The following is a 144,179-nucleotide window of genomic DNA, read 5'->3' as shown; positions in this document are numbered from 1 at the left end:
CTGTCCAATGTCTGTGTTCTTTTGCCCATATGAATCTTTTCCTTTTATTATCCAGTCTGCGATAAAGCTTTTTCCTTTGCCACGCTGCCCTGAAAGCCAGCATCCCGGAGTCGTCTCTTCACTGTCGACATCGACACTGGCGTTTTACGGGTACTATTTAATGAAGCTGCTAGATAAGGACCTGCGAGGCATCTACAGTGCCTTGCAAAAGTATTCGGCCCCCTTTAATCTTGCAACCTTTCGCCACATTTCAGGCTTCAAACATAATTTTTTTGTCAAGAATCAACAAGTGGGACAATCGTGAAGTGGAACAACATTTATTGGATAATTTAAACTTTTTTAACAAATAAAAAACTGAAAAGTGGGGCGTGCAATATTATTCGGCCCCTTTACTTTCAGTGCAGCAAACTCACTCCAGAAGTAAAGTGAGGATCTCTGAATGATCCAATGTTGTCCTAAATGACCGATGATGATAAATAGAATCCACCTGTGTGCAATCAAGTCTCCGTATAAATGCACCTGCTCTGTGATAGTCTCAGGGTTCTGTTTAAAGTGCAAAGCATTATGAAAACCAAGGAACACACCAGGCAGGTCCGAGATACTGTTGTGGAGAAGTTTAAAGCCGGATTTGGATACAAAAAGATTACCCAAGCTTTCAACATGTCAAGGAGCACTGTGCAAGCCATCATATTGAAATGGAAGGAGCATCAGACCACTGCAAATCTACCAAGACCCGGCCGTCCTTCCAAACTTTCTTCTCAAACAAGGAGGAAACTGATCAGAGATGCAGCCAAGAGGCCCATGATCACTCTGGATGAACTGCAGAGATCTACAGCTGAGGTGGGAGAGTCTGTCCATAGGACAACAATCAGTCGTACACTGCACAAATCTGGCCTTTATGGAAGAGTGGCAAGAAGAAAGCCATTTCTCAAAGATATCCATAAAAAGTCTCGTTTAAAGTTTGCCACAAGCCACTTGGGAGACACACCAAACATGTGGAAGAAGGTGCTCTGGTCAGATGAAACCAAAATGGAACTTTTTGGCCACAATGCAAAACGATATGTTTGGCGTAAAAGCAACACAGCTCATCACCCTGAACATACCATCCCCACTGTCAAACATGGTGGTGGCAGCATCATGGTTTGGGCCTGCTTTTCTTCAGCAGGGACAGGGAAGATGAATGCAGCCAAATACAGGAACATTCTGGAAGAAAACCTGTTGGTATCTGCACAAGACCTGAGACTGGGACGGAGATTTATCTTCCAACAGGACAATGATCCAAAACATAAAGCCAAATCTACAATGGAATGGTTAAAAAATAAACGTATCCAGGTGTTAGAATGGCCAAGTCAAAGTCCAGACCTGAATCCAATCGAGAATCTGTGGAAAGAGCTATAGACTGCTGTTCACAAACACTCTCCATCCAACCTCACTGAGCTCGAGCTGTTTTGCAAGGAAGAATGGGCAAGAATGTCAGTCTCTCGATGTGCAAAACTGATAGAAACATACCCCAAGCGACTTGCAGCTGTAATTGGAGCAAAAGGTGGCGCTACAAAGTATTAACGCAAGGGGGCCGAATAATATTGCACGCCCCACTTTTCAGTTTTTTATGTGTTAAAAAAGTTTAAATTATCCAATAAATTTTGTTTTGTTGTTCACTTGTTGTTGATTCTTAACAAAAAATTAAAATTTTATATCTTTATGTTTGAAGCCTGAAATGTGGCGAAAGGTTGCAAGGTTCAAGGGGGCCGAATACTTTTGCAAGGCACTGTATTTCTCAAACTAGAGACTCTTATGTACTTGTCTTCTTGCTCGGTTGTGCAGCGGGGCCTCCTGCTTCTCTTTCTACTCTGGTTAGATCTTGTTTGTGCTGCTCTCTGAAGGGAGTGGTACACAGCGTTATAGGAAATCTTCCGTTTCTTGGTAATTTTTCTTATGGAAAAGCCTTCATGTCTAAGAACAGGTTGTCAAGTTTCACGTGAAAGTTGTCTTTTTCTGGCAATTTTAAGAGTTTAATCACACCCACAAAGGTGATGCTCCAGATACCCAACTAGCTCAAAGGAAGATTAGTTTTATAACTTCTCTAACCACCTAAACTGATATGAGCTATGCCAACATAATTGCACAAGGTTTTCTAATCATCTATTATCCTTCTAAGGCAACTAGCAAGCACAATGTACCATTAAAAAACTGGAGTGATGTTTTGCTGAAAATGGGCATCTTTGCAAAACGACGTAGATATTGCATTAAAACCGGACGTTTCCAGCTAGAAGTCATTTATCACATTAATAATGTATAGAGTGTTTTTCCGATTAGTTTAATGTTATTTCCATTGAAAAAACTGCTTTTCTTTCAGAAGGAGGAAATTTCTAAGTGACCCCAAACTTTTGAACGGTAGTGTTCATATTTTTCATATTTTAATTTTGACTTTAATATTTTTTTAGAGAAATGTGTGGGAGTGAATAAAAATTGAAAAGTTGAAAGGATACAAAATATAATCAAGACCGAAATATAAAAATCTATGCATACTGTGAGGAGCAGGGGTATTTGCACCCCTTGTGATTTTGCAAGTTCACCCAGTTAGAAAATAGGTAGAGGTCTGAAACTTCAATTATAGATGCATTTCTGCTTAAAGATATAATCTTATGAAAAAGAAATCCGGAACTCACATTGTATGATTTTTCAATAGTTTATTTGTAAAATATACTGGGGTTCACAATGGAAACAGGGATTTTGGTCCATTCCTCCTCACAAATCTCTAGATCTGTCAGGTTTTGGGGTTGTCATTGAGAAACATGAAGTTTCATCTCCATCCAAAGATTTTCTAGACCTAATCTAAAAAAAAATAATCCAGAACTCACATTGTATGATTTTTAAAAATAATTTATTTGTAATTTACTGGCGTTCATAAGTATTTGTACCCCTGAGAATCAGAAATAATGACTCAGAGTTGTCAGTCTACCTTGAAAAAAGGTCTTGCCTTTACCCTACGAATAACCACTCATCCACCGCTCCTTTGAGTTCATTACTGCCACCTGTGCACCCCACAGTCAGTCATTATCCAATTGCTACAATGGGCAAGACCAGAGAGCTTTCAAAAGACACCAGAGAAAAAATTTGGTTGAGCTCCACAAAGATGGAAAAGGCTATGGGACAATTGGAAAGCAGCTTGGTGAGAATAAATCAACAATTGCAGCAATTGTTAGAAAATGAAAAAGGATAAACATGACTCATAATCTACCTCAGACTGGGGCTCCATGTAAAAAATGTCTTCGTGGGGCATCACTCATGATGAGAAAAGTTAGGGCTTAGCCTAGAACTACAGTGGGGCAAATAAGTATTTAGTCAACCACTAATTGTGCAAGTTCTCCCACTGGAAAATATTGGAGAGGCCTGCAATTGTCAACATGGGTAAACCTCGACCATGAGAAACAGAATGTGGAAAAAAAACAACCTGAAAATCACATTGTTTGATTTTTGTTTGATTTTTAAAGAATTTATTTGCAAATCATGGTCGAAAATAAGTATTTGGTCAATACCAAAAGTTCATCTTTATACTTTGTTATGTACCCCTTGTTGGCAATAACGGAGGCCAAACGTTTTCTGTAACTCTTCACAAGCTTTTCACACATTGTTGCTGGTATTTTGGCCCATTCCTCCATGCAGATCTCCTCTAGAGCAGTGATGTTTTGGGGCTGTCGTTGGGCAACACGGACTTTCAACTCCGTCCACAGATTTTCTATGGGGTTGAGATCTGGAGACTGGCTAGGCCACTCCAGGACCTTGAAATGCTTCTTACGAAGCCACTCCTTTGTTGCCCTGGCTGTGTGTTTGGGATCATTGTCATGCTCAAAGACCCAGCCACGTCTCATTTTCAATGCCCTTGCTGATGGAAGGAGATTTTCACTCAAAATCTCTCGATACGTGGCCCCATTCATTTTCCTTTACACAGATCAGTTGTCCTGGTCCCTTTGCAGAAAAACAGCCCCAAAGCATGATGTCTCCACCCCCATGCTTCACAGTGGGTATGGTGTTCTTCGGATGCAATTCAGTATTCTTTTTCCTCCAAACACGAGAACCTGTGTTTCTACCAAAAAGTTCTATTTTGGTTTCATCTGACCATAACACATTCTCCAATTCCTCTTCTGGATCATCCAAATGCTCTCGAGCGAACCGCAGACGGGCCTGGACGTGTACTTTCTTCAGCAGGGGGACATGTCTGGCAGTGCAGGATTGGAGTCGCTGGCTGCGCATTGTGTTACTGATAGTAGGCTTTGTTACTGTGGTCCCAGCTCTCTGTAGGTCATTCACTAGGTCCCCCCGTGTGGTTCTGGGATTTTTGCTCACCGTTCTTGTGATCATTTTGACGCCACGGAGTGAGATCTTGCATGGAGCCCCAGATCGAGGGAGATTATCCGTGGTCTTGTATGTCTTCCATTTTCTAACAATTGCTCCCACAGTTGATTTCTTTACACCAAGCGTTTTACCTAGTGCAGATTCAGTCTTCCCAGCCTGGTGCAGGTCTACAATTTTGTCTGTGGTGTCCTTCGACAGCTCTTTGGTCTTGGCCATAGTGGAGTTTGGAGTGTGACTGACTGAGTTGTGGACAGGTGTCTTTTATACCGATAATGAGTTAAAACAGGTGCCATCAATACAGGTAACGAGTGGAGCCTCATTAGACCTCGTTAGAAGATGTTAGACCTCTTTGACAGCCAGAAATCTTGCTTGTTTGTAGGTGACCAAATACTTATTTTCCACTCTAATTTGGAAATAAATTATTTTATAAAATCAGAGAATGTGATTTTCAGTTTTTTTTTTCACATTCTGTCTCTCATGGTTGAGGTTTACCCATGTTGACAATTACAGGCCTCTCTAATATTTTCTAGTGGGAGAACTTGCACAATTGGTGGTTGACTAAATACTTTTTTGCCCCACTGTACACAGTAGGAGCTGGTCAATGACCCGAAGAGAGCTGGATGCACAGTTTCAGAGGCTACTATCAGAGGAACACTACAGTGCAATGGTTTAAAATCATGCATTGCCCAGAAGGTTCCCATGTTAAAGCCAGTACATGTGAAAGCCCGCCTGAAGTTTGCCAGGGACCATCTGAATGATGCAGAGGGGTCATGGAAAAAAACCATGTGGTCAGATGAGACCGAAGTGGAACTTTTTGGTGCAAACATTACTCGTTGTGTGTTGAGGAAAAAGAAGGATGAGTACAATCCCAAAAACACCATCCCCACTGTGAAGTATGGGGATGGAAACCTCATGCTTTGGGGCTGCTTTTCGGCAAAGGGGACAGGACGACTCTACTGTATAAAGCAGAGGATGAACGGTGAAATGTATCGTCAGACTTGAAGATCAGTCGTGGCTGGATCTTCTAACATGACAATGATCCGAAGAGCATAGCCAAGTTGACCAAGGAATGGCTGTGTAAAAAGCATATCAAGGTTCTGTAGTGGCCTAGCCAGTCTCCAGACCTCAATCCAATAGAAAATCTTTGGATGGAGATGAAACTTCATGTTTCTCAATGACAGCCCCAAAACCTGACAGATCTAGAGATTTGTGAGGCGGAATGGGCCAAAATCCCTGTTTCCATTATGAACCCCATTAAATTTTACAAATAAACTATTGAAAAATCATTCATTGTGAGTGCCGGATTTTCCCCCCCCATTCTTTTTTGATGTATTTTTTTTTAGATTATATCTCTATAAGTGGAAATGCATCTATGATTGAAATTTCAGACCTCTACCTATTTTCTTAGTGTGTGAACTTGCAAAATCACAAGGGGTGCAAATATCTCTGCTCCTCACTTTAAATATTGAAATAGTTTCAAATGAAAATTTAAACAAATATTTAAGTCACTAAAATGAATACTGAAATACCATTTCATGAAAAAAAACATGTATTTAGAATGTTGGCACTCCTGGCGCAACAAAACCTTCAGGCGATAAAGCAGCAAATAGACACTGTGTTCTAACATTTGCTGCCAAGCCTATCAGTTCAAATGAATTGGTCATCTATCACTGTCAATGGCAACCAATTAACAATTTGAATGTCTTTTTTTCCCTTTATAATCACAAAAACTTCACAAGACAAGCCAGTTTCCAACATGTTTTAAATATCTATTGTGACACAAAAACAGTTACATTGAAAACGTCTCCTTGAACATATTTGGACCAAACAACGTATAAGTAATAAGAAAAAAATACTGTTTATATTGAAATAGTCAGAACAAGCATACTTGGGAATGCAACAAGGAAGATGTCACGATACTATGTGGTTTGACGTTATATGGTGATGGCAAACACGCTGACCACGCAGTCCATGGTGTGGTTGTACTATCGGACTGTGCAGCTTCCTGAAAGACATGTTTTAGAAAAGTTGAAAATCTTCAAACATTGTTTTTAGACACTACGAAAATTAAAATGGAAATATAAAAGATATTTACAGAAACTATATATATTTACAGTGTATCACAAAAGTGAGTACAACCCTCGCATTTCTGCAAATATTTGAGTGTATCTTTTCATGGGATAACAATGACAAAATTATATAATAGACTTAATTTATTTTCGCCTCAAAATAACTCAACTCAAAATATAGCCATTAATATCTAAATCCCTGGCAACAAAAGTGAGTACACCCCTTAGAAAAAACGTACATCCCTAAATGTCCAAATTGAGTACTGCTTGTCATTTTCCCTCCAAAGGTCATGTGACTCGTTACAGGCGTGCTGTCAGCATTGCTGCAGAGATTGAAGAGGTGTTGGGACAGACTGCTAGTGCTCAGACCGTACGCCGCACTCTACATCAAATTGGTGTGCATGGCTGTAACCCCAGGAGGAAGCTTCTTCTGAAGACGGTACACAAGAAAGCCCACAAACAGTTTGCTGAAGACACGTCAACAAAGCACATGGATTACTGGAACCATGTCCTATGGTCTGATGAGACAGCAGGCATTTTTGAAATTTTTAAAAAGGCCTCTCCAACTAGGTTTTTTCAATGTAGAGTGATGAAATTCGGGCAGTCGATACGTTGTGCAACTCTGCTCCAAAAAGTCTCTTGCACGCATGTTCCAAACCCAACACGAAATCGGATAGTTTGGATCGCAAGTGAAATTATTATCGATTTACAGGGTGCATATTTGAGACCTTGTCGCTGAGGGAGTTAGTTGGATCATCTTCAAAATTGTTGAGACTGTTCAGCAGGCATTTGAGATCTTAAGTTATCAAAATGGTGTGTTTTCACTTACCAGCCTGACTTGGGCGGGGTGCCAAAGTCGGACATTTTTTGGAGAAAACACCAAAGTCAGAAAATGACTAATAAATCCCTGACACAAAGTTTAATCTTTTTCATATCTGGCATGAATATGAGGTATCCCAGCCTGAACAAGACTGCATTGAAATATTACGCTATCGTCCTGGCGCCCCCTAGTGGGAACAGAAAATGCCCTTTTTTACGAGACAGGCTCTTCTTCCAAGGGAAAAAAAATCCATTGACCTCAAACCTGCATCAGGGGAGCCTAAAGGCATGTGTTCAGGTGCCTGATGAAAAATATTGAGGCCTTTTTGAAGCACAAGGGTCCAACAGGAAAGTGAAAATGACCTTCACCATTTTGTGTCTCCACACATTTTTAACCGTCATAACTTGGCAGATATATAAGATATCTGCGCCAAACTTCCCATACTGGCATCATTTCGATACGTAGGTGGCTTGCATTTTGTGGCTGATATGCGCCTTGTCGACTCGGCCGACAACACCGACGGCTTGTCACACATCCCCCCTGCCGGGAGAGCACTATACTCGGCTTGTTGCCCTCTTCATGTGTCCAGCGTTCAGTCAAATTTTCCACCTGATCAGAAATTGCAACTTTGTGTTTAAAAATAGCTGCGAATACAACGATTACAAAGTAAACACTACAAACTTTCTTTAAATAAAGGACTACTTATGTTTGATAATGGATGGGCATGTAAAAAGCTCTCCTCATACACATTGTCATGTTAGCGGCACAACAACTGCAGCCGCTCTCGTATGACTCTCGCTGTTTACGTCTTCGCTGTGTAGTAAAAGCATTATTTTGCCATATTCGTATTGACCATTTGGCAGCTACACGCTCCTCCGACGTCGGCCAGTTTGTTCGGCGGTCATTGTCCAGCTGCTTCCCCGGCGAGCTCTCCTGTCCGTAGTATCAGGGGAACGAGCTGTAGCTTGCTCTCCGCCGGGCGGGTTACCGATCGGTGAAGACATTCGACAACCCTGTGATATGATCTGGGCTAGTTTTGTGTGATTTTTCGCTTCGAAAAGCGAAAATAAGACTTTGAGACGTCACTCGATTCGGGTTAGCATTTCGACTAGCTGTCGCACCTCTTGGTTTGTTTACATTCTTGAAGCCGAGGGGCAGGGAAATGTCAAAAGCCTGACTAACTACGGCGGCATAATATAGCGTTCGGGAGGTACGATGGTAAGGGTGAAGTCGACAGTCTTGACCATTATGGAGTAATTTTGCCATGTCGTACTGAATGAATGCATTTTTATTATTTCATATTCCACTTAGCACAAGATTGTTATTTGTCGTGACCACACCATTTATTTAGCAATTGGGAAAAATACTTCGATAAAAGAATATCCTTTAAAAATATTCGAGTAGAGAGACTGAAACAATGACATTTTGCGGCTCTCTTCGTCGCATTTTTCACGTTCTGAATAATTCCTCCTCAATGGGCTGCATACTCAATCAGATGAAACCATTCTCCCGCCAACGTCATCCACCTGTTGGGGACGCTAGAGCCCCATAATGGTAGGCGCGGCTGGACGGCGGATGAAAACACTAATTTCTCGTCATCTGCCCATGCCAAATTGTTGTATGTGGTCGAATCGTCTCAAAATATGATTCTAATTCACATAATAATGCTATTTAAGACTTTTTTTTATCGTACGCACTTTAAGTTTTCAATTTCATTTATAGGTCATTTTTTGGCAAAACACCAAATTCAGAAAATTACTAATAACTTCTTCATACAACTTTCAATCTATTTCATATTTGGCATGTACGTGAGGTATCGCACCTGAACACGACTGCATTGAAATGCATTAACTCTGTAGCGTCACTAGTGGCAGCAGAATTTGAGGCATTTACATGCTTGAAAACTCACCAAAATTTACATATACATGTGGCTTTAAGTAAATTTCGATAATCTTGCGACGTTATGAAAAATGTAACAAAATGGCTCAGTGGCGCCCCCTTGAATTTTTTAAAAAGGCCTTTCTTATTAGTTTTTTTTAAACGTAGAGCGATGAAATTTGGGGAGTCAATACCTTGTGCAAAACTGCTCCACAAAGTTTCTTGCACCCGTTTTCCAAATCCAACAGAAAATCGAGTATTTTGGATCGAATGTGAAATTTTTTTCTTGATTTACAGGGTGCACCTTGTCGCTGAGGGAGTTAGTTGGATCGTTTTCAAAATTGGTGAGACTGTTCTGGAGACATAGGAAATCTACACACAGCCTGTTTGGTTGAAGCAGAAGGGTCCAACAGGAAAGTGAAAATGACCGTCAACATTTTGTCTTCCCAAAAACATTGGTCATAACTCGGCAGTTGTGCAACATATCTGTGACAAACTTCCCGTGCTTGTTGATAGTCATACCCTGAAGGGTCCTGTAGGGGTCATTTCCATCAACCCTACAGCGCCAACTAGTGGTGACAGAAAGCTTTTTTTAAAAAGGCCGAACCTATTAGGTTTTTTTTCAACGTGGAGCAATGAAATGTGGGGAATCGATACCTTATGCAAAACTGCTCCAAAAAGTCTCTTGCACCCATTTTCTAAATCCAACAGGAAATCGAGTATTTTGGATCAAATGTGAAATTTTTATCGATTTATAGTTCAGTTTACATTTGGAGTGTCAAGAACGGCAAGCCGTTGATGTGAATCCCAAAAACAGACCAGGAGATCAGGTAAAGCTAATGTTTGTGTTTAATAAGTACAACAAAGGGAGCACGCCAAAAATGCGGGTTTAACAAACTGAGAGAGCACGCCAATAAACGCGAGTGTAATAATAAATTACAACAAAGGGAGCACGCGAAAAATGCGGATATAACAAACAGAGAGCACGCAAATAAACGCGAGTATAATAATAAAGTACAACAAAGGGAGCATGCGAAATATGCATGAATATAACAGAGTACAAGAATCAAACTACAAAGCCCAAAAGAGCACTAAAGTAAAGATGACCAAACCAAAATACGACCGTAGAACGTCGGGAAACTCGAAGGCTGACGATGAACACACAGGCGGTAAGCAAGGCAAGTAGCAAGCAATAGTCCGACACTTGCAGATGGTGACAGGTTTCCTTAAATACTGAGCTTTCCTAATCAAGCACAGGTGTGTCGCATTACCCCGCCAATCTGGCTCGATCAGGTGCTGCATAAAGAAAAAAGAGCTGAGAACACACACAAATATGACAGAACCCCCCCCTCAACGGACGCCCCCTGGCGGACCACCTGGTTTCGAGGGATGAAGGGAGTGGAAATCCCGCAGCAGCGACGGATCGAGGATCCAGGAGCGGGGGACCCATTGGCGTTCCTCTGGGCCATAACCTTCCCAGTCGACCAGGTACTGCACCCCTCTACCCCGCCTCCTAGAATCAAGAATGGTACGCACCGTATACACCGGCCCACCGTCGACCACGCGAGGAGCAGGAGGAGGCACTGGCGGAGGGTTCAAGGGGCAGGTGGAGACCGGTTTGAGCAGGGACACATGGAAAACTGGGTGGACCCTCATGGAGCTAGGAAGCTTCAGCCTGACAGAGACCGGATTGACCACAGCATCCACAGCAAACGGACCAACGTATCTAGGGCTCAGCTTCCTAGAAGTCCCAGCAAGGTGCAAATCCCTCGACGACAGCCAGACCATCTCGCCTGGACGATAGACCGGAGCAGGCCTTCTGTGGCGGTCAGCTATCTGGCGGTTGCGTGCTGCCGTGCGGACCAGTGCAGCCCTTGTGTTCCTCCAGACTTTATGGGCCCTCCTCAGGTGGACCTGGACAGACGGCACAACTACTTCTGCTTCCTGCGACGGGAACAATGGAGGTTGGAATCCGTATGCGGTCATGAATGGTGACCTCCCGGTGGCTGAGCAAACGAGGGTGTTGTGGGCATACTCCACCCACGGGAGGTGTGCTGACCAGGAGGCTGGATGCAGTTGACAAACACAGCGGAGGGCGGCCTCTAGCTCCTGATTGACCCGTTCTGTCTGTCCATTCGATTGCGGGTGGTAACCAGAAGACCGGCTTGACGTGGCCCCCAATGCCTTGCAGAACGCCCCCCAAACTTTTGAGACAAATTGTGGCCCCCTATCAGAGACCAGGTCAGTAGGAATGCCGTGAGCCCGGAATATGTGCGTCACCAACAAATCAGCAGTCTCCAGAGCTGAGGGTAACTTGGGGAGTGCGACAAAGTGTGCCATCTTTGAGAAACGGTCCACCACAGTCAAGATGACAGAAAGACCTTTGGAGCGCGGGAGTCCAGTGATGAAGTCCAGTGCCACATGGGACCAAGGGCGAGATGGAACAGGAAGTGGATGCAGCAATCCAGCTGGGGGACGATGAACCGCCTTGCCTCGAGCGCAGATGGTACAAGCAGCGGCGTAGTCCATGACGTCCCTGCGCATACCCGGCCACCAAAACCTCTGGAAAATGAGGAAGAACGTGCGAGACACACCTGGGTGGCAGGCGAACTTGGAAGTGTGACCCCATTTCAGCACTCCTGCACGTTGAGCATCCGGAACGAATAACTTGTCAGCGGGGCAGCCTCCAGGCACAGTTACACCCCGCAAGGCCTCCTCCACCAGACGCTCGACCTCCCACCGTAGCGCCCCAACAATCAGGCGGTCAGGTACAACCGGCTCCTCTGAAGGACCCTCCTCCACCGGTTCATGGATCCTTGATAGCGCGTCAGCCTTTCCATTCCTTGACCCTGGACGGTAAGTAATTGCAAAGTTAAAGCGGGTCAGGAACAACGACCAACGGGCCTGGCGAGAGTTGAGGCGTCTGGCAGCCCGAAGGTACTCCAAGTTTTTGTGGTCTGTGAGTATCTGGAACGGCTCTTCAGTCCCCTCCAACCAGTGCCTCCATTCCTGCAAAGCCTGCACAATGGCGAGTAGCTCCCGGTTGCCGACATCATAGTTTGCTTCCGCTGGGGTGAGGCGGCGGGAGTAGAATGCGCATGGGTGCAGTCTCTGGTCGACGGTAGACCTCTGGGACAGGACGGCCCCCACTCCGGAACTCGATGCGTCAACCTCGACCACAAACGGAAGATCAGAATCAGCATGGACCAGGACAGGTGAACTCGTAAATGCCCGTTTAAGGCCAACAAATGCGGCCTCTGCCACCGAAGACCACGTAAACGGCCTTTTGTTGGAGGTTAGTCTAGTAAGGGGCTCGGCCCTCATACTATAGTTACGAATGAAACGTCTGTAAAAGTTGGCGAACCCGAGAAACTTTTGTAGTTGCTTACGCGATGTTGGAGTCGGCCACTCGGCTACTGCCTGAATTTTAGCGGGATCAGGCCGGAGCTGTCCCTTTTCCACAATAAACCCCAGAAACTGTATTGAATCCTGGTGAAACTCGCACTTCTCTGCTTTGACAAATAGTTTGTTTTCCAGAAGTCTTTGCAGAACCAGGCGGACATGTTGCTGATGTTCCTGCAGGCTTCTTGAGAAGATTAAAATATCGTCCAGATATACAAAACAGAATACATTCAACATGTCGCGTAACACATCGTTTATGAGACTCTGGAATACCGCAGGCGCGTTAGTCAGACCGAAAGGCATGACCAGGTATTCAAAATGCCCGAGCGGTGTTTTGAAAGCGGTTTTCCACTCATCCCCTTCACGAATCCTGACCAGGTGGTAAGCACTGCGCAAATCTAATTTCGTGAAAATGGTGGCTGATTTTAATGGGGCGAAAGCCGAATCCAACAATGGTAAGGGGTATTTGTTCTTTATAGTAATCTCATTGAGACCCCGGTAGTCAACGCACGGCCTAAGACCCCCATCTTTTTTGCCGACAAAGAAAAACCCTGCCCCCAAAGGAGAAGACGAAGGGCGAATAAGGCCAGCAGCTAAGGAAGAGGAGATGTATTCCCTCATTGCCTCCTGCTCCGGTTTAGAGACCTGATATAACCTTGAATTGGGCAGTGGGGCATTGGGCAGCAAGTTAATGGCACAATCGTAGGGACGGTGCGGCGGTAGGGTCATAGCATGCTCTTTACTAAAAACGTATTTGAGATCGTGATAATCAGTAGGAACATTGACCAAATTAACTGGCTCGGTCGTCACGTGTGCTTGAGCGGGAAGTAGACACGCCGACCGTAAACAGTGTGCATAACAGAAAGTACTCCAAGTTACTATTTGCGTTTTAGCCCAGTCAATATTGGGGTTATGTACTTTCAACCAGGGGAGCCCCAGTACTACTGGAGCAGATTTACACGGCATAACCAAAAAGCTTCGGACCTCAAAATGATTGCCCGACAGTTTTGTTTTGAGTGGAGGCGTAATAAACTTAATATCCGCCAGGGGTCGCCCATCGAGATCTAAAACCCGTTTTGGCCTAGCAAGTCTTATTAACGTACAGCCAAGAGCGTCCACAACACTCTGGTCTACAAAACAATCATCTGCCCCCGAATCGATCAGAGCAGTAAACTTAAAATTAACCCCACCATGTGACAATTCACACGGCAGTTGCAGTCTCATAACGCCTTGGGGGTGTCTGGGTTCCTTTATGTCGTCGCGGGGCAACTCACTTGACGGATTGCTGTCATGTACGAACCTCGGCCCCCCTCGGGCGAGGGGAACCCCAGGAACCGAAGATCCAGGTCGACGCGAAGGAACAGCGTCACAGGCGGCGATAGGGTGTCCCAGCGAGCCACAATAGAGACACAAGCCTGCCTCCAACCGCCTCCGTCGCTCCGCAGCAGAAAGGCGGCCGCCACCGAGTTGTGTAGGCTCCCCTCCCGTCGGGACTGGACTCTGCGTCGGCGTAGAGACGGACGGCGGCTCGACGAAGCCGTCTTTATGGACCGCAGTCGGGCTGCTCCGTGACGACGACCAACGACGTCCCCGAGGCTCCATGGCACGTTCCCTTTCCCGTTCCTTCAGACGATTGTCCAAAAGCACGGACAAGGAAATCAGGTCCTCCAGATTCGACGAATCGTCCCGGGCCGCTAACTCGTCCTTCACTGCAGAAGACAGCCCACGCCGAAAAATCCCACACAGCGCCGCTTCTCCAAAACCGCACTCCGCGGCCAAAATGCGAAACTGAATAGAGTAGTCTGCTACCGTCAGATCGCCCTGAAAAAAATCCAACAGGCGGCTGGCTGCCTCCTTGCCCCTAACCGGATGATCAAAAACTCTCACGAACTCAGTCTCGAAAGTTTCAAAACAATTACGGACCACGGGCCTTGTGTTGCTTACCGCCATGGCCCATGTAGCCGCTTTACCGGTGAGGAGACTCATTACATAAGCTACACGGGATCTATCACTAGCAAACGTAAAAGGCTGCTGGTCAAAAATAAGGGAGCACTGATGCAAAAACTGTCGGCAAGCACCTGGCTCTCCCTCATAACGATGAGGGTGTGGCAACATAGGCTCCCGAAAAGACGCCGGCGGGCTCATCGGAGGAGGGGCGGGCAGGTCGGGCGCCGCGGTAGCGTCAATTATACCTCCGGGTTTTACAGGCGGAGCCATATTCGCAACTCTTGTGGTGAGCGAGCTGATCACATCCACTAATTTGCATATCGATTGCTCGTGTTGACTGATCATTTGGTCGTGACCAGCGAGAGCACGGAAAAGATCCTCCGAGTCCGTGGGATCCATGTGGTCGGACTATTCTGTCAAGAACGGCAAGCCGTTGATGTGAATCCCAAAAACAGACCAGGAGATCAGGTAAAGCTAATGTTTGTGTTTAATAAGTACAACAAAGGGAGCACGCCAAAAATGCGGGTTTAACAAACTGAGAGAGCACGCCAATAAACGCGAGTGTAATAATAAATTACAACAAAGGGAGCACGCGAAAAATGCGGATATAACAAACAGAGAGCACGCAAATAAACGCGAGTATAATAATAAAGTACAACAAAGGGAGCATGCGAAATATGCATGAATATAACAGAGTACAAGAATCAAACTACAAAGCCCAAAAGAGCACTAAAGTAAAGATGACCAAACCAAAATACGACCGTAGAACGTCGGGAAACTCGAAGGCTGACGATGAACACACAGGCGGTAAGCAAGGCAAGTAGCAAGCAATAGTCCGACACTTGCAGATGGTGACAGGTTTCCTTAAATACTGAGCTTTCCTAATCAAGCACAGGTGTGTCGCATTACCCCGCCAATCTGGCTCGATCAGGTGCTGCATAAAGAAAAAAGAGCTGAGAACACACACAAATATGACATGGAGGACTAAACATGCATGAAAACTCACCAAATTTTGCACATACATGCGGCTTTGGATAAATTTCGAAGATCTTGTGACTTTACGAAAAAAATTTGACAAAATGGCTTAGTGGCGCCCCCTTGAATTTTTAAAATAGGCCTCTCCATTTAGGTTTTTTCAACGTCGAGCAATGAAATGTGGGGAGTCGATACCATATGCAAAAGTGCTCCAAAATGTCTCTTGTACCCATATGCCAAACCCAATAGGAAATCGGATATTTTGGATCGAGTGCGAAATTTTTATCGATTAAATGGGTGCACATTTGAGACCTTTTCGCTAAGGGAGTTTGTTGGATCGTCTTCAAAATTGGCAAGTCTGTTCATGAGGCATACGAAATCTTATTATATTACTTATACTAGTTCAAGATGGTGTGTTTTCATTGATAGGTCTGACCTGGGCGTGGTGCCAAAGTCGGCCATTTTTTTTGGCAAAACGACAAATTCAGTAGATAACGACTAATTCAAAATATTACCCGTTAGGCCTGGCGCCCCCTAGTGGAAACATGAAATGCCATTTTTCACGAGACAGGCTCCTCCTCCAAAGGAAAAAAATCAATTGAACTCCAACCTGCATCAGGGGAGCCTTAAGACATGTGTTCAGTTGCTTGAAGAAAAATATTGAGGTTTCGATGACGCGGAAGGGTCCAAACAGCAAAGTAAAAACACTGTTGCCATTTTTTCTCGCCACAAATTTTGAACAGTCATAACTTGGCAGATATACAACATATCTGGTTCAAACATCCCGTGCTTGTTGAGAATCCTACCCTGAAGGGTCCTGTACGGCCTTTTTGCATTAACGCTACAGCCAACTATTGGCAACAGAAAGTCACTCATTTTACTTCCACATGTCCACTTCTTTTCAGGTTGGTCATTGTAGTTTCAAGACCTTTTGTAGTACTACATTTTAAGGCCCATGTCCACATGTCTCTGTCTGTTGCCAGGACGACCCTTTGTTCGCCATTAACTCATTTGCTCCCCAAAACGTATAAATACGTTCTATTTTTAATTGTTTCAGTGTCCCAAAAACGTATTTATACGTCTTTTATGTTTTTTTTTCGCATGAGATATCTCTAGGTTCTGATGCAACTTTGCTCCACAGCACAAAGCTGAAAATCAATTTTAAAGCAATAAAACTGGCCACTGGAGGGCAGTAGCGCATTTGGTAAGACCCGCAACCTGATTCAACGGAACGAACGGCCGGGCCGCACGGCCGGGGCGCCGGCGGAAGACGACCGAATGGACGACCAGGACGCTAGGCGCGGGAAGTCCGAGCAGGAAGATGGGAGGACGTCTGGGACGCCAGGCGACGAACGACCAAGTGCGACAACCAGGAGGAGGTCCAGGATGCCAGGCGGCAGACGACCGAGCAGAACAACCGGGAGGACGCACGGGATGTCAGGTGCTGGACCACCGGGACCACGCCACCGCGCCGCCGTGCTCGGCCGCTCGCGTTCCCCGCACCCTCCAATGTCCCCAGCCAGAAACGCACATGGCCAAACCAGTTCCCCTCCAGGAACACAACATGCTCCACACAAGTTCCCCAAGCGGACTGCGCCACGAGGCAGTGGTCACGACAAAAGAAAGACTAAGAAAAAATCCATCTTGATGAGAAACTACATGCGGTGACGGCGACCACAACAGCGCCATCTACCAGTCACAGTCCAGCCATGTGCAGATAAATTGTCTTGTTGTTTATATTATTTTGTAAAAGGAAAACATTATTCAGATGTTTGGGATGTCACATATGCAAAAAAATAGCTGTGTTAAAGTCAAAGTTTTGTTTGAAATGTATGCTTTTACAAAAAGCTCAATTTCTCTGTATTGTCATCAGAAATTGGAAAATTGCTTAAACTAAACTATTTTCTAATGCTGATTTCTAAAGAATGGAAAAAGATATGAACTAACTTTTTTCTCCTGCTGAAAGAAGAGAGTCTAATCTTTCTTTTGGTGGATTCCATGTTTATATAGCAATAGAACAGAATTTTCTGTGGGCCTTGCAAAATCAGTAATCCAGTAAAACGGTCAAGAGCGAAGGGGGTTGCACCGGTGAAAATGGCAGGGAGTGAATTAGTTAAAAGGATTTTTTTTTCAGGGACTTAGGCAGCTTATAGAGCCACGGACTGTTGCACACTTGGTCGAATTGATCCAATTTGAAGATTCATTTTGGTTTTGAGTAAGGGCGTGGCCGCACAGCTGAGTAGCGCTTCCTTTTTTGTAGGACCCTCTTCTCCAGAGATTTTATCTCCTACGTGTGTATTTGTTATCCCAAAAAAGAGGCAAGTTTAGTGCATGTTAGGTTTTAATGAGATGATAAAAGGGGGACGATCTGCCACCACCCCGACCTGCGTGCAGTCCAAACTGCGAGGGCCCGTTCAGTCCTGCTTGCAGGCCTAGTGTCGTTTTTGATCCTTCTGAAATGGCACAATTTAGCGTAATAAAAGTTGCCCACTCAGAATTCACTGTAACATGGTCATCCTGAAAAAAAAAAGGGTTGCTTTTCATCGTTTTTAATTTTCCCCTAGTTTTTCCTTGCCCTTTTTGGGGTTTATATCATGAAAAGTTGATTTTAGTCAACTCTGGGCATACAAAGTTATTACAATGTTGTTGAGATTAAGGGCTAAAAATATAAAAGTGAGTGATGTGTGTCTTGACATCATTGAAAGAATGCAGAGATTAAAAAAGCGATTGCAAACATAACATTGTTTGCATAGCAAAGGCACAGTACTGAACACATAGAGAGGACCGGGTCAACCAGATGCATTCCTGCAATTGTCCTGGCCACTTTTCATCATTCACAATCTAACAGATTTATCCAGAAACTTTTACATCAGTTACATAAAGAAATTAATTTAATCATACAAATGTGTACTGTACTGAGAGGACTTTAGAATCATGGTGTCAGTGGTGCAATTTATGGTGCCCATGATGGGAGTATGACAAATAATTTGTGCGTGAGATCAATTTTGTCACCTTTTAGATATGCTGTTTTGTCATTCAAACGTCAAGAATGTATTAGTAGCAAAATTGTCCAAAACATCAACATTGGTTTGTATTTTATTTGTATTGCTTGGTTAAATGTCACAAATTTTTAATAATTATTATCATTTCTAACACTAGCAGTTACAGCATACATATTTAAATGTCAATATAGTAACAGTAACCAAATTATTTACATTGACAATTGGTCAATTTCTGTAGGCACAATAATATTTAATGCATCTGGACTAAATGATGATGTGGGGCTAAAATGTTCTCAATTGGAATGCAGGAATGACATTCAGGAACTGGAGCTGCACACAATTTCTTTAAAATGGTCGCATGACTTGTTGAACAGGTTCAGGAGGAACAGATGCCATTTTACCAGTCCGCCTACTTCAGAAATGGCGTGAGGACATTGTTAGTGTTTATATAAATGATCTGCGAAAAAGATAACTGCCTTGACTTCTTCAATCTTTGATTATAGTTGCAAAGACTGTTTTTGCCACCTGCATTCTACTTTTTTTCTCTCGTATCTTTAGGGTGACTTCTTACCTGACAGAACATTTGTCTTAAAAAAAAAAAAAAACTCCTGCACTATTATCATAATCTGGCCATGTTTCCAAGAAAAAAATCAAATGAAAGGTCGTGTTTGGCTATAAAATCATTGATTTAAATTGATTAAATAAGATTATGTTTTACTCTGCCCAAAACGCTAAGCATTGGCTTACATTCACCTATTCACTCACCAACAGTACTGCTGCCTGTCTACTGATAAAATTATGAAAAGAAAATGACAACAAAAGAATAATCCTACAATGAGCATATTATGGAGGCCAAATCCTGCCACTAAAAGAAAAAAAAAGTATGCAAAATATTTGCTTTCAACAAGGTCAGAAGCCCACTTCCACCAGTTTTTTTAGATTTACAGTGTATCACAAAAGTGAGTACACCTCTTGCATTTCTGCAGATATTTAAGTATATCTTTTCATGGGACAACACTGACAAAATGACACTTTGACACAATGAAAAGTTGTCTGTGTGCAGCTCATATAATAGAGTTAATTTATTTTCCCCTCAAAATAACTCAAAATATAGCCATTAATATCTAAACCCCTGGCATCAAGAGTGAGTACACCCCTTAGTGAAAATTGTCAATATTAACATCCAACATGTCAACTGTCAATATTTTGTGTGGCCACCACTATTATCCTGCCTTTACTCTCCAGGGCATGGAGTTGACCAGAGCTTCACAGGTTGACACTGGAATGCTCTTCCACTCATTGTCATGGTGGAACACTTCCCTGCGACCCAGTTTCTGGAGGGAGGGGATCATGCTCTGCTGCAGTATTTCATAGTACATATTGGACTTCATGTTTCCCTCAATGGAATGTAAGTCTCCACCACCTGCAGCACACATGCAGCCCCAGATGATGACATTCCCACCACCATGCTTGACTGTAGGCACACCTGGTCGCTGTCACATATGCTTGAGACCATCGGAACCAAACAAATTAATCTTCGTCTCATCAGACCATAGGACATGGTTCCAGTAATCCACGTGCTTTCTTGACATGTGTTCAGCAAACTGTTTCATGTGTACCGTCTTCAGAAGAGGCTTCCTCCTGGGGTGAACGCCATGCACACCAATTTGATGTAGAGTGCGGCGTATGGTCTGAGCACTAACAGGCTGACCCCCCACCTCTTCAATCTCTGCAGCAAAGCTGACAGCACTCCTGCGACTTCCGCTTTAGAGGCCGGAATCAAAAGTATGCATCTTCGCCTTACGCTATCACCGTCACCATGTAAAGGCGAGGCCATTCCGCAACACAATGGTTGTGTCTTGGTGTCACGCAGTCACGCACAGCGTCACCATGTAAACGACTCATTAAAAATACGTGGCGTTTACTCCCTTAATATAGCGATTGCCAAGTAACGGTAAGGAGCATTGATCTCTCAGCAATATCTCCGCTAGTATTATAGTACAGTTTTTTCAGTTGGAATTTGATGATTTTTGTATATTTGTTTGGCCTAATATGTGATAGGTTATAGTGTAAAAATAACAGTTCATATTGATGACGAGTGAGACAGGCTGACAGGGACTGACTAGGAATGCACAATGAGCTAGGGTTCAACAATTATGATATCTGAATAAGTGCCTAGCAACATTAGTGCAGCTTTCAAACATACAGTGTATCACAAAAGTGAGTACACCCCTCGCATTTCTGCAGATATTTAAGTATATGTGTTCATGGGACAACACTGACAAAATGACACTTTGACACAATGAAAAGTAGTCTGTGTGCAGCTTTTATAATACAGTTAATTTTCCCCTCAAAATATAGCCATTAATATCTAAACTCCTGGCAACAAAAGTGAGCACACGCCTTAGAAACTACATCCCTAAATGTCCAAATAGAGTACTGCTTGTCATTTTCCCTCCAAAATGTCATGTGACTCGTTAGTATTACTAGGTCCAGGTGTGCATAGGGAGCAGGTGTGTTCAAATTTGTAGTGCAAGCTCTCACACTCTCTCACACTGGTAACTGAAAGTTCCAACATGGCACCACATGGCAAATAACTCCCTGAGGATCTTAAAAGATTGTTGCGCTACATGAAGATGGCCAAGGCTACAAGAAGATTGCCAACAGCCTGAAACTGCGCTGCAGCACAGTGGCTAAGATCATCTAGCGTTTTAAAATAGCAGGGTCCACTCAGAACAGGCCTCGGGTTGGTCGTCCAAGTTGAGCGCACGTGCTGAGTGTCACATCCAAAAGCTTTCTTTGAAAGATCATCGCAGGAGTGCTGTCAGCATTGCTGCAGAGATTGAAGAGGTGGGGGGTCAGCCTGTCAGTGCTCAGACCATACGGCACGCTCTACATCAAATTGGTGTGCATGGCTGTCACCCCAGGAGGAAGCCTCTTCTAAAGACGGTACACAAGAGAGCCCACAAACAGTTTGCTGAAGACATGTCAACAAAGCACATAGATTACTGGAACCATGTCCTACGGTCTGATGAGACCAGATTAATTTGTTTGGTTCTGATTGTCTCAAGCATATGTGGCGGCGACCAGGTGAGGAGTAAACAGATACATAAGTATGTCATGCCTACAGTCAAGCATGGTGGTGGGAATGTCATGGTCTGGGGCTGTATGAGTGCTGCAGGTATTGGAGAGGTACATTCCATTGAGGGAAACATGAACTCCAACATGTACTGTGAAATACTGCAGCAGGGCATGATCCCCTTCCTCCAGAAACTGGGTTGCAGGGCAGTGTTCCAGCATGACAATGACCCCAAACACACCTCCAAGATGACCACTGCTTTACTGAAGAGGCTGAGGGTAAAGGTGATGGACTGGCCAAGCATGTCTCCAGCCTTGAACCCAATAGAACATCTTTGGGGGATCCTCAAGCAGAAGGTGGAGGTGTGCAAAGTCTCAAATATCCGGCAGCTCCGGAACGTCGTCGTGGAGGAGTGGAAGAGCATTCCAGTGGCGACCTGTAAAGCTCTGGTCAACTCCATGCCCAGGAGAGTAAGGCAGTTCTGAATAATAGTGGTGGCCGCACAAAATATTGGCAGTTGATATGTTGTATGTTAATATTGACAACTTTCACTAAGGGGGTGTACTCACTTTTGTTGCCAGGGGTTTAGATATTTATGGCTATATTTTGAGTTATTTTGAGGGGAAAATAAATTAACTCTATTATATAAGCTGCACAAAGACTACTTTTCATTGTGTCAAAGTGTCATTTTGTCAGTGTTGTCCCATGAAAAGATATCCTTAAATATCTGGAGAAATGCGAGGAGCGTACTCACTTTTGTGATACACTGTATATTCACCTTCGCACTTGATCGCTTGTTTGTTATACTCCTGCTTTTTCGGGGAGGTCTTTTGTGTTTTCCCATTATTGGATCGTTTTTGTTCAGCGCTGTACATAAAAGCACCGAAGCAGTAGGGGTAAACTGCCATTTACGTTCAACCCGCTTTCTCTTGTTTTGTTCATTGTAGGCTAAAGCTAGGGTAGTGGCTATAATTTTGTTATTTATTTTTGTCTGATCAGGGTTTAGTTTGCGGGTGGGGTTTAAGAGTAGATTCATTTTGTTTGTTGTTTTGGCCTGGCCTTACCCTGAACCCAAGCTTCTTCTGCATTCTGTATTCCTTGTTCATTGTGATTTTGACGATTGTAAATAAATTGTGCCACTTGTGAACTCGCGGCTCGTTTTCTGTCGCGTCCTTAACGAACCTTCGATTTGGGACGTAACAGCCTATCTTGAATACACATTAGTACAAATACACTGTGAGATAGAATTCCTTTAAGCACTGAAGTAAATACTCTATATTGTCAGGCTTTGTTTGTGATCATAATGTTAGTGCGTAGCTTCTGTAAATATCAGTCATGTAAAAAAATTAGGGCTGTCAAAATTATCACGTTAACGGGCGGTAATTATTTTTTAAAATTAATCCCGTTAAAATATTTGACTCAATTAACGCACATGCCCCGCTCAAACACATTAAAATGACAGGACAGTGTCATGTCCACTTGTTACTTGTGTTTTTGTCTCCCTCTGCTGGTGCTTTGGTGCGACTGATTTTATAGTTTTAAGCACCATGAGCATTGTGTAATTATTGACATCAACAATGGCGAGCTACTAGTTTATTTTTTGATTGAAAATTTTACAAATTTTATTAAACGAAAACATTAAGAGGGGTTTTAATATAAAATTTATATAACTTGTACTAACATTTATCTTTTAAGAACTACAAGTCTTTCTATCCATGGATCGCCTTAACAGAATGTTAATGTCAATGCCATCTTGTTGATTTATTGTTATGATAAACAAATACAGTACTTATGTACAGTATGTTGAATGTATATATCAGTCTTGTGTCTTATCTTTCCATTCCAACAATAATTTACAGAAAAATATGGCATATTTTATAGATGGTTTGAATTGCGATTAATTATGATTTATTAATTTTTAAGCTGTGATTAACTCGATTAAAAATTTTAGTCGTTTGACAGCCCTACAAAAAATATATGATTTACTGTATATGAATAATAATTTAATAATAAAATAAATGATAAAGAGTTAATTCAATATAGTTTCCGTGTCCTCCACTGAAAAATCCTCCTCTTCTCAATTTGATTTAGTTTTTGCTTATGCTTCCAGTCACATCAGAGGTTGGCAAAGATGTGAGGAAAACAACCTGTTTCAAAGTCATAAGATAATACACTCTCTATTGGTCTTATCCTTAATGGTGCAGACCGATTTCATAATAGCAATGTGCGTGTCAACTGCTCATTTCCCCTCCCATCTCATTTGGAGAAAAGCAGCAACAGTAAAGAAGGCTTTCTCTTTGCCGGTGTTAAAAGCCACAGGTAGGCAAATCCTATCTTATCACATTCAGAGATATTAGAGCCCTTGTTGATACGCTAAACTTGTAGTAATTATCTGAAATTGGAATACTCATTTTACCAACGTAGTTTTTTTTTTTTGTCTCACACCTAATTAGAGCTGACAACAAGTTAGATTTTATTATATTTTCTGCTCAATTTGATTGTCTAATATTTAAGGTCAACTGAAATGATTGAAATCCTCTCAATGCTGTTGTACAAAACAGTGCCTTGTTTAATATTTAAGGTCAACTGAAATGATTGAAATCCTCTCAATGCTGTTGTACAAAACAGGGTGAGGCACTCATGCAGGACTGCCGTAAACAGGCGTGCTTGAGTGAGTGGCCAATGCTTCTCTTCATGTTTCTGTATGGTGAGACAGGCTGACAGGGACTGACTGGTAATGCACAATGAGCTAGGGTTCAACAATTATGGTATCTGGATAAGTGCCTGGCAACATGAGTGCAGCTTTCAAACATACAGTGTATCACAAAAGTGAGTACAACCTTCGCATTTCTGCAGATATTTAAGTATATCTTTTCATGGGGCAACACTGACAAAATGACACTTTGACACAATGAAAAGTAGTCTGTGTGCAGCTTGTATAATACAGTTAATTTATTTTCCCCTCAAAATAACTCAAAATGTAGCCATTAATATCTAAACCCCTGGCAACAAAAGTGAGCACACCCCTTAGAAACTACATCCCTAAATGTCCAAATTGAGTACTGCTTGTCATTTCCCCTCCAAAATGTCATGTGACTCGTTAGTGTTACTAGGTCCAGGTGTGCATAAGGAGCAGGTGTGTTCAAATTTGTAGTGCAGCTCTCACACTCTGGTCACTGAAAGTTCCAACATGGCACCATATGGCAAAGAACTCACTGAGGATCTTAAAAGATGTATTGTTGCGCAACATGGAGATGGCCAAGGCTAGAAGATTACCAAGATGCTGAAACTAAGCTGCAGCACAGTTGCTAAGATCATCCAGCGTTTTAAAAGAGCAGGATTTACTCATAACAGGCCTCGGGTTGGTCGTCCAAAGAAGCTGAGCACACGTGCTGAGCGTCACATCCAAATGCTTTCTTTGAAAGATTGTCGCAGGAGTGCTGTCAGCATTGCTGCAGAGATTGAAGTGGTGGGGGGTCAGCCTGTTAGTGCTCAGACCATACGTCCCACTCTACATCAAATTGGCGTGCATGGCTGTCACCCCAGGAGCAAGCCTCTTCTGAAGACGGTATGTATCATGGATTAAGATTCCCTATTTTTAGCCGGTACTTGTTTTTCCCCACACTCCTTGAATGCACCACGTCAAACGATAAGTCACATTTTAACCAATTCTCCAATCACCAGTCACCTAGGCACTATATAAGCTTCCTTGATTCCTCTCCCCTTCAGTTGTGTGGGAGAGAAGCCAAGCAGCAACAGCTGCAGGTCAGTCTCAAAAGCTTTTTGATGTATCCAACCGATTGTATTCTTTTCAAACTCGTTAAAGGCTGTTTTATAACTTATAGAACCAGACCTTTTTATTTGTGTTGGGGACCTGTTAGTTAGTATCTGTGCTCAACTACATCCAAGTGAACTGGTGAGTCTGAATTTTTCCATCTGTTGTTAGCGGATTAGCCAACATGCTAACTTACACTACCTTAGGTGTTCATGTGATTTTTAAGTCTGTTGGTACTTTATTATTGTATCTCGTTATGTTAGCATGCTAATGCTAACACGTGAATACTATTGCATTTTGGTGTCTGTTGGTGCTTTATTATTGTATTTTGTTATGTTAGCATGATAATGCTAATGCTAACATGTGACTAGTATTGCATTTTTGTAACTGGGTTGGTTGGTTCATGCAGGCCAGGTGGTCCTGCCCTGCCTTGGGACCACTCCAACAAAAGGATGGCGAGCTAGAACTTGAGCCAGGTGCCTGATGGTCCTTTACCTTGTCTTCAACACAATTGTCAAGTCAGGGTCTGGTAGGAGGCTCTGCAGCCTGTTTTTCTCTCTCCACTACTCTGGTCAAGCACTTCAAATACCCATTCAACTTGTGACTATTCAAGCAGCGCTAATGGACACTCACTTTGTACCTCCATAAAACTGAAGGCATTCATTCGTAAGCTTGACTGTTTGTTACCTACGAACGTGGGGGTGGGGAAAGTGAACTGTTTCCCCCCCCCTCTGTTGATCAACTGTAACTTGTGTACACACTGATTTTGTAAATATTTGTTGTTTCTCTATCACATTTCTTAAATACAATTTTCATTCAAACAAATTTGTCATTATTCGTTGCCGCTACCCTCCAGTAGCTGAACCAGAGCTTCCTAATATGCCCACTATTTTGTCACCTCAGTGGTGCTCTTAACAACACTGCTCATACTTGTTACAGGTACACAAGAAAGCCCGCAAACAGTTTGCTGAAGACATGTCAACAAAGCACATGGATTACTGGAACCATGTCCTATGGTCTGATGAGATGAAAATTAAATTGTTTGGTTCCGATGGTCTCAAGCATGTGTGGCGTCGACCCGGTGAGGAGTACAAAGATAAGTGTGTCATGCCTACAGTCAAGCATGGTGGTGGGAATGTCATGGTCTGGGGCTGCATGAGTGCTGCAGGTGTTGGAGAGTTACATTCCATTGAGGGAAACATGAACTCCAACATGTACTGTGAAATACTGCAGCAGAGCATGATCCCCTCCCTCCAGAAACTGGGTCACAGGGCAGTGTTCCGGCATGACAATAACTCCAAACACACCTCCAAGATGACCACTGCTTTACTGAAGAGGCTGAGGGTAAAGGTGATGGACTGGCCAAGCATGTCTCCAGACTTGAACCCAATAGAACATCTTTGGGGGATCCTCAAGCGGAAGGTGGAGGTATGCAAAGTCTCAAATATCCAGCAGCTCCGCAACGTCGTCATGGAGGAGTGGAAGAGCATTCCAGTGGCAACCTGTGAAGCTCTGGTCAACTCCATGCCCAGGAGAGTAAAGGCAGTTCTGGATAATAGTGGTGGCCACACAACATATTGACAGACATGTTGTATGTTAATATTGACAACTTTCACTAAGGGGTGTACTCACTTTTGTTGCCAGGGGTTTAGATATCAATGGCTATATTTTGAGGGGAAAATAAATTAACTATTATATAAGCTGCACACTGACAACTTTTCATTGTGTCATTTTGTCAGTGTTGTCCCTTGAAAAGATATAAATATCTGCAGAAATGCGAAGGGCGTACTCGCTTTTGTGATACACTGTAAGCCATGCCTCTTCATCTAAACAAATTATTGATAAACTGAAGTGCTGTGGCTCCAGGATTCCTGGACCATGGACTTAGATCACTGCATTAGGTCACCATAAGTCCGAATGAATCTTGCGTGCAACCCTTTATAACTTTCAAATAGTTCACCCAAAATATCAAGTGGTCACATATTACTGTATTAAGAGGTTTTACCACACTGTAAGACTATGAAATCCTTTGAATTGTCAAACTGCTTCCTCTCTAGATAATGTATAGGCCTATTCACTGATTTCTCAGTTCCTAATTTGATGCAATAGCTCCACACAATTGAAAAGTTATCAATTTACATTTGTGAATGTTTTAACAATTGACCTAATGATCATTTGGAGAACTCTTACTAAGGGTCAGAGTGTAATTTTACAAGAAGGGTTGGCTATGTTTGGAAGAACTTCAGTTGTGAAATATACCTTGAGTCATATCCTGGAAAAATGATCAGGTTGGACATACTGTACTGTACACGTTCCTTGGACTAACAATATCAACAAAAGAAAAAAGGCCAATGGATAGATACAAATCCAATATCTCTTTTCTTTCATGCTTGTCCTGCTCATCCCATCTTGCCCTACTTGGGGCCAAAGAGAGATTGTCAAACCGGGATAAGCAGCACAACACTGGGCTATGTGAACCTTCATGCAAACAATAAACCAGGGGTTGGTAGTAACGCGTTACATATACTCAGTTACATTTACTTGAGTAACTTTTTGAGAAAAATGTACTTCCAAGAGTAGTTTTACTAAGCTATACTTTTTACTATTACATAAGTAGATTTGTACCCCCCCCCCAAAAAAAAAACTACTCCGCTCCTTTGGGCTACACAAGAATTTTTACATTTTCTCCTCTTTATTCTACGTATTTTTTTCTTTTTTTTTTTTCTTTTTTTTGCTCACGATACCAAGAGTAGAGACGTGCCTGCTTTATTACCGGAGTAGTTCCACTGATTTCACCAATTAGACGTCATGACTTCATTATACCAATCAGACGCAAGCTTGCCGTTCTAGCTTCAAGCGAGCCTGTTTAATCATGTGGTGTCTTTAAAACACCGTAAAAAATGAAGTATTTGATATAGAGCGCTCCCCCAAACATTTCTCGAAAGCGTGGCTTTTAACATCTTCCAGATTTTAGTTGGCTCTGATTGACCACGGAAATCCGGAGATATAATCCTTTTGATCTCAAAGTAGTCATCATGAAGGAACTCTTTACTCTTCAAACTATAAACTATTTTCCTGCATTTTTTTTTCTCTTGTCGGAATTCAATTTTTTATTTTTTATTTTTTTGCTTAATGTGGTTGTGTAATCGTTATTGTACAGTATCATTATAATAACAGTCCAAATAGATAACCTTGTGCTCAGAGAAAAATACCATTGTATGCAGTTACTCACATTGTTACTCATCACTTGAATACAGTGGTACCTCGACATACGATCGCTTCGACACACGATCTTTTCGACATCCAACGTAAAATTTGACCCGCCATTTGTTTTTCTACATCCCACGACATGCTCGAAATACAACGATTTATGACAGCACTGCCTTTACTTTGTCTTCCCGCAAGACTGATGCAGCGGATTGAAGGAAATAGGTACCGTTCTCGCATACATCATATAATTGTTTGCATTTGTCTAACACATTCATCTAACTATAGTTTATGCAGACTTCACTGCATGCCCTTGGAGACAGTAAAGTGAATCACCTTATCAGGGCTCATGAGGGGAAAATGGAAAAATGGTACCGTTTCTCGTAGGCACCGTCTAACTGTTTGCATTACTCTAACACATGTAATATAATTAATCAGGGAATAGTATCATTTCTCATATTTACTGTAGGACTGTACTATTTTACACACCTAATATAAAAGAAATAGTACACCAGTTTAATGAAAAGAAGCAGAATAGATACACAACGCCATCTTATCTCAGAAGCCCAACGTGTGCGTCACGAGCAAGATTGACACACCAACTCTTGCAATCAATTCTCCCGACCTCCAACAAGGACAAAGAGCAGCAAGCTTTGTCCTAATACAAGTAGCGCCAGCCCGGATAACAAAGTTGATAGCGGGTGCTTGGGACGTCAAGACCCGCGTCGGTCGCTGTGGCAACCACGTCCCATCCACGCATGAACCTAACCGCCCAAAACCGGCCACAGAAGGATGATCCCGAAATAACATCCTTTGGCCGGCCCACTCCACCGCAGCCTTAAAAAACACTGGACACTGAGATAACACAGATTGCTCGGAAACATTTTCTATGTAGCCTTGTTTTGGATCCAGAATTGTTCCTCCATCGTCTGTTTTTGCCTTGTTTTTGACCATTGTCGACGAATAAATTGTCAACCTGTTTTCGGTGAGCCTTCTTCAAACTTTTGTAACATGGAGTCAGTACAAAGAGTTAACACAAGAGGAGAACGCGCGGAATTTCCGCCTTCCCGGTTGGCGCACGAAGGCGGTAAGCAGCGGAGCACCATTTCCGTTCGGCTGTCGCCGTTGCCTTGCGGCTTGGCCGGGGGGGGCGAATTCCAACAGGATTTTCTTGGGAGAGAAATCAACATGGGTTCCAAGAATGTTAGTGCAGGTGGCAAAAAAGGAAAAAGGTGAGACATACCATGGAAATGATACAAAAATATGAGCATGGTGGGCGCCATCTCCATGGATCCCACCATCTCTGAGAGCTGATATATTGCATTGTCTGCATGAAGGCCATCAAGGGATTTCCAAATGTAGGGCCAAGGCCAAGGAATCAGTCTGGTGGCCTGGCATCTCTACACGGACAGGCAAAATGGTGAGTGAATGCGAAATACAGTGGGGCAAATAAGTATTTAGTCAACCACTAATTGTGCAAGTTCTCCCACTTGAAAATATTACAGAGGCCTGTAATTGTCAACATGGCTAAACCTCAACCATGAGAGACAGAATGTGGGGAAAAAAATCACATTGTTTGATTTTTAAAGAATTTATTTGCAAATCATGGTGGAAAATAAGTATTTGGTCAATACCAAAAGTTCATCTCAATACTGTGTTATGTACCCTTTGTTTGCAATAACTGAGGCCAAACATTTTCTGTAACGCTTCACAACCTTTTAACACACTGTTGCTGGTATTTTGGCCCATTCCTCCATGCAGATGTCCTCTAGAGCAGTGATGTTTTGGGGCTGCCGTTGTGCAACACGGACTTTCAACTCCCTCCACAGATTTTCTACGGGGTTGAGATCAGGAGACTGGCTAGGCTACTCCAGGATCTTGAAATACTTCTTACGAAGCCAGTCCTTTGTTGCCCTGGCTGTGTGTTAGGGATCACTGTCTTGCTGAAAGACCCAGCCACGTCTCATCTTCAATGCCCTTGCTGATGGAAGGAGATTTTCACTCAAAATCTCTCGATACATGGCCCGATTCATTCTTTCCTATACACAGATCAGTTGTCCGGGTCCCTTTGCAGAAAAACAGCCCCAAAGCATGGTGTTTCCATCCCCATGCTTCACAGTGAGTATGGTGTTCTTCGGATGCAATTCAGTATTTTTTTCTCCTCCAAACACGAGAACCTGTGTTTCTACCAAAAAGTTCTATTTTGGTTTCATCTGACCATAACACATTCTCCCAGTCCTCTTCTGGATCATCCAAATGCTCTCTAGCGAACTGCAGACGGGCCTGGACGTGTACTGGCTTCAGCAGGGGGATACGTCTGGCAGTGCAGGATTTGAGTCCCTGGCGGTGCATTGTGTTACTGATAGTAGCCTATGTTACTGTTGTCCCAACTCCCTGTAGGTCATTCACTTGGTCCCCCCGCGTGGTTCTGAGATTTTTGCTCACCGTTCTTGTTATCATTTTGACGCCACGGGGTGAGATCTTGCATGGAGCCCCAGATCGAGGGAGATCATCAGGGGTATTGTATGGCTTCCATTTTCTAATAATTGCTCCCACAGTTGATTTCTTTACACCAAGCGTTTTACCTATTGCAGATTCAGTCTTCCCAGCCTGGTGCAGGTCTACAATTTTGTCTCTGGTGTCCTTCGACAGCTCTTTGGTCTTGGCCGTAGTGGAGTTTGGAGTGTGACTGACCGGGATTGTGGACAGGTGTCTTTTATACCGATAATGAGTTCAAACACGTGCCATTGATACAGGTAAAGAGTGGAGTCTCATTAGACCTCGATAGAAGAAGTTAGACCTCTTTGACAGCCAGAAATCTTGCTTGTTTGTAGGTGACCAAATACTTTTTTTCCACACTAATTTGGAAATATTTTTTTTTAAAAACTCAAACAATGTGATTTTCTGTTTTTTTCCCCCCACATTCTGTCTCTCATGGTTGAGGTTTACCCATGTTGACAATTACAGGCCTCTCTAATATTTTCAAGTCGGAGAACTTGCACAATTGGTGGTTGACTAAATACTTATTTGCCCAACTGTATGTAAAAAATATAGACTTCAGAACTGTGAGCCACTGCTATCCATCCCACTTCCGGATTGCCAATGACAGAAGGTGGGAATGAATTTGTTCGAATGGGCAAAGAAACAGTACATTTTGATTGTAGACTTTTTCTCAAAGTACATAGAAGTGGCACAACTTAAACACTGGACTATGGAGGTCACAATCAACTTTTGCTAAGCATGGGACTCCTGAGACTGTTGTATCAGATAATGGACCACAGTTTTCGTCACAACAGTTCAAAGAGTTTGTAAAGGAATACCACTTCTCACATGTCACCAGCAGCCCAAAGAACCCCTAGGCCAACGGTGAAGCAGAACGTGCTGTGCGTACCATCAAGGACCTCTGGAAAAAGGACAATGATCACAGAGCACTGCTGGCTTACGGTTCATGCCGCTTGAACATGGACTCTCGCCACCTCATCTCTTCATGGGGAGACACCTGCGCACGTCCCGAGCTTAATTTTTGTCTACGTTGGTTCCAAAGTGGCCGGACTTGTCTGCCTTTCGAAAGAAGGAAGAGGATGAAAGGAGTCAGCAGGCGAACCATTACAATCGGAGAAATCGAACAACACCACTTTCACAATTAAGACCTGGACAGAAAGTTTGGGTTACAACAGAAGGTACTGCAGGAGAAGTCATCAGACTTGCTAATACTCTGATCCTATATAGTGGAGACTGACAGAGGGATTCTAAGGAGGAACAGGAGCCATCTTAGACCCATAGGGACTGTTGCAAGGTCGGGTCAAGTTGTGAGACCACCAGACAGATTGGATTTGTAATTGATGTTATGTTCATTTGAATGAAAGTTGAGAAAAGAAAATGTTATGTTCATTTAAATGAAAGTTAAGAAATGTTTAAGAAAGTAATAACACTGGTTTGAAGGAAAGAAAATAATTGTGTTAACATGTTTGATGAAAGAAAATATCTATTTACAATATTAGTGTTCATTGGATATTAAGGTGCACAAGTCAGTTAAAGTATTTAGGTTCACGTGATGAAGCATGCGTTCAACTAAAAGGAGGAGCTGTAGCAGTAGTGATATTGGACTACATGTCCCATAATGCTCCGCGGGATAAATAAATGCTGTTAAGAAGTCCGTCTCTTGTGCTGAGTGTTCAATATACACCAGCTTCATCAGGTTTTTAATCATTTATTTCAGAATGCAACAAAACATGCCTATTGTCCGCCCCAGCTGAACAAAGTGAAAGTAAGAGTCCTCCCTCCTTCTGTCAAGTCAGCCAAGCGGTGCTTTCAGGTACACCACGCAAAACACATCCGCCACATTAGAACCTCATTCGTAACATTATTACAGGAATTATTATTATTATTTCAGATTTTTATTTATAATTTATTTGTTTTGCTCTGTATTATTGCTATTTGCTGTAGTACCAGCAGCATTTGTTAAGGATTTAGTGTAGGTTTTCAGGCTGTGGAATGAATTACGTAATGAGATTATAATGTATTTATTTTGGGAAAATCCTGCCCGACATACGACCATTTCGATTTACAAACAAGGTCCTTGAACAAATTAACTTTGTATGTAGAGGTACCACTGTATTCTTTTCACTGGATGCTTTTTTACTTGTACTTGAGTACATTTTTTGAACGACTACTTTTACTTGAGTGATATTATTTTGAAACAATGCTACTCTTACCTGAGTAAAACTTTTGGCTACTCTACCCACCTCTGCAGTAAACCCATAATTGCTTCGTATGGCTACAATATGCAAAATACTGCCAGCCTATGATTTCATGGTAAACATGCCCTATTTAGATTCTTTGAGCATTTATCAATTAAACAGAAAAGAACTCCATATATTGACTAAACCACTCCCACTGAGACAAACAATCATTCAAGCCTTCTTTGAATAAACTGTATGCTTTTGTTCCTTGTGAGATGGTCACTCAGAGTCAGAACATTCAGTCAGAATACAGCCACATCATTTGTACTCAGAAGGTGACAATCTGCCATTTATTTTTTATTCATTCTCCAAATCACTCAGAATATTTGTTTCTGTATATCCCTTCTATTTAAGGCTTGTCAAGATGGAAATGGGATACCAAGAAACACCTCCACCATACCCTGGCACAGCCATGAACTATGGGCCTCCATCATACCCTGTCACAGCCATTAACTATGGGGTTGCAGTGCAACAACCTATGGTGTACCCGCCACCTAGTGCAGGACCACAACCTGTTGTAATACATGAAGGTCTGAATGCCTTTCATCTAAAATGACTGTTTATTATTAGCTGTCGGAGAGGATTTATATCGAAAGTTACGTAGGTAACTACGGTTCTATGAATCCCGAATGACCGCCAGAGGCGGTGGTGTAAGCACTGAATGGTCCCTTCGCGCATGAGCAGTGCGAGTAATAATACCAATGAAGTCACCTGTGACATAGTGTTGTATCGGTCGCGAACGATTCGTTTTTTTTGAACGAATTGTTTGGGTGAACGAGACCGAACTAATCGCCATCTGCACCGATTCGTTCTATGAAGTTGGGGCTTGTTCGCTGCGTGGGAGGGCGTTGAGCAAGCGGCAGCGTCTTCTGACATCACACACGACCAATCAGACGCCAGCCTCATCGCGGCCAGGGGAGGGAGCGGAAACAGAATCAGGGCGTCTGTCACTCACTTCCACGTGAAGCCAATAAGCAGCCCGCGTGCAGGCAGGGGGCAAGACTGAGTTATGTCACTTCCCGTTCAGTGACTCGGTCCTCCGGTTCCTGACCTAGCTTGCTGCTAACTTGACTTTCCAGTAATGCGGTGAACGAGTCAAAAAATGAAAGGAAATGACTTTGTCACATATTTGTTAATGTGGAGCCTATCAAATGCTGCTCAAACAGACAAAAACACCACACAAATATTGCGAGCATGGGTTAGTGTACTACTTTTCTCAACAGACTCGGGACTACCTATGACGACATACTATCAAATTTACAGTAGTTTAAAACACGGGTAGCTACAAGGCAAGCAAAAGTGAGCTGCAGTCGCGTGACGGCAGTGAAGGGGGCAGAGAACTGTCACTATATGGAGGCTTCATGGCAGCGATATTTACCTCATATGTGCACAGTAAAAAAGAATATTTAGAATAATAAAACAACGCACGCGGACACGGAAGATGTCGCAATATGTCTACATTTTTCTTAACAGACTAATGAGAGTAGAAAGGCGACATCGTAAAGAGCAAACAATTATTTCTTGTCAGCATTTGACGATCTGAGATGAGGGGACGACAGGGGAGCTGACCGGATTATTTTATTTGTTAATACCAGTGCAAAAATTCAATACGATCATCTTAATACTGATTTGCAATTAAACTGTCAAATATCAAAATGTAGTATTGTTTTTTTCAGAGCAGCACATTTGACAACTAGCTATTTACACTTTAGTTTTAACAATAGTGACCAAAAATAATAGTGATGAGTATAAAAACTAAAATACAACAGAGTGAGAAATTAATTAATTAGAAATTAAACTTTCGATTTATTTTATTTTCGTGACAGCAAGCATGCCGCGTTGGCTGGTAGCAGCTGCATTGTATATGTGATCAAGATCATGCTAAAGAAAGTCCGTGCGCCCCCGACCCCAAACCCCCACTCCCCCCACAAAAGGAAAATGTTTATCCGTGTCCTAAATCGAAATGCAAGCACGAGCCATTACTTTGATCCCATTGAACTAGGACAGACGACGCGGAAGTTCTCCCTCGCTTTTGCAGCAGCGGGAGGGAGATGAGGCTGTCTGTGAAAGCAGAATGATATCGCCTGTCACTCATTTCTGAAACTACAACGAGTAGTCAATGAGGAGCCTGTGTGCAAGAGAGGGAGGGACCAAGCAATGTCACTTCCCGTTCAGTTATACTGCGAAGCGGTCTTTGGTGATTCGTTCGGCAACGTCACTTCCCGTTCACTAACCGAACGATTCATTTGGGCGGGGAGGGAGATGAGGGGGGCGAACGATTCGTTGAATGATTTGTTTGAACGAATCTTTTTACTGAACGAACCGGAATGGATTCGTTTACTCAAGTGAACGACAAATCCCGTCACTACTGTGACCCCAGGTTGACCCCCGGCAAAGGTATAACTTAACCGAGATCCAGTCCCTACAGAACTTTCTCGCGTGGCCACGAGGATTCTGGGAGTGACGGAATGCTCTGGTGGTCATTCGGGATTCATAGAACTGTAGTTACCTACGTAACTTTCGTTCTATTTCATCCTTGCTGACTGCCAGAGGTGGTGCTGTAAGCACTGAATGACCAATACCAGCTGGGTCACGAAGAATCACTGACCCAAACTTCACAGGGACCCGACGCCAGAACACACGCCGGTTGGAAAAATGAAACAGGTGAATGCAGCCGGCGGCCCCGCAAGTGTTGAGCCAGCTGCGATCAGTCACCCAACGACACTGGCTGCGAGGGGGATCGCGAACGAAGCCATCACTGGCATGGGCTGTCAGCCGCTCCAACGAGGAAAAAAACAAAACAAAAAAAAAGCTTTACATGGCCGGATTGCTAATAAAGTGATGCAGCCTCAGGAAGGCGAATTCGCAGCTCCGACACACAGTCAACAAGGCTTTTTGCGACACAAACAGCAAAGCGGCAACTGCCAAGCGAGAAGAAAAAAGGGACTGGAGTTACACTGTACCTTTGCCGGGGGTCAACCTGGGGTCACAGGTGACTTCGTCGGTATTATTACTCGCACTGCGCATGTGCAAAGGGGTTATTCAGTGCTTACAGTATTGCCTCTGGCGGTCAGCGGGGATGAAATAGAACTATCAATACAAGTGTTGCATTGAGTAGAATACTCCTGAGACTTTTATTCTTCTCTAGATCATAAAGTAGCCACTAATTTTAACATTGACATGAATTCTTTCACACTCTCTCACTGAAATAACTATAGTTCCTGTGGCCCAGCTAAATGGCCCTGTGAGGTGAATATTAAATCTGATTGGTTAAAAAAAATAATTAGTCCCAAGGAAAAATATAGCTTTTCTTACATTGTACTGCTGTATACACATATTTGGAGCAGAGCTGTCTAAAAAAAAATGCCACATAAAAGACACGAATGTTCAGTAATCATTTAAAAAAATATTAGGGCTGTCAAACGATTAAAATTTTTAATCGAGTTAATTACAGCTTAAAAATTAATTAATCGCAATTAATCGCAATACAAACCATCTCTAAAATATGCCATATTTTTCTGTAAATTATTGTTGGAATGGAAAGATAAGACACAAGACGGATATATACATACAACATACTGTACATAAGTGCTGTATTTGTTTATTATAACAATAAATCCACAAATGGCATTATTAACATTCTTTCTGTTCAAGTGATCCACGGATAGTAAGACTTGTAGTCCATAAAAGATAAATGTTATAGTTACATGTTATAGTAATTTTATATTAAAACCCCTCTTCATATTTTCGTTTTAATAAAATTTGTACAATTTTCAATCAAAAGTAGAGTTAATATAGTAATAAGAAGAATAAAAATAACAATAATAAGAATTGAGTGACCAAACTCTGAGTAATGCTAGTTCACTTTGCATTGTTTTTTAGGTGTGTGAGAATAGTGCCTCATTACTACAGACTGAAGTGCTTTTCTTTTTGTGAACATAATTTTTTTGAGAGATAGCAATATTACTTTTGTTGTGCTTTCACTAAATGATACTTCTGTTTGTTGTGAAGGAGTTGCAGAAGCTTATGCCAATAAACGGCGCAGCCCAAAGAACGCCTGTGTCCACTCGCCTTTATAACAGATATATCTCTGTGCATATCTTACCCAAAATACAACAAGAGACACATAATTGCCACTAAAAGAAAGCAAACTTACCGAAATATGTGTGGAGCACAAAGCAACAGCATAAACGTCTCACAACTACTAATTCTCCCACTATTAGAAGGAATAACATGAGTATGGAACGGCGCTGCGCTGCCCCCAAGCGGCCGGTGGCATTCTCTTCACTCTTAACGTCCATAGACGGCGTCACTGAAATCTGTTTGAGGCAAGGCGAGAGCGGCTCATTCAGTGCATGCGTTAATTGCGTCAAATATTTTAACGTGATTAATTGAAAAAAATTAATTAACGCCCGTTAACGCGATAATTTTGACAGCCCTAAAAAATATATAATATTAGTATTCAGCTTATAAATTTAGGTCCGTGCTTCTGATCATTTTCGACAAACGGGAATCCTTGCTGACCCTGATTATCATATAAAATCCTGTCATTATACTACAGTCTGGGGCGCCATATAGGGGTGAAAAGTGATATTGATTCTAAAGACCCATGCCCTGATGGGGCCCACAAAGAAAATTAGAACATTAGGTAATTGTTTGCAAATTTAAATATTAATCATTATAATTTTAATAGGAATAAAACGAAGGCTTTCCTTTTCTTTTTTGTTTTTGGCAAAAAGTTAACACCCAGAGATCATATGCATTCTCCCCCCCCACAATCCCCGTATTTTCATTAAATGGTTTGGTCCGCCCTTCCTTCGATCAGACCGGGTGCAGCGGTGCGCATTACACCAGTCAATAACTCGGAATGCGCCATACTGCAGAAATGTATCCAAAACAAAAATTGGGTTATCAAAAGAGGAAAGAAAAGAAAGCAAAACAGGAGAGGGGGTAGAAATGGACAACAGGATGTGACAAAGTTCTTCACAAAGGAAGGTTGGTGTCTTGTGAGTCAGTGTAGTGCTGAAAATTAACCTGTTAGCTTACCCACTCCAGCCCCATCTGGAACCTTGCGATGTCTATTACAAAGCTCTGAAGTGAGGTCCCAGCTCACTCCATAAGAAATACTGGATTTTCCCGGCCTCAATGAGAGACATTCACCTATTCAAAAACATGAATTCCAAATAATGACAGCATTTTTTGGTATCCTACAGATGTTGAAAGTCGATGTGGAAATTTTCTTTTTTTAAATCGGCTTGAATCCAATTTGTCAAGAATTTATGGAATTTAGTTTGGAATCAATTGAATTTAGTTTGTTAACAAGGGACCTCGCTTCGGAGCTGTAGCCTATAGTAGAGATCGCGAGTTTCCAGATGGGGCTTAGCCTACTCCATAATGAAATACTGTAATTATTTGCTAGCTAGTGTTTGCTCCACTTTTAGCTTACATTTAATCAATACAGCAGGCAAACCCTTAGCAAGCTCTTCATACTAAAACAGTTGTCCTCTCTTGGTCTCCTAATTGCAATTTGAAAGATACAGCTGCAAAGCATTTTTGGAGAAGTGTGTATCACTTTACGTATATTTTGCACACTCCCTGTAACGGTTGCAGGTGGCGAGAGAGCTTTCAGTAAGCTAAGACTCATAAAGAACTATTTGAGGTCCACTATGTGTCAGGACAGGCTTTCTAGTCTTGCCATGCTGTCCATTGAAAGTCAGATGGCTAGGAAGCTAGACTTTAATGATTTGATCATTGACTTGCTAGCAAGAAGGCTCGGCACTAGACTCTTGGTGAGTAAGGCTGAGCAAGGGACCATGGATCATGCAGTGACAGCTGTTAAATGTATGGCTACATTAGATCAATACACTTGCAACAGTATGTACAGTATACAAGGTCAAAAAATCTGCTGCTCGCTTTGTTTGTTAATTCATTCTGAAGATGATGTTATCTTAATTGTGGTTAGTGTATACTGTAGTGTAGTTAAGTTAAAACAAAACATTTATTCTAAGTCATTCATTATGGTATTTGCTTTGAGAAAATTTCTAATAAAAATATATTTAGATTGTAAAAGATGGCCTTCAGACAAGTACATTTCTTATAGACGATATCAGTCTATTCATTATTGCTCTATACTCTGTATATTTACATAAATATACAGTATTTTCATCTTAAATTAATGCAGAAAATGCACAAATTAGTATCTTTTCATGGGGCCCAAAATCCTTGGCAGCGCCCCTGACTACAGTATAGCACTTGTGTATTTTGTATGCAAGAAGAGTTTAGTTGAATGTACTGTATCTTAATGGCTATATTTGATTGTATTTTCTTCTGTCTCCCTTCCTTTTCTGTGCTGCTTTCACTGTGGTTGCAGTACAAACTACTACAGGTGAGTAAATACATGTAATCCAAACCCCCACAGCTCCATATTGAAACCCCTCCTCCCCACACACAATTTCTCATTCTACAAGAGCACACATGTTTAGATATCATTGGCAGCAGTGACAGTAAATAAATTATTTAGATTCATAATTTATCAGTTTCTGCGTTTACAACGCAAATGACTGCTTCTGCACAACAGCACTGCATGAGTAACTTGGCGTGTAACCAAGCTGATCTGCAGGAAGAAACGTCCATTTACAACCCTTTGGCATCACAACAAACATTTGTTTGTCGTTCTCATGGCGTCCAGTAACATTTTGGGCAGGCCGAGTCACAGATTATACAAGTATGAAATTCCTGTCACACTAGTCACCGCATATTGTTGGGAACGCCATGTATGACAAGACTCCTTCAGAATTACAGTATGTGTGAACTCTTGCACACACACAAAAAAAAAAACATTGTTCAATATACAGTACAATTGTCTGATGTTAAGCGTGCACGCGAATGAAGCTGTCTAACAGGTTTGACGACTAAATACTTAGTAATCTCTGCTGGCTATTATAATCAATTGCAATAAAGGATCATTTCAATCCAAATTCTTATCCTTAGAGCATTTAAATAGATAAATGAGAAATAAAATTATTATAAATGCTTACAAAAATATACTAAAATAGAACACGCTGATGGTCAGAATGACACCTCAATAGAAATGGAATTAAGTAAGTGTGTACTTGTGACTTCTGAGACACACCCCAAAATGCGTACATATTTCTTCTTCTTTTCTTTTCGGCTTTTCCTTTCAGGGGTCGCCACAGCGATTCAGCAGTCTCCATCATTTCCTACCTTTCCAGGACAAACCTCCACACCTCTGGGTTTCTCCTCCACCTCTTCCATGCTCTCTCTACAGATCACAATGTCATCTGCAAACATCACAGGCCATGGAGATTCCTGTCTAAACTGTCCATTGCCATAGCGAACAAGAAGGGGCTTAGAGCTGATCCTTGATGTAGTCCCACCTCCACTTTGAACTCCTCCGTCACACCAACAGAACACCTCACCACTGTCTTACAGTCCTCATACATGCCCTGCACCACTTGAACATATAGTGTACCACAAAAGTGAGTCCACCCCTCGCTTTCTGCAAATATTTAAGTATGTCTTTTCATAGGACAACACTGACAAAATGACATTTTGACACAAGAAAAGTAGTCTGTGTGCAGCTTATATAATAGTTAATTTATTTTCCCCGCAAAATAACCCAAAATATAGCCATTAATATCTAAAACCCTGGCAACAAAAGTGAGTACACACCTTTGAAAAAACGTACTTCCCTAAATGTCCAAATTGAGTACTGCTTGTCATTTTCCCTCCAAAATGTTATGTGACTCGTTACAGGAGTGCTTTCAGTATTGCTGCAGAGATTGAAGAGGAGCCTGTTAGTGCTCAGACCATACGCCGCACTCTACACCAAATTGGTGTGCATGGCTGTCACCCCAGGAGGAAGCCTCTTCTGAAGACGGTACACAAGAAAGTCTCATCTCATCAGACCATAGGACATGGTTACAGTAATCTACGTGCTTTGTTGACATGTCTTCAGCAAACTGTTTGTGGGCTTCCTTGTGTACCATCTTCAGAAACTTCAGAGTGTCTGGTTGTTCTGAACAGTTTTAATGTTTCACATTGAGTGTATGACATACTCCAATTGTGATAATTCAACATACCTCAAAATAGTGAACAGTAACAGGTTATAGGGAAACAGAAAAAACGAAAGGGAAAAAAAGAAAGAAAGAAACAAACAACAACAAGAAATACATTTAACACCTACACTAAACAACATTTTGAATTGTGTGGTCTATTTTGGACTACAGTGACTCAAGCGGTGGTAAAAACTTCACTGCAAGACACTTCAGCACAAGCTGTGTGCCCCCGCTGTCAGCGCACAGTGGTCACCGAGGTAGAGCACACCCCAGGCCTGTTGTCATGGGCCATCTGTGGAGGCATCAGCGTCATTGGGTAAAGAGAGAAATAGCGCAAAAGCTCATAATGCTAAAACTCGTTGTGTTGTGTTTTTGCTTTCTACACTGAACACTACTTATTATTTCACCTATCAGGTGTTGTTTCTTCGCCTGGATACCATTCATTGTGGACGCCTGCAAGGATGTCAAGCATCTCTGCCCAAATTGCAACACAGTCATTCATGTTTACAAGCGAATGTAAAATGCTTCTGATTGAGAATCTTATGCAGATAAAACAGTGAATGCTTTGGACAAACTAAACTTTGCAAATGCTATATGGGGTCTCATAGGTACTGTATTATGATGTATGTCTTTGCCATGGAAAATGAGACTGATAAATTGTTCATTTGCAACAAACCTTTAATGCAGTGCTTCTCAATTATTTTCTGCTTGCCCCCCGCCCTCTAGGAAGACATAAACGTTTGGCGCCCCCCCAACTCTCTGCCGCCACTGTAAATAGTATCGTTTGTCAATAAAATTATCATTATAAGTACACCTCTGCATAACATTGTGTCCTTTTTAATTTTAAAGAAAGAAAAAGTAATATAGATCAGCGTACAATAAAGTGTAATGTTATCAACATTTTTTGTTGAGAACATAAAAGACTTAAAGCGCATCACTTAGCCTGAATTAAAAAAAAAAAGTCACATCCAAACTGTAAAAATACTCTCAAGGCATTTTTTTTACCATTTAATACTAAAACATGAAATTTAATAAAATCTATAAATAATAATAAATTCAAAGTGATTAGCAACATTAACTCATGAGACCATATGCCAAACCATTTGACCGAAAAATTTAATAAAATAAAACTTTATTGCTGTAAATGTTTGGGTGGTTTTAGTGAAAGCAGACACTGTCATCTGTGTGATTTTGACAAAGATCAGATCAGGCTTTGATGGAGATTTTATGCAGAAATGTGAGAAATCATAAAAATGTTCAGATACTTTTTCATTCCACTATAAGTGACGTCTTGATTGATTTGGCTTCCTGCTGTCCGTTGCAAACATTTTTTGATACAGACCAGTCTTTCCTTGTCTCCCACTGTATTAAAAGTCACAGCCAAATGCTACATACGCGTCGTCATATTTCCTCGTCTCAGCTCTTCATATCTCCAGCGCTCTTTGCTGTGTGGTCTTGTTTGGTCTAAAATTACTGTGCACACTCTGAAAATGAGAGCACCACTGCCACCCACTGAGTAGATGTGCAATTACACTTTATTCGAGTACAGCAAAAGAAGTAAGTTCCCCGAGGTCACATGTGCCACCCTTGTCATCGCTCTGCAACCCCCTGGGGGGGCCCGCCCCACTATTTGAGAAGTACTGTTTTAATGTGATAACTATTAAGTCAATTAAATGTGAATTTTCTTTCAGGAGGACAATTTCCTCAATACATTGTAAGCAAATAAAAACACAAATTGCTAATTTTTCCATGTTTATCTCAACTGAAACCATTGCACTGGAAAATAGAACAATATTGTGTGTGTTAATAAAAAAATATATTGTATCAAAAGAAGTTACTATATTGAAAAATATCCAATGACTAAATATGACTGACATTCTCGTGACGTCATGGCATGATCTCGTCAACAACTCAGCTGTTGTAATGGTGCATTCAAGGACATCGGAAAATGATTCGCTCGATTTGAACTACAATTACACTACGTAAAAATGATATTGGAAAAATAGAAAAACATTTACTTCAAGTAAAATAACCTATTTTGTTCGTGGATTGAGCCCAAATTTGGCTGAAATGAATGTTCCATTATTAACATTCAACACAATTCAATTATGAATGACACATAATTCTATTAAATGGAAACTTAAATGAAATAGAGTTTAAGTTATAATCCATTTTAAGGATATTATATGTTTTTCTTTAGTGGGGTATAAGGCGTATAGCTGTGTGGCTTTTATGTACGTATGAATTGTGGAAATGCGAAGATTCTGCTCCTGAAGGCACCGTGGAACAAGAGGGAAAAAAGGAAGAGATCCATGTCGTGTCCTGCATCGTAATGGTCCGGTCCGGTCGAGTAATGGTCTCGGTGTGTCCACTTATTCCAAAAATAGGGATGGGAATTGATACGATTTTTACGATTCCGATTCCATTATCGATATTGCTTAAGGATTCGATTCTTAATCGATTCTAATTTGGACTAATAGACTGTATGAGGTTCTGGGTTCAATATGTTTTATGGTTCATTCGCCTCGGGGTGTCAGTTAGAACACAAGGAGCGGAGAGTAGAGTGGAGTTGGTCTTTGGCACTTTTAATCCAACTTGGCAACAGGCACAACTATATACAGACAATGGCACTTAATATGACCATCACTCAATGAGCAAATGAGAGCATGCGTGGAAAGATGTTGATGTATTTGTATGTGTGTGGAAGAAGACTGGTATGTGTGATATATGTGTGGTTCTGAAAGGAAAGAAAATTACATCATAATAGTGCTGATGCAATAAACAATGAAAATTGACTGTAAAGCAGTCATTTACACACATACATACTCGCACAGGAAAATGAACACAAAGGTGGTGGTGGGGGGGGGGGGGGGTGCGCGCGCACAACCCAGAAGCACGCTGCGTGCACGTGCGGTATCTTGGCCATTAAAGTGGCGAAAACTAAGCACTCTACACTCATATGGATGTACAACATCATCTTAAGATTCTAAACTAACACATTCCCTCTTAACACAAATGTGCAACGTGAATATAATGTAAACAACGCTTTCCTCGACGCAGGGAGGACGAGCTGTAGCAACCAGCCGATGTAACACTAAAAACACGAAACGGACACGCTGATGACGGCTCTAACTCATCATAAGAACTTTATGACATAAGGAGGAAATACTTACATTCGCACTATGCTCGAAATGCGCACCTTACGCCTGTTCTCGTCCTAGAATACGCAGCGCATGTGACGTAGGACAATAACAGAAAGTAACTGACTGGTTGCCATGGGGAACGGACGCATACACAGGAACCCCTTTTAACAGGAGTATTAAAATTGCTAATAAAATTGTTGAGGATTATTTTAGATGCATATATGCTACATTTTTCTTAAAGAGTGTTCGACGAGGAATGCAATAGACCCATTAATAGACTTTTTTGGAAAAATCACCATTTCTTTAAGTAGTCTCATGAATAAAGACATGGCCTGTGAAACTCAAAGTATTATAACATGGCAACGACCTTACAGATTGACTTGATGAGTTGTTCCTCTTCGTGTAATTATGTTGTCTTGATTGCTGAATAGAATGTTTGTAACATGCCTAGATTATGGTATGTAAATCGGGCTGGTTGGAATCGATAAGAGAATCGTTTGATAAACTGCCATACGATTCCATGGAATTGAAACACCTGATTCCCATACCTAATATCAAGTAGAACACAATATTTATTCACACAATGATTTAAATAAAAAAAAGAAATGTGCATGTCTGGTAAACTAAATTAAGGGTCATTCAGGGGCCCCTATGGTCCTGAGGCCCGGGACAACATACCCGGTTGCCCCCGTCGACAGGCTTGCTGAGGGGACTTTGAACGCACCTAAATTATTAAAATTAAAGTGTGATGGTAACCCTATCCACACTAAAAGCAGCTAACTTTAAAAACCAAGTCAGTACAATTACTATGAAGAAAAATACACTTGAACCTGACTTTTTATCTAGCGTCAGTCTTTTAAAATCCCCTTAATGCATCATGAAGTAGCAGTGTGCTTCAACGTAGAAACCTGAAAAAAAAAAAAATAAATCTAAGCATTCGTCTTTAGTGTCACCAAAGGTCTTCTTATAACAATGAATCAGCATGTGTGACATGTAAACAACTCTCCTTTTCACAAATGTAGAAACAAAGCTAGCGTTGTGTTGAACAATGCATTCTGACCACGTGTTTTCTATATTCAACCTCAGCATAGGTGGAGTTTGACTTCTAGGGCAGAGAGGGCACAACATGGTGGTGAACTCAAAACACAGTTTCAGCAATAAAATTAACCTCCACGAATAATTATAATGATAAGTTGAAAATAAGGTTTTTTTTGTTTCCCTTTTTTTTTTTAGGGGAATCCTAAATCAGGCTGATTAGGACAGCTATAATTTTCCGCCAAGATTGTTATCCATTGAATATGGTACGCCCGCCAGTGTTAACAGGTATTCTGTCAAATTTTGCACACCATCAGAAATTGCAACTTTGTGGTAAAAATTGCCGTGAATACAGCGGTTACAAAGTAAACACTACAAACTTTCTTTAAATAAAGGAATATTTACTTACGTTTGATCATGGACGGGCATGTAGAAAAGTTCTCTTCAGACACATTTTGCCATGTTAGCTGCACACAACAACTGGACACCACTCTCTCACTGTTTATGTCTTTGCCGTGTAGTTAAGCATTAATTTACGCCATATTCGTGTGGAACATGTATGTTTACGATGTTACTTGTTTATTTAGCACCTGTGGATAACATTAAGAATCCAGTTGAATGTAAAAGAGGGCTTATTCACCGCCACAACAGATTTGGGAGCAAAATATTATAAGGGTGCAAAATTTGTTGTACAATTAGCGTCTTTAGTCTTTAGTGGGGCAAATTGAAACTCCGCTCACCATTTTGGCAGTGCATTTTCAATCCTTGGTTCTTGCTCAGTTGTTGTTGTAGCTTTTGAAAGCTTAGGTTTGAAAAAAAATGACTTATATCCATCTTGCCTCTTCGTTCCTCAGGTGGTTTTGGCTAAGCAAAGCAAATGACCGTCTAAGGTGCTAGTAGTGTTACTTTGTGGGTTTCTTGAATAAGACAACTTACTGAAAGGGTTGACGTTTTTTACTGACAGATCTTTAGTTACGGAACAAAAGAGAGATATCGTCAACATTAACTGTCCACTGGTGGGCTTTTTATTAGCTGTCTCGAGTTCGCTGCGTATCTCTGACTTCCGACTTCCGTGTGCTGTGATGAGCAGACACTACTAATCGAACATGGAGATACGATTTTCTCATATCATTACAATAGTCACATGATCTGTTTGAAATATAATTGTGACCCATTAGAATTTTTTTTGTTCATTTCATTCATTTTTATTGTTTGTTTTATTGCTTTAGAACTTTTATAGACAATATCATACTGGAAAATTCTTAATTTTAAAATCATATATAGGAAAGTGAATTACATGCAATGACACTTTTCACCCACCAGGACCCCGCCCCCACCACCCGTAAAATCCACTAATGAGCAGTGTTGTTAATAACGGCGTTACAATATAACGACGTTACTAACGGCGTTATTTTTTTCAGTAGTGGGTAATCTAATTAATTACTTTTCTCATCTTGGCAACGCCGTTACCGTTACTGAGGACGGAAAGGCATGCGTTACTATGCGTTACTACTGGACTGTCTCAGGAAATTAGAATACACAATTTTCTAATTTTTTGAGACAGTCCTGTAGGGCAGGCCTGAGACGGTGAAGCGCCAGGTTGGCCAGGTCAAAGGCAAGCTAGGGACACACCGGGCACCCTTCGACGTACCGCTGTCATGCAAGCTTTCCTGGAATAAGCACCGCAGCTCACCCTGCAGCTGTACATCTGCATGCTGCAGCAAGCCATATCGATCGGAAAAGGTGAGATGGCTTGTTTTCACTGCCAGCAGAGACATCCGATCAATTTAGACTAGGAGGGGCTGGCAGTGAACAAACGATCACTCCAAGTAAAAATGGATCGAATGTCTATTGCCGTCAATGGCAATGGTTAAATATCCTGAAAGACCATTCCTTGCTTAAAACATTACCATTCTTTTTTTTCCTTTTTAAATTTTTTTTAAATTAATTATTTTTTTTTTTTTTTTTTTTTTTTTTTTTTTTTTTACAAATTGTCAAATCGTGATTATTTTCAAGATTTTTTTTTCAAAACTTATCTTTTCTATTGTTTTTTGAACTGGTAATTTTAAGGAATCTACACTGAAAACTACAAGTTGTTCAGCTTTTTATTCACACCCGAAGTAATCTGGCCACTGGGAGGCAGTATTGCATGGCAGAGAAGCACTAGGCATAACATATACTAGAAGAAGTCTCGCAAATGCCTTGTTCTAAATTGTTTAAAGTGGAAGTTCAGAATTTTTGACTAATTAGTTGGTGGAGTTGATTTCAACAAATTCCGTGCAGTTTGTAAGTTATTTTTCAGTTTCAGGGTGCCGGAGTGGCTAAGCTAGCGCAATTCAATGGGGCCAGCTTAGCATGCCAATAAAAAACAAAAAACAAAAAACGATACAAATCTACGAACAGATCCAACATAGTCAAATAAATTCAAAATGCAGATTGTTCTTCCAAAACACCCATGTGGCCAAAACAAGGTCACAAAAAATGCATTTTACTTAATAAAGCAATCAAACCAATGATGCTTTTCCAAATCGGATGTTTGAAACTCTGATTTCCTACCTTCTTCGATTTCAGCATCAGTCTGATGAGTTAACTGACGGCAGGCAACAAAGTAAAATGTGCATTCAGAGGCTGTGGAAACAGACAAAAGAAATGCGCAAAGGAACGTTTCCACAAATTCCCTATGAAGAACGAGGAACAATATAAACTGATGACTTGCTGCCGGCTAAGACATAAAACAATCAGCGGTGAAAAAAAAACGATGTGATATCACTCCGCTTTGCTCCTCTGCAGAGCTTCTGGATTACAAACGTTGCTTTTCATACTGCAATTATTGACATGCAATGGTAAGTTTTAGTAACTTTATCCTGAAAACATAGCCAACACTATTGATTGCATAGGGTCATCGATGATTTTCCTCTGTGCATATGTTGTTTTTATTGGCATGCTAAGTCAGCCTAATTGACTTGCGCTAGCTTAGCCACTCCGGAGCCCTGGCAACTACCAAATAACTAACAAACTACACATAATTTGTTGAATTAAACTCCACCGACTCACTAAACCCTCGCTAACTCAAAGATTAAGCCTGATGTCAAAAATTCTGAACTTCCCCTTTAAGGTAAGGCAAAGCAAATGTATTTGTATAGCGCAATTCAACACAAGACGATTCAAGGTGCTTTACATAACACAAAGATCAACAAGCAGAGATAGTGATGCGTAAAAATCACATTAAACCAAAAAGAAAGTTAAAACCAAAGACAATTGAAACAGGAAATAAAATTATACATAAAAGTCGCATTAAATCATCAAGAGAATTAAAAAATATTTGAAATCGGAGATAGGAATTTAAACAAATGAATAAAAAGCAAATTGCTTGAAATTTGAAATATATAAACAGTTATGAATATGCTGTGGTAAAGAATAGTGTTTTTAGCTCTGATTTGAAGGAGCCAACAGTTTGAGCACACTTAAGACCTTCAGGTAACTTGTTCCAGAGGTGTGGAGCTTAGTAACTAAATGCTGCCTCATTCTGCTTGGTTCTTGTTCTTTGAACATACAGAAGACCTGTTCCTAGCAAAAATATGTGAAGATTTGACACACTGGAATAATCTACCCATCTCACTTTTGGGCTGGATAGCAACAGTCAAAATGAAAGTATTACCACAAATAAACTATTTGTTCTCAATGATCTCCTTTTAACCCACTTAAAAATGGTTTCAAGACCTAGACTCAGCCGTCACAAAATTCTACTTTAAAAACAAGAAAAACAGAATTAGCCTTGCCAAATTGCAAAGAAATAAACCAGAGGGGGGTCTAGAGGCCCCTAATTTCCAACACTATTATATAGCAAATCAAATACAATATCTTATTAGGTGGTTATATCTTAACACTGAAAAACAGTCATGGCTAGAATTAGAGCAAACAGACTGCAACCAAATACAATTGGCAAACCTCCCCTTTATTAGTTCTAGTATTAAGCACCACAGCTGCTTCAAAAACCCAATGATAGCACGTACCTTGAAAGCCTGGTGGAGAGGTATGGAAATTACGCAATCACAACAAGCCCCGTGTAAATTCTCACCAATCTGGCACAACCCAGACTTTGGAGTTAATAAAATTCCTATTTATTTCAGCACATGGGATGATACGGGAATAAACCAGTTACAGCATTTGTTTAAAGATAATACATTCATGTCATATGAAAAAATATTACAAGATTTCCAGATCAAAGGGGTCAATTTCCTTCAATACAATAAACAATCAGGGCAGCCATCAGAAGCAAATTTCCATCACTAACGGGTACGTTAGACCACCCACCTTTCGTAAATAAAATAATAGATATACATCCTCAACAAAAAAAAAATACTTTCAAAAGTATATAAATCCCTCTCATGTAACAACTCTACTTGCCTACCAATCGAAAAATGGAATAACGAACTTTCGGTAACATTAGATAATAACTATTGGTCCAACATCTGTAAAAATGCATTTATAATGACAAAGAATAAGAACCTTCAGCTTATACAGTTCAAAATACTGCACAGATGGCATATTACTCAATCTAAAATGCACAAAATGGGGTTCTCCCAATCCGATAAATGTACAAGCTGCAACGAAGATACTTCAGATACATACTTTCATGCTCTTTGGCAATGTAAACCAATACAAGATTTCTGGGCACAGGTAACGAAGAAACTCTCTTTCCTATTGAACTGCAGGATTCCATTGTCTCCAACTCTTTGTCTGCTTGGCGATCTGAATACAGTGAATATCTCTATCCATCAAACCCGTCCACTACTAGCAAGTCTAACGATAGCCAAAAAAACAATATTGTTGAATTGGAAAAACAAACAAAACATTAGCATTAACCAATGGCTAAATCTAATCATTGAATATATAACATTAGAGAAAATATCTGCCAAACAGACAAATAAAATGGTCAAATACGAACAACAGTGGGAAACGGTCGCAAGAATGATGAACATAGAATAAGGATTCTCTCTCACCTGCGAAGGAATGCCACAAAAATAATAGAAATGTATACATAAATGGATGTATGCGGGGTGTCCAGGGAAGTTGTATGCATCCTTCTGCAGCTGGAAACTGGACATGTTTAAATCCGAACTGTTTTATACACTCCCAACAGCATGTAATAAATAATTTTTCTTCCTTCACAGTTTAGTCGGTCAATGGGGTTATTTTACAAGGATACTCATAGACAATTTGGTTTCCAGCTACTGGGGATCATATGCAACTTTTTTTGGAACACCATATATATTACTTATCAGACTTGGAACAATTAAGGAACTATGCGTGAATAATACACTTCACTGGTCCTTGGCATACATCTAATGGTGTTTGATAAACCTCTTCTTCTATCAGCTTTACAGGTGGAGTTTGTTGGCGTCCTGCCCTGGGCCGTCCCGCCGCCGGTCTTGGCCCCCGGGATTTTTGGCTGGGGCTTGTCTGGTTGCGTCTGGCTGTGCGGGGGGTCCCGTCGGGCGCGCGCTGGTGTCGTGGGCGGGTGGGGGGGCCGCGGGGGTGCCGGTCCGGGGCCGCGGCCCTTCCCCGGCCGGCCGGGGTGGGGTGGAGTTGGGGTGGGGGCCGGGGGGTGTATGCGGCAGCCATGGTTCCCTCCCAGGTCCGCCCGGCCGGAGCCGCGTCTCCCTGTACCGGGTGCCGGGGAGGTGCCCTCTGGTGCCATACTGCGCGCCCCTCTTGGCCCGGGGGTGGGTTGTGGGGGGTGCGCTTCCCTCCCCTTGGTCTGTTTCCGGCCCTGTCCGCCTCCCTAGGCCGCGGCGGCCGCGGCTGCCCCCCGGCCGGTGGGGTCGTTGGCGGGGCCTCTTGGGGCCCGCGGGGCCTAGGGTGAGGCTTGCTGTCCCTTGCCGGTGGGGTGGACGCCCCCTGGTCGCCGGCGCTTGGTGTGGCGCCTGCTCGGGGTGCGGGGTGGGTGCTTGGTGGGTGGGAGGGGGGTGGGCGCCGCGGAGGCGCCGTGGGTGGTCTGGGGCGGGGATTGATCGGGGCCCTGACGCTTCTTCCGCCCTGGGGCCGGTGGTTCTGGTGGACGGGGCCACGCCCGTGGGAGCCTGCCTCTTAACTCACGCACTTCTCACTTCGGCACTGTAAATATTTTTCACCCTGGCACTTACATGCTCATACATTTCTCCAGGGAGAGTTGGGACGGGGCTTTACAGTCCCAGCCCGACTCCCCCCTGTTTTTAATGCACCACACACCAAGGTTGTGGGTGGTTGGGACCTGTTGGGGGGGGGGGGGGGGGGGGCTCACGGCTGCCTCCTCACCACAGGCCCCGCCATCCCTGCACCTTTTTTAAATGCACCACACACATCATACTCCACAGGAGAGCTCTGGCAAAGGGCGGTGGGACGGGCGGCTGGACAGAAACTCCATGCTGCGGTCCCACTGCCCCAAGCCAAGCTCTCCTATTTTAATGCATACATTGCACTACCCTCCCCTCACACCCCCATCACGGTGCTGGGTGATGGCTGCCAGTCGGGAACCTGGCAGCCACAGTAATAGGGTGGTAGGTGGGTCCCACACTTTTTCTATATGGCGTGGCTCCCGGTGTGTGGCCTCCCCTCTGCCTCGGCTGCCGGCCGCGGGAGTGGGTTGGGGGGTCGGGTCTCCGATCTTGCATCGCCCCGTGGCAGTTCCTGGGCGTTCTCCTGCCTCCGCCTTCCCCTCTCTTCTCTGGCTGGGCATCCGCCCTGCGCTCCGTCGCGGGTCGCTGGCTGGGCGCCGGTGTATCAGCGGGGTGTCGCCTGCACCGGCGGGGGACCCTGCCTTGCCTGGGGCTTGGTGGGCCGCTGGGGGTCCCGTGGCATGCCGTGCCGGTTGGGGGGCTGTGGCTCGTGGCCCGGGTGGGCGGGGGTGGGTGTAGGCGTGGGGTTGGTGATGCGTCCCCTCCTGCCATTCCTGAAGGCCGGTTGATGGGCGCGTGTGTGGCCCGGGGGACCACCCTGGGTCCCGGGGGGGGGGACGGTGGCTCCTTTGCTGGGCGGCGGGAGGAGGGATGGGCTGCACATGGCCCGCCCAGCCCCCCGCCCGCCCTCCCTCCCCGGGCTGGCTGGGTGGGGGCCATGGCCCTGGGTTGGCGCCCGCGCGGTTTCTCCGCCCGTCTGCGTGGCTGTCGCGCGCCCGGTGGGGCTTGCGTGCTGCTGGATGTGGTAGGGCATGCTCGGGTTGGGGGTTCCGGTGCCGGGATTGGCGATGCGGCGGCGGAGGGTTGGTCGCCAACGGGCTTACACTCATAAGAGATTCACACGATTACTGGGTTCTAGATCACAGAACTGATTTGTGTACACTCTACCCCTTTCAATCACTTAGCTTATAGTCTTCTAGACACCCCCACCCCCATTCTCCTCTTTCACTGGCCAATTGGCCCCCACATGGTGTAAACCGGAAATACATCTCGCTGACGATAGCACCAGCATATTAGTAACTAGTTTAGATGTTCAATGTATTTCTTGATTTTGTTTATGTGTTTCTTTTCTTTCTTCTCTTGTATTTCTTTTCTTCTGTCCCCCCATAATCCCTTCCTGTTAGCTGCTTTGTCATAATAAAAAGGTATTTTGAAGGATCACAATGGGAGTATGTCAGACTCTCCATGTGAAACATTAAAACTGTTCAGAATCCGGGCACTTAGACTTCCATTCTCTGTGTCAAACAGCTGAACAGGACAGGTTTAAAAAAAGGGGAGAAAAAAAAAAAAAAAAAAAAAAAAAGAAGACCGGTTCCAGACGACCTTAGGGGTCTAGATGCTTCATAGGGATCAAACAAATTTCCCATGTATTTTGGTCCACTAAGTGTTTGTAGACAAGCAGTAGTATTTTATAGTCTATCCTTTGACTCACTGGAAGCCAGTGTAAAGAATTCTTAACGGGTGTAAAATGGTCCTGTTTCCTTGTTTTTGTAGGGACTCTGGCAACAGCATTCTGTACTCGCTGCAGCTTCCTGATTTAAAAAAAAAATTTTTTTATTAAGATCTGTAAATATACCATTGCAATAGTCCAATCTACTGAAAATAAATGCATGCATAAATTTTTCCATGTCTTGTTGAGTAAGAAGACCCTTAATTTTAGCTATATTTTTAGTTGGTGATAGGCGGATTTAGCGACAAACTTTAGATGGCTGTCAAATTTTAGGTCTGATCCAATAATTACGCCAAGATTTCTGAATTGATTTGCAGCTGTAAGTGACATTGTGCCAAGGTGCGTGCTGATCTTTGACCTTTTCTTTTTGGGCCATAAATGATCACCTGTCTTCCCCACATTTAGCTGGAGAAAATTCTGGCATGTCCATTCATTGATTTGATGAATGCATTTACTCAAGAGGACTAAGGGACTATAATCATACGGGGACACAGAAATGTAGAGTTGTATGTCATCTGCATAGGTGTGGTAGGAGAAGTCCTACTGTTCCATGATCTGAGCAAGAGGAAGCATTAGATGTTAAATAAAAGTGGTCCTAGAATGGACCCTTGAGGAACCCCACTGATGGTTTCTGACTGACATAAAGAAATCCCTATCATGTAAGTACGATGTGAACCACTGAAGAACAGTGTCAGTGAGCCCTACCCACTGCAATCTGTTCCAATCTGCTGAGTAATACATACTTTGTGATTGACCGTGTTGAATGCGGCACTGAGATCCAATAGTAGCGGAACAGATGATTTACCTTCTTCACTTAAATAAAACATCCCTTCCAGGGACACTAAAGACATCTTATTTTTTTATTAACTTAATCATTTTTGATTAGCAACTTGGAGGCTGCGGTGCTTGGCAGAAAAGCATTGACAACAACATATACAGTATTAGTAGAAGTTAAAGTGTTGATATAACTTAACTTGTATAACTGGATAACTTGTTTTTCTATTGCGTGTTCTATTTCTTGTCTATGAGTGTCCTTGAGTCATTTGTGTGTGAATATTTAAACTGCTACGTGATGCTAATTTTCAGTAGCATGTCAATGATCTCTTCCACTCTATATTAGCATTAAGCTAATAGGTTTAGTTTTAAGCTCAAATGAAGGTAAAAACCATAAATATGCCACTACTGATCACCGAAATCCTCCTCAAATTCAATTCCAGGCTAATGTCAATCTGTTTTTGCTCAGGCACGCTGATGGCCATCTCTTTGCTGTCCATTGTGTACGGCGCCCTCCGTTGCAACATCCTGGCCATCAAGATCAAATACGACGAGTACCAAGTGGTGATGAGTCCACAGGCCTACTTGTGCATCTGTGGCACACCTGCGAGATCGCCAGCCGCGTAGTGGTGCTGGTTCTCTTTAGTTCGGTGCTGAAAATCTGGGTCCTGCCGGCGGTTCTTCTCACCTTCCTGACTTTCTTCTTCTACCCATGGATCCTGTTCTGGAGGAGCCACTCGCCCTTCCCGCAGCACATCGAGAAGACGCTGACCTACGTGGGCACCCGCGTTGTGCTGTGCATGTTGACTTTCCTGTACACCGGTATCAATGTCTTCTGCTGGTCAGCCGTGCAGGTCAAGCTCAGTGACCCCGACTTGACCTGGTACTTCTACAGGACTGACCTCTACGAGTTCATGTAGGCACCGCTGCTCATTCTGGGGGTGCTTGGAGCTTATGTCGCCTGCGTCTTCTTCATGCTGGCTTTCTACCAGAACTGCCACCCATGTAGGCAATTCTTCGCCTCCAGAATGAGCCAGGACGTCGGTTTCTGTTGCACGCTTCTGTTCCTGTCGTGCTCGTCCAATAGCTCGTCCGACGTGCTGTCCGGGGACCGACGGCCCCGTGTTGCGCTCGGGACGTCGGAGGACGCGCGTTTTGATGTTCTTGAAAATCGGGGAAGCGAGGCTTGACTGTTTAACTTCGTGGCTGTCGCTGAACGGATTGGACGTCTATTGCCGTCAATGATAGCAATGTTAACTCTTTCAGTGCCATTATCATTCTGCTGTGAATTGAAATTAGTTTGTCACTGAATTAGTAAATGTCCAATCCATTTGAAGTGGGATTGTTGGCAGAGATTGAACAAATGTTCATTTGCTGACGGACTCCCAGTTCAAATAGATTGGAAGTATATAGCTGTCAATGGCAACCAGTGAGTTGAAGTCCTAACTACTTTCTATGTTTGCACCTTATCACCTTCATTCCATTGGACATTTTGTATGATCTTGACAATCTGTATCTCATTTGTTCAATCAATTAAAAAATTAGCCAGAAACGGAAGCTGTTGGCATTTTTCGTTCACTCCGTTTGATTTTTGATTTTGAATCTGATTCTGACATTGAAACATTAAATTTGAAACTACAGGCTAAGATCAAATCCGCGTGTCATTTCTTACATTAATTCTCAAATTCAAAGTCAGAACAAAATTAACCAGAAACCGTTGCTGTTAACATTTTTCGCATAAGCAGATTTTAAGGGGGGTCCAGGCCCCCCTTGGTGACCAAAAAGTGTCATTGCATGCAATTGACTTTCCTCTATACATATAAAAGTTGAAAAGCAATAAAACTGCAACAAAATGAATGAAATGAACAAAAACATATATTTTTATAATGGGTCATAATTATTTTTCGATGGTCATTTGCTTTGTATATAATAAAAAAAAAAAAAAAAAAGAAAACATTTTTTTCAATTATTTTTTTGGAAAATACTCTTTTTGATTGAATCAAAATTTTTGGGGGATTGAATGATTTAGACACAAATGTCCTAATCATACTATGGCCCAAACACAAAAAGGATTGCTTCAATCAAAGAAAACTTTTTCAATGAAAAATTAAGTGTTCAAATACAAATTTTTCAATCTTAAATATTTTTTTGCATTCAAAAACTTTTTCTACGATTGATTTTTTTTCTTTTTTTGATTGAAGAGATTTTCTTTTTGAAAATCTATATATTTTTAAAGCAACTTATTTTTTGACTGAATAATAAAAACAAAAATGTCCTAGCTAAAATGTGTCCCAAAAACAAATCAATATTACTTTAATCAAAAAAAAAAATGATTTCAATCAAAAAAAATTTTTTTTAAAAAGTCAAAGCTTCCACATGCATTTTTTGAGTTTCAAATTTATATTTGCATTCACATTTTTTTTTAATTGAAGCGACTTTTTTTTGGTTGAATAATAAAGACTAGCGCTGTCAAAATTATTGTGTTAACGGGTGGTAATAAATTTTTAAAATTAATCATGTTAAAATATTTGACGCAATTAACGCACATGCCCCGCTCAGATTAAAATGACAGCACTGTGCAATGCCAACTTGTTACTTGTGTTTTTTGGAGTTTTGTCGCCCTCTGCTGGCGCTTGGGTGCGAGTGATTTTATGGGCTTAAACCATGAGCATTGTGTAATTAATGACATCAACAATGGCGGGCGACTAGTTTATTTTTTGATCTAAAATTTTACAAATTTTTTAAAAACGAAAATATTAAGAGGGGTTTTAATACAAAATTTCTATAACTTGTACTAACATTTATCTTTTAAGAACTACAACTCTTTCTATCCATGGATCGCTTTAACAGAATGTTAATAATGTTAATGCCATCTTGTTTATTCTTATAATAAACAAATACAGTACTTATTTACTGTATGTTGAATGTATATATCCATCTTGTGTCTTATCTTCCCATTCCAACAATAATTTACAGGAAAATATGGCATATTTTATAGTTGGTTTGAATTGAGATTAATTACGATTAATTAATTTTTAAACTGTAATCAACTCGATTAAAAATTTTAATCGTTTGACAGCCCTAATAAAGACACAAATCTACCTCCATATGGCTCCGCCCAGAGGATACACAATTTTGACTGGGGTAACTACATTGGCACAACACCGGCGGGCGTACCATATTCAATGGATGATGATCTTGGCGACAAGTATTGCTTAAGCAACCTGATTTAGAATTGCCCTCAAGAAAATTGGGAAAAAAACGCTCATTGTCAACTTATTATTATAAATATTCTTGTAAGTTTTTATTGCTGACACTGCGTTCCGGGGTCATCAACATGTTGTGCACCACCCCTGCCCTAAAAGTCAAACTCCGCCTATGATTTTTCGATAACGTATCTTGCCACTTTTGTGGATGGATTGAACGAATGATACACAAATTCACGTGTCCTAAAACTTGAATAACAAAATGTTTTTAATTTTTTTTTTTTTTTTTTTTAACTCAAAGTCAGATCTCAAATTATTGCCTGTTTCAAAACCAAAAAGCTACTTATGAATCTATAAATTTTCCAACACTTTTAATTTCAGTATACAAAGAGTCCAGTTTACCATTAACATGAAGCTACGGTAAATTGCAGTTTGAACCCAAAAGCCCAATACATTTTTTTGTGCCTTTTTATGTTTTTTGAATTTTTGAGTCGTGATTTTGCAGCGGTTTTGCACGATATAGAGCATGTATTTGTGAGGGGAAGTGACATCTGCAATTATGCACATTTATGCAGTATTATCACCACTCTTCCCCAAATTGACATGCAGATGTGTAATTTGTGCATGGCGTTCATTTTTTCGACTTATCTGCAGTCAATGATTTCTACTCAACTCGGCCATGAAAGCTTTACAAAATATGCTGCTGCTGTTGTGATGTACAGATATTGTCATTGTGCTTGACTGACCTCTAGTGGTCAAAAGTAAAACGAGTACATTAGGCTGAGATCCAAATATAAAAAGATTAAATGAACAATTAAACAAGTGTTATTTTAGTGCTTATTTTCAATATTTACATGTTATTTTTTATATTTTTACTTCGACTTTGATATTTTTTAGAGAACTATATGAATGAATAAAAATTGAAATGTTGAAAGGATACAAAATTTGATTAAGACCAAAATATAAAAATCTATAGAGTGAGGCGCAGATGTATTTCCACCCCTTGTGATTTTGAAAGTTCACCAACTTAGAAAATAGGGAGAGGTCTGAAATTTCAATCAGAGATGCATTTCCACTCATACAAACATAATCTAAAAGAATCCAGAAATCACATTTTATGATTAAAAAAAATAAATAAATAAATAAAATTGTAATTTACTGGGGTTCATAAGTATGTACCCCTGAGAATCAGCAATAATTATCAAAGAGTTGTCAGTCTACCTTGAGAAAAGTCCACCTTTACCCCATGAGTAACTGCCCACCCACCACCAGTTTTAGCTCGTTATTGTCACCAGTGCACCCCCCAGTCAGTCATTATCCAACTGCTACCATGGGCAAGACCAGAGAGCTTTCGAAAGACACCAGGGTAAAAAAAAAACCAAAAAAAAAAACCTGTTGAACTCCGCATAGCTGGAAAAGGCTATGGGACAATTGGAAAGCAGCCAGGTGAGAATAAATCAACAGTTGCAGCAATTGTTAGAAAATGGAAAAAGCTAAACTTAACTGATAATATACCTCAGACTGGGGCTCCATGTAAAATCTCTCCTTGTGGGGCATAGCTCATGATTAGAAAAGTGAGGGCTCAGCCTAGAACCACACAGCTGGTCAATGACCTGAAGAGAGCTGGATGCACAGTTTCAAATGCTACCGTCAGGAGAACACTATGGTGCAATGGTTTCAAATCATGCATTGCTCAGAAGGTTCCCCTGTTAAAGCCAGTACATGTGAAGGCCCAGGAAGTTTACTAGGGACCGTCTGAATGATGCAGAGGGGTCATGGAAGAAAACCATGTGGTCAGATGAAACTGAAGTACAACTTTTTGGTGCAAACTTTACTCGTCGTGTGTTGAGGAAAAAGAAGGATGAGCACAATCCCAGGAACACCATCCCCACTGTGAAGTGTGGGGGTGGAAACCTCATGCTTTGGGGCTGCTTTTCAGCAAAGGGGACAGGACGACTGTACTGTGTAAAGCACAGGATGAACGGTGAAATGTATTGTCAGACTTTGAGCCACAACTTCCTTCCCTCAATCAGGGACTTGAAGATCAGTCGTGGCTGGATCTTCTAACATGACAATGATCTGAAGCTCATAGCCAAGCCACCAAGAAGTGGCTGTGTAAAACGCATATCGAGGTTCTGGAGTGACTTAGCCAGTCTCCAGACTGCTATGCAATAGAAAATCTTGGATGGAACTGAAACTTCGTGTTTCTCAACGACAGCCCCGAAACCTGACAGATCTAGAGAAGAATTGTGTGGCGCAATGGGCCAAAATCCATGTTTCCCATATGTGAAAACCTGGTGAAGAACTACAGAAAGCATCTAAATTCTGTAATTGCAAACAAAGGCTTCTGCACTAAATGTTAGCACTGATTTTCTCAGGGGTACAAATACTTATGAACCCTAATAAGTTACAAATAAATTATTGAAAAATCATACAATGTGAATTCCAAATTTTTAATAGATTATGTCTCTATAAGTGGAAATGCATCTAAGATTAAAATTTCAGACCTCTACCTATTTGCTTAGTGGGTGAACTTGCAAAATCACAAGGGGTGCAAATACTTCTGCTCCTCGCTGTAAATCTTGAAATAGTTTTAAATGAAAATTTAAACAAATATTAAATTCACTAAAATAAATACTGAAATACTATTTAATGAAACAATCATGTATTTAGATAATGTTAGCACTCCTGGCGTTACAACACCTTCAGGTGATAAAGCTGCAAATAAACACTGGCTTCTAACATTTGCTGCCAACCCTATCAGTTCAAATGAATTGGACATTTATCACCATCAATGGCAGCCAATTAACAGTTTGAATGTCTTTTCCCTTTACAATCACAAAAACTTCTCAAAAGACGAGACACTTTCCAACATGTTTTAAATATCTACTGGGACACAAAAACTGTTACATTGAAAACGTATCCTTGAACGTACGGTATTTGGTCCAAACAACATACAAGTAGTAAGAAAAAAAATACTGTCTATATTTTACGTACAGTCAGAACAAGCCTATTTGGGAATGCAACAAGGAAGATGTCACGACACTACGTGGTTCGACGTTATATGGCGATGGCAAACACGCTGACCACGCAGTACATGGTACGGTTCTCCCATCGGACTGTGCAGCTTCCTGAAAGACATGGTTTAGAAAAGTTGAAAATCTTCAAACATTGTTTTTAGACACTACGAAAATTGAAATGGAAAAATAAAAGACATTTGCAGAAATAATATATGGCGGAAAACACAGACAAGACTGAAAAAGCAGTTTCTGCTCTTGAACCCCTCTTTAAAATAAACTGCTGTATTTTAAGCCAAAAGAACTGCTGCGTTTGATAGAACAATATGTCTATATGCTGCCATAGCAGATTCATGGCGCATTAAGTCCCCAAACTATTTTTAATTTGTCCGTTTTACCCCGGAAACCCCCGTTTACAGACATCATGCAACCGGTTTTGTTTCAACCCAGCCATAAAAAGAATTATATTTTATTCAAAATGTCATTTTTAGCTTAGAATCATTAATCGATGTCTAATATTTTGTTTAAAAAAAAAAAAGACAAAAAAATTATTCACCCACATATTTTAAACTTTTAAACAAATTACGTCAGAGTGAAAAAAATTGGTGTCTGTGAAGAAGTCACGGATATCTACCTCATAACTATCGCTTAATTGTATTTTTTTCTGTTACTGTCGCATTTTCCTCTATTTGTTAGATGATAAATTATCGATCCAAACAAAGAACAACTGAAAAAAAAAAAAAAAACCTTTAAAAGGGTAAATACAGTGCCTTGCAAAAGTATTCGGCCCCCTTGAACCTTGCAACCTTTCGCCACATTTCAGGCTTCAAACATAAAGATATAAAATGTTTAATTTTTTGTCAAGAATCAACAACAAGTGGGACACAATCGTGAAGTGGAACAAAATTTATTGGATAATTTAAACTTTTTTAACAAATAAAAAACTGAAAAGTGGGGCGTGCAATATTATTCGGCCCCCTTGCGTTAATACTTTGTAGCGCCACCTTTTGCTCCAATTACAGCTGCAAGTCGCTTGGGGTATGTTTCTATCAGTTTTGCACATCAAGAGACTGACATTCTTGCCCATTCTTCCTTGCAAAACAGCTCGAGCTCAGTGAGGTTGGATGGAGAGTGTTTGTGAACAGCAGTCTTCAGCTCTTTCCACAGATTCTCGATTGGATTCAGGTCTGGACTTTGACTTGGCCATTCTAACACCTGGATACGTTTATTTTTGAACCATTCCATTGTAGATTTGGCTTTATGTTTTGGATCATTGTCCTGTTGGAAGATAAATCTCCGTCCCAGTCTCAGGTCTTGTGCAGATACCAACAGGTTTTCTTCCAGAATGTTCCTGTATTTGGCTGCATCCATCTTCCCGTCAATTTTAACCATCTTCCCTGTCCCTGCTGAAGAAAAGCAGGCCCAAACCATGATGCTGCCACCACCATGTTTGACAGTGGGGATGGTGTGTTCAGGGTGATGAGCTGTGTTGCTTTTACGCCAAACATATAGTTTTGCATTGTGGCCAAAAAGTTCAATTTTGGTTTCATCTGACCAGAGCACCTTCTTCCACATGTTTGGTGTGTCTCCCAGGTGGCTTGTGGCAAACTTTAAACAAGACTTTTTGTGGATATCTTTGAGAAATGGCTTTCTTCTTGCCACTCTTCCATAAAGGCCAGATTTGTGCAGTGTACGACTGATTGTTGTCCTATGGACAGACTCTCCCACCTCAGCTGTAGATCTCTGCAGTTCATCCAGAGTGATCATGGGCCTCTTGGCTGCATCTCTGATCAGTTTTCTCCTTGTTTGAGAAGAAAGTTTGGAAGGACGGCCGGGTCTTGGTAGATTTGCAGTGGTCTGATGCTCCTTCCATTTCAATATGATGGCTTGCACAGTGCTCCTTGAGATGTTTAAAGCTTGGGAAATCTTTTTGTATCCAAATCCGGCTTTAAACTTCTCCACAACAGTATCTCGGCCCTGCCTGGTGTGTTCCTTGGTTTTCATAATGCTCTCTGCACTTTAAACAGAACCCTGAAACTATCACAGAGCAGGTGCATTTATACGGAGACTTGAGTACACACAGTTGGATTCTATTTATCATCATCGGTCATTTAGGACAACATTGGATCATTCAGAGATCCTCACTGAACTTCTGGAGTGAGTTTGCTGCACTGAAAGTAAAGGGGCCGAATAATATTGCACGCCCCACTTTTCAGTTTTTTATTTGTTAAAAAAGTTTAAATTATCCAATAAATGTTGTTCCACTTCACGATTGTGTCCCACTTGTTGTTGATTCTTGACAAAAAAATTAAATTTCATATCTTTATGTTTGAAGCCTGAAATGTGGCGAAAGGTTGCAAGATTCAAGGGGGCCGAATACTTTTGCAAGGCACTGTATATAACATTACTACACTGCAAAAACACACCTCCTTAAAACTAGTCAGTTTTAAGTGTCAATCAATTGGAAAAAAGTGAAATTATCTGCCAGCTTCAAGTGTATTTCTCTGATTTCTTGGAAGAAAAATAGCTAGCTGAAAATAATCTTAACAGCCTTATTTTAAGCAATAGATTATTATACTTAATCCTAAAAAAAAAAAAAAAAAGAATTGGAAGGAAAGATTTTGAATATTTGTGGCTACAGAATATTATTGTTATTTCATTAAAACAGGAATGTGCATATTTAAATTGATAAGTGTTAATAAGTGCCAATAGGTTTTGATTATCCACTGTGACTGTAATTGAGCTGACAAATAAGTTAAATCATTTGAAAAGTGATTGCTAATGTTATATGCTTTGTTGCACACTGTAAAAATGATTAACTCAAAAGAGCGAGATGTCATGTACCCATTCTGCAGCGCTTTGTTTACATTTGCGGCACTCACGACACTTGCTTTACAGCAGCTAAACTGCTACACGGCAGTACTGGACGGAGTTGGAGCTCGCATCCCCGTGCTTGTTTTGTGCCTGAGTTTTGTTAAGCCGAAAATAAAGGCAGCGTTACAAAGTCATCTGACAGCTCGTCCTTTTACATACTGAATGCATTCTGCATGTTATATTGTCATCTCATCACTGTGCCATCATGATAAATTTGCTTACTGGCCATCACTTGTCCAAATGTCCTAGGTGAAAATGTGATTTGCATGTTTTTCATGAAGAATGGTGGTCGTATTAACTACATTATTTTTTTATCCGGGGCTTTGACTCTCAGGTCATTTCGGTAAAAAAAAAAAAAAAAATCCGGCCGGTTCGCAGCAGCGTAATCTGGGCCTGGCTCTGCTCCAGACGGAGGCGCACACCTCGCGTCTTGCCTGCCGTGGGGGAACGCTCGAGAGACCGGGGTGTTCACCGGAGGTTCCGCCGCTAGGGAACCGGGCTCAGCCCGCCTTGCCGTAGCAACGGCCTGCCGGACCGGCCAGAGCGGCAGGCTCCGTCGGAAGACTGCTACTTGTTGACTATCGGTCTCGAGTTGTGGCGGTGTTTAGCCTTAGATGCGAGTTTACCACCCGCCTTGGGCTGCATTCCCAAAAAACCCGACTCAGTATAGTCACAAGCCCCGTAGTTTAGCTTAGTTTGTGTTTACAATAGCTTTAGCAAATGGCTGCTGGGTTAGTGGTGTTGAATGAGGACGCTTTCTTTCCGCCTGGTGAAACTTCTGTGGTGCATGTTTCGCAGATGGCGAGAGCTCGTTTTTTTTAAGTAACAGCCGTCATAATATACAACTGCTTCTTGTCGTGTAACTCCGCCTCCTCAGCCCCTCATCCCTCAGGGGCTTCAGAGAGAGGAGGGGTTGAGGAGGCGGCGTGCTGAATTCTTCGGTTGCGCACATTTGGAGGCTAAATCAAGTATATAATTATCGGATTGCATTATCGAATTTTTAAATTATCTGGATTATCTGTGTGACGTCATAATTGCCATTATCGGCGACAGATATTATCATGTATCCTTAGTATATATATATATATATATATATATATATATATATATATATATATATATTTTTTTTTTTTTTAATTATTAAATTTATTAGGATCATGGAAGCTTCCACTTGGGGAAAATATATACATACTGTATATCCTGTATATACATAATATAATAAAAAGGTGTCCTGCCTAAAACTTTTGCACAGTACTGTATATACACGAATACACACATGTTTATCACCCACACCCCCCTTTTTTTTTGAGTTTTCAAATACAAAATATTAAAAGACATTAGTTTTTTTCCCCTTTAAAATATTGGGGGAAAAAAGCATGTAAAAAACATACCGTATTTTATATACATTGTATTAACTGAAAAAACAATGTTACTTCAGACATTGCCTGTACACTTATGATACACAACAAAAAATGTAAAAATAAAAGATATTTACAGAAATCAGTATATTTAATATATATATATATATATATATATATATATATATATATATATATATATATATATATATATATATATATATATATATTAAACACGAAAAAACAAAGAAAATCAGTTTTTTCATTCTTTCAGTTATATCTATACACACTGATAAAAAAAAATAAAATAAAGGGAACACTACGGTACACCATAGTCAATTTGAATAAATGAAATATTTTCATGATTTAGTCTTTCCATAGGTGAATAGGCTGACAACAAAATCTCACAGAAAATATCAATGCAAATTTAAATTATCAAACCATGGAGGTCTGGATTTGGAGTTATACTCCAAATTAAACTGGATAAATACACTACAGGCTTATTCAACTTGGACAGTCTGAGGAGCAACCTGGTGCCAGACGGACCTAAACAATGTCCCAGAGGTGCTCCATTGGGTTTGGTTCAGGCGAACATGAGGGCCAGTCAATGTTATAAATTCCTTCAGGAATTGCTTGCATACTCCAGCCTCATGAGGTTGGGCATTGTCGTGGACTAGGATGAACCCATGTCCCACTGCACAAGCACAGCTTATGACAATGGGTCCAAGGATTTCATCTTAATACTTAACGGTAGCCAGGTTGCTATTATCTAACCTGTAGAGGCCTGTGTGTCCTTCCAGGAATATGCCTCACTTGACCATCACTAACCCACCACCGCAACAGTCATGCTTAATGATGTTGCAGGCAATATAACGTTCTCCACGGTATCTCTGGACGCTTTCACGTCTATCGCATGTGCTCAGATTGAACCGGCTTTTATCGGTGAAGAGCATAGAACCAGTGCCGTACTTGTAAATTTCTGGTGGTCTACGGCAAATGCCAATCGAGCTCTACAGTGCTAGGCAGCATAGGGCTCACTACAGGACGTCGGGCCCTCAAGCCATCTTCATGGAGCCTGTTTCTGATCATTTGGTCAGAAACATTCACACCAGTGGCCTGCTGCATTTTGCACTGCTCTGGTAGTGCTCATCCTGTTCCTCCTTGAACAAAGGAGCAGATACCAATCCTGCTGAGGGTTTAAAGACCTTCTACGGCCCTGTCCAGCTCTCCTGGAGTAACTACCCATCTCCTGGAATCTCCTACAGGCCTCCAGGTTGCTCCTCAGACCATCCAGGAGCTCAGTGTTTCCCTGGTCCAGATATGGGAGGAGATCCCGCAGGAGAGCATCCAGTGCCTCATCAGGAGCATGCCTAGGCGCTGTAAGGAGGTCATACAGGCACGCAGAGGCCACACACACACACACTACTAAGCACCATTTTGACTTGGTCAGTCCTGAAGGATATTACATCAACGTTTGACCATCCTGTAATGTGTTTTTTCACATTAATTTTGAGTAGTACTCCAAAACCAGACCTCCATGAGTTCATACATTTGATTTTCATTGATAATTTCTGTGTGACTTTGTTGTCAGCACATTCAGCCATGGAAAGAACAAAGTATTTAATTTATTCAGATCTGCAACATGTACCATTAGTGGTTTTTTTTTTAGCAGTGTATATTACGGGAAAAAAATATTTATTCAAAAAAACGTAAAAATAAATAAGATTTTCTCCAAATATATTGGACAATTTATAGGCAGTGGCGCCTCCAGAAATTTTTCATAGGGGTGGCCAGATGGGGCCACTTAAAATCTTTGGGTGGCACACCAAAACTAAAAGCCACAATTTCCGGTTTTCATTATATTATTGCAGTAAAAAGGTCAGGGGAAAACTATAACAAAAAGTTAAGGACACGGCTACTGATATACTTTTGTATATTGTGTAATATTTGATGATACTAATGATTTAATGTGCATAGTCCATAACTGTCCAGTCAACATTTTGAGTTCCCTACAATTCTGTTTTATTGTGTTATGTATATATTAGGCATAAAGTGTACATTTACCAAAAGAAAATAATTACTGGGGAAAAGCAGGTGCTGGCAGGTACAAATAAAAGCAAGTACAGAAGCAATCATATCTTAACTGGGTATTTCCTAACACAATGTTAATGTGAAACAAAAATAATTATTACTGAATGAACGAAACATAAAAAGTACTTCCCAACAGGGATACGATATACTGGCTAGCGGGGTGGCCAGTGGGGTGGTCAACAAATTCATAAGGGTGGTGCCACTGTTTATAGGTCAACAATGTCTCGAAATAATTTATCGACCATCAAAATACAGTAGTTGTCGATTCATTTGATCATAGATTAGTTGTTGGTTTGTCGATTCATAGTGGGAGCCTGACTGTGCACAACGTAATAATCACATGCTGGATGTGTGTCTTTAAGAATCATGTTCTATTGACGGTCATCAACCAAGCGATGGTGCCATACTCCCAAAATTCCCAAGATGGGGCACTTATAAGTCAAGGTAGCATTGATCTCTCACCATCTGTACTGTTGTCCCAGTAGCACGAATTTGCTGTGTGCAGCCCGGCGCCGCTCTTCTGCATGATGGTGCAGTTTACTGGCAAAAAAACATAAAAAACATGTGTCACCAACTTCACCGCGAAATCCTGCACGTCATGCGTGGCCCACCGAGTCACCTATGTACTTAAACGGGCGTCCTTGTTTGACCAGGTGGGTCAGAGAGTGCTCCACGATAGCAGCGTTCCACTGGTTAACTTTGCTTTGACTGTAGTCCATGCCGCCAATGACGCCCTCGATGCACTATCACGTGGAAAATGATGAAGTAAAATGGTCAAGAATGACTTTGGACATCCATTCATTTTATAAGAAGAGTGGTTTCACTAACCTCTTTGATGTTGTTGGTAGCTTCATCAGCATTGAAGACCACCTGTGAGAAAAGTCAGCGAGATCATTGGATTGGAGGAGCTCATTGGCTGCCATTGACAGCGATGGACGCCCACCCATTTTGACTGGGAGGGCTATCAGCTATCATTCCATCCCTGCCGCCTCTCCACAGTCAAAATGGATGGACCTCCATCTCTGCCAATGGCAGGCAATTAGTAAAATACAAATTCAGGAGTGAAATTATATTACCGGGCAAAACCCATTACATTTCAAATTAAGATGGCAACCGAGTCAGTGTGTACCCCGCCTACTGCCCATAGTTAGATGGGCTGGGCTCTAGCACCTCCGCGACCCTTGTGAGGATAAGCGGCATTTTCATTTCTTACAAACCCCCTCAAACTGCCTTGATTTTAAATCTCCCATCTCATGCATATATTAAAGTTCTTTGAAAGTGCAGGTTCAGAGTGTTTTTTCCCCTCCTCCGTTCAGCATGTTTGGTGTGCAATTCCTCTTGAAGCAACACTTGGTAACTTTTCAGTTTTGGTAGATTTTGGCAATACCGGTGGACAAAAGCGGTAGTGTTTTGCCTTAAGGAAGACTGTTTCCCATGAGGACCAGCACACATCCGCATAGTGTTGCAAAATCATGATGGTCGCCTGCAGATGGATTAAACAACCTTTCCGTTTCCAGCGGCTGTGTAAGGGGTGAAAAGTATTAAGGTAATGAATCCAAATGTGGGTAAACAATAGCATATGACTGTTAGCAACCGTGTGGCTAACCGCCACCCCCCTCCACCCCCCCACCGAACTCGTCAGCGCTGACCAGTTCGGTTGGGGGGGGCATCACGCCATCGAGTGAAAGCCGGGCTAATGTTTACTCTGTACATCCTTGTAGCCTCCCTTTTTCTCCCCTCCTCAGACAAAACTTTTTGTCTCTCTTGTTGCTCTGCCATCTTTGCAGAATTTGCACCAAAGAGTTGGCATGAACTTCCGTTTTTAAAGTGACATATGTTGTAAAGCAGTCAACATATTTGTAGGTTTTTTTGGTGTGTGTGGCAGGGTTCCTGCCACCCCCCTCAAATTTAATTAATGCCGGTGAAAGCGATATAGATCCCCTCAAGATATAAAAGATATTCAACTAGTTGTCAGTCGGCATATCATCACAAATGTTATGAGAATATTTTATAAACATTGAAAAGTTACCTAGTGTTGCTTTAAGACTTGACAGAAAAGAGAATGGAGAGAATACATTGACTAGGAGTGGGAACCTCTTGGTACCTTACGATACAATACGATTTGCGATACAAAGCTCATGATAACGATGATCTGACGATATGGCAATACAACGATTATCGAAACATTGGTCAGGAAATCATACTAGGATATTCAGTTTATCACTAGTAGACTTCCAATCCATTTGAACTGGGAGGGTGGCAGCGAATGAACATTCGTCCATTCGCTGCCATCCCTCCCATTTCAAACGGATTGAACGTCTATGGCTGTCAGTGACAGCCAATGCCAGGCAATGAGGTAATTTTGGGCCATTTAAGGTCATTTACCAGTTGATTTTCAGTTACTTCCTGTTGATTTTAGGGTAGTTTATAGGTCACTTCCTGTTTATTTTGAGTTGTAGAACAGAAAGTGACCTGGGAATCACCCGAATCAATAGACCCTACCCACGTGACGTCACAACTCCTTCCTCCTGACTGGTGCCGCCCAATTGTCCATCAACACATCATGTTTACCTGTTACGGCTACGTACATTCCTCCTATTTACGATGTGTTTTTCTGCTCGTTAACATTAATAATCAAAATGGTGAAGGCGTGTGTGGCGGTCGGTTGCAATAACAGAGAAGATAGACGGAGAAGACGGAGAGACTTGAAGTTCTACCGGATTCCGAGAGACCCGGAGAGAAGAGAGCGAGATGGGCTGCTGCAATTCGACGAGAAAACTGGGCTCCAAACGATTACCACAGATTATGTAGTAGTCATTTTATATCTGGTAAGATGCATTTAATATATATTTAGAGGGTTTTGGGCTGACAACCACAATTAAGATCATTGCTAGGCTAATCGCCGACAACATACACGTATGTATGTAGTGAGAGTGCTATCGCTAAACCATATAAACATTAAAAGCCCTAACTCCATTGACAAACGACATGAAATACATTAGACTTGACAGTGGATGTTAGCAATAACAAAAGATTTTGAATTGAAAATTTCGTAACTCACCTTTCCAAGCACAAGATAGATTCCTGCCGAATTTTCGTGGACGAGGACCTGTTTCACCCAACCAGCAACGAAGTATTTATAAGCCTCCAAGCTCTTAAAGTTTTTCAAACTTTCATGAGAATAGGCTGATTTTGTGTGGACAAGATAGTTGTACATATCAGGGTAGCTAGTAGATGTCAGGCAAATATGGTGGAGACAGCGGGTCGAAAAACATCGATTTAGGCATCAAATATGGATCTGGCGAATGGATAAACTGAAGCTTTTCCACATAACGCCTTTTATGCAACGCATCAAGTGAGTCTACGGCATCCGAAAGCACCGGGTCTTCCATGAAATGCATTATAAATTGCTCGATCAATTGAGACCATTGATAATACAGACACAAAATGACGGACAAGGGGGCGGAATCATACAGCGAGCACGTGATTTTGTGACGTCGGTGGGTAGGGTCTATAGGCAGTGACTTAAACTCAACAGGAAATGACCTGTAAATGCCCCAAAATGAACAGCAAGTGACCTGTAAATGCCCTGAAAATCGGACAGAATAACTGTAAATGCTCTGTTTTCGAATGAACAAACGTTCCCAGTCTAAATGATTGGGCGTCGAGCACCATCAATGCAGCCTTATAATTAACTGAGACACCATTATGGTGGAAGATTTTGGTAGCAACTTGTTGGTTCCCTTTTTATTTGTTTTTTTAAACAGTAACACCTTTTTAAAACGATATCTCGATTCTTGGCAGGTGCATATCGATAACCTTTTGGGATACAAAGTATCACGATATATCACAATTTCGATATATTGTCACACCCCTAATTTTGACATGTTTTTCTCAACAGGAATTTATGTTAAATCAGCGCTAAACTGCTTTATTTTTAAATGAGTAAGTAGTGGATAAACTACAGTATATATTATAATGTACGTATGCTGCTATGTATTTGTATATTAAAGACAATGTATGAAAAACATACAAGAAGAAACGAAACTTTATTTTCAGATTTCAGTTGCCTTTAAATATTTTAAAAGTTTTACAAATATTTTACGTTTTACGAGCCTTTTAATCATTTTTATAGTCCTTGATAGGTTCTATGAAAGAAAATGTCTGAATATTGGTTTCAGATTGCTAGTTAGCATTTAGGAGTTAAACATTTCGTCCTGATTATTAACAAATTCAAAATGTAAAATGCCTTGAATTTGACATGATTTCTGAATGAACTAAAATAATAATAATTATAATAATATCCCATATTAAAGATTTTATGTTAAGTTTTTTAATGAATCTGGGTCAAGCTATTTCTTTCTGATTGCACTGGCGGAACCATTAACACAGTTCACGAGTGCAACCCGGACAATAATATACCCGAACAACTTCCTGTCGGCGAAATCAGAGTGACTAAATTAAATGAGCCAATAATTTCAAATATCATTTATCAATACAACTTCCTGTCGGCGAAATCAGAGTGACTAAATTAAATGAGCCAATAATTTCAAATATCATTTATCAATACAAGCTTCAGATAAAAAATGCAAAACCAAAACAAATTTAAAGATGCCATTTCATTTCATGACACGAAACAAACGAAAAATGCTAACAGCTCTCTAAGGCAGATTTTTGCATGGAAAATTTGATTGAACAAATAATATACGGACTGAAAATCCATTACGAAAAGATGAAACGTATTTAATGTTTGTTCCGTTTTATTCCTGTGTAATTGTCTAAAGTACTACTGGGCGACATCCTCGACCCAGCCTGCTAACGGAAACGGCGTCTACTAAGCTAATCGAGCCAGGCAAACGCAAAGTCATCTTAAAAAACGCGATCGTCGTCTCGACGTGATGATGAATGACAGCATATTACATACCTCGTCACCATTGTTATATTCCTCCATTTGGTGGTAGCACTTGTCGCCGCTCTCCCACTCCCAGCACTTTCTGGTATGCACAATTGCACATGCGCAACGGCTCGGCTAGTTTAGCTGTACACTTCACTGGCACTGCCAGCTGAGGTAGTTCGGAAAAGAGGGAAATAGATATTGAAAGCACCTATTGACGCCAATAGATGTCCAATCATTCTCAACTGGGAGGGGCTGGAAGCGAACATTCGAAAGAATAAGATTAAGAAAATACAAATCATAATTCTTCCAAGAAAGGGTTAATTGAAGAAAGAAAAAAAAAAACATTAATGTGGCCTGCTACAAAAATAAGTTTGACACTAGACAGTAGACATGTGCCGATTACTGGTTTCAACGTATAGGCCTACCGTGTATGAAAATGTCAGTGTTTCAAAACTGCAAAAAAAATTCAGTCATACAAGGTATTAGCTGTTTTTTATGTCCCAAAAATTCCTGGAGAAATCCCTTGCTTGCAGCTGTAAGGCTGAACCCTCCCCTACCGGTTGTTGCTCAGTGTCAGCGAGTCAGCTGTGCTACATGTAGGCTGTATTGGCTGAGCGAGATTGTGTTGGTTCGTTCCACTCAAATGGATCTACATGAACTTTGCTTTATAAAAAATATATGTTGCTAATTAGTACCCCCCAAAAAGTTGTGACTGTTTCCAGTCATTTTTTAATAATCAGCCTTTTTGTGTAAATTTTTTTTTTTTTTAATGTACTGTGATGTAGTGATATTTCGACAGCGGAGTCAGATTTGCAGTGTGTGCAGCGGTTTTCGGTCACGTGTGCCAATAGAGATGAGTCCTGTTGCCGTGGTTATAGGTATAAAACAACATGGCGTCGACTGCATCCAGCACTGACATGAGCGAATATGAACGAAAGACAAGGAAACCGCTTTCCAAAATTAGTCAAAGGGCATCATATATATATTATAAAGGAGAGTTCATGTGGATCCAGTTGGGTGGAATGAAATTCATTTTCCAAGCCCTTTTTCCATGGTCCCAATAGAGCCTAATGATGGCGGGAGGAGGTGAAACTCTTGGTCTTTTTTCCCCATCGAAGAAAACGAAATCACTGGTATAGGAATACAGAAAAGTTACAGACGGCAGCAGCTTAAGGGAAGGAGGGCCAACCGACAATAAAACTTGTTTGCGGAGGGTGGCTGCCGAGGAGGCAATATGATTTCGCATTTATGCAAAATTAAAGGTTAGTAAACACTGTCGTGAATGTTTCCCACCAGCTAAGAGAGTTAACTCCAGCGTGTTTAGTGTGTCTAGCGGTGATAAAATGTGTTTTTTTTTTTCTCTCTGGCAACTGTTTGTGTTGAGAAAGAGAGTGTGTGCAAATGTAAACATGATACGAGTCATACACACGAGCTTCTTATGGAAAATAATTCAATTATTTTTGTTCTGATGGTAATAATGTTGAGCTGTGGCTGTGGGGTTTAGGGTCACCTAACGGACAGCATTTATTTTTATTTTATTTCCTATATATATATATTTAAAATTTATTTGAACTGAACTTATACTTCTGTTCCAATTTTTGAATATGTTTTAAAAAATAAAAATCCTGTACAAAGGAAAAACCGAGATTTCTCTAACACATTTTAGAGCTTCTATTGCAATACCTGATATTTTAGCTTAAGGTTAACATACAGTCAAAATATCATACCGGCGCATGCCAATTTGACACCCACCCCTGTAACCGTAAATATTGATTTTAGTTATTATTTTATTAACTCGTTGAATAATCGCTGCCCGTTATTTGCTGTTTATTAACCAGTGTCTGTGCGAATCTTTTAAAAGTGCTCTAAAATTAAAATTCTATTCTCTCAATTGAATGATGAATAATAAAATAGAATGAAATATACTGCACTGGATTTTCCAGGACAACTTTGTAATTTTACCCACAGGGAGCAGTGTTTATAAACTTCATGACATGGGCACAAAGTCTATATTCTATACCATATATGTAAATCTATTAGCCTATTGGTTTTAAAAGGTAAATTAAAACATAAAACATTAAAACATTGGGTTAAGATTAAAATATGTAAATAACGCAGCTCTACACAACCTTCCTTCGACCAATCTTTTGGTCGAGTATTCAGACGTTATTTTCCTGTTTGAATCTTCAAATTAAAATCTCTAGCCCGAAAAAAATGTAAAACACAAACTACTAATGTGATGCGGATTAAATACACGTTATCACAGCATATTATACAACCATATTTAGCTGATTTGTGTACTATAATTGTGTTTTTTCATACGTTAAAACTTTGTTGATTGCTCTTGTTGTGAAAATCATCTGCTCCTGAAATTCAGGTGTCGCGTTACCTGGGCAGGACAAATTCCACCCAGTTTCACTCCGTTCTGATTAACATACATTTTTTTGTTTGCACCAATGAAGACAAATGGACATGGAATGACGATAAAATAGTTTGGAAGTATAGGTGAAAGTTCAACGCGTGTTTGCTCATGGCCCACTGTCGCCTTCTGGTCTATTTAGTATGTACTTTCAGTTTTGGTAAGTATTTATGATATTACGGTTGAAAATTAACACGCTTTTACTAGCGTGTTGACTTTTAAAGTGTATACAAACAAGCGTTTTAATGTAGTGTGTTTGCAAAATGGTGCCTCCCACCATTAATATGTAAGGGTCCAAAGTAACTACACTGGTGGGCCACAGTATTTATGACAGAATCAAGGCTGCACACAATTGTTGAACATAATTTACACACATTTACAAAGTGGGCTAAAATAGAGGGCATTGAATCAGCTGAAGAAACATTTCTTTTCTGATTTTCTGCTACATATTCATCAATAACAAGTAACAAACTAGGAAAGGCTTGATTAGCTTGGCTGACGGATAAATGGTGTAATTTTTTAAATTACATTTTTTATAGTGTTTTGTGTTTACAATAATTTGTATAATAAAAGCAACAGGATTACTAATCTGTACTAATATTAGCTTTTTCTCATGAGTTAGCTAGCTGTTACTGGTGAACAAGAAGGCAAACTTACTAATATACTTTTCTCCCAGTTTCTCCTCAGGTTCCAAAGTATGCACTCAAAGGTCAGGAGATCAACTTGGTGCCCTCCATTTTTGGCCAACCTGATGGAATTCTCTGGACACGTGACGGCAAGAAAGTGGTTGATTTTAATGGCATGGAGGAGTTTGTGTTTCCTCCATATGAGAACAGGATCACTCTGGACTGGGCCTCGGCAGAACTCTCCATAAAAGATGCCAGATATCAAGACAGTGGAGAATATGAACTGGCAGTTCAAATATTTAAGAAGGTGCACCGGTCCATGTATAAATGGGAGGTTATAGGTCAGTTTAACGCTTCAACACAAACAATAATAAAAATAATACAGTAGTACCTCTACTTAGGAAATTAATTGGTTCTAGAAGTAGTTTCGTAACTTGAACATTCTGTTAGTAGAGACGCATTTTCCATGTACATGCCCTAATCTGTTCCAGGCCCCCCAAAATTCAGACATAAATCTTTAATAATGCAACAAAACATGCAACAAACACGTTACAATTAGATAATTGTAAACATAAACATAAATAATAAACATAAAATCAGAGTTGTGCATAATGTAAAAAAACCAAGACTAGAGTAAAGAATAAAAATTAATACACTCACGTAAAGCTGTCGGGGCAAATGAAGAAGATTCTGGGATACACACATACAGTAGAGGTCCCTCTTAGCCAATTGGATGCTAAGAATGCTAGACAATATAGCCGATGGCAGAGCAGCTATAAGTATGTTACGTTCAGTAAACTCTGGGAGCTGCAAGTACCAGCCATACTGTATTTTTGCCTTTCGTATTCTGAAATTTTTTCCTGTTGAGGGGTTTCTTAAGCTGAAAATTTGAGATGTTCCTAAGTAGAGGTACCACTGCCTATTAAAAAAAATGCTATTTCTGGAGAAATTTCATCCTTGTTGTATTAGGCATGTTCCTCAACATTACCATCAGAACAAATATAATTTAATTATTTTTCATGTCTGTATGACTCGTATCATGATTACATTATACACACACTCTGTTTCTCAACACTGTTGCCAGAGAGAGAAAAAAAATCACGTTTTACCACTGCTAGACATACTAAACACGCTTGAGTTAACGCTCATAGCTGCTAGGAAACATGCATGACAGTGTTTCCTAACCTTTAATTTTGTATAAATGCGAAATCATATTGGAGGCAGGCATGTGCCGATATGAGATTTTCACAGTATGATAACCTTAAGCAAAAATACCACAGTTTCACGGCTCATCTGACCAAAGCACACGGTCCCAGTTGAAGCCTGGGACCGTGTGTATTTGTGTGTGGGACCAAGATTGAGCTTTTTGGCAACAAACACTCTAAGTGGGTCTGGCGTGCCACGAAAGATGCACATGCTGAAAAGCACCTCATACCCACTGTGAAGTATGGGGGTGGGTCAGTGATGCTGTGGGGCTGTTTCGCTTCCAAAGGCCCTGGGAACCTTGTTAGGGTGCATGGCATCATGAGTGCTTTGAAATACCAGGACATTTTAAATCAAAATCTGTTGCCCTCTGCCCGAAAGCTGAAGATGGGTCGTCAATGGGTCTTTCAGCAAGACAATGACCCAAAACATATGGCCAAATCTACACAGAAATGGTTCACCAGACACAAACTCAAGCTCCTCCCATGGCCATCTCAGTCCCCAGACCTTGTTTTGTTGCCAAAAGGAGGTTGTACAAAGTATTAACACCAGGGGTGGTAATAATTGTGACACACATTATTTGATGTCAATTTTTTTTTTTCTTTATGTGGGATTTTTTTCCCCACTGAATGAATGCACTTGTATTGAAGGTTGGATTTTTCTCTTTTTTTTCCATTAAGGTCCCATATTATTTGAATTAAAAAAAATATATTAGAAGCTAAAAAACACATCTTAACCAGGGGTGCCAATAATTATGGAGGGCATTGTAGCTCTAAAATGTGTGTTTTTTTTTTTTTTTTTAGATGTATGGGTTATAAAAAAAAAATAAAAAAAAATAAATTGAACAGGATTTAAAAAAAAAAAAAATCGCAACATATCTGCAAATTGGAACATCAGCACGAATATAATATTAAAAAAAAAAAAATCCTCAATTACAAAAAATAAATACAGTAACTGAAATTCATTCATTCATTCATTTTCCATGCCACTTTTCCTCACGAGGGTCGCGGAGGTGCTGAAGCCTATCCCAGCTAACTACAGGCAGTAGGCAGGGTACACCTTGAATATTTTTATAAAATTGAAATAAATAGAACTTATAGACTAAACCCACACCCACAGCTCAAGTTGCTCAACAATAGAACAAGAACCATTGGTTATATAGTATAGAACTTAAACAATATATGATCAAATATATTTTATGTAAAACGCATACCACTACTACTATTAATAATAATCAGTTGAATGTTAATGTTGAAAGTTGAATGTTAGTGTCACTGACAGACACAGGACAAAGCAATAACCGGAGGGGGAGTAATGAGCGCTGCTGCTCCAAGCCACGGATTTCTCAATGCATTTTTGGGACATTTAAAATAGCTAATACCGTATTATGGTGTGACTGAAAATTTTAGTGGTTTTGAAACTGATGTTTTCATACCACAGGAAACCTTGAAACCGGTAACCGGCACATGCCTAATTGGAGGTATTGCCTCCTTGGCAGCCACCCTCCGCATACATTTTACATGTCAGTTGGCCCTCCCCCTCTAAGCAGCAGCCGTCTGTAACTTTTTTGTAGCCTGAAGTATTCCTATACGAGCAATTTCGTTTTCTTCGATGGGGAATAAAGTTCAGGAGTTTCACCTCCTCCAGCCTTCGTGCAGCACAGTTGACTCACTGACATTGAGCAACAACCGGTGGGGGAGGGTTGCTGCAAGCAAGGGATTTTTGCGGTTTTGAAACCTTGACGTTTTCATACCACGGTATACCTTGAAAACGGTAATCGGCACATGTCTAGTCGGTATACATGCTGCAAGTGTGTTGAATGATGCGCAATAATGTTAAATGGAGTCATTTTGGGGCAATTTTGGCTTACTTACTGTTGATTTTGGGGAATTTCCAAGTCACTTCCTTTTGATTTTGGGACATTTCAGCATAATTTCCAGTTAATTTCGGATCACTTTCTGTTCATTTTTTGGGTGAAAATAATGGCCACAGATAGAGATGTTAATCAGAGACAGCATAATTGAATGAGCAATGTGAATGTGGCAGTGGAAATGAATCAGACTTAAAAAAAAATAATAATAAAAATAATGACCCCCCCAAAAGATATTTTTTGTGGGTACAGCCCAACCAATGGATAGAATGAGCAATGGCAATGGCTTGAGTTTGCTATTGTAAATTAATGGGGCTTTTTTTGTCAAAAATAATGTTTGAGCTGATAAAAATACAGATCTGCATTGCTTGAAATAAATAAAAAAAACTTTGGAGTTTGGTTTAATTAGATTGAATGTTCATCTTCTATTCTTTGCGTTTTGTTTCCAGACAAAGTTGGCAAACCAAGCATATCCTGCAAGATGGTGGATGAAAACCAGGCAACGCTCATGTGCTCATCACATTCCAAACATCCTCATTTGCTGCAGTTCATGTGGCACTCACTTGGAAAGAATAGGCCGGGCCCGAATTTAACGATAACTCTCCAGGATAAGCTTGACGATCGAGTTTACCATTGTCATGTGAGCAACCCTCTGACTAATGAAACTGCTGGATTTACTGCCAAAGACTGCTTCAAGGGTAATTATTATCATAAATGCAAGTGAAACATGCACACGGTGTTTGAGATATTTGTATGAAGGTTTTATTTGTGTGCAGACAAAAAAACTGCTGCTCTACTGGTCATCATCCTCCCTGTCATTTTTGCTGTTGCCTTCATGTTGCTCATCATTTTGGGCTGTCTGTTCCGAAGAAAACTTCAAGGTGCAGGTAGACAAAAAACTGCTTGAAATAGTCCACTGACAGCTACGCTGATGGTGATTCACTCATATCCTCCTACACTGAAAACACGGGGAAAAAAATCCGGTCGAATAGCCAATGTAAAATATCCCTGAAATTAAAAAATATGTTTTAACTGTATTAAATAGATTGGATAAAAGTAAAGAGAGACACTGGAAAAGTTTTTTTTTTTTTTTATAAATATATACTTTATGTATTTGTAATAATAAAGATTTACCCCGAAAACAAATAGGTGTAATGTTAAATGTGGTAATATGCACTACGTAAAATGGGTAAAGTTTACTGTAAAAAACTTATATTTGCCCAAATAAATATGTTTTTTAGTTTTTACATAGAAAGATTTACAGTGTAAATCTGTTACTGAGTACATTTTTTAACTAAAAATCAAGGTAGAAATAATTACTGTTATTTTTTAATGCTGTGATTTATTGTGGAAAAAAAACAAACAACAAAACTACCGTGGTACTATATACTGTACAGAACTTTACAATTTGTTGCGGAAAAAAACAGTTAAAATAGAATTACAGTACTACATATACAGTAATTTTATGTTAATTTTACAGTAAGCATATTATGGTTTCAATCAAGGGCGTAGGTTTGCATGGAGACGGTAGGGACATAACTCTACCAACTTTTCAGGATGCTTCATTTGTTCCCACCAACTTTTACTTGACCTTATTTGCATTATATAATGAGTTCATTTAATAGGTCATTTAGATTGTCTTCCCATATGTTGCAAGGATAGAATTGACCCTACCATTATTAAGTGAATTACAGTATTTTCATTATGTTCAGACTTACATTTACCCTCTTTCACTTGCTGAATTTGCCAGTCTATTTTTTTTCCTCAAACGCACGTTTGATTGGCTGAGGACTTGAACCCACACACGCACAAGCAGCCAGCCCCGAGTCCCGACACAGAAAAACAACATGTACATAGACAACATACCGCCTCCCCCACCCCCTTCAAAGAGGAGGGATATTAGAAGTTTTGTTTCGGCCTTCTGCGGCCACTGTAAGTAATGTAAAAAGGCTTCAATGTTGTTTAGGTGGGAAACACACCACAAACTTTTTAGAGTTAGCATTACATTAAACTGTGTAAACTTGCAAACTTGCAAAACTCGAGTAGGAAGCTGCTAAGAGAGAAGTGTCCTCCTTTATGCGTTTTCTACTGTTAACGTTATTTATACTTTGAGAACTGTAGTGAACTCTGCTGGAAACTATAGAACCAGAAAAACATGAGCAAGAAGCTACTTAGAGAGAGAGGTCCCAGGATGCAGTCTGTGTTTCACAAGAAAGTGTTGACAGTCAAAAGAAATACTAGAACAACACATGCTGATGGTTTTCTTCTTGGAAACGGCCTGGTTTAGAAGGAAAGAAGGCATGTTGTGACTTTACACTTTTGAAACTAAATATGTATCAGTGCATTTCATTTATTAATTAAAATGTATGGATTTATTTTTTAAATTATTTATTTAAAATAATTTTTATTTGCTGCCTATGCAAACATTTTTTCAGATAATCATACACTGATCATGATCAAGGTAATAATTGCTCAACCCACTGATGCACTTTAGAGATGCTTGTGGACAAAAGCAGTAGTATTATACCTGAAAGAAGGCTCCATTTTTATTTTTGCTAATCCCTGACTAAGAGTTTTTTTTTCCAGTTATATTTAATATATTTATTTACACAGACAATGTTGAGTGGTCTAAAGACAAATGTTTATTATTTTTGCATTCCTGGATAGTTAAGAGATTATTAATGTGTTTGTATTTATTGTGTATGCTAATATAATTTAAATTATGTTCAAATATTGCAATTTAAATTTGCTAAGAAAATCCAGACATTTATTCTGGAAGTTTTAAAAATGTTTCTTAAGTAGTTTTTGAAAACAAAGGTTGGAAACGAACGGTTTATCACTTGAACCAATACACATGAAAATTAGTATAAGTCAATGCAGATTTAATTTACATTGATCATTTAGCCTATCAATTAATTAGGTTCACATTTGTGAGAAATGTAGCCATGACCCCCATTTGTTTGGTCTTATTAATGCCCCGCCCCCAACAAAAGTGTACATGCAGGTTGTGGCGTTGTATCGTCCCAACCGATGTTGAGGCCAAACCTACGCCCTTGATTTCAAATTTTTAAGGGTAAAATACTGTATGGTACTTGCAACCACATTCCTAGTATTTTACCTCAAATTGGATTTTTTAAAAGTCTGTTTCGTGGCCAAATCCTTGTTTTTTATTTTTTCCTTAAAAAAAAAAAATTGTCATTTCCTTTTTGTGTTCTTGCAGCATGCTTTGAAAACGCAAAGAAAGGAGTTTTTAAAAGACGACAAAGTACAACAGAAGGTATGATGAATCAACACTAACTTTGTATTTAAGTAGTTTCATTGATTTGTAGATTTTATTTCTATTGGGATCAATTTCATTACTGAAAAATTGGTAAGAGTTTTGACAGGATGTCCTCTGCTCTAAATTGATTTTCAATTGAAATTCAAATCATCAGGGATTTCATGTAATGGATTTTCATGGCCAGATATTATTCTAGGATTTTTTTGCTTTTGTTGTGATTTTAAAATACTTAAGTTGTCTTTTACAAGTTTCAGGGTCCAGTCACAGTGACGAAACCACATCCTTCCTGGGCGGATTACCCACACTCCCCTCCAATCAGAGGCTCCGCCCTTTGCTTCCAAGTGATTGGATTGATTCCGCTTATGGCGACGGAGAAAAACTTGAAACAACAAATGGTGAAGTGCATCATGTTCTGCTACCTGAATTAATTTTGATCAGCTTTTGTCGTTTTAGACGTTAACAAGGAGCTGACTGCGGATGAGGGTGTAGATTCTGGTCTCGCCACTTCCTCCGATCCACCAAATTCTCCATTGACCTCCTCTGACATCAGCACTTCCAGTGAACAGGAGGAAAACTCACCTGGGCAAGTCTTTGGAGACACATCAGAGGAAACTGTGCATGAAGGTGACTCATCTCAAGTTGTGATGCTCTCCTCTGACTCTGCGGAAGAGAAAGTTTCTGAAGAAGAAGAAGGAGAAATTGCTACACAGGATCTTATTTCAAACTTGGTGACTGGAGGTGAGGACCAGAGGAAAATTAGCACGTTAGCTTCTGAATTGACAGATTTGAATCGTTCTACAGCGGCATAGACACGTCCTGATTTGAAAAAACTCAACTTATTTTTGGAACACGAGAAGCTAGTAACTTTGTCTTTTTAGGAATCACAGTTTTTTGAAAATCCTGACCTGCTGATCTTGATTTTTGCCAACCCTGTTTATTAACTTAAAAAAATATAGCATGCACATTTAAAATTCAAATCAATCTTTTTTTGTAAAACAGAATGTATTTATTTATTTATTTTACAAAGTTCATGCATTACATGTGTCAAAAAGTATTTTGACAGTTAAAAACATTTCTTTCCAACCTCTAAAAGGATATCTTCCTTTACCAAAAAACATTATTGTTTTGCCTTACAGATAGAAAACCACAGGGTTTAAAGAAATTGATAAGTTTATTTTCTGTTGAAGTCTTTCAATTTTTGCATTGTAGTACCTTTTAATGCTGGAACAGTTTGAATGTGAGCCAAATGTGAGCTTTAACTAAACAGGTATTATCTGACTGAACGTAATAACTGATGCCATCTAGCGGTGACTATATCGAATGCCAGTACAAATTTCACTCTTTCCCACATTAACGTGGCAAAGAGCGGCAGACGTTGCATATAATATTAATATGATATGTATATAATAATAATAATGATCACACATTTCCGCGACCAAATGCCAGTGGAATAATATGGCTAGATGCGATTGGTGGACAGGATCAGTTACAGTGGGGCAAATAAGTATTTAGTCAACCACCAATTGTGCAAGTTCTCCTACTTGAAAAGATTAGAGAGACCTATAATTGTCAACATGGGTAAACCTCAACCATGAGAGACAATATGAAAAAAAAAAGCAGAAAATCACATTGTATGATTTTTAAAGAATTTATTTCCAAGTGGAAAATAAGTATTTGGTCACCTACAAACAAGCAAGATTTCTTCTAACGAGGTCTAACGATGCTCCACTCGTTACCTGTATTAATGGCACCTGTTTTAACTAATTATCGGTATAAAAGACACCTGTCCACAATCTCAGTCAGTCACACTCCAAACTCCACTATGGCCAAGACCAAAGAGCTGTCGAAGGACACCAGAGACAAAATTGTAGACCTGAACCAGGGTGGGAAGACTGAATCTGCAATAGGTAAAACTCTTAGTGTAAAAAATCAACTGTGGGAGCAATTATTAGAAAATGGAATACATACAAGACCACAGATAATCTCCCTCGATCTGCGGCTCCATGCAAGATCTCACCCTGCGGCGTCAAAATGATAACAAGAACGGTGGGCAAAAATCCCAGAACCACACGTGGGCACCTAGTGAATGACCTACAGAGAGCTGGGACCACAGTAACAAAGGCTACTATCAGTAACACAATGCACCGCCAGGGACTCAAATCCTGCACTGTCAGACGTGTCCCCCTGCTGAAGAAATTACACGTCTAGGCCCGTCTGCGGTTCGCTAGATATCATTTGGATGATCCAGAAGAGGACTGGGAGAATGTGTTATGGTCAGATGAAACCAAAATAGAACTTTTTGGTAGAAATACATGTTCTGGTGTTTGGAGGAGAAAGAATACTGAATTGCATCCGCAGAACACCATACCCATTGTGAAGCATGGGGGTGGAAACATCATGCTTTGGGGCTGCTTTTCTGCAAAGGGACCGGGACGACTGATCTGTGTAAAGGAAAGAATGAATGGGGCCATGTATCGAGAGATTTTGAGTGGGAATCTTCCATCCATCAGCAAGGGCATGGAAGATGAGACGTGGCTGGGTCTTTCAGCATGACAATGATTCCAAACACACAGCCAGGGCAACAAAGGAGTGGCTTCGTAAGAAGCATTTCAAGGTCCTGGAGTGGCCTAGCCAGTCTCCAGATCTCAACCATATAGAAAATATGTGGAGGGAGTTGAAAGTCCGTGTTACCCAACGACAGCCCCAAAACATCACTGCTCTCGAGGAAATCTGCATGGAGGAATACCAAAATACCAGCAACAGTGTGTGAAAAGCTTGTGAAGAGTTACAGAAAATGTTTGGCCTCCGTTATTGCCAACAAAGGGTACATTACAAAGTATTGAGATTAACTTTTGGTATTGACCAAATACTCATTTTCCACTATGATTTGCAAATACATTCTTTAATAATCAAACAATGTGATTTTCTGTTTTTTTTCCCCCACATTCTGTCTCTCGTGATTGAGGTTTACCCATGTTGACAATTACAGGCCTCTCTAATATTTTCAAGTAGGAGAGCTTGCACAATTGGTGGTTGACTAAATACTTATTTTCCCCACTGTATATTTTTAGTGATTGATCACTGATCCACAATGCGTTTGTCGTTTTAGAGTTTAACAAGGAGCTGACAGCGGATGAGGATGTGAATTCTGGCCTCGCCACTTCCTCCGATCCACCAAATTCCCCATTGACCTCCTCTGACATGAGCATTTCCAGTGAACAGGAGGAGAACTCACCTGGGCAAGTCTTTGGAGACACATCAGAGGAAACTGTGCATGAAGGTGACTCATCTCAAGTTGTGATGCTCTCCTCTGACTCTGCGGAAGAGAAAGTTTCTGAAGAAGCAGCAGGAGAAACTGCTAAGCAGGAACTTATTTCAAACTTGGCGACAGGAGGTGAGGACCTGAGGAAAATTAGCACGTTAGCTTCTGAGGGAGAGAATGATGATATCATTGCAGATGAGGAAAAAAGTGAGACTGAACAGCAACGTTCTCTGACTGACACAAACGCAACTCCGAGTCAAGACTCATAAACATGTTTTAGTGCCATTGATGACAAATAGACGTCCAATCCATTTTGACAAGGAGCTATCGTTCGAACTCTGCCAGCCCCGCCCAGTCAAAATTGATAGGACGTCTATTGCAGTCAATGGCAAAGTTATTTCATTAAAACCAACAACATATTAATTCAGTTCTGAAAAACAACTACTACCTTCCCTTTTATCAATGGACGGAATGTTTAACAATGACATTGAAAAAGATCACAAACAACCACAAATGCTACTGTTTTCCAACTTTGAAATATGTAACATTTTCATATTCTATAAATACAGACTTGAAATTTTCATATTCTCATAAATACAGACTTTCATTGGACTGATTTTTCAAAATTGCTCACAAAGGGTGGAACAGTTAATCGATCTGGATCAATAACTCCATGTGTTAGGCGCAATTGAATCGAAATCGATCAAAACGCAAAATATTGATAAATATTGTTATCTTTTAGATATGCTGTTTAATTAACAAGTTTTCATTCACTGAAATTGTCTCAGCAACAAATTTTCCATTCTCTATTACAATGGAACTACCGTATTTGTGTTAAATGTGTAGATAATGCGTTGAGTCGAATCAAAATCGAATTGTGGCTGATGTAGAAATATCGTTGTCCAAAGAATCAGTATTGTATCTTCATGACGTTGGTGTTTTTCATCGATCCAGATCGATATATCGATTGGCAAAACAATTAGCAAATTGATCAAAACATGCACAAATATATCGATCTACATCGTAATCATGCCATTTTGTTAATGGTTTTCGTTCAAATGTTTGAAATGTTCTAGCAACAAAATGGTCAAAAACATCAAAATTCGATCAGTTTAAGGCCTGCCTTTCAACTGAATTGAAATCACACTGCGGCAGGATTTGTAAAAGCAGTAAATTTCATATTGTTATGTAAAGAATTTGATATCGAGTCATATCGTCGCGAAATTGGTGATTTACACCCCTTCGGTTTACTAGGTGCTTACAATACAAAACAATTCAGACACATATTTTTTTGCAATTAAGTTGTGAATAGCCTTATTTTTCTACAAACTGCCTGCGAATTGTAATGACAAGTGTAGATTTGTGCATTTTGTTATGTTTTTTACTGACCAGCCAGGACCTGATGTGATATTGTACAGTTGGATTGTGAAAACCTCATCATCTCAAATTTTATTTTTATAGTGTTTCACTTTGAAAGCTGGAAGAAAAAAAGTGTTTGTAATTTAATAAAAACGAAAAATCCAAAAGATCTGATTTTTGAGTCGACCCCAAAAAAGGGAAACGTAAAGAGCTGATACACAGTACAGACCTAGCCTACACCTGTGATAACATTACTTCGTCAATAGGAGGCAGTATTGACCAAAATATACTATTGAACAAGTCTCGGTGAAAGAACTGTGTTTGAAGACAGAATCACTCATCAAAGTGACTTGGAAGAGTGTGATATCAAGTCAGCAGTGATACAGGACTGAGAGTAGTGCACCTGAAAAGACATGTACCATCATGATCAAATCAACAACATGACACATAAGTCAATAAAGATGTGGTTGCAAAGAATTGGCTGTCTGACAGGCCGCTGTAGATTGTGAAGGACGGGCCCGCCCTGTGTGGGAAAGTCACGCATGAATTAGCTTAACCTCTGAGTCACCGAAGAGTCTGTGATCTGCTACCACCTGACCTGAGGGTTCGGGGCACGAGCGCCAAATGAACCCTATCGCGTTTCACTGGTCACAACAAATACCAAGGGGATAGCAGAGGATTGAATTATTTGTGGCTCTTCAGGCGAGGGTCACAATGTGCTTCCACTGAGGCCTAGCAAGGGGGTTGGAACTGATTCTGTCTGCAGAATCCTGTGTTTGTTCAATGTATCGTTACTGTCTTATGACTTCCCAAGAGCACAGTGTTGAGGGGTTGAAGAGCCACTGACACCTTTCTACAATGGCTTTAAAATATGACATTGATAGAGGTGTCTTAAACACAACTTCTCTGGGGGTCGCTAGAGATCGAGTCGGGGTGCGTCTGGACTGTTTTTAAAAAAATTTTTTTTAAGTACAGTAAAAATTCAATCTCGTCCCAAGTTTTAAAGATCTCACTATCCAAGAGCAAGGCTACAGTATGTTCACTCCACAGGACGTGATGCCCTCATTTGGATTTTTTGTTAAATCAAATTTTTTGTGCGTGTAGCCATATCAACTGCAAAATCAAATGTGACCTCTAGGCAGTATTGTTAATAACGACGTTAAGAGTATTATTTATTTCAGTAGTGAGTAATCAAGTTAATTACTTTTTCCATCTTTGCAACTCCGTTACCGTGACTGAGTATTTGAAGGGGCGCGTTACTGCAGTTTGGTTGAATGAGGCATGAGTTGTCTGATCATGGACTTCATAATTGTATTCACGGGGTCAATTCGGCCAGCCACTACGCAACGCCTTCAAGCAGGCGGCCCATCCCATAATCCGCTTCAGTTATTCGCAGTCGGTCGTAGCGACACATGCAGCGATTCAACGTCGGATTTAGGATGAAAGTATGAAAGCTGTACCGCATACAAAGAGGAAGGATTGCATGTGAAATAAATGCTTTTTGTTATGTACTTCCTTAATCTAAGTAAGTACATGTCAGGCCGAGACTTGAATGGAATAACACTTCTTTATTCAGCGGGCTTCTTAGCATACGTGCCACCGACACATCACAGAGATTCCTTTTATACTGTAATACCACACCCACAGGAAGTGCACACTATGGCAACAGCAGTGTGACATAAATATGTTACCCTAACTCCCCGGTTCTTTGCTCTTCATATCTATCTATCTATCTATCTATCTATCTATCTATCTATCTATCTATCTATCTATCTATCTATCTATCTATCTATCTATCTATCTATCCATCCATCCATCCATCCATCCATCCATCCATCCATCCATCCATCCATCCATCCATCCATCCATCCATCCATCCATCCATCCATCCATCCATCCATCCATCCATCCATCCATCCATCCATCCATCCATCCATCCATCCATCCATCCATCCATCCATCCATCCATCCATCCATCCATCCATCCATCCATACATCCATCCATACATCCATCCATACATACATACATACATACATATATATTAGGGCTGTCAAAATTATCGCGTTAACGGGCGTTAATTATTTTTTTTAAAATTAATCACGTTAAAATATTTGACGCAATTAACGCAGATGCCCGCTCAGACAGATTTAAATGAAAGTACAGTGAAATGCTCACTTGTGTTTTATGGAGTTTTTTGCCGCCCTCTGCTGGCGCTTGGGTGCGACTGATTTTATAGGCTTCACCACCCATGAGCATTGTGTAAGTAATTATTGACATCAACAATGGCGGGCTACTAGTTTATTTTTTGATTGAAATTTTTACACATTTTATTAAAACGAAAACATTAAGAGGGGTTTTAATATAAAATTTCTATAACTTGTACTAACATTTTTCTTTTAAGAACTACAAGTCTTTCTATCCATGGATCACTTTAACAGAATGTTAATAATGTTAATGCCATCTTGTTGATTTATTGTTATAATAAACAAATACAGTCCTTATGTACCGTATGGTGAATGTATATATCCATCTTGTGTCTTATCTTTCCATTCCAACAATAATTTACAAAAAAATATGGCATATTTTATAGATGGTTTGAATTGCGATTAATTACGATTAATTAATTTTTAAGCTGTAATCAACTCGATTAAAAAATTTTAATCGTTTGACAGCCCTAATATATATATATATATATATATATATATGTATATATATATATATATATGTATATATATATATATATATGTATATATATATATGTGTGTATATATATATATGTGTATATAATATCTATTGCGTTCATATCTATAAAGAATTCAGGTATTTAAGCATTTATTCACAATAATTTTCAAGGTAAAAAGCTCTTTGTGGTGATAAGGCAGCACCAGTGGTTTAAAGATTAGCAGCACATTCTACATATTTATCTAAAATAAATGCTAAATGCCCGTGTTTTTTTTTTTTGCTTTTAACCAAGAATCGAGAATGTTTTACGTCAGTATCTATAATGAATTGAGGGATTTACGCATTTATTCACATGAATTTCAATGTAAAAAGCTCTTTTTTTGTGGTAAGGCGGCGCCACAGTGACTCAAAGACGAGCAGCACATTCAACATATTTACTAAAAATAAATGCTAACTGCCTGTTTTTTTGGGGTTTTTTTTGCTTTTAACATAGAATCAAGACTGTTTTACGTCCACATCTGTAAAGAATTGAGGGATATACGCATTTATTCACAAGAATTTTCAACGTAAAAAGTTCTTTGTCCGTGTTTCCACTTGGTCAGCTTTGACAGAGATAGGCCCCCTATTAATCGGCCCCGCGCCTGTGAAGTCTATGGTCTGATTTTGTCACAGCTGCCTGGGAGAGATCAGAGTGGCAGGGGTTAGGAAGGAAGGCAAGGCAAATTTATTTATAGCACAATTCAACACGAGGCAATTCAAAGTGCTTTACATCACATGAAGATCATAAAAATCACATTTAAATCAATACAACGTAAAAACCAAGACAAAAGATCGCACTTAATCACAGAATAAAAATAAATAAATACAAATAAAACAAAAATAAAAAATAAAACAAAAACTACTACTAATACTACTAATAATAATTGAAATCAGCAATGGAGATAAGCACAAGAGGAATAGAAAGCAGGTAGATTGAAATATATAGACAGTTATGGATATGCAGTGCTAAACAAAAGCGTTTTTAGCCCTGATTTAAAAGAGCTAACAGTTTGAGCATACTTCAGAGGTTCGGGTAACTTGTTCCAGAGGTGAGGAGCATAATAACTAAATGCTGCCTCACCCTGCTTGGTTCTTGTTCTTGGAACATGCAGAAGACCCGTTCCAGACGACCTTAGGGATCTGGATGTCTCATAGGAATCTAACAAGTCAAGCATGTATTTTGGTCCAAGGCCATTAAGTGTTTTGTAGACGAGCAGTAGTATTTTATAGTCTATCCTTTGACTCACTGGAAGCCAGTGTAGCGATTTCAAAACCGGTGTAATGTGGTCCAGCTTCCTTGTATTTGTGTGGACTCTGGCTGCAGCATTCTGTACTAGCTGCAGCTTCCTGACTGATTTTTTTATCAAGACCTGTAAATATACCGTTGCAATAGTCCAATCTGGTGAAAATGAATGCATGCATAAGTTTTTCCATGTCTTGTTGTGTCAGAAGCCCCTTAATTCTGGTTATAGTTTTTAGATGGTAATAAGCGGATTTAGTGACGGACTTTAGATGGCTATCAAATTTTAGGTCTGAGTCAATATTTACGCCCAGGTTTCTGACTTGATTTGTAGCTGTAAGTGACATTGTGCTAAGTTCAGTGTTTCCCACCAATTAACGAGACTGTGGCGGCTCGCCGAGAAGAAAAAAAAAAAAAAAAAAAAAATATCAGATGCGTCAGTCAGCCGATTACACAGCTGTAGCCCACTCCACTCTACCACCCGCGTGAGCGAGAGCGCGCGCGTGTGTGCGTGCACACACACAGACACACGCGCCAACAGGTCGCGCTCATAGACGGGACTACTAGCCTGGTACACCAGACTCATAGCTGTGCTATGCAGGCATGAAAATCTCTCACCTTTCGGCGAAATTCGCCGTTTTGAAGTCAAAAAGGGCGACCTACGTGAATTGCGTAGATCCGAGGAGAAATTCTTTTTTGGGGGGGCGGGGGGGGGGGGGGTGGGAGGTTTTATTTAATTATTATTATTATTATCATCATGTGATTAACTTAGTACGTAAACTGAGCACTTAAGAAATCGGTTCTTTAAAAAAGTGACACTTGGACAGTCAGCAAATCCTTCTAGATGCTTCGCTGACGAGAACCAATCATCGGCCCAAGCTGCGTTCCATTATTCCAAACGCGCGCACTCCTTACGTGAACATGGAGTGCTCGGAGAGCCTTTGGTTGCATTGCAAAGCTGCGAAAACAAAAAGCAGGCCTTATCCACACCGGGGCAGACCAGAGCGCAGCACACACTTGCCTGTATTTGCCAGCAGATTGAATTTGGTGAGTAATGGTTTCAATCTTTTCACATTTTGCGATATAAAAAAGTTACTGCCATTCGTTGCAGCTTGCGTTGAACACTGCCAGAGCTAGCCAAATCTCCCATGAAAAAAAATAGTTCCCGTTAAATTGGCGTCAAGCTTGTGTATTTAGCGGTAATATAAACGAAGAAACACACTGTTGAGTCAAATTAAGTGGCATGCTCTCAGATGGAGGGGGCGCCTCGCATCGCTCCCGTCGTCCGCCTGAGACGCGTTATTTTCGGCTGAGACTTGAGCTGACGGCCAGTGTCGGCACAACACCGGCCCGACGAGTGATGGGAATGAGTCCTGCTTCTTAAAGCTTTTCTGAAATACAGGGATCCCTCGTTTTTCGCGGTTAATGGGGACCAGAACCCGCCGCAATAAGTGAAAACCGCGAAGTAGCGCCCCCCCCCCCTCATTTTTTTGTGCGTGTTCAATGCATTTATTCAGATTTTACATTGGAAAAAAGATACATATATATAAGACATGTTTTTTTCACTTTTTTCATCAAAGTATCATTTATGAATGGTTTTCAAGCACTTCAAAATGTAAGAATTATGATAAGTTTTAAACATGTTACTGCCCCACCGAATTATTTTTAAACAAGAATAAAGTAGTAAGAAAATGCTTGGCTTTATTAAATGCTTCATAGTGAGTCTACTCAAACCCTCTCAGGCTTTGGTAAACCGTGATTGACACATGTGCAAAGTTTTTCTTTTTATATATATATTTTTTGTTTGAAGCAACTTATTTGATTGAATAATAAAGACACAAATGTTCTAGCCAAAATGTGGCCCAAACGCAAAACAACATTACTTCAATGGAAAAATATGTTTCAATCAAGAAAAATAGTTTTCAAATGCTTTTTTTGTCTCAAATTTATTTTTGCAATCAAAAACAATTTTTCTTTTATTGAAGTGACTTTTGGGGGATTAAAAGTATATACTGTATTTTGATTGAAGCAACTTTGTTTTTGATAGAAGTAACTTTGTTTTTTGATTGAATAATAAAAACAAATCTACCTCCATCGTTATTGAGAGAGAAAGAAATTAAGAAAGCTTTAAAACTAAAAGCCACGGGGGAGTCGTGTTTTTTTGTTTTTTTAAATATTTATATTTCATTACATAGACATGCCTCGTAGGGAAGGGAGATTGAGGGATAAAAAAAAAGGAGTTAGATGAGGCTGCTAAACTCAGTGGATACCTCATCAGCTGGGTGAATAGCAGAACTGGTAAGAACAAGTTTACAAGGATAGTCGGGTATTAAATACAATTATAAACACAATTACAATGTTATTTTTCTATAAGATTTTATGTCATTGCTTTATTAATCATTAGGTGCTAGAGTTGTTAAGTATGGATAATAATGAAATAATAGTTTTAAGAAAACTGTGCGCTTGGTGGCTCAGTGACCATCTGATGTGGTTTGTTCACAGATGAACAAGTTCAGGAAGGAAGTTTTGATGCAGAGGTTGAAGGAAGAAAATAGGCAGACTGACTGAGTCACAGCCAGAAAGTGTTGATGACAGTTTTGATTTCTATTCACTGTTGCCCCCTCCCAATTAAAGTATGTCACAGTCGCAGCCAACTATTATCTAAAGCTGGTTAAAATTGAAGTTATGTTGTTTTAAGGTGTATTAAATACTTGTTCATGTGCCCCTTTTGATCTAAGAGCACCCGCCCCTCCACCGGTCTCTGCACGGCCCTGCTGAAACACAGTGTGGGTCGACAGAGCTCAATATTTTGTTGGGGTGTACAGTGTACTGGAACATATTTCCTCCACACACTTCTCACCTTTTTAACCCCTGACCCATTTTCATGCCTGGCTATGAGAGTATGAGTCTGGCCACCATTAAGCAGAAAAAAAATTTCCAGGGCGGAGCCAGCCACAGCAAATAGACAGCGGAGCGGGCCAATCAGCGACGGGCTGATGCGACGTTGGTTAAGCGACAAGAAACTAGCGAGAGACATTCCAACATATTCAACATGGCTAGCGCGAGACAGACTGTTGGTTTTAGCGACTCGATGTGTTTTTGGTCATGTAAAACCGAATTTACCGCGGATTGGAACATATTGCCGCTGAGTCTGGTGTACCAGGCTGCGGGACTACTGTCTGCTGCATTCTGCTGCATTTGGCGCGATCCGGCGACACCGCATACAGCAATTTATATTACATTCAGTGGTCTCAAAATGCCCTAAAGAGATACACCAGGCTTGAAAATGTACACACACACCCTACCCCGAGGGTCAGAGACCCTCCCACCACAGTCTCCTAAAATCCTGTGGGAAACACTGTAAGTTGGCTGCTTATCTTTGACCTTTCCTTTTTTGGCCCAAAAATGATCACCTCTGTCTTCTCCACATTTAACTGAAGAAAATTCTGGCACATCCATTCATTGATTTGATGAATGCATTTACTCAGGGAGACTGGAACCTCCCTAAACCTTTCTTAATGACGTATGCATGAACCTTGTGTGATATTTTTTAACAACAAGAGCAAAGACAGGAGAGGCAGGAGATTCTGAGCTTCACCTGCATATTGAAAAATTCTTTATATCTACTGTAATTTTCTTACTATAAGCCGTTACTTTTTTCCTTCATTTTGAATCCTGCGGCTTACAGTTGTTTGGGTAAATAGATAACAATTTATTTGACAGCGGCGTCATAAGACTGCCATAAGACCGTCATAATTAGGAAATGATTATGACACTATCAAAGGGCATTAATGAAGTCTTATGACAGATGTCATTAAGTTTATCCAGCTAATTATGTCACCAACACTCCATTTATGTCCAGCTCGGATCTTTTACATCTACTCACAAGTGAGATATTTTGCCGGATGAGTCAAAATGACATCTGTCATAAGCATTCATTAATGCTCATGGCAGTGTCATGTCATGATTATGATGCTCTTATGACAGTTTTATGGCGCCACTGTCAGATAAAGTGTTTCTAAATACCAGAGCTAGCAACTAATGAAACAACTGGAACAGTAACTGAAGAAATAATTAGCACAGAACATGAATTTTGATTGTTATTTACATCTGTAGCTCCGCAATGCATGTTAGGAGCATGTTGGACTACAACACTGTTAACGGCAGAGGTTGACTGTCTCCCCCAAGGGAGCAGTGATGGCCAAATGAAGCTTCTTGAAGCAATGAAGCTTTGCAGCCAATTGGTTCAAAGCTTTATGGTGGTACATTTGGTCTTTTGACAGTCTTATGATGCCGCTGTCAAATAAAGTGTTACCGGTTAATATCTTTGGCTGTAAATATCCCATAATACAGTGAGGACAACTGCGGCTTATTGTCCAGTGCGGCTTATCTTTGAATAAATGCCGTATTTGTGTCAAATTTGATGGGTGGCTATATATATATTAGGAGTGGGAACCTCAGGGCACCTCACGATATGATACGATTCGCGATACAAGGCTCACGATAACGATTATCTCACGATATTAAGATACAGCGATTATCGATATATTGGTCAGAAATTGGATACATGATGTTCGATGATATAACTGTTGAAACGAAAAAAAAAAAAAGATATTTCAAAATAGAAAAAATACTGTTTAAGTCATTTATTAAACAGTAACACCTTTTCTGTGCAACATTGCTGTAAAATATAAATCTACTGCAAAGTGTGCACCTGCACATATAGAGGAAACAAACCACAACCACTGATATCTCTTGGAGAGATCATGATGAATGGCACCCTTCATTTCTATAAAGTTTTAAATTTAAAAAAAAAAAAAAAAAAAAAAAAAAACCTGCTGTAGGTGTTAGTCAGCAGTTGAGCTTGGAGTGGGGCAATGATAAAATTTGTGGGTCTTTTCTTCGTATATGACCTTTGTTGCCAAAAGCGTTGGTTTGAGCACTTCCACTATCTGCTTCAGCATTTGAGATGTCAGACTCGGTCAGTCAGTCTTCCTCACCTTAAAAACAACAAAAGAAAACATAAAATATTAGCTATTTCATAGCTTTTGAGTTGAAATCCTGATTTATTTCTTTGTGTGTGTTGGAAGTATTGAATTAAGAAATATGAATTGAATGTATAGAAATTAAAAATGCAATAATTACCTATTTTTAATATGTAGGCTACATTAATTATCATGCACATCACTTTATATATCTCGGAACTTATTCAAACCATTTTTATAGCTTATTGTATCAAAATGGCAGTAATAACAGTTTGTAAAGTAAACTAGATGGAAAGTGATTCTCAAATAATATCAAATAAATCGGTAAATTCATGTGAACTTGCTTGATATTCATTTTCATCCAGTTTAGGGTCCTGGTTTATTTTATATCATTCAACACCAAATGTCATCAAAATAATACATGTAAATTAAAAATCAATTACATTGCAAAACTTTCTTACCTCAAGTGATGAAAGCGAAGCAGTGAAGAAATCCGGTGTGCACTTCGTCACCAGCTCCCAGTGAACCTTATTTTTATTTTATTATTATTGTCACACTCTTAATATATAAATACTGTATATAGAGATATATCAGGGGTGTGACGATACACATAAATCACGGTTCAGTGCGTACCTCGGTGCGATGGTCACAGTTCAGTGCCGAATTAGCACAGCAGGAAGAACAAAAAGGCTTTTTTTCTTACAGCATTTGACATTTAAAATTTGTATACCGTTACAGTCTTATAAAGGTGAAAAAAAAAAAAAAGGAAAAATTGTGACCTGTTTTTTGGGGAAGGCGAATGAAAAAAATGGTATAGAATGAATAATGTAATAACACGTAGAACATGAAAAGTAATGTTAGTTACATTGCTGAGTAACTAATTACTCTTACAATGAGGTAACTGAGTTACTAACTCAATTACTTTTTGGGAGAAGTAATTTGTAACTGTAACTACTTTTTAAAAGTAAGATTAATAACACTGCTTGTAGGTGGACGGAATGCATCTGTGATGTAACACGCATGCGCACTGTAACGCGTCACGTGTTGCAGTGTTTATGTATGTAATAAGGTACCTTCGGAAGGTCTCCGCTATCATATTTATGGTAATTTTGAGGACTTAATGCTACCAGAGCTGATATTTTCTCAACCTGATTTCTTATCTCAAACAATAGGAATGAAGTTCACTTGTTGAAGACGTAGGAATCTAATTCATGCGTATATGCATTCATGCAGGTGGGTCGGATAGACATCTGATTTTTGTCCATGTATCCAAGTCTTGAGTTTGACTGTACACACTACATGAAAATAAATCAGATGCGTGTCGTATATGTGCAAAGAAAAAAAAATGTAAACTGCACTGTGAGCGTAGCCCAAGACTTGCCCAAGACCCGAACTCATCGAGATAAGACAAAACCAAGATTTTTTTGGAGTCTAGCCCGAGACAAAACTCAGACTGTGATGAGCCAAGACCAGGACCTTTGAGAGTCGAGACCGAAACCCTCAAAACATGGTCTCGAGATTGTTACCAAACAACACTACCACTCCCATTTCTTTGGTATTTACTCCTTCTACTACTTCACACTCCTAACGTTCCTCTTCAAGGGAGATTTTGTGAACCGTAGTTCAGAATAACGCTTCAACCAACTCACGAAAACGCAGCTAAAAATGTCAGGCACCTCAGCTGTGGTAGCTTGGACTGGAAGTGATTAAAAAATTAAATGCCTAGGGCAATGAAAAAAAAAAAACGTGAGGGCTGCACTAACACTAAACTTTGAAGTCAGCTAGGAAGCCACAAAATGTTGTCCCTCGGGCCTGCATTAATATTTTACATTGAAATCAGCTAATGGAGTCACGGCTGAATGTTTTGTTTAACTCTTTAGCCTCCATTGATTATAACAGATGGCCAATCCATTTAGACTGGGAGGGTCGGCAGCAACCTTTAGCATTGTCAGCCCTACCAGTCAAAATGGATTGGATGTCTGTCACCTTCAATTGCATGTAAAATTGTGGAAATTCTGTAGCTGAACCTTCACCCAGATCTTTCAAAAAGCTGTACGTATCAGCCCCTCTGCAACGTTTAATCAGTTTTGTATATTTTACATGTTAACTACAGTATATGCGCCTACTATTCACTGTTTTACAAATAAATACTGTGGGAAAAGGTCATTAAAGCAGCACAGCTAGAATCCCACAACTGACATACAATTGATCAAAGAAACATAGTTAGGGTAGGGTCGAGTTATTAGCCTCTCCTCATCACACAGCTATATAGTAGCAATAGTGTAATAAGTCTTCATGTAGTCGGTCCAATTACATGCTTCCCCTCTCTGATGTTGAGGTCATAATGGCCTTGTTGCACAAATACAGGGGAAGGAAATGAAGAAAAATGGGCCACCCTCCATACCTATTTTATACCATTTTGATTCGCATCCTGCCTTGTTTAAATTGCCTCCCCGGGGTGCCGACGTGAAATCGAACAATATGCCGGGCCTAACTTCTCATTTATTTTTATGCAGCGTCCAAGCAGAGACTTGGCGCCACTCCATTGAGGAAGCCTCGGGAGGCTAGACCCGGCCAGGTTAGTCGAGACAAATCAATGAATAACAACCGAATACTGTTCTTCCGCAGGGCCTCTTGGAGGTGTGACGCGGCACGCAATGGCGCCCACTGTAATTACATGGACAGACTAGTATGGAGAAACTATATAACGAAATAATATCCCTTTTTGACTCAAGAAAGGTCCTCTGTTAAAACATGTTGCTGCAGTAATTGCACACCAAAGTTTCACCAAAGTCATTTTCATTATTATAACCCTGCATTAACTCAATAGCTGCCATTGACGGTCCGAGATGTCCAATCCATTTTGAGTGGGAGGTCAAGTCAGTCAAAATGGATTGGACTTTTAGGGCCATCAATGGCAGTAAAACATGATCAATCGATGCCAGTCATCCCAGTTCAAATGGATTTGAAGGCTATTACTGTCAATGACAGTGAATGAGGTCATTTAGCGTGACGATCATGAAAACACTCAGGTGCGTTGCCTTCAGGTCCAACTCTGAAAATGAGGACAAATAAGTGTCCTGCTGGAGGCTGTGCAGAATGCTAGACGATGCACTTAAATTCAGGACATGTGGCCAACATTAACAGCACAACATTAAAAAAATAAATAAATAAATAAATTTTAAAAAATAATGTATGGTGGAAAACACACAAGGCTGAAAAAGCAGTTTTTGCTCTTGCACCCATCTTTAAAATAAACTGCTGTATTTTAAGCCAAAAGAACTGTTGTGTTTGATAGAACAATATGTCTATGTCCTGCCATAGCAGTTCCATGGCACATTATGCCCCTGGACAATTTTTAATTTGTCTGTTTTACCCTTGGGACCCCCAATTACAGACACTGCGCACCCGCTTTTGTTTCAACCCAGCCATAAAAAGAAGGTAAGTTATTATATTTATTATTCAAAATGTCTATAATTTTTAGCTTTGAATCATTAATTGATGTCTAATATTTAGTTTAAAACAAACGACTTTAAAAAAATTTTCACTCGCATATTTAAAATTTTTACACAAATTACATCACAATGAAAAAAATAGTGTCTGTAAATAGGTCACGGATACCTAACACATAATTAACAGTTAATTGTATTTTTTTTTAATTACTGACACATTTTCCCCGATATTTTAGATGGTAAATAATCGAGCCAAACAAAGAAAAATTTAAGAAAAAGTTTAAAAGGGTAAATATTTGAAAAAGAACATTTGGACCACTCCTTCTTGTCCATGACTTCCGCGTCACGACCCTTGTTATATTATCGTGTTTCACCCATAAAATCCCGTCCAAGTCCGGCTGTGGCCATTCACAGCTGTGTCTTGACATGTCATTTATGCTATTTTGAGATTTTGGATAGAAACAAAGTGAGTACGTGATAATATCTCGTTAAAATCAGCGTGTCTTTAATTATCCTCGCTCATGCTTGCACCTCGAGCTACCTAAAGCCACAAAAAGACGTACATTGCAGTCGAATGCTAGCGCGAGAATAAGGGACACCCCAAGGTATCCATTATCTTTTCGACCTTTCTTGCCGTTTGGATTGCCTATTATGGGATGATATCGATATATTAGATACATTAGATGCTTAAATCATAAAGCTGAGGCTCCAAGGCTAAATACAATAAATAGATAATGTTATGTACTCGCATTTATATGATACTGACATTTATTGTCAGTATCTCACATTCTTTAATCATAATTGAAAAAATATTTTAAAAGCCCACTGTAAAAAAACCCAAATTATTATGGTATCTGAATTTAACCCCTAAAAATCCGCTGGAAATGTTTTTTCTTTGCACAGATTAAAATCAAGCCAAATCAAAAAATGTATGCAATAATTTTTTCATTACCTATACAGCTAACTTCCCATTTCGCCATGTTTTTTTACAAAATCAAACAAAAAAATTAAATCTACATTTACTCACTCACCAATTTCATTTATTATTATACGTACATCCACCCACATGTCTTAGTGCATGCACATTAATTATCAAAGACTTGTGTAGACGAAGGGGGATCATCTTGAAGTGTTTGTTATTTATCATGTACCAGGATGGGTGTCCAAAACCTTTTTTTAAATGAGAAACTTAAGAAAATTTCAAAGGTCTCTAAAATGTCTATTTTTCACTCACCTGATTTGACTTACTTTTAAGGTGTCAAAAATGCCCTCCTGTTCAAAAATTTTCTTCCCCCAGAAAAAACAGATTTTAAGCTCTCCAATAATGACACATGCATATAGGACAATTTTGAAATTTGGCCAAGTTGGGGGTCTCAGAGCGGAACTTCAAGTCACCTGAGTGTTTTCCGCCATATTTAATACAGTGGTACCTCTACTTACAAACGTCTCTACATACAGAATTTTCAGGTTAAGACACGCCTCAACTGGAAAGTATTGCCTCTTGTTACAAAAGAAATTTTAAGAATACTGTAAAATACAGTATGGCTGGTACTCTCAGCTCCCAGAGTTTACGGAACGTAACATACTTATAACTTCTTTGCCGTCGGATATTGTCTAGCATTCCTGGCATCCAATTGGCTAAGAGGGACCTGTACTGAATGCGTATGTATGTATCCCAGCGTTCTCTTCATTTGCCCCCTGTGTTCTGACAGCTTTACGTGAGTGTATTAACATTTATTCTATACTCTTTTCTTGATTTTTTTACCTAATGCACAACTCTGATTTTATATTTATTGTGCAATAATCTAATTGTAACATGTATTTGTTACATGTTTTGATGCATTTTTATTCATCATTAAAGATTTATGTCTGAATTTTGGGGGGGGGGGGGGGGGGGTGGAATAGATGAGGGCATTTACATGAAAACGTGTCTCTACTAACAGAATTTTCAAGTTAAGAAACTACTTCCAGAACCAATTAATGTCGTAAGTAGAGGTATCAGTTAGGGTTGTTCCCATCATGTTTTTTTGCTCCCGATCCGATCCCGATCGTTTTAGTTTGAGTATCTGCCGATCCCGATATTTCCCGATCCGATTGCTTTTTTTTTGTTCCCGATTCAATTCCAATCATTCCCGATAATTTTTCCCAATCATATACAGTACATTTTGGCAATGCATTAAGAAAAAAATGAATAAAACTCAGACGAATATATACATTCAACATACAGTACATAAGTACTGTATTTGTTTAAATACGTGGAGCCATGACTGTGCATAGTGCTAACAACTGATATATCTTCTCTGCGTTGGGAAATAACATAAGGTGTTAAGAAAAAGATCAATTGCTACCTTGCTTCCCCACATTGCTTCCCATGATATTTCTAATCATAGGGAGAGGGATTGTAAGGCTTTAGCCAAAATCAAAAAGGCTCCAAAGGCTGCCAAAATTCACTCTACTCATTTTACGCTGCCTTATATCTCTCTATATAGGTAAAACGGCGCCATTATAGATTGAGCGCGACAATGCGTGAGTGGGTCGTGCAGTGCATGCATTAATTGTGTTAAATATTTTAACGTGATACATTTTAAAAAAAATTAATTACCGCCGTTATCAGGATAAATTTGATAACCCTACCTTAAGCCCAAACTAAAAACTCTGGATGAGTGTAACATATTATGTCTGTAACGTTAAATACAATTAGAAAACAATTTAATTAATAAATATATATATATATATATATATATATATATATATATATATTAAAAAAAGGCATGGCCGATATTTTTTTGCCGATTCCGATACTTTGAAAATGACGTGATTGGACCCGATCGATCAGCATCCGACCGGGATGCCAATCGATCGGGACATCTCTAGTATCAATGTATTACATAATATAAATTCCGTCAGTGGAGGGCAACTATTTCGTTAAGTTTCATCATCTACTGTAGCTAGTATTTAGTGAATATAGTGAAAATTTTCGGAGACAGCTATGCTAGCACTTTAAAACACATTAGCATTAGCACTTACCTTCACCTAGCTGCTAATTGGACTTGAGCCACTGTTTTTTCCCTTCACTGTGATTTTACTTCATTAACATAGAAATTGTCTTAACATTGCTTGATTGCGTTTCACCTTTCAAAGCTAATTTACTTGCTCGCGCATTTGCTCTCATAATGACATCACTTCCTATAGTTCAATGAAGTAAGACTTGCTATTTTGAAGGTGATCGTCAGGGTGAGGATTTATGGTCATTTAACTCTCTTAACAGTGAAGCAGAGGTTGCGCTAGACTTTTTCGTTGTCTGTCATTTTGACTGACAGGGTCATAAAAATCCGGACATAATCTATTTTTACCCGTCACTTAAATTTTTAAAATGATGATAATGACATTGTGGTGACCCCTTTGTTTGGCATAATTCACCTTCCGTACTTGTGTGTTCATTTGGCCGAGCGCGTTAGCGACTACGACACAGTCACGTGACTGAGACACTTAAGAGCCGCGCTACAGCGGCTGGACACAGCAATTCGGGCTAACAAGACTCTTAACATTTCATACCACTTCAACATATTCAATAGTAGTTAGTTTTCATTCATTTTAAATTAATATTCTGTCCAAACAAGCTTAACAGAGAATCCACACCGTGCCATCACACATCAAGCAGATGAATATGTAACTTTTTCTCCGCAGTGACAAAACAGCTGACTGTGGCCCCAGTAGGTAGGTAGCCTACCATATGTAACATATGGAACAATGAAATTAACAGTTCACCTGCTGTGGCCTGAACGTAGTTTCACACCTTCGTCCTGGTGCGCATGGACTTGAATTGTGTGCCCGCTTGTGCAGTCCCTCTTTTTTCACCTCTTTTATCAACACCATCGTCGTTTTGGGGCTTTTTGAAGAAACTTCGGACACTCAGTTGCCTTGACATTTTTCAGAGTAAGGCCAACGACGTCATGCATCAAGAGAGACAATAGCTAATTAATATGCTCACTCGCCATCCTGTGGTCTGGGGTGTGAATTGCAACCTGTCAAAATGACGGATGGACTTCAGTTTTTTCCGTCACCGTTTTAAAAAATCTGTCAACGACGGAAAATATTCGGTTAACGCGACCCCTGCCGTGAAGGTAATGCATTTTAGTCTATTTGTTGTTGTTTTATATTAACCTATTGCGGTAGGGCTTACTTTCCTTTAAAATATAACATTAGGTGATATTCGTTGTGTTGGAATCAAGTATTCAGGCTTGAGGCCTTGTCAGTTTGCCTGACTTAAAGTAGAGCCTGCAGCTTTAATTTAGAAAATTTAAAGACATATTAACCTCTAATAATTAATTTTCATTTTTATGAGTTATTTTACAAACATTTAAAGACATATTTACCTCTACGAATTCATTTTCATCAATTTTTTTAATATGAGTTATTTTCCAAACATTAGTGGAACTAATGTAAAACACATTTTTTCATCTATCCATCCTCGACAGCGCAGGAATGTATCATCTCTACCCAAAGGTCAGCTGGACTCCAGCTCACCCAAAATCTTAATGAAGACCAGCACTACATAAAATGGATGGATTTCTCTATGCTGGTATGTTTTTTCTTGATTCCTCTGAACAAAGTTTGCCAAAACTCTAGCAGAAGTTTGAACCGTAGAAAGTTTTTCAGAACAAATATAGCTCATGTTCTGAAAAAAAAAAAAAAAAAAAAAATCCCTGTAACAAGGCTACGTATTGTTTTGTCCTTGGATCATTTATATGAAAAGAAAATTTGGGCTTTTCTACATCCGTTCAGCACCATGGACAGACGGTTTGTTTTGTTTTCTGTTGTCATGTTCTTGCGTCTCTGCACACGCCTCGCAGCATTCTAGTTGCAGACTTCAGAGGCTTGTCAGTTCTTTATTCGAACAAGCTGCCTGTCAATGTAGCGCTGACGTACCCTCACCCGTGCGCTCTCACGGCCCGGTACTATTCTCTAGCGGCCGAATTGGAAAAACACTTTTTTTTTTTAACTCTCACGTTGTCTGATGGCAAGATAAAAGCCAATCCAAACAAGAATTGACAACGGCGAGACCACCGGAGCTCGCATGGGTATGTCATCAGGTCACCTCCTTTTATGTCTGCCGTGCTGAGAGGGCGCACTTTTCGTGACATTTCTTATGAACCGTTAATTGATTTCACCGTGCTGAGAAACTCAACCTTAACTGATTTGTCTCGGAACTTTAAATGTAATGTTTTTTGCTTGGTTTAGTTGTCACTCCAACTAATGGCGGAGTGTTATTCTACTTTTATAATCCCGGGAGGGCATTCTTTAACAACACATAGCAATTATATCATCAGTCTTTAGAACCTTGGCTAACTTTGAGACAATGCTGGATTTTGCAAGAATACAGGTAGCATTTTTTTTTGTCAAATAGTAGCTGAGGGCCTTTGTTTGTTTAGCTGTAGGGAGGAAATTATTTGAAGGTTAAGGAGGTCTTTATTTGTACTATTACTTGTGAAAGGACGGAGCGCTTGTCTGTTAAGTACCTGAACCATACAAACATAGGAGCAAAAATTCTACACAAGTATTAGCACTCTTATTTTAAGATACTAAAGAGTCGCTAGAGAATTGTGTGCTCAATTGAAGCTCCCAAAACAACAGATTTAACTGAGTAGGATTACTTTTCAATAAAAGAGACACAAGGAAAGCATTGAATTATTGTCTTGATGGTGCCCTGACATTGACTTCTATGAAACCAAATACAATAAAGCTAGTTGAATATTGTCCCTTGGGATGTTTTATTCCTAATGATGTCAAAAAGTACATGTCCAAACATTAAACTATTTTTTCAGCCCAAAAGGTACTGATGATACTTTCCAAAAATAGATCTCCAAATGTCAGAAGACAGATGCGACTGTTTAGGCATTTCATGGCAATGTGATGTTGCCAAAACACAATGTACAACACCATTTACTTGAAAGTGAAAAGTTACCAAAACAAGATGTACTCTGTTGTGTGGGTGGTGCATTTGGAACCACCAAATGCTCTCCATATGTTTGGCATCTCCCCTGACCCCTCTTATTTCAACAGGCTGGGGTAGATAGAGCGTTTGATTTTGACTATCACAACAGGAAGGCCGCCTGTGAAAGCGAAACAAAAATGATGATGATCTCGGAAGACTTCGGCGTTACTGCCAAGGAAAAACTTGTTGAGGTATTGTACTTAGAATGATGCTTATTGTACGGTACCTGCAGACAGCTCTCCTGCTGGTAAAGCTTCCTCTTAAAAAGGTTGACGACAACAACTTTGTTAGATTGTCAAAGGTTTGCTTGGGAAGGATTTTTGCATCGATGTTGTCAAGACGACACTTTTGCACCTGTGGAGGAAACAATCACTGTAATAAGCATAAGAAACATCAATTGCTTGTCGTTGAAGTTTGGAGTAGGTGGTTTTCAAATACAGGAGTATTGATCTTATGCTACTTTAAGCTGATTTGGAAGTTGGAACTTTCAAGTTATATTCTACCTTTGTTTTATATTCATCAGTGTTGTGTAGTATACTGTAGATGTGTATATTTTGTTTTGATTGCATTTGTGGTAAAATGTGGTTACATTGTTTCATTGCTTGCAAGTTGCTATTCAAATTGACTTGTGTTGTATACTTTGCTTTATTTGTGACTTTATTTCATATTATTGACATAACATACATGATGGAGTATGAGTGGCCTTGTCAAGAGAAAGATGACCACAGTAAAGCCAATTCAAATTTACTCCAGCGTCTGACTTCTTTCGAGCCTGATTTGTTCGCTATCTGTCGATTTGTGTACCCCCACACATTGAGGACAGAACAAGTGCCTTATTGGCAGTTTGCACTTGCACTTGATCATAGACTTGATAATTAACATTGAGGGGACACATTCCCCAGACACTTCGCCATGCCTTCAAGTAGGGGGCCATCCCATACTCCGCTTCAGTTATTCACAGTCAGTCGCAGTTATTGTCAAACACATGCAGCAATCTAACGCCGGATTTAGGTTGAAAAAGTACGAAAGCTGTACCGCATGCAAACATGAAGGATTTTCTCAGGAGTGATTTGTTTGAGGATTCAAGGTAATTATTATATTTTTTGTACCATGCATGCATTTTGAAATGTTGTGAAAAAAATCAATGGGAGAAAATAACCGCTACAGCATTGTCGTCATAATTCGCAATATTTACGGTACGTAAAAAAATGCTAACTTCACAGTTTTTTTTTCTCTTTTAACAAAGAATCAAGACTATTTTATGTTCATATCTATAAGGAATTCAGAGATGTAAATATTTATGTATCGTCTAAAACATAGCCTGTGTATAGATTGATATTTTTCGCAATATCCTTATACCTCTGGATTATTTTGTTGCCTGTTGCCCTTAACTCATTCACTGCCATTGACAGTTCATATCCATTTCAGTTGGGAAGGGTGGCATTGAGTGATCCAGCCAATGAGGTAATATTAAAAAATAAATTCAAATATATTTTTGAAATGCAGATTTTTTTTTTTACCCGATTCCGATCATCTGAAAATGACATGATCCTCCCTGATTCCTGTTCACGTGATCAGACAGGGGTCATCCCTATTCCAAACTCTTTTGTTTAAGTTAATATTATGAAAATGATTAAATGAGTTGTATTGACTTGAGTTTTTGGGCCATACTTAAATTTCTAAGTAAACTGAACTTGAAATGATAACTTGTGTGAACTTAGCCTTAGGCTCACTGCTGATGCCTTTAAAAGCGTGCACTGGCAACTGGGCAGTATAACAGAGTGTTTAGCTCAGTTGTCTGCACTTTAAGGGTGGTGGGACGGACGGCTGGGTAGAAATTCCATGCTGCGGTCCCACTGCCCCAAGCCAAGCTCTCCTGTTTTAATGCATACATTGCACTACCCTCCCCTGACAATCCCATCACGGTGCTGGGTAATGGCTGCCAGCCGGGAACCTGGCAGCCATAATAATAGGGTGGCAGGTGGGTCCCACACTTTTTCCCTATTGCGTGGCTCCTGGGGCGTGGCCTACCCTCTGCCTGGCCTGCCGGCCGCGGGAGTGGGGGAGGTCGGGGCTCCGATCTTGCGTCGCCCCGTGGCAGCTCCTCGGCGTTCTCCTGCCTCCGCCTTCCCCTCTCTTCTCTGACTGGGTATCCGCCCTGTGCTCCATTGCAGCTGGGCGCTGGTGTATCGGCTGGGTGTTGCCTGCTCCGGCAGGGGACCCTGCCCTGCCCTGGGCTTGGTCGGCCACTGGGGGTCCTACGGCGTGCCGGTTGGGGGGCTGCGGCTGTGGCTCGTGGGCCCGGTGGGCGGTCGGGGGTGGAGGTGTGCGTGGGGTTGGTGGTGCGTCCCCTCTTGCCATCCCTGAAGGCCGGTTGATGGGTGCGCGGGTGGCCTGGATCCCGGGGGGGTGATGGCTCCTTTGCTGGGCTGCGGGAGGTGGGATGGGCTGCGCTAAACCCCCTGACTTGACTATGAACATTCAATTGTCCTCTCCTAGTTAAAATGGATCGGACTTCTATCGTCGTCAATGGCAGCCAATGAGTTAATTAAAAGAATAAAATCTGCTGGGGCATTTTTCATCTGTAGACTCCAGTATCAACATTGTTTAAATCAGATTTTAGTTGAAAAGGGTGTCATGTAATTTGAAGTTACAGTATGAAAACGACACATCCAAATGGTTAGCGTCTGCTGCTTGACCGTTTTGTCACTTCTGCTTCCCCGCTTTGGTGGCGCAGGAGTGATTTATGTCGACAGCAGCACAGATTGGCTCACCGATTTGCGTAAAAAGTCCAGGTGAGATTTTAGACGCGCTCGGATGTTTACGATACGAATTTGTGCGTACCAGAACATTAGTGTCTGCATGTACTTTAGGATCTGGTTTTCCACCCTTGGTGGGCCTCTAACAGCCAGATGGATGGTCTCAGCCATGTGTCAGAGAGGTGACAGCTGGCTGGCCCTGCCTCCCCTGGCTCTGGGTCTGGATCATGTCTTCTGACAGCTCCTGATGGGTGACACATTGACCGTTCTTCCCCCCAGAACCACACCCATGAGCTTGCATCACAGAAAGTCACAGTTGCTGACAAATTATGTCTCAAATGAAATGATACAATTAGCCACACTCTGGAGGAGTTTCGATGCACTCTTGTGGCTGTTCATAATAAAGTGTTTATTGAGAATTTGCAGCCTGACAGAAAAGGTATTAATATTAGGGTTTGTTTTTATTCTACTTGTAGTTTTAGTTTTATTTCATATTAACTGTTTATTATTTATTTTAGGATTTTCTAATTTACATTTATAGCTATTAAACTATTATTATTATTATTATTATTTTACATTTTAAATTCTGTACTTGTTTAGATTTTTTTAAATGAAAAAAAAACTACATATGACCTTTTTTGCTTTTAATTCATTCATTCATTTTCATTGCCGCTTATCTCACGAAGGTCGCGAAGGTGCTTGAGCCTATCCCAGCTAACTACAGGCAGTAGGTGGGGTACACCCTGAATCGGTTGCCAGCCATCGCAGGGCACAATGAGACATACAACCATTCGCGCGTACCTACGGACAATTTAGACTTTAGAGTGTTCAATCGGGAAGAAACCGGAGTCCCTGGAGAACACCCACGCAGGCACTGGCAGAACATGCAAACTCGGGAGCCCGGGATTTAACCCTTGTCTTAGAATTGTGAGGCAGACGTGCTAACCACTCAGCCACTGTACCTGTTTTTAATTAAAAAACAAAAAAGACTGTCAAAATTCTCAGATTTTTACTTTTTTAACTTAAAGTATTTTCCTTTTTTTTTTTTTTTTTTTTTTTTTTTTTTTTTTAAAGGAAATGAAAGGAAAAGGAATAGATATGAAAACCTATAAATGTTTGGGTGGTTTTAATTAAAGCACTGTTTTGACACTTTTTTAATCTGTGTGATTTTGACAAAGATCAGATCACATTTGATAGTGATTTTATGCAGAAATGTGGGAAATTCCAAAAGGTTCAGATACTATTTTATACCACTGTACATAATTTGTATGTACGATTTGTATTCATATTGTATTTATTTTTCTATGTGTGATTGCTATTTGTGATTGTACCCGTAGTCTTTATGAAGGACCTGGAATGAATTAGTCTTATTTAGTATATAGGGTAGACATGTGGTGATTACCGATTTCAAAGTATACAATGGTATGAAAACGTCACGGTATCAAAACCGCAAAAATTTTCCGTTATAGCGTCCCTACGGTATTAGCTATTTTTTATGTTCCAAAAATGTAGAGAGAAATCCCTCACTTGCAGCTGCCAGGCTCAGCCCTCCCCCACCGGTTGTTGCTCAGTGTCAGTGAGTCAGCTGTGCTACATGATGGCTGGGGGAGGTTAAACTTCTGAACTTTTTCCCCCCATCGAAGAAAACGAAATTGCTGGTATGGTACGTAGACTTCATAATGGTATTGACGGGTTAGATCGGTCATGCACTGCGCCTCACATTCAAGTAGGTGGCTGCCCAAATCAAGAGGAGCTATTCACAAACAAACACTCAGTGATCTAACGCCGGATTTCTGTTGAAAAAGTACGAAAGTTGTACCGTATACAAACAGGAAGGATTGTCTAAGGAGTGATTTGTTCGATGATTCAAGGTAATTATTGTATTTTTTTGAAAAAAATCAATTGAAGAAATTTGCTGCTACTGCATTGGCATCATAGTTCGCAATATTTACGTAAAATAAATGCTAACTGCAAGTTTTTTTTGCTTTTAACCAAGAATCGAGACTGTTTTATGTCCATATCTATAAAGAATTCGGGGATTTAAGCATTTATTCACAATAATTTTCACCGGAAAAGCTGTTTACATAGGACGGCCGCTAGCTACATTCACTAACAGACTAGTATTGTTCTTTGACATATTTACGTAAAATAAATGCTAACTGCACATTTGTTTTTTTTTTGCTTTTAACCAAGAATCAAGACTGTTTTACGTCCATATCAAGAAAGAATTCAGGGATTTAAGCATTTATTCACAAGAATTTTCAACGAAAAACGCTCTTTGTCATTCCAGTCAGTCAGCTTTGACGGCTTCGCCGACAATGCAGGCCCCCTATTTATCGGCCCCGCGCCCCTTCTCTCGTCAATACATTATGAAGTCTATGTATGGTAATACTTCGGCTACAGACAAGTTACAGACGGCCGCAACTACAGGAGGAGGGCCAACCGACATATAAAACATGTTTGCAGAGGGTGGCTGCTGAGGAGGCAGTATCTCCCATATGATTTAGCATTTATACTAGGGCTGTCAAACGATTAAAATTTTTAATCGAGTTAATTACAGCTTAAAAATTAATTAATCGTAATTAATCGCAATTAATCGCAATTCAAACCATCTATAAAATATGCCATATTTTTCTGTAAATTATTGTTGGAATGGAAAGATAAGACAAGATGGATATATACATTCAACATACGGTACATAAGGACTGTATTTGTTCATTATAACAATAAATCAACAAGATGGCATTAACATTATTAACATTCTGTTAAAGTGATCCATGGATAGAAAGACTTGTAGTTCTTAAAAGATGAATATTAGTACAAGTTATAGAAATGTTATATTAAAACGCCTCTTAATGTTTTCGTTTTGATAAAATTTGTAAAATTTTCAATCAAAAAATAAACTAGTAGCCCTATTCTGTCCTCAATGTGTGTGAGTACACAAATTGACAGATAGCGAACATAAGTTCCAAAGAGAAATCAGACGGTGTGGCAAAGTTGCATGGGCTTTACTGAAGTCATCTCTTTTTGACAGGAGCATGTTTCTTGTATTTTTGTAAAACTGAAAATAACAAGGCAATGTGTCAATAACTTGCATAAATCACAAAATAACATAAAATGTACACACACGTGTCCATTTGAGCAGTAGCACTAGCCAATTAGTTCACAAGCATCTAACAATGTAACTGCATTTCACCATATATGTGAACAAATTCAAATACACATCATCAATAACTATCTAATGCTCATGAATATAAACAAAGGAGGAATATAACTCACAAGCGATGCATGTATTAGACACAAACAGTGTGATGGGGCTATGAGAACTGCCACTGAATACTGGATGCGGACGTTAGCTGGTCTGAATAGCACTGTCTATTAGTGTGAGTTCGCGTCGACATATAATCACATCAGAAAAGCGCGCCGAAACCCAAATAATCAGCTGCACTGAATCGCCAGCAGAGGGCGACATTACGCCAAATAACATATGCAAGTCACACCCAAGCGCCAGCAGAGGGCGGTAAAACTCCATAAAACACAATTAACAAGTTGGCCTTTCACTGTACTGACATTTAAATCTGTCTGAGCGGGCCTAGTGCGTTAATTGCGTCAAACATTTTAACGTGATTAATTTAAAAAATTAATTAACGCCCGTTAACGCGATAATTTTGACAGCCCTAATTTATACACAATTAAAGGTTTCTAAACACTGTCGTGAACGTTTCACACCAGCTATGAGAGTTAACGCCAGTGTGTTTAGTGTGTGTAGTGGAGGTAAAACTTTTTTTTTTTTTTTTTTTCTGGCGACTGTGTTGAGAAAGAGAGTGTGCGTATATAAAGTAAACATGTTACAAGTCATATGCACATACTTTTTCTGGAAAATAATTCAATTATTTTTATTCTGACTGTAATAATGTTGAGCTGTGGCTGTGGGTTTACGCTCACCTAAAGGACTGCATTTATGTTAATTTCATTCATAATAGTTCAGTTATTTTTTAAAAAAAAATTTTAATGTACTTTAACATAACATTATACTTATGTTCCAATTTCCTAAGATGTTTTGAAGAATAAAAATCCTGTTAAATTGATTGATTTATTTTTTAACCCATATAAATCAAAGTAACACATTTCAGAGCTGTAATTGATACCATGAAACCATGAAATTTTTTGCTTAAGGTTATCATAACTTCAGAATCTCATACCGGCACATGCCTAATGTAGAGGTACCACTGTATTCTGATTTCTGTAGTCTTCGCTGAAAGGTGGAGGACTACAGAATTTTTTAATATTAATTTTATTGTAGTGAGAAACATGAAGTCGATAATCATGATTTACCTTTGCACGCCACACAAAATAATGTGGCGGGGCTGTATCTGGTCCCCGGGCTGCCAGTTTGACACATGCGTGCAAGGCCACTGTTAGGGGAAACACAGTAGGTTCTCCAGTTGATTCTGCTTTGGCAATTGGACAGAGGCCATTGGCTGATGTAGTAAAAAGATTAACAACCTTGGTCACACAGTACATTCACACTAGATGGATGACAGCATTTTATCAGAACATCTGTTGGACGGTTGGAACTGCGCTCCGTTTGCACGACCAAATAAAGCCATGAACTGTTTCTAACATTGCACAGTGACTGTCATCCAAAAATACCACATAAAACAAAATCATTCAAATAAAACTCTGCTGTCCCTGAGGCTTATGTTGGGGCTTCAGCTCTTATAAAGGGAATACTTCAAACCCCTTTAAGAGAACCGTGGCCTTCGGGTTAGGGTAACAGCTAATTGTTCCGTGTGAGTCCTCGATATTATCGCGGTGAGCTCATGAATCAAGCATGTAACCTATGCGTCCGGCCTCGTTCTCTTAGTGCAGCACGTGGGTTGTGATTTACGGCTGGACAGTGGCCTGAAAAAGGTGTTGGATTCAATCAAATACGCAAGGGAACATCTGGATTGCTTATTAACTCCAAATGGACTAGTTTGATAACAACGGCTGACCAAATTTGGCACAAATTTAACTCATTACATGCCATTGGCGGCACTAGATGTCCAATCCATTTGGACTTGGAGGAGGGAACAACTAGTGCCGCCAATGACATAAAAAAAAAAAGAGCAATCCTCCCAGTTTGGTCAATGGCAAGCAATGAGTTGAATAGTATGAAATTATACTGAAATAAACACTTTAGTGTTATTGGGGGCCGTAGAGTGTATTTCTATTTATTATTATAAATGTAATTTATAATGTTTTTATCATTTTATTAGTAATGCAAAAAATATATTTAAAAATACAGTATTGATTAATATTAAAAACATAATACAACTATAATTGAAACATGGCATCCACATACGTATGTGGATATCACATTTGTAGATCATGTAGGCCAGTAGGCAAACCCTTTTTGAACCACAAACCGGTGTTACATGGGACTTTTTTTTTGGGACCGGCAATGTGTGGCATAAAATGACAGTAAATATAAAATAACTAAAAACAAACACTAAGTGCAGAGAAAATGTAACTCACCGTACGCCGATTCAACCTTTTTCAAATTGATACTCGGACTTAGACTCGTCGGGTCTAATAAGCCACAATTGTTCTCTTTTACCAAAATATATTATTAGAAACACATGTACACTATTATGGCCATTGATTTAAAAATCTATAATATTTAGTACATGTTTTGACCTACGGAGGGCCTTACGCGTGCAATGCTCGCTGGGGGTGATGATGCGGTTGGCCTGGACTGGGAGAATAGCTGTGTTGCTAGCAAACGAAGCTACGACTGGCATGATTTTGTCACATTCTGCTGCTGGTCAGATTGTTTTGTTGCAGAGATGTGGGATGAGTTCCCAATGTCGTACCCGCATCCAATTCCAGCTCATCAGCAGTGTCTTTAAACCGATCCTAGGCGGCTTGTATTGACTTGCGGCCACTTGACAGTTTGTATATGCCTTCGTTGTTAGTTGCACCATTCCCTTGTTTTTTTCATTTGTCTGCCTCTCAACACTGTTTTCCCTCGTTTTTTTTTTTTTTTTTTTCATTGATACTGACCTACTGTCTGTGACCCTTTTTGTGTCTTGCTTTTCGCAATCGCGTTTTTTTTGTGTGTTTAATGATAGCTAATTGCTCTTGCTGGTCTTTTTGGCGAAATATCGACAGTGCTATCCTGCTCATCACTTTTCCGCTCGGGTTCAAATTGGAAGGGCAGAACCGACGACATGTTTATGTAGCTAACGAGTGGAGTGACACTGTGGAAGTACGGCAGCGCTGCCCAGTGACATCAGCGCCCAGACTGCATTGCGTCTTTAACAACAATGGTGACCTACTAGTTAAACTAATTTTTCAAATTTTTCATAAACGAAAACATTAAGGGGTTAGATAATCAAATTATTATAACTCATACTAATGTTATCTTTTAAGAACTACAAGTCTTTCTGTCCGTGGTTCCCTTTAACAGCAGCCTGTCCTCAAACTTGACGACAAATATCCTCGAATGCAGGCATAATGAGTTCTTCTCCAGTCATGAAAGGTTTCTTGCCTTTACGAGGTATGATACTCTCAGTGCATCCGCTTTTGTTGCCTCTTTTGCTAGCTTTTAGCCACATATTTTGCAGAATGGACTTGGTTGTAGGCTACTCATCTGGCTAAGCTGGTGGCCTTTTCCCCGTAAAAAAGCTGTCCAAAGATGTTGCCGCCCACAACACACAACAGCAGCTAACGGTACTGTTTACGTTGACGCTGGGCTACAAACCCCCCCAGTAATGGTGGCCAACCACTAGAGGGTGACATACACAATCCTACTTGGATTAGTATTGATGTGTCAGGAGGCACAGGCCAGATGCCATCGTTGACATTTATTATTTTTCTGATGCCCGGTAGCACATGTGCCACGGACCGGTACTGGTTCCCGGCCCGGTGGTTGGGGATCACTGATGTAGGCCACAATTGCATAGCCTCATTTTGGCCATGTACAAGTTACATGGTAAGACAGTCTGGTCTTTTTTTGTTTGGGCTGGATTTCAAGATTGATGCTCGCAGTGAGGCTAACAAGCACAGACTGAATCTGAAAAAAACAATCACAGAAGTACAGATGTGACATAAATACAATATGACCCATGTTTTCTGTTGTAAGCAATTTGTAGCTCACAAACAACGATGAACGATAACTGCCGTTTTTGGAGGAAACATTCAAACAGTACGTGGTGTATTGTCGTATACGGTTCTTCTTTTTGAAAGAACAAACACTAGTCCAGTTGAAAGATTTGCTGTGTTAGGTCTGCCTTTGACTCAGTCTGACATCAAGCCGGCATATATGTACAAAGTTTGATATCATATTGAGCTTTGCACTTGCATTGAGTTTTCATACCTCCACACCTTCCAAAACTCCTAGGAGTGTAAAAATTATTTGCCGTCACTCCTCTTCATGATGCGTGCCCTGATTCATCAGGCCATAAAAGAAAACCCTGGCAGCCCACCAGGTTTATAAGTTGGGTTGCGACAACTGTGGAACTATTGGACGGATGACGAAGTGAGTAAGCTACACTGTACATGTTTTTTGTTATGTCAAATAATGGGATTATGGCAAATGTTTTAACAAGAAGGTGGCTTGCATTTTGTGGGTGACAATGCTCCGTCCACCGAAAAGGCCACTTAGCCGACGACCGGTGCCTTGTCACACACCATGGTCACTTCCACCCGCCCGGTCCTCTTCGTGTGCCCACCAATAGACCACTATCTTCGGCTTGGGCTTGAGCGGCCACGCGCTCCTCCGACGTCGGCCGGCTTGTCCGGCGGTCATTCTCCAGCTGCGACCCCGGCAACGAGCACTCCTGCCGGGGCCGCAGTACGGGAACGACAATCCGAAACCTGCTCGCCGCTTGGGGCTTGCCGATCGGTGAAGGCTGTCACCCTTGCCACCGTGTGACATGAGTCGGGGTAGTTTTGTGTGATTTTTCGTTTTCGAAAGGCAAAAAAGATTGGAACAGCCGCTCGGTGGTCATTCTCCAGCTGCGTGTCCAGCAACGAGCACTCCTGCCAGGGGGGCAGCAGGGGAACAACGAACCAAAACTTGCTTGCAGCCGGGGGCTGGCAGATCGGTGAAGACAATCAACCCTGCCGCCATGTGTGATATGAGTTAGGGTAGTTTTGTGTGATTTTTTGTTTTCAAAAGCTGAGAAAAAGACTTGCATCAGCTGCTCGGTTCGGGTTAGCATGTCGACTAGCTGTCACGTTTCCTGTTTTGTTTATGATCTTTCCTTCATCTCCGAAGCCGGGCAGGGAAATAACAAAAAACGGACTAACTCCGGTGAAATAAAATAATATTCGGAAGGTTAAGAAGTCGGCAGTTTTGACCATTATGCAGTAATTTTGCCCTGTCATACTGAATAAATGCGTTTTTAATATTTCATATTCATATTCAATTTAGCACAAGACTGTTATTTGTCATGACTATACCATTTATTTAGCAATTGGGGAAACTCAGATAAAAAGAATATCCTGTAAAAATATTGGAGTAGAGAGAACAATGATGACATTGACCCTGCCTATTAAAAGAATCTGAATCGAGAATCATTTGGAACCAGAATCAAAACGGGCAGTCGGAACCGGAACCGTTCAAATTCAAACGATGCCTACCTACCCTACTTATAAGGCACTGTGGAAACCCTAAAATACTAATATTCTAGCTTATATGACTCAAAATGTGATGTCTACATATGTGGGCGCCAGTAAAAAAAAGTAATTAATTATAGTTACAAATTACTTCTCCCAAAAAGTAATTGCGTTAGTAACTCAATTACCTGAATGTAAGAGTAATTAGTTACATGGCAAAGTAATTGGTGATAATTACTTTTTTTTTTTTTTTTTCCCTAAAAAAAAAAAAAAAAAAAAAAAACATTGGCCACACTATGTGAAGTTTTTTGTGAAGGTTTTTGGTACAATTGGCCCGAGCCCAATTCTTTACCCTAATTTACCCTTTACCCTGAATTAACTGTTAAAAGTTGTTAAAATTGCTCCCATTATTGCATTAGTTCCCTTCTCTCTACTTTCGACATATGAAAGTTTTAAAACTGTTTCATCATTTAAAGATAGATTCAAGTCTAGATTTTGCCGATTTAGAAGTATTTTAGATAAAAAGTTGCTTAGGTTCGCTAGGAAGGTTCTCTACAACAGAGCCGTCCTAAAAAATCTACTGCTTTAAGATGGCGGCTGTCTACTAACGCATTTAGTGCCATGTCTGTCATTTTGCATCTAGTTATATCTATATACAGTACATGTGATATCTACCATGTCTATCATATCTACCATAACATGCGGGCGTAGTTTGTAGGCTATCGGCTACAACATGTATTATTGGAGCTACCTAGCATCGCGTTTGCTCGGCGTCACAACTTTCTTGCCTCCTCCCCACTCCTGCTCTGCTCTGTCGTCTCGGTGAGTCCGTCTCCCTAAGACTTTTCGACCAATATAGTAACGCATAGTGACGCATGCCTTTCGGTCCTCAGTAACGGTAACGGTGTTGCCAAGATGAGAAAAGTAATTACTTAGATTACCCACGACTGAAAAAAATAACGCCGTTAGTAACGCCGTTATATTGTAACGCCGTTATTAACAACACTGGTGGGCGCTAGGTGTTTACGAGGTAAATACTTTTTTAAATGACTAAAAATAATCACTTGCCCTATAAAGGGTTAAACAGATCAATACAAATGATTCACACTTATAGTCCCAGGTGATCAAAAGGGAGCTTTCAATAAGTCCCCTAATGTTTCCCAGATGTAGGTTTACCGGGACCATGTTGGCCTAATTAGAAAAATCCATTCCAACATCCATTCCTAAACTGCGTGATACAGCCAGCGTGACACAAGTCATTCAAGTCATTCCCATTCAGGATAATTGGGGAAGGGGTCGCATCAGCAGGACGCGTCTGAACAAGGTACCAGCTCCACTACTCAATTCAAAGCTACAATAAGAGAAGCAAAAGGTGAGTAGAAATACAACCCTGCCACTATTCATACACAGCCGCTTGATGCAAAAATAACTAGCACGCAGTCTGTTTTTCATTCCGCGGAATTACCTTTGGGAGGCCGGCAGACATCTCCCGAGTCGCTCTGTGTGTGTTCCCCCTCATCCCTGCAGTGCTGTCTCATTAACACGGAGTCCAGCAGCCTCGCTAAAGCATAGCTGCATCGATGTACGGGCTCAAGCATTCGGCTTGCCACATAGGAGCCGAAACTAATGACTCACGCATTACAAAGTCACCGTGCATCACCCCGATCGCTGCTCCACTCGCTCCGCAGGTTAATGCCGCTACGGGAACTCTCTAACAAGTTTAATCCATTCATGACAAAGTCCGGGAAGAAGGAACAAGGCAGTGGAGAGTTAAGCGGAACAAGGACTGAGCTAATTTCTGATTTTAACAAGAGAGCTTGATCAAAATGTTTTGTTCTTGGTACAGTATTTCACGAACAAACCCACTAAACATCGCAGGCCATTGCCTTACCTTTACTGCTCTCCCACTTCATGCACTTTAAGGTAATATGTTTGCTCACGAGTGAGGATAGGAGAGAGCAGGAGATCGACAGGCAGATCGGTGCAGCGTCTGCAGTGATGCGGACTCCGCATCGGCCCATAGTGGTAAAGAAGGAGCTGAGCTGAAAGGCGAAACTCTCGATTTACCAGTCGATCTACATTCCCTCACCTATGGTCACGAGCTGTGGGTCGTGACCATAGGTGAGGGAATGAGTTTCCTCCGCAGGGTGTCCCGGCTCTCGCTTACAGATAGGGTGAGAAGCTTGGTCATCCGGGAGGGACTCGGTGCTGACTCCTTCGCATTGAGAGGAGCCAGTTGAGGTGGCTCGGGCATCTGGTTCAGATGCCTCCTTGACGCCTCCCCGGAGAGGTTTTCTGGGCATGCCCACCGGCAGGAGGACCTGGGGACGATCCAGGACATGCTGGAATGACTGTCTCTTGGCTTGCCTTGGAACGCCTTGGGATCCCGCCGGAAGAGCTGGTTGTAGTGGCTGGTGAGAGGGAAGTCTGGGCTTCCCTGCTAAAGCTGCTGCTGATGGTGTGTTTCCTCCTCACTGAGTGTCTACTCCAGGGGTGTGACAAAATATTGAAATGGTGATATATCGTGATATTTTGTATCCCAAAAGGTTATCGATATGCTCCTGCAAGAATCAAGATATCATTTTAAAAAGGTGTCAATGTCTAAAAAAAAAACAAAAAAACTAGCTACCAAAATCTTCCACCATAATAGTGTCTCAGTTAACTCTAAGGCTGCCTTGACGGTGCTCAACACCCAATCCATTTAGACTTGGAACGTTCGTTCATTCGAAACCAGAGCATTCACAGTCATTTTGTCGGATTTTCAGGGCATTTATAGGTCACTTGCTGTTCATTTTAGGGCATTTACAGGTCATTTCCTGTTGAGTTTGAGTCACTGCCTATTCATTTGAGTGATTCCCAGGTCACTTCCTGTTCTGTAACACAAAATGAACCAGAAGTGACCCATAAAATACCCCAAAATCAACAGGAAGTAACTGAAAATCAACAGGTAAATGACCTTAAATGGCCCAAAATTACCTCATTGCCTGGCATTGGCTGCTACTGACGGCCATAGACGTTCAATCCGTTTGAAGTGGGAGGGATGCAGCGAATGAACGAATGTTCATTTGTTGCCACCCTCCCAGTTCAAATGGATTGGACGTCTACTAGTGATAAACTCATTCCAATTCACAGCAGAAGCTTGTTTTTCTGTTTATTAGTTGTTTTTAGAATATCCTAGAATGATTTCCTGACCAATGTTCCGATAATCGTTGTATTGCCGTATCGTCAGATCATCGTTATCGTGAGCTTTCTATCGCAAACCGTATCGTATCGTGAGGTACAAAGAGGTTCCCAATCCTAGTCTACTCAGTGAGATGAGAAGATTTTCAAACATCAGCTATTACCAGTTAGCTTAGATATCAAACAATGTCTCATTGCCCCTTTACCCTGTTTGTTTTCTCTACCTGACTTCTTAAAAAACAGCAGTTTTTTTTTTTTTTAATGAACGTAGATCATGCACATGGGATTCATGTTTCTCACCAAAAAAATCTTTAACATTACTGCATTTCTGTAATTCTTTATGAGAGATCAACGACTCTAGTAATGAGAGAATTTTTATAAACTTTTTTTTTTGATAACAGAATATAAAAACGGAAGAGAATATTTACCTTTTACCTTTAAAAAAAATATATATATATATGTATAGCCCAAAACCCTTTATTTTTTACTAATTTTCCATCCTTTTTTGTCAACAAATGTAAATAAAAGATAACGATAAAAAAAAAAAAAATGTAGAGAATTTAAATTTTATTTCCGTTTACCATTTAATCAAAAAAAAAAAAAAAACTTTACAAGAACAATTACTGTTATACTTTTTTTCATAAAAAATTAAGATAATTAAAAAGAAAATCGTAAAAAAAAATATATATATATATATATATATATATATATATATATATATATATATATATATATATATACTATTGAGAGGCTCAAAAGAGGATTTGGACATTTTTTAGATTAACAAACACGATTCATCGACTATACAAATACTGTAATTTCCCGAATATAAGGCGCGCCCGTGTATAATGCGCACCCCAAATTTACTTGTAAAGTCTAGGGAAAATTATTGTAACCGTTTATAACGCGCACCCTAATTTTAGCACCAATAAATAGAAGAATACAAGGAAACAGAGCTCGTGTACAGATACAGCAATGTAATTTTACTGACAGGTGAAACACAGCACAAGCATAGCATATTGGTAGTTCAAAACATTACCATAAACTGACAATATTTACGGTAATAATTTGATTTGACAACTTCTCCAACTTACCAGAATCTAGGAGAAAACAAAACAGATGTGACTTTTCTTTTAAAGGCTACTGTATAACTTGCTCGTTTCATCATGATGAATAAATATTTCTTCCATGGATTGATACGGTAAAATGAAAGTGAGAACACAAGTCGGAAATCCGAGAGCGCTCATCGCTGTCGACACGACAGTAACAATAGGAACTATGGTTATTTGGGTTTGAGTTTCCCGAGGGACAGATATAGTTGACGGACACACACAGGAAGTCTGTGTTGTTAAGTTTGTTATGGTCCGAGTTGCGGAGCTGCAATAAACGTTGACTCAAATGAGTTCAAGAAACTAAATTCTGTGCTTCATGAAGAGTGGAAAAAAAGCAGAATTTAACACACACGAAATCATTCGGCCGATCAGAGTGAAGTATTACAGAAACAAAATGGTGACGTCACGTACCGTAATGGTCGGCAACGGATCGCTGCATACGTTTCTTTAACACAACGTGGTCATGTCAATAAAAAAAATTGGTTGTATATATATATATATATATATATATATATATATATATATATATATATATATATATATATATATATATATATATATATATAAAATAGGGCTGTCAAACGATTAAAATTTTTAATCGAGTTAATTACAGCTTAAAAATTAATTAATCGTAATTAATCACAATTAATCGCAATTCAAACCATCTATAAAATATGCCATATTTTTCTGTAAATTATATATATATTCTGTAAAATAAATTGTTGGAATGGAAAGATAAGACACAAGATGGATATATACATTCAACATACGGTACAAAAGGACTGTAGTGGGCATTTCACTCTACTGTCATTTAAATCTGTGTATGCTGTCCTCACTCCGAAGCGTCTCCTTTTTCCAAAGCTAGACAGCTAGTGAACGACGCCTTAATAATTAGACTTCTTCCTTTTTCATCTGATTTATTAATAAAATGGCCTCAAACCATTGTCCTCTTTAGACTGTTGTAAAACTACAAAAAAAAAGTACACAAGCATTGCATTAGCAACAACGTTAGCTTAGCACGCTATACAGGTTCACTAAACATAAACAAAAAGCGTCTCATACAAAAAATATAACATTTCGCTTACTAACATAATATGTACATTCTTTACAACAACCATACTTACGGACAAATCTTGTCCCAGGATCGTATAAGCCCAACATTATCAGCCCGAGACGTCGTGCAGCCATAATGAACTGGAAAGAAAACAATAAACCATGTCGCAAAGCGACCACAAGAGTTCGCTGTTGGACAGCACAAAAAGTCTTGCTGTAAAACTTACCAAAAGGCAGAATACTTTCTGAGTGGGACATGTGCGTTAATTGCGTCAAATATTTTAACGTGATTAATTAAAAAAATTAATTACCGCGCGTTAACGCGATAATTTTGATAGCCCTAATATATATATATATATATATATATATATATATATATATATATATATATATGTATATATATATATATATATATATATATATAGCCCTTATGTGTGAAAGTGATGTCCCGGGTCGACTGACACAGAGATTACGCGGACATTTACCGGGTCGCGTTCTGGTATCATATCCTGGACTTACCCGGGACGCGTCATATGTGAAAACAGGCATTCCATTCCCGGGTCACAGCTTAAAGGCTGATGACGTAAATTGCTCCTGGATCGTTGAGCCGAGGGAGAGACAGTCCATAATCCATCCTTGAAAATGTGTGATTTATTTTGTTACCGATGTCGACCAAAAATGACGTCGTCTACGGGTTATAAAATCCCATCCCCGCACAGAGAGCGCCGAGTCACCAACACGGGACAAGTCTGAAAGTGTCCAACCCGGGTTATTGCTGGGATATCACCCCTTGCCTGAAAGCCATGACACGGGCAAATCCTGTGTCACTTTACATGGGAATTTATCAACATATAAGTCTGAAATTGGCTTTATTCAGTCTATTCTCTATTCTATTTTTATTTTAAATTACCTTTCAAGATGAAGTGTCTGTTCTTAGTGTTGGATTTTATCAAATAACTTTACCCCAAAAATGCTACTTATACTTCGGTGCGACTTATGTTTTTTTCCTCTTCATTGCGCAATTTTTTTGGGGGGGGGGGCTTGTGCGACTTCTACACTACAAAAAACATTTTTGTGGGTAGTAATTATGATCAATACTTTGTACACTACAAAAAATATTTTTGTGGGTAGTAATTATGATCAATATAAAATCTATAATTTATTCTAAAAATATTTAGGGAAGCAAGTGAACTCGATTAAATTAGTTAAAGTTAAACTCTCTTTACCCAATTTTAATCAGTATAAACTTCAACTTGAACAAACAAGATAATATCTACCCAAAAATATTAGGTGTGTGCTCCAGGCTGCGCATGCGCCAACGCGTCTTCTTTGAAACTGAAACGATGACCATTTCATTTGGTGAGACACTCCAACTTGGATGGCATCGTACAGTAACAGCTAAGTTTGAACCTACTGTTCCTTTTAAAATTGACAATGCGAAACATTAACAAGTCTGGTATGCTGCGTGTTAAATTAAGAAGCCCTTATTTTTATATTTTATTCCTGGCTTTCGACAGTCATTCCTGATTCCTCAGCAGAGCAACATGAGTTGCTGGTAATAATATGGCTCAATTTGAACCATTAACCTTATTTTCTGATAAACTTTTCAGTTACGCCATACAGTATTGTCAAATGTTTCGCCATTCAGTATAATTGAGTGACGCTGGGCTGCTACTGAGGTGTGTAAATTGCAGTCATAGCGGCAACCTCTAGACTTGGATTAGTCAATATCTATTAAGGAAAAACTCATCAGCAAGCAATCCAATAGCCTGATAATGATCCTGATGATTTGATTCAGGTGTGTTAGAGAAGGGAGACCTTGAAAACGGACTGGATAGGTGCCCTCGAGGACTGGAGTTGGTGACCCCTTCTCTAGGAAGTCTTTTCTGCTAGAAATATATTTCATTTACATTTATTTCTTACATTACACTAATTTCATGAAACTATTTTGCACGTAGTTTAACATGCTACAAATAGCACTCATGTGGGGTTCAAACACCTATGGTACAGCATTTTTGCCTTCTTTGTATCTCAAACTGAAAGATGCTTGATGCACTCATGTTGTTCACTGTTCAGTTAAAACTGTTCTTAAACTCATGTTGTTTGCATATTACTTATTTACTAATGCCCGTGTGTTCTTCTCTCATTAGTAAATACTGTACTTGAACTCATACTATGAGCAAACAATGTTTGCATGCAATTTATGTTGGGCAGACAAATTGTTAAATGTTAAATTTAATGAGCAAATTGTCAATAAAAACAGTCGACAATCAAATGTTTCTTGTGTACAATGCCTTCAGGGTAAAGCAAACCTTATCTACAATAGTAATAATTAAGTTGATATCTAAATATTTATTGAGAAACAATCAGTAAAGTAAACAATGCAATACACTACAACCATGAGTAAATATTACTCAAGTTTAATAGGTATTAACACTAGAAGTCCCAGAGAATTCTGCGACTCCTAACAGTCCCAAGCAATGGCCAATTTGGCCTCTCCTCCGAAAAAACCCAGAGGTGGCCTAAATGACCCAAGTGCTTTTGAATTAGCAAGTCGTTGTCCGACAGACAACAGCCGTTCATATGGAAATGCAACCACTTGTGTTGGTATGCGGCCCAAATGGAGTGGAACACACAACAGTAGTACTATTCATGTAATATTATGTGTCAGTTCAAGTCAAGCTACATTTATGGGGTTTTGCACATTTTAATAATGTGCATTGTTTTACGATTTTACTGTCGGAAAAAATATCTCTGACAGTGTATTTGTGGGGCCTTTATATGCTAGCAATATTTGTTATAACAGTATATTTGTAATGCCTGCAGAAAATAGAACATTAAATCAGTATCAAATGTAAAACTGAAATAAGAGTCTGACGAAGTTAATTTTTGTCTTTTCTTCCTGGTATTTATTGATGCACAGGATTCAAACAAGAGTAATCACAGCAAATCAAAACTATAAAGTCAAAACAATTAAATACTATAGAAAACACACATAAATTTACCTCTTATACACCCTCTATCCTCTGTAATGGACTTGTCGAAAGGTTATCAAGATTTTTTTGTTTTCCTGGGACTACTTGGTATACAATGAGGAGCAATTATTTGCACTCCTTGTGATTTTGCAAGTTCACTCACTTTGAAAAGAGGTGGAGGTCTGACATTTCAATCATAGATGCATTTCCACTCATAGAGACAATCTAAAAAAAATCCAGAATTCACGTTGTATGATTTTTAAAATGTATTTTTTATATATTTTTATCTACTGGGGTTCAGTTCAAGTATTTGTGCGCCTGAGAATCAGCAATAATTATGACACTCAAAGAGTTGTCATTCTACCTTAGAAAAAGTCCACCTTTACCCCACCCGTTTGAGCTCATCATTGTCACCTGTGCACCCCACAGTCAGTTATAATCCACCCGCTACCATGGGCAATACCAGAGAGATTTCGAAAGGCACCAGATTCGATTAGCTCCACAAAGCTGGAAAAGGCTACGGGACAATTGGAAAGCAGCTTGGTGAGAATAAATCAACAGTTGCAGCAATTGTTAGAAAATGGAAAAGGCTAAACATGACTGATAATCTACCTTGGACTGGGGCTCCATGTAAAATCTCTCCTCGTGGGGCATCACTCATGATGGGAAAAGTGAGGGCTCAGCCTAGAACTACATGGCAGGAGCGAAACCTTGCTGAGTGAGGCTGCTTTCTCTTTCGCCCAACCCCCTCCTCAGCTAAAGTAGCCTGACTTGAGCCTTTTTCGCCCAACCCCCACCTCAGCTAGACACTTCTTTCTTACTTGCCTACTGCAGGTTGATAAATTTGTAGGTAGATTTGTGTATGTCTTAGTCAATCCAATAAAAAAGGTTCCTTCAATCAAAGTATATATTTTCAATCAAAAACAAAAGTCACTTGAATGAAAGCAAAATGTGTTTAAATGCAAAAGTTGCGTCAAAATAAAGACAGACAAAAAAATTCTTGTGTTGGTATATTTATTTTGCTTTTGATATGTTTTTATATTTTATTAGAATCAATCACAGCTTTGAAAGCCTACTGTAGGTTGTCAAATTTGTAGGTAGATTTCTATATGTCTTAGTCAATCAAAAAAAAAAAAAAAAAAGGCTACTTCAATCAAAGTATATATTTTCAATCGAAAACAAAAGTCACTTGAATGAAAGCAAAATGTGTTTGAATGCAAAAATTGCCTCCAATTAAAGACAGACAAAATTTTATGACAATCACAGCTTTGAGAGCCTACTGTAGGTTGATAGATTTGTAGCTAGATTTATTTCTTGGTCAAGCCAAAAAAAAGTTATTTCAATCAAAATATATATTTTCAATCGAGAAAAAATAGTAACTTGAATTTGAAAAGAGACATAACTTGAAATAACTTGAAATGAAAGCAAAATGTGTTTGAATGCAAACGTAAACAAGTCAGGCTGCTGTTTCTTTACTTGCAACTAGCCATTAGCTGTGGAGGGGAGGTTGGGGGAAATTTTTCAGCCATTACCTGTGGAAGAGGGTTGGGGGTCAGGCTACTTTCAGACACTATTTACTTGACAATAAACTGCTAAACTTTTGAGGATATTTTGACAGTATTTTAATAATTCTAATTTATTCGGATGTACAGTGGGGAGAACAAGTATTTGTTTGAATACCCTCTACATGTTAAAAAAACATTTTTGAAAAGATCAGTTAACAATTTGCTGTCGATATACATTGATATACATAGATATTCAGAAATACTATAACTAAGCACACCAAGCAACAGTGGTAACAAGAAAAACACCTCACATGAAATAGCTGGAAAAAAAATATGCAAGACTAGTAAATACCACTCTTGGTTCAGAAACAAGCTATCATTCAGGCAACTTTTGCATTCAAACACATTTTGCTTTCATTCAAGTGACTTTTGTTTTCGATTGAAAATATATACTTTGATTGAAGGAACCTTTTTTTGGATTGACTAAGACATACACAAATCTACCTACAAATTTATCAACCTACAGTAGGCAAGTAAGAAATAAGTAGCCTGACTAGTAGTCAGGCTACTTTAGCTGATGAGGGGGTTGGGCAAAAGAGAAAGCAGCCTCACTCAGCAAGGTTTCGCCCAACCCCCTACTCAGCTAAAGTAGCCTGACTTGAGCCTTTTTCGAGTCTTGAGTCCTACTTATGAAGATGGTATGTCCTGTATCGGAATTTAAACAAATACATATAAAAACAAATTTCCCATTTATTTTCAATGGCAAGTAATCAAGGTCCATGTGATTTTTTTACCATTTATCATGACAGCCCAATGAGATTGTATACCGCTAACTCTCATATAGGTGAATTAAAAAAAAAAAAAGTAAAAAATCTGACCTACGTTTTTTGGGGGAGGAATGAAAAAATCAATTCAATCAGTTAACATAAACATCTTTGATGTGAAATGTTTTATATTGTTTATTTGTAATAACGTGTAGAACATGAAAAGTAACGTGTGACTTTGCTGAGTAACAAATTACTCTTACAATGAGGTAACTGAGTTACTTCTCCCAAAAAGTAATTTAGTTACTAACTTGTAACTAATTACTTTTTGAAGTAAGATTGACAACACTGTGCAGTACATATTCCCTTCATAATAATTAGGACTATTAGGACATTCAGTCATTATTTCAGTGTGTTCAAAGAAACTGTTCAGGGCTGCTCCCTTCCACCTTCTCATGACACAAATTCTGTTTGTTTTTCTCAAAGGTTTTCACACGTTTTCTCGTACTAACTTCAGACAAAATGGCCACAATTCATGCTCCATTAGATCCAGTCATTCTAAACTATATACAAGATCTTGCTTTAAACTCAAATTGCAGTTCTAAAACGTTTTTTTTTTGTTGCAAAAACAATGTACAATTTTGGGCCATTTCTTTCTGTTTTTCTGTGTGGAGTATAGGAGAAGTAAGTTAAAAGTTTGTAAAAAGCGTAAAACTCCATAAATAAATGTATATTAATAAATGTAGCTTGACTTGAACTGACAAAAACTATCACATGAAGTGTGCAACCGTGGTGTGTTCCCCTCCGTTGGGCCGCATTCTAACACAATGTATGTCTAGTGGTTGCATTTACATATGAATGGTTGCTGTCTGTCGGACAACGACTTGCTAATTCAAAAGCACTTGGGTCATTTGGGCCACCTCTGGGTTTTTTAGGAAGAGAGGCCAAATCGGCCATTGCTTGGGAATATTAGGAATTTTTGTCTTGAGGAAGGGCCGAGTCGGCCTCTGCTGGGTTTTCTAGTGTTAAGTGATATAATCTGTTTCAAAAGGTTAAGTAAACCTTAGCCAAATTATTTAAGTATATTATTGTTGACGCATTTAGGTAATATTTACTATGTAAAATTGCCTAACTTTACACTGTCAAACTGAGTGTAAATAGTTACCTCAATTTTATTGCGTAAATTCTATAGGTTGTTTTTTTACAGTGTAGTCCTAAACATTTGTTAATTTTTATTCAACATTTTATGAATTTATAACTTAGTTATTAACAAAATATAAATACAGTCATAATTATATAACACTAGTAAAGTCAAATCCATTTGACTGGGAGGGGCTGGCAGCGATTGAATGAATGTCGTCAATGGCAGCCAACATAATGACAACCATAACTACAATGTGGCCCTTGGCAAATATGCGCTTCTCGAATCTGTACCCGCACTGACATGTGACAAAATTGATCAATCTGTCATTCAACAGCAATCTGTTCAGCGCATGTGATAGACTTTTGGTGGGCGAAAGGATATCAGCTGGTCCTTTTATTACACGAACTCCCTCAATGTTATGAATCATCGGGGATCGTAAAAGGAGGGGGGAAGACTTCTAGAAACGCTAACGTTTACGAGACGTCGCTCATACACCCTTGCTTAAATAGCTCCCCAAGTCCTTTTTAACAGCGTGGCTATTTAGAAACCCAACTCCAGAGACTTCTCAGAGATCGGAAACTTCTTGTCTGCACTATCCCTAAAATAAAATACAAACATCTCCACCCATTATTTTCAATGAGTTTTTAAGTAATTATATTAGATTTATAACTTTTGCAGACATGAGCAAAATGACTGGCTTAGTTTTCGGACACCCACGCGGGATGCTGTCGCATTAATAGCCTTGTTTACTTTGCTTCACTAACATTATGTAATGTGTCTTGATGCATTCATCTTTGTGTGTAGGTTGTATTCGTGGCCTATATCCACTTTGTGTTTAAAAACAACAGCAAAAACATTCACATTCTCGGACACATTTATTGAAAAAGCCACTTACATGCAAAACAAACAACTATATGTAAACCTGATTGTGAATTTCTCCTGACCATCACATTTGACTCATGTCGTGTCAGTGTAAACTTGCTGAATCATAGATGAGTGTAGCATATTTTGAGTGAGACAGAACTGGTTCAATGCGAGTACGCCCTTATAAAACAGCCTAAACGAATCAAAACATAATTTAAGGAGACGTGGTGGAAACCACACCATCCCTAATCCAAACTATGCAAAAGAATGTCCTTACTCTGTTTGGAGTTATCCAATAAATTCATTCAAAGAATTAAAATTGAGTTTGTGTTTGGATAAAATGCCAGAATGCATAGCAAAAACAAAAATATCATGTTATGTTTCTTCGTGCGGTTTGTCCAGGCATGTCTTTGATGCCAGTCTTCAGTTTTTAATCCTGTGGTTTTTAATTCCTAATGTGTTCAAGTTGTTTGTTAGAAAGAATATTGGATACAGTCCACCTTTTGCCTAAGGTCAACTGGGATCAGCTTTGGCTGCCTGAAACATTGAAGAGGATAGTGATGTAGGAAGTGGACTGATGGGTGTTCTTAGGGCCGGAATTGGCTGAAAAGAAGATCAGGGTGGCACTTGGAAGGATAAGAGCTATGGTTGGATGTACGATCTGTCCTCAGGGTGACCAACCTTCTTCATTTATTCCTACCGTGGTATGAAAAAGTATTTGAACCTTTTGGAATTTCTCACATTTCTACATAAAATCACCATCAACTGTGGGCTGATCTTTGTCAAAATCACACAGATGCATAAACAGGGTCTGCTTTAACTAAAACCACCCAAAATATTGTAGGGTTTTATATATTTAATGAGGATTGCATGTAAACAATGACAGAAGGGTGAAAAATAAGTAAGTGAGCCCTGTGCCTAAGGAGACGTAAAGAACAATTGAAGCCAATTTTTACCAAACAATTTAAGTCAGGTGTGTGCCCAATCACTGATGAGTGCTTTAAAACTGCCCTGCCCACCATAAAACACACACATGGTAAGAATTGTCTTGAAGAGAAGCATTGTCTGATGTGCATAATGGCTCGGTCAAAAGAGCTTTTCTGAAGACATGCAATCAAGGATTGTTGGTTTGTATCAAGCTGGGAAGGATACAAAACCATCTCTAAAAGTCTGGATTTTCATCAATCGACAGTCAGAAAAGTTGTCTACAAATGGAGAGAGTTTGGCACTGTTTTTTTCTCTCCCAAGGAGTGGCCGTCCAACAAAGATGACACCAAGAGTTCAGCGCAGAATACTCAGAGAGGTAAAAAAGAACCCTAGAGTGTCTGCTAAAGACTTACAGAAATCACCAGCACAGTCCAATATCTCTGTGCACGCATCAGCTATTTGTAAAACTATGGCCAAGAATGGTGTTCATGGGAGGACTCCACGGAGGAAGCCACTGCTGTCTAAAAAAATATTTTTGCTCGTTTAATGTTCGCAAAAAGGCACTTAGACACTCCACAGAGGTTTTGGCTAAATATTTTGTGGACTGACGAAACCATAGCTGAATTGTTTGGGAGTAACACACAAATTCATGTGTGGAGGAAAAATGAAACAGCTCACCGACATCAACACCTCATCCCCACCATGAAGCATGGTGGATGGAGCATCAGGATTTGGGGCTGTTTTGCTGCCTCATGGCCTGGATAACTTGCAATCATTATTGGAAGAATGAATTCAAAGGTTTATCAGGATGTTTTGCAGGAAAGCCTGAGGCCGTCTGTCAGACAGTTGAAGCTAAAAAGAGGATGGATGCTGCGACAAGACAATGATCCTGAACAAGTGCAGCCACCTGTTGAGATGCGCGAGGGAATCTTGATCTGTGTGCGTCCACAAATGAACGTGAGTATTTTTCCTTCATTCTGGAAGGTTCCAGTGATAGGTTGGAGCCGCTACATGCGCGGCCGTTTCGTAGCTTTGCCTTTGCAACGGCGGGTAGTCGGCGAGCAATGTTTACATCATATTCGTGTTGCACATTTATGCCATGAGATTACATGTTCGTTGAGCATCTTTGGGATGTGTTAAGCCCAATTAAGTGTAACGTGCATAGGTGCTGCCACATTTTGTGTCCAAATTGACCGTGCGTGTCTACAGCGTACTTCCGTGTTGTGCACCTTTATTCGTGCCCACTACCACCTCTGTGATTTTGGTACTGTGCAATTCATTTGTGTGTTGTTGATTATTGTGCAGTCAATTCCCATTGTTTTACATTGGCACTGATACAGTGGGGCAAACAAGTATTTAGTCAACCACCAATTGTTTGGCAAAAGTTCTACTTGAAAAGATTAAAGAGGTCTGTAATTGTCAACATGGGTAAACCTCAACCATGAGAGACAGAATGTGGAAACAAAACAGAAAATCGCATTGTTTGATTTTTAAAGAATTTATTTCCAAATTAGAGTGGAAAATAAGTATTTGGTCACCTACAAACAAGCAAGATTTCTGGCTGTCAAAGAGGTCTAACTTCTTCTAACGAGGTCTAACGGGGCTCCACTCGTTACCTGTATTAATGGCACCTGTTTTAACTTATTATCGGTACAAAAGACACCTGTCCACAACCAAACTCCACTATGGCCAAGACCAAAGAGCTGTCGAAGGACACCAGAGACACAATTGTAGACCTGCACCATGCTGGGAAGACTGAATCTGCAATAGGTAAAAGGCTTGGTGTAAAGAAATGAACTGTGGGAGCAATTATTAGAAAATGGAAGACATACAAGACCACTGATAATCTCCCTCGATCTGGGGCTCCATGCAAGATCTCACCCGTTGGCGTCAAAATGATAACAAGAACGGTGAGCAAAAATCCCAGAAACACATGGGGGGACATAGTGAATGACCTACAGAGAGCTGGGACCACAGTAACAAAGGCTACTATCAGTAACACAATGTTACCCCCAGGAACTCAAATCCTGCACTGCCAGACGTGTCCCCCTGCTGAAGCCAGTACATGTCCAGGCTCGTTTGCGGTTCGCTAGAGAGCATTTGGATGATCCAGAAGAGGACTGGGAGAATGTGTTATGGTCAGATGAAACCAAAATAGAACTTTTTGGTAGAAACACAGGTTCTCGTGTTGGGAGGAGAAAGAATACTGAATTGCATTCGAAGAACCCCATACCCACTGTGAAGCATGGGGGTGGAAACATCATGCTTTGGGGTTGTTTTTCTTTGTAAGAACCATTTCAAGGTCCTGGAGTGGCCTAGCCAGTCTCCAGATCTCAACCCCATAGAAAATCTGTGGAGGGAGTTGAAAGTCCGTGTTGCCTAATGACAGCCCCAAAATATCACTGCTCTAGAGGAGATCTGCATGGAGGAATGGGCCAAAACACCAGCAACAGTGTGTGACAAGCTTGTGAAGAGTTACAGAAAACGTTTGGCCTCCGTTATTGCCAACAAAAGTTACATAACAAAGTATTGAGATTAACTTTTGGTATTGAACAAATACTTATTTCCCACATGATTTGCAAATAAATTCTTTAAAAATCAAACAATGTGATTTTCTGTTTTTTTTCCACATTCTGTCTCTCATGGTTGAGGTTTACCCATGTTGACAATTACAGGCCTCGCTAATATTTTCAAGTGGGAGAACTTGCACAATTAGTGGTTGACTAAATACTTAAGTATTTGCCCCACTGTATGCTGTTAACTCCTAAACTGAAGTTCAGAATTTTTGACATTAGGCTAGCGGGAGTTCAATTAGTCCTTGGAGTTGATTTCGACAAAATCAATGCAGTTTGTCAGTTATTTGTTAGAGTCAGGGCTCCGGAATGGCTAAGCTAGCGTGAGTGGTTGAAAAATTTTGATCTTCCTCTTTAAATTCATTAATCGGAAAGTCAATTCCATGCGATGACATCTTTCTTTTGTCATTCTTATGTTGACGCACCAAAAGGAGAAAAATTGATAAAAAGTAACCGATAAATTACCTTTAAAGTAATGTGTAAAGTAACTGAATTACTTATTTGAGGCGTAATCAGTAATCAGTAATTAAATTACTTTTTCAAGTAATCTGTGACAACATTATTCCTCAGCACCTGGCACAGTCCTTGTTAACCTGGGCGACGTCTAAGCCGGTATGTCCCTCTGTTCTGTATCACTCATCATGTGAGGTAGTTAGCCAGGAGCGCTAAGGGTCTTGCCCAAGGACCCAACTGGATGATGTTATTATCTAACAGTGCTCATTGCCCCCTGCTGTATTGGAAACCAGGCCCACCGGGTGAAGGGTGGATGCAGGATCCCAGGTGCAGGCTGTGCAAAGAGGCCCTTGAAACAGACCAACACATAATAGCAGTGTGTAAGATACTGGCAGGAAAAGAATACATGGAACGCCATAACCAAGTTGCCGGCCGGTATAGTGTACAGAAACATCTGTGCAGAATATGGACGTGAGACCCCTTGATCATAATGGGAAACACCTCCCAAGGTGGTGGAAAATGAGAGAGTTAATATCCTGTGGGACTTCCGGATACAGACTGATAAGATGGTCGTGGCCAACCAACCGGACATCGTGATCATGGATAAGCAGCAGAGGACAGCCATTGTGATTGATGTAGCCAACCTAGAGAAATACCAAGGGCTCAAGAAATAGCTGAAGAGAGCCTGGAAGGTGAAAGCAACAGTGGTGTCCGTGGTCATTTGAGCACAGGGGGCCGTGACTCCAGCAGATACCTGGAGAATGGTAAATGGTAAATGGTGTTATACTTATATAGCGCTTTTCCACCATCAGACATCTCTGTCCAGAAGATTGCAGTCCTAGGAACAGCAAAGATACTGCGTAGGACCCTCAAGCTTCCAGGTCTCTGGTCGAGGACCTGAGCTTGAGATGAAAAGCCACCCACCCTACCAGGGGAGATGGGGGTAGGATTTTAAAAAATTTATTATTTATGAAAGTCCTGGTAGAGGAAATTAAACGATGGATTGATGGACGTCATCAGGGTTAGGTTATTGCAAGCCCTTTTATCTCATACGGTATAGGTATGTCTGAGAACACTACTGTGTCTTGGATCTTCAAGGTGCTACGAAATACAGCAATCGACTTTAAAATGACGACTTACTAAATTTTAAAGTGTCAGAAAAGGTTTAATAATGAAAGCAAATCTTGTCTAGTCCTCAAAATTGCTCTATTCTCAGCTACCCCACCTACTAAAAAATCTCCAAACTGTATTTAACTTCAGAGCCAGAAAGAGCTTCAGATTTTTCCTGCTAGCATGCTACACATAGGTTTTGTATTATGTTTTGCTGTGTGACCGTTCTTTCATTTGTCGATAATTGCATGTACTAGTGCAGCACTAGAAGTTTAGGCACGATTATTCATTCTGGTTTTCACATCGTACCACAAATAGTGAGTGATCTACCTTTTGACAATTTCTTCAAATTTTGGAAAAAAAAACCCCAGATAATAGATCGTCTTTTGTTGCAAATTCATAATTGCTAATTTGAAAAGGAAAACAAGCCTATCTGTTGTTCCATTATGAGATAATTTAACGCAATTGAGGAAATTTAACACGGTCATAATTTTTGTGGTTTTCCCCAAGTTTGCATTGCAGAGACCCAGAAGACTTTCTTCTGCTGCTTCTTATTCTGCATCTGCGATGGGGGTTGTTTTCCCTTTTTAAATTCCCAATTATGAACAGACAACAACAATTTTTTCCTTGAAAAAATTAAAACCAACAAATTGCTGAAAGCTATACAGACTGCGTTCCCTAACAAATACTTTTGGTTGGACGGGCTGGTAAAAGACTGCAAAATTTGACTGTCAACCAGTGACAGATGCTGGTCTTTCAATGAGGGGAAGTTCAAAGAGTGTCCGCCTGTGAGTGCTTTGTGATGGTGGAGGGGCTCGGCAGTACCTTCTGCCCAGTTGGGAAAGAAACTAGAGTGCCAGAAGTCGAGTCTCCAAACACAAGCAGTTACAATAAAAAAAACAACAACAAAAAAACCCTCCAGAAATAGAAGCTTAATTTTTCACTAGTCGTTTTATAACAAAGCAAATGTCGCTCGGAGGATCATGAAAATCGCCAGTTCAACTCCGAATGACCAAATGAAAATTTAAAAATGCCTCCCGTGGAAGTTATTATGACAAGATCACTGATTTGTTCATTTCGCTGTCAATCAAAAATTGAATTAGCCTCAGACAGATCATCCAATCATTATGCAGAGAAACAGTGCATTCTGGCCAGTCAAGCTCCACCCACTGCCCATAGATCCCCAGAGACGCACAGTGCCAATGACTCATCTCGTATTACTGTAGTGGAGACTAGTGTGTTTATTCAAATACATATATATATATATATATATATATATACAGTGCTGCTCGAAAGTTTGTGAACCCCACAGCGATGGTCAGATTTTTTGTAAAAAAAACTAAAATAACCTTATTAAATGTTAATTTATACCCAAATCCACAATACTGACATTCCAAATAATGGACTGAAACAAAAGAAATAGTTATATTGTCATTCTTTATTTAACAAAAGTGGCTGATTTAAGAAAAACTCAGATATCATGTGTGCAAAAGTATGTGAACCCCTTCAGTTAATAGGATATTGCGCCTCCTTTTGCAGAGATTACCTCAACCAAACGGTTTCTGTAGTGACTAATCAGCCTCTCACATCTACTTTGGGGGATTTTTGCCCATTCTTCCTTGCAGAACGCAGTCAGTTGAGAGAGGTTTGATGGGCGTCTGGCATGAACTGCTCGCTTCAGGTCCCGCCACAGCATTTCAATGGGATTTAGGTCAGGACTTTGACTGGGCCAGTCCAGAACACGAATCTTCTTCTTTTTCAGCCATTCCTTGGTTGTATTGCTGGAATGCTTTGGATCATTATCATGTTGCATGATCCACCTTCTGCCAAGCTTTAACTTCAAAACAGATGGCGTCAGGTTATGTTCTAGGATTTGACAATATTCCTCAGAATTCATGATTCCCTGGACTATGTGGAGTTGTCCAGGTCCTGAGGATGAAAAGCAAGCCCAGATCTTGACATTCCCACCTCCATGCTTCACTGTTGGGAGAAGGTTCTTTTGGTGGTATGCAGTGTTGACTTTTCGCCAGACATGGCGGTTTTGGTTGTGACCAAACAGTTCAATTTTGCATCTACATCAGTTGATGAAAACTCTTTTTAATTTAGTCTCGACAACACAACTGTTAAAAAAACAAAAAAAAACTACTGAATTGATTGATTAGGAAATCCGGTTGAAATAATAGAAAATTCCAAAATGTTGAGGGGGTTCACAAACTTTTGAGCAGCACTGTATATATATATATATATATATATATATATATATATATATATATATATATATATATATATATATATATATATATATATATATATATATATATATATATATATATATACATATAAAACCATCTCCAAAATATGCCAAATTTTTCTGTAAATTATTGTTGGAATGGAAAGATAAGACACAAGACGGACATAAACATTCAACATACTGTACATAAGTACTGTATTTTTTTATTATAACAATAAATCCCCAAGATGGCATTAACATTATTAACATTCTTTCTGTTAAAGGGATCCACGGATTGAAAGGCTTGTAGTTCTTAAAAGATGAATTTGAGTACAAGTTACAGTAGTTTTATATTAAAACCCTCTTAATGTTTTCGTTTTAGTACAATTTGTAAACTAATAGCTCGCCACTGTTGACATCGCCGAGCCGTGACGTCACATCGGGCTCCCTGCCGTTCTTCCACTGTGTCTTTAACTACGTAAGGTAGTGATTGAAATACACCACAAGGTGTCAATGGCGAGTTTTAAATTAATGCATAGCTATTTTGATTGGGAATGCCAGTTCTCTTTGCACTGAGCGCTTTTCTTTTTGTGAAGATTATTCTTTTGAGAGATTGGAATATTATTTTTGTTGTGCTTTCACTAAATGATACTGTAGCGACTTAACTGTTCCGCCCAAATGCATGATGGGAAGTTGGGCAACCATGACTGTCAGTGATGACTGCAAATGGTATACAGTATGTTCTGCGTTGTATTCTATTAGGCGTGTTAAGAATAAGATCGTCTCTTACTCCGCCCAAATGCATGATGGGAACTTGGGCAACCATGACTGTTAGTAGTGGCTGCCAAAGCTTAAGCCAATAAAAGGCGCGGTCCAATGAACGCCTGTGTTCACTCGCAATTCTCTGCCTTTTCGCTCTCAATGTGCTAAAACGGTGTCATTATAAGTTGTTTGAGGCAACGCATAAACGGGTCATTCTGCGCATGCGTTAATTGCGTCAAATATTTTAACGTGATTCGTTTAAAAAATTAATTACTGCCCATTAAAACGATAAATTTGAATGCCCTTATATATAGTATAATACACAGACTTCACCATCAGTTGACAAGACATCTCTTGTATACATTGCGCCATGCCTTCCCGTTGGGGGCTGACCCAGGCAGAGCTGAGTTGGCTTTCACTGTGATAAACTCAAACACACACTCCGTTCAAACGCTGGATTTAAGTGGGAAAAGGACAAATGTTTTACTGCATACAAGCAGTCAGGAGTGTCTCACCTTGAAACGTTGTGAAAAAATGCACGGAAAAAAATTAGCCTAACTTTAGCATGCAATATTTACATAAAATGAATGATCACTGCCCGGTTTTTGCTTTTAACCAAAAATCTAGACTTTTTTACGTTCATATCTATAGAAATTTTTGGATGCACAGTAATCATTCATCTACAAGAATTTTCAACTTAAAAAAGTTCTTTGTTTTGTGATGGCCGCCTTGTTGTATCCATATACAGTAGCCATAACTTTACATTCAAATGATCAGGTAATTTTCGTCCAACTGCCCGTTTTTTGTCCAAGAAGTAGTAATATAGATATTTCTGTGTCCATTTAGAACTAAAAAAAATCGCCTTTTACGTGTTTTATTTTATGTAACATTTCAATCTAAAAACGACGAGGGCCAGATAGCCGGCAAGACGTGCTGAGGCATTAGTGACATCAGAATTCAACCGAAATAAGTTGTGCTTGCATATAGAAAAATGCAAAATTTGCTTTTGTTGAGTAAAATTAAGATGACTCTGCAAGCTTTCTTCAAGTATTAAGTTTCTAATGTGAAAATTGAGAGATTTATATGGTGTTGACATCCTACACTAAATAATAATAAAAAAAAAGATACTATTCTGGACAAAAACTTACATGATATGTTAAATATTGCAAATGATCTTGAAAATATAGGTGATTATCTCTGCATTTGGCGATTTTTGTGCATCTAGCGTAAAATTTGAGAATTTTGTAGCCATTTTAAGTTTTGTTTTACTTGTATAAAAAACTAATTAATTGGGATTTTATTCGGGAACGACTTTGAATTTTTTTATGTCGCTGCTCATGGAGACTCATATACTAGTATGCCTAAGGGAGGTGCCTGTTTTGGTTTAAGGCCGCTCGGGGCTTTGGGTTTGAAAATAATTGAATTTTAAGTTTTTGAAAATAGACCCCTACGGATCGGCCCCGAGTCCCATCAACTGATAGTGAAGTGTATGTATAATAGCTTTCACACTGTCTATAGGAATGTGAAGCTGCACGAATAAATGAGAAGCAAGCCGCATTGTAACCAGTGAAGCTTAGAAGCTAACTCTGAACAAAAGTTGAGAGCATTGTTGTGCTTATTCACTCAATGACCTGTACACACAACAGTATAGATTTGATTTCTTATTTTTGACATTTTGGTGGAAGCTGAGCTTCCTTTGCAGTCTTAGAGCAATCGCCACTGATGTCAACTTCATTTTCTCTGAAAAATTGATTGTACGAAGTGCTCTGTATGTTTTGACACCTTTAATGAACACTTGTGAAACTAAAATCCCACATAAATAATTCCTTTTGCTCAACATTTTCTCTTTCTGCGTTTGCGTTGTCAAGGCACTTGCTAGCATCCTTGCCAATTTGTCATATCCAAGAACAAAGTCTTCTTTCTTCCATCGTAAAACGGTGCTAGGAAAATGCTACATTTATGATGCCCGCAGTGTTGAAAGATGTGCATTGTCAGTGCCGAAAAGAATTTTCCATATTCTGAAGAAATGGACGTAAGTACATGCATGTGTGTGTTAGGGGTTGGTTAGCGGACACTTTGAGGACACGGTATAGTAAAATAATAGCGCCGAGTAATCGAGTTACATGACGGCTGTAAGAGTGATGATAAATTACATGTAGTACAAGCGAGGAGATAGAAATGAGGTCATGTGTTGCTCTTTCTTCATCAATATGGAAAGTGCAAGACTTGCCGGAGGCTTTCGAGCTCAATAACAACTTTTAGGCAGCAATTTCAGAGGCACATGGCAGCGATCAGGCCGCGCTCCCGATATGCAAAACGAAACGCATTTGCGGCTCATATTAGCCGGGCTGCGAGCCACCGAAGTTTTCAACACATGTAAATTGAACATGGAGCGTAGCGAATGGAATAAGGTAACACAAAGAGAAAGTCTGATGTGCGATCACTGCGACGAGAACGACTCCCAGGAATGACGCAGAGTCACTCGCGTGTGAAACTGCGGATTTTGGGGCGTTGGATTTTTGAGTCTCGTGACCGAAGTGTGAAGAAACATCAAGGAATGTACATGTTTCAGTGCCATTGATGGTGATCGTGATACTGTCATAAATCGTCGCATTTCGAGCATGTCGTCGGATGTAGAAACAAATGGAGAGTCAAATTTTGCGTCGGATGTCGAAAAGATCGTGTGTCGAAGCTATCATATGTCGAGGTACCACTGTATTAGTATTGCTTTCACGTGTTTTGCGATGGTCATATAAAAATATTAGGGCTGTCAAAATTATCGCGTTAAACGGGCGGTAATTAATTTTTTAAATTAATCACGTTAAAATATTTGAGGCAATTAACGCACATGCCCCGCTCAAACATTAAAATGACAGCACAGTGAAATGTGTACTTGGTGTGTTTTTCGGAGTTTTGTCGCCCTCTGCTGGCGCTTGGGTGCGACTTCAGCACCCATGAGCATTGTGTAAGTAATTATTGACATCAACAATGGAGGGCTAATAGTTTATTTTTTGATTGAAAATTTTACAAATTATATTAAAATGAAAACATTAAGAGGGTTTTTAAATATAAAATTTCTATAACTTGTACTAACATTTATCTTTTAAGAACTACAAGTCTTTCTATCAATATATAAATATATAAATCAAAATATATAAATATATATATATTTAAATCAAATTAATTAATTAATTAAAGGATCCATTTCGGGGGGAAAAAACATTTATATCGTAGTAAATCAAAAAACATATATATATATATATATATATTTTTTTTTTTTTTTTTAAGCCATGAGTGATAAAAAATAGAATGAAAAAATATAAATCAAAATTAAAACAAAAAAAAATTTGAAAGAAAGGAAAAAACGACAAATTCAAATAAGTATGGCCCATGTTTATTTTGCTCTGGGAATTTTTTATTTTATTTGTTTAATTTTATTAATCTCTTGTGACCTTAAATAGCTTAACTCTTTGGCTGCCATTGACGGCAATAGACGTCCAATCCATTTGAACTGGGTAGAGTTGGAAGTGATCAAATGGTAGGTATAGTCTATGTCTACACTAGGACGAACGTTTGAACGAAACGTTCAAATTATTATACTATACTACACTTATGTACCTCTTGTCAGGATATTTTGCACGGGCTAGAGAGCCAGCTAATTTGTTAAACGCCAGATACATGGTCTAGTGTAGCTGCCGGCTACCCGTGTAAAATCGGAGCCAATGGAAGTGATTTCATTGTCATTTTTATGTGGGGCATTACGGCATTGTAAACAACGAAACCGAATGGTACAGATGTGGCCTTTACAACTGAAAGAGCTTGTAAATTTTATGCTTCAATATGTCCGGAGAAGACATCGAACAACGCCGAAAAATTATAAGCTTCCGGTTCAGAGGTGACTCGCGCGCAGACGACGACATCACACACGAGGCTGCTCCTATCTGAGCAGACTACGTCTGAGCAAATGCAGGAGCATGGCCTTTATACAGTAAATGCACCTACACGTTTCCAAGTGGTTAGTGCGCAACTGAGCAACAAACGTAGTGCGGACAGATATAAAATATTGTCCGAATTGCAAGGCTAAATTGCAAGGGTAAAAAAAGATTTGTCCTAGCGTGGACGTAGCCATATTCAATATCAATTTCCCTCTTTAATGAACAAACGCAAAACATACTCGATGACCCGGGCTGGCAGGGAATGAGTTAGGCTAGTAACTTTTGAATAGGTGTCCACTAAAATGACCACTGTCACTGAAAGTTTGTAATGATTGTTCATTTATTGCAATACACTCCGACTTCAAATGGATTGGATGTCTACCGCCATTAGTGGCAGCCAGTAACTTCATTTGTTGCGTCATTAAATTACTTAACTCATTTGCTCCCAAAAACGTATAAATATGTTCTATTTTGAATTGTTTCAGTGTCCCAAAGACGTATTTATACGTCTTTTACGTTTTTTTTTTCACAAGAGACATCTCTAGGTTCTGATGCAACTTAGCTCCAAAGCACAATGCTGTATATCCATTTCAAACCAATAAAACTGGCCAGTAGTGCAGTAGCGCATTGGGTAAGACCCGCAACCAGATGCAACGGAACGAACGGCCTGGCCTCACGGCCGGGGCGTCGGCGGAAGACGACCGAATGGATGTCCAGGATGCCAGGCAGCGGACGACCGAGCAGAACAACCAGGAGGACGCCCGGGATGCCAGGCGCTGGACGACCGAACAGAACGACCGGGACCACCAGTGCAGCGGACGATGCCATTGAGTCCGAGCAGGGCCCGCGCCGTCGTGCTCAGCCGCTCGCGTCCCCCACACCCTCCAGTGTCCCGCGACTAAGCCGGAAACGCGCCCGGCCAAACCAGTTCCCCCCTAGGAACACAAGTTCCCCAGGCGAACTCCGCCACGAGGCAGTGGTCACCACAAAAGAAAGACTAAAAAAAATCCATCTTGATGAGATAGGTGGCGATGTGGGAAAAGTTCACCCCGGCTGTCGCCGCCACAACAGTGTCATCTCTCTTTCAATAGTTTAGTTATGTGTAAGTAAATTGTTACTTTGCTATCAAAAGCTCTATTTATCTTGTTGTTTGGTATTTTTTAGAAGGAGAACATTATTCAGATGTTTGGGATGTCACAAAGCAAAAAATAGCTGTGTTAAAGTCAAAGTTATGTTTGAAATGTATGCTTTTACAAAAAGCTCAATTTCTCTGTCTCAAACTAAGCTATTTTCTAATGCTGATTTCTAAAGAATGGAAAAAGATATGTACTATTTTTTTTTCTTTTGAAAGAACATAGTCTAATCTTTCTTTCGGTGGGTTCCATGTTTATATAGCAATAGAACAGAATTTTCTGTGGGCTTTGCAAAATCAGTCAAAATCCAGTAAAACGGCCGGGAGCGAAGGGGGTTGCACTTTATCTTGTTTTAGTTTTCATCAAAAATTCAAGTGAATTTTTCTTATATGTTCTGCCAAATTTTTTTCATTACGATGTAGATAAGGGTCTTTCAAAAGAATTTTGCCATGAATCATTTATACATGCCATGTGTTCTGCAGACAGTAAAGATGTCAGTAAGGCCGTTTCACATGCGCCTAAATGCCGTTAAAATCCCGGGATTTAAACGAGCAGCCCTTGTATGTGAAAGCAATTTCCAGGGTCGACTCACACGGAGACGCGGACGTTTCACTGGTCGCGTCTTAGTATAGTATAGTATAGTCAGGGACGTTCCCGGGACGAGGTGTGTGTGAAAGCAAGCGTTAAAATTCCTAGGTCAAAGCACGATGGCTGATGACATAAATATTATGGCGGGCCGATCTTCTCTTCCTCTTTCTTCGCAGAAAGACGAAAAGCGGGAAACAAACATCGCTGTTATCAACATAGCAAGCCGAAAATAGCAAAATTAAACGGAAAACATAACGAAATTAAATTGCTACTGGATCGTAGAGCTGATCGTCCATCTTTGGAAATGTGTTGTTTATTTTGTTGCTGATGTTAGAGTCCCCAACTGTGGAAACAAGGTTGTACCTCAAAGCAGAAAACAACTGAGAGAAGCGTTCGAGGGTTTATTAAATAAAACAAAAATAAACCCGATCGCGGAAAAGGGGGAATAACAAAATGGGTCCATGACAGAAGGATGACGGGGATCAATAAACGGTAGGAAGAGAGCCGATAAGACAACAAAACAAATACACTCAAATACCAGCATAGAGTAGGTGATTTCAAAACAAGGGCGGCAGAGGTGTCGAATGGCGCCCAGCAAGTTAATATCTCCGCACACTTTTTTTTTCGGATCTTGATGAGCTTGAATTGGCTAGAGTTATGACGTCAGGAACGCTCCCACAACTGTAACAAATCACGATATGGCCAACATTGTGACAGCTGATGACAACCAAAAATGATGTAATATCCGGGTTATAAAATCGCCCCACCAGCCCTCCCTGCGACCAGCGCGCCTGTGGGCAACACGGGACAAGACTGTGAAAGTGTTCAAACCGCGTCATTCCCCGGATATCTCTACATGTGTGAAAGCAATGACGCGAGTAGATCCCGCGTCACTTTACACGGAAATTTACCTGGATATGTTTGTGAAAGGAGCTAATGTGACACACATTAATTATTTGTTCAATTATAAAATACAGGTGAGGATCTCCTTAAAGAGCACGCACAATTTAAAAAACTGGTATACAGAGCTTATTTTATTTAACAGTTTCGATACTGTGCTTGTAAATCCAAATCTTTTTCGGCATACCTAAACTGTGCTGACCTTTAGTCCTCTTCTTTGTTCTATCCTGACGAGATTGTTAACACACTTTTTGTGCCCGTCACCACCTGACAAGTGTTCATCTGCTCTGCAGCCTCATTATCGTCCTAGCATCGGCTCTTTGTAAGGTGTCTTTGATGAAAGCAAGGCCTCGTTTACTGTCATCTGCAGGCTTTCTGGGAATAAAGCAGTTCTTTTTTTTTCCTTCTCTAACAAATGTATCTCCCTAACTCTAACTCTGCTAGTGGTCTCGCCAGCACATGTGCTAGCAAGATGTGAGTGCCTCTTTTTGTCTTGCACTCACTATTCGTTCCTCCCCGTCCTTGTCGCTACGTATCAGGCGCCTCTGCAAAAAGGACCTATTCTGTCTTCCCTCTAATGTCTCCATGGTGACAGGAGGTTGCATTTCCAAGGTCTTATCTGTTTTGCTGCACCTTGAAGTCGCCTGACATCTTTCGTGTCCCATTATATACATGTTCTGGAATTAATTTATCTATGAGCTTGTCATAATGTTTTTCCATTAAGTCATCTCCGTCTATTCTGGACTCGCAGGCTCTGTTACTATTTGTCCATGCAGCAACAGTGGACTAAAGAAAGGCACGTTGATGGAGGTTATATCAGGTGATATGAAAGAAAATCTAAATTGGTGTTCGAGCCTGGCAATTTACTGAAAATTTAGCGTTATCCAGATGGTTCTCGATGACTGATGTAATTTTGACCATGTCAGTGAATTCGTTTTTTTAATGCAACAAATATAATTTGTCTTTTCAGCCCACTATGACTATGTGTTGTTCAGCTATGCTCATTCCCTTTCAAGAAAGTACAGCCAGTGTGCAGAAAAAGAAGCATGTTGCTATCAACCGGTACGCTAACGCTATAAGTGAACGTGATGGGGTCAGATCAGATAATAGTGATAACTGGTAGCCAGGCCACAAGCATTTCGAGTATAGCATTAGTCGACGCTCATACTATGGTGTTGGTGCCAAGAAAGAACTCGATGTCGGTTGTCTGGAAGTATTTTGGATTTGAGAAAGATGAAGAACCATGGAGCCCTTCATCAGTTTGACGGTCCATTTCATAGACAACAAGTGGGAGCTGCGCACCCGGATGCCGGATTCAGCCTATTCAGACGACCACACGGATGAATTGATTGCTCAGGCCCTGAAACAAATGCCCCTCTGCGTGGGACGTGAAGTCACCATCACCACTGACAGTGTCTCTAACCTTGTCGAAGCAGCTGAACTCAATGAGTGGATGCGAGAGCAGTGCTTTGGGCACGGACTGCATCTAGCATTTAGTATGTTGCGTTATTTTGTATCTGTGTGTGTGTGTGTGTGTGAGACTTCTCTGATATCTCTGATAGCTTTTATGATGGTACTAT

General features: G+C 40.1%; 3 protein-coding genes and 1 pseudogene across 6 annotated transcripts; 3 read left to right on the top strand and 1 right to left on the bottom strand.

The window, feature by feature from the left end:
- Positions 1-23,788: 23,788 nt before the first annotated feature.
- On the top strand, positions 23,789-42,720 carry LOC130926941 (lipopolysaccharide-induced tumor necrosis factor-alpha factor homolog). The gene is made up of 5 exons (XM_057852296.1): positions 23,789-23,847; positions 33,607-33,782; positions 39,623-39,637; positions 41,502-41,646; positions 41,745-42,720. Exons 2-5 carry the CDS (start codon positions 33,617-33,619, stop codon positions 41,848-41,850), a joined length of 432 nt encoding a protein of 143 aa, XP_057708279.1. The 5' UTR covers positions 23,789-23,847; positions 33,607-33,616; the 3' UTR covers positions 41,851-42,720.
- A 942-nt stretch (positions 42,721-43,662) lies between these two features.
- LOC130926854 (endoplasmic reticulum membrane adapter protein XK-like) lies at positions 43,663-55,736 on the top strand (annotated as a pseudogene).
- Positions 55,737-59,863: 4,127 nt separating this feature from the next.
- Positions 59,864-71,800, bottom strand: LOC130926943 (dynein light chain Tctex-type 3-like). Its single transcript, XM_057852298.1, has 5 exons — positions 71,640-71,800; positions 67,544-67,585; positions 67,335-67,458; positions 67,178-67,255; positions 59,864-60,506 (listed from the first exon to the last, which is right to left on the bottom strand). Exons 1-5 carry the CDS (start codon positions 71,664-71,666, stop codon positions 60,436-60,438), a joined length of 342 nt encoding a protein of 113 aa, XP_057708281.1. The 5' UTR covers positions 71,667-71,800; the 3' UTR covers positions 59,864-60,435.
- A 1,852-nt stretch (positions 71,801-73,652) lies between these two features.
- On the top strand, positions 73,653-86,114 carry LOC130926932 (uncharacterized). Of its 4 annotated transcripts, none has more exons than XM_057852270.1 (8): positions 73,653-74,191; positions 74,708-74,998; positions 78,180-78,428; positions 78,507-78,611; positions 80,951-81,007; positions 81,265-81,405; positions 81,464-81,748; positions 84,120-86,114. In XM_057852270.1, exons 1-8 carry the CDS (start codon positions 74,143-74,145, stop codon positions 84,539-84,541), a joined length of 1,599 nt encoding a protein of 532 aa, XP_057708253.1. In that variant the 5' UTR covers positions 73,653-74,142; the 3' UTR covers positions 84,542-86,114. The 4 variants fall into 4 exon arrangements, with proteins under 4 accessions (XP_057708253.1, XP_057708252.1, XP_057708251.1 ...); XM_057852269.1 differs by having other exon boundaries at positions 78,507-78,617; XM_057852268.1 differs by having other exon boundaries at positions 73,654-74,191; positions 81,259-81,405; positions 84,120-86,113.
- Positions 86,115-144,179: the final 58,065 nt, after the last annotated feature.

The sequence above is a fragment of the Corythoichthys intestinalis genome, chromosome 12 (genome assembly GCF_030265065.1).
Source record: "Corythoichthys intestinalis isolate RoL2023-P3 chromosome 12, ASM3026506v1, whole genome shotgun sequence".
NCBI lineage: Eukaryota > Metazoa > Chordata > Actinopteri > Syngnathiformes > Syngnathidae > Corythoichthys > Corythoichthys intestinalis.
This window is presented reverse-complemented; position numbering and strand designations above follow the sequence as displayed.

What these genes read in the sequence shown, in the direction of transcription:
- LOC130926941 (XM_057852296.1), top strand. Translation starts at nt 33,617, where the DNA reads ATGGAAATGGGATACCAAGAAACACCTCCACCATACCCTGGCACAGCC. An exon ending in GGAGGCATCAGCGTCATTGG is followed by an intron (nt 41,647 to 41,744) that starts GTAAAGAGAGAA and finishes TTCACCTATCAG; the next exon opens with GTGTTGTTTCTTCGCCTGGA.
- LOC130926943 (XM_057852298.1), bottom strand. Translation starts at nt 71,666, where the DNA reads ATGGAGGAATATAACAATGGTGACGAG. An exon ending in AATATAACAATGGTGACGAG is followed by an intron (nt 67,586 to 71,639) that starts GTATGTAATATG and finishes CTTTTCTCACAG; the next exon opens with GTGGTCTTCAATGCTGATGA. An exon ending in CTACCAACAACATCAAAGAG is followed by an intron (nt 67,459 to 67,543) that starts GTTAGTGAAACC and finishes TCCACGTGATAG; the next exon opens with TGCATCGAGGGCGTCATTGG.
- LOC130926932 (XM_057852267.1), top strand. Translation starts at nt 74,143, where the DNA reads ATGGCCCACTGTCGCCTTCTGGTCTATTTAGTATGTACTTTCAGTTTT. An exon ending in TGCCAAAGACTGCTTCAAGG is followed by an intron (nt 78,429 to 78,506) that starts GTAATTATTATC and finishes ATTTGTGTGCAG; the next exon opens with ACAAAAAAACTGCTGCTCTA. An exon ending in AAGAAAACTTCAAGGTGCAG is followed by an intron (nt 78,618 to 80,950) that starts GTAGACAAAAAA and finishes GTGTTCTTGCAG; the next exon opens with CATGCTTTGAAAACGCAAAG.